This window comes from Taudactylus pleione, unplaced genomic scaffold (genome assembly GCF_031769625.1).
Source record: "Taudactylus pleione unplaced genomic scaffold, aTauple2 ptg000155l, whole genome shotgun sequence".
Taxonomy (NCBI): Eukaryota; Metazoa; Chordata; class Amphibia; order Anura; family Myobatrachidae; genus Taudactylus; species Taudactylus pleione.
Window position 1 is genome coordinate 1,753,257 of NW_028284557.1, and position 144,179 is coordinate 1,897,435.

Consider the following 144,179-nt stretch of genomic DNA (forward strand, 5'->3'; position numbering starts at 1 on the left):
AATCGTTCATCTGACAAATCTGACCGTGTATGCTCCATTACTGTACATCTGATATCCTATTACCATTTGTGAGTATGATGTCTAAAATAGCATCTTTGTGAGTGGGCTCCCTCACCCGTTGTTTGAGGGATGCTCCCCGCAAGGCATTTAGGAAGTCCCCACTTCTAGTGGAACTTGCAAAAGAGCCCTCCCAATTTACATCTGGTAGATTAAAGTCTCCAATGATTATTACCTCTCCTTTTTAAAGTCATTTTAGTGATGTCTTGCAAGAGGTTCCTGTCCAGTTCCTCCCCCTGGCCTGGTGGTCTGTAAATCCACCAGGCCAGGGGGAGGAACTGTGCCAGGGGGAGGAACAGTGCGAATAATGTCTTTCTCCCCTGTTTCTATGGTCACCCAAAGAGCCTCAGTTTTTTCGGCAATATTATGTATTGAAGTAGTTTTTATGTTTTTCACATGCATTGCTACCCCTCCTCCAATCTTTCCAATTCTGTCTTTTCTAAATAACGTATATACCGGTATAGCTATGTCCCAGTCATGTTTTTCATTACACCATGACTCAGCAATAGTGACTAGGGATGATTTGGATATTGTAGCTATTACGATTAGCTCTGAGATTTTATCTCCTAGCATTTGCACACATAGCTCTAAGGGTTTTACTTGTGCCTCTCTTAAGGTGCCCATCCACTAGAAGATTAAATTGAGCGATATAACTATATCGTTAAATTGTTTGCAAAAATTTCTAAAACGACCAGCGATACGCGCTCCCGCTGGTCGTTTAGACATCTGTCATCGGGTAAACATGCTGGCCAACCTGACGATACGTCAGGTTGAGCATGTTTGCAGATGATTGTGCCTATACTGAACGACTTTTCATTCAGTGTAGGCACATCACAGACTGCCAAATGACTGCACGATTACCATGTCGTAATCGTGCAGTCTTTTGCCTGTCTTCTAGTGGATGGGCAGCATTAGTTCTAGGCATGTTCAGACAGTACATTTGCAATATTATGGCTTTTTTATTTTACCTGGTTGTAGATGTTTTTCAACGTTTGTACAACTGTTTTTTTTAATTTATTTTTTTTAACTGTCACATAAATTACACTTAATACTTATAATACACGGCTGACATCATCATCCACGGCTGCCTCTAGACTGATTCTAAACTTAAAGTAATGCTGGCCATACACACGGGACGATTGATCACACGATTTGGGCAGTTTCTACAGGTTGGACAGACCAATCGCTTGAAAATAGTTATATTTTGAGTCTTCTGCGACCCCAATGCGAGTCCCCGCCGTCATCTAGTTAGATCGCATATCAGATGGTTTTGCAGAGAGATCTCAACTGATCGTGTAGGAATTGACACACATTATGTCATGTAATTGATCAAATCTTATGGTCTTATGTGAAATAGTTGCATTTTAAATACAAATCGTCCTGTATCTGAAGGGAAGAATTTTCAAGGGAAATCGTACAACTGATCTGACCAACTTTTGAATCTCACAGTGTATGACCAGCTTATGTCTGATTGAGACTTGCTACAGCTGAGCACAAATGGCCCGCTAATCAAAGAAGAAATTTAGCACTGGGTTTGAGTAAACACAAGCAGTATGCTACAATAAACTAGGCTCACCTGAACAACATCCCCCACCCAGGTTTTACCAATTACAATCAAGTCATTACATCACAATCTTTGCAAACATAGATAAATTCCATGAGGCAGAAATATAAGTAATAAAATGAAGCTTGCTAGATGGAAATTAATTACATACTTTAAAAAAAACAAATCGCTGATCTGAGTGAGACTGTATTGCAAAGCAGTAGTAAAAATGTACAGCTTGAGAATGAATTGCATACCTGCAGGGATGAAAAGCACCTTTTAGAGGATAATAGCTGGAATCTGATTGGTTTCTATGGGCAACATCTCCACTTCTAAAAACTCTCACTTTAGTAAATAAACCCCACCAGAGGGTATTTTTACTATAGGTCGATTTTAATCAATTTAAAATCGATCAACATCGATGTTGTGATCTTGGGGCTAATTAACACATTTACTAACAAAAAAAAAATCAAAAATTGTCTGTTAAGGTGCGTACACACGTTATGATCTGCACAACCAACAATATCGCTGAACGATTTCACTTGAACTTTTCTGTAGTGCAGGACAAACTATATTGGGTATACACACTGAAAGATATCTATGATATATATCTTTCAGTGAAGTCATCCTGCCACATCTCTGAACATGCAAATCGTGATGAAATCGTCCAAGTTGGCCTGTCTGTACGGACGACCATAGATATCATTATCGTCCATGCGGGTACGCGCATCGTTGGTCGTTCATACATAAAAATGAACGATTTATCGTTAAATTATATCGTCATCGTTCATAGATATCGTACCGTGTATGCACCTTTAGTAAATGTGTGATTTAACCCCAGAAACACATTGATGTTAAGCGATTTTTAATCGCTCAAAATGTATTAAAATCAACCTTTAGTAAATATACACCTCAGTGGCAACTGTATGTTGTGGGGGGTTTTCTCATCAGCAGGGACTGGGCAATTGGTCATAATTGAAGGGAAGATGGATGCTGCAAAGTACACCCAAGTTCTTGAGGAAAACATGCATCTCTCTGCTAGATAGCTGAAGATGTGTAGGTGGTTCACCTTCCAGCATGACAATGACTCTAAACATGCTGCCAAGAAAACAAAGCAGTGGCTTATGGATAGAGAGGTGAATGTCCTTGAATGGCCATGTCAGAGCCCTGACATTTAAAAAAAAAAAAAAAAAAAAAAAATACCTGTGGATGGACTTGAAAAGAACACTGGTTACCATGATAATTGACTGAACCTGAACAATTCTGCAAAGTAAGAGTGGGCTGATATTCCCCAAGCCAGGTGCTCAAAGCTGGTAGGGACATATCCAGACAGACCAATGACTGTAATTGCATCAAAAAGGGGGCTCTACAAAGCATTAAATCAGGGAACTGATCACTTTTCCCTCCCTGTTATTTTAGTTGTCATACCTTATTAGTTTTCAGAAACGTTGCCTTTTTTCATTAGTTGAATGCTGTAAAGTGAATTGTATAAATAAAGCTGGTATAAGTTTGATTTCATATATTTTCCTTGGTGCAGTGTGACAATAGGTAAGGATTTTGACAGGGTATGATGGTTTTTATAGGCACTGTATTTCTCCACAGGTTTTTAGGGTCATTGACAGATATGTCACTTCTCTAGTCTGGGAGGATACGTGAGCTAGGATTATACCTGGGACATTATGCAGAACCAAACATCCTGGGGGTCTCACACTTCCTAACTTCAAGCTGTATTATTTTGCTTCTCAGTTGGCCCATCTGTGGACGTGTGTTTCAGATGGTGAGAGCCAGGAGTTGCATTCTTTGTTAGTTCAGCAGGAGGGTTTGGAGCAATATGGTCCTGATGCTCACGCAAGAAATTAAGATTTAGAGACAGGCCTTTAACTTAGTTGGGCATGATGGGCCAGAAACCCCTCTGTGGAGGTCTGCTAGAGTTTGTGACCTTACCTCACTTGGGGGTTGCTGTCTTTGGATCAGCTATAATGTTTCTCAAGACTATCTGTTCTCTAAAGGTATACAACAAAAAGATGAGTTTGGGGTTTCCGATACAGAACATAATTTACTTCATGTCCTACTGTTGTTAAAAATTATCTGATCAAAACCTTATAAGATTCCTTTCCCTCATTGATCAAATCTGTTATATACTCTTACTTAGTTGTTGGGTGTACTCAAAACTCCCTGATGGTTCTTTAAGTTTAGTGAGACTATGACTTCGACCCTTTGGATGATGAGGACAGGGATCTGCGTCTGGCACTGGGTTCACTACTTCGATATCAACCACCTCGTAGTCTTGATTTCAACAGATACAGGGGCCTATTCATCAACACTAAAATAACGTTTTTAAGGAAATTTTCCTTAATTAACGTTATTTTAGTATTCATAAACACACTTAGCAAGGAGATATCAGTGATGTCTCCTGTGCCAAGTCCCCCTGCGTTAATTTCCACACTTCCCATACATTAGTATGGGGATATGGAAATTATGCTATTCATCAAATTCCGAAAATTATGTATTTTCAGAATTTGCTGGAGTTACTATACGCAACTGTAAGGTGGGGAAAAGCAGGTGACACCTGCTTCCAGCTGGTGAGGTCCCCCGGCACTCTGGTCCGTCCTCTGGCTCCTGGGGCTGTGCAGACACGTGTTCTCCCAGCAGAACACAATAAAGTTTAGAAAAAAAATGTTTTTTTTTCTTTCTAAACTGTACTGTGGGCTGCTGGGAGAACATGTGATGGCACAGCCACCGGAGGCTTTGCAGCAGGCAGGTAAGTGCGGGGACGGGGGGGAGGTGAGCGGGGGGGGACACTAACTTACCGTCACTGTAGGCAGGGCTGCGCATGCGCTGGCTTTACGAATGTAACAGCGCATGCGCAGAACGGATTCCAGCTGCGGTAAGTTAGATAGTTATCTCTATCTACACTATTTCCCAAAAAGGTGTCATTGCAAAAATTACAGCTTTTCGAAATAGATAGTTATGGGGAGGAGGAATGATGAATTCCTCCGGTAATTAGGTAAAACTCCATGCGAGTTCTAAACCTAATTACCTCCCAGAGAGTTTTAAGGTATGATGAATAGGCCCCACAATTCTGTATTTTACAGAGTCTACCTGACACAGTATATCCTTAAAAAATGTGGATATACGAATAAACAATGTTTACTGCCCCAAATGTGAGAATATGCAGGGGGCCTTTTTGGCATCTTTTTTGGAACTGCTCGAAGATTAAGATTTTCTGGGTAAAGGTTGTGTTTCTAGGACAGATGGAAATATTCCTTTCATGTCTCCATAATTATGTCTACGTATTTAGACTTAAAGATAGGGTGAGCAAAGCAGCGAGTCAGTATATCCTTAATGGTTTCACTTTAGCTAAGGTTTGTATAGCCAGAACTTGGGTTAGTTAGCAGGGGTCCCACTTTTGCTGAATGTAGAATGCTGATGAATGACAGTGGGGCATGAGTGGTTCATGTATACAGGACTGAACGGTATGCAGTCTGAATAACATCAAAGTGTGAACATTCACAAGGGGTAATAACCCCCATATCCTGATTGTCAGTAGAAAATAAAACATGGAAAGGATATGTAGAGATTTTAAAACACTAACATAACATTTAAGACACATAACCAGCATTTCTCTATTAACACATTTAATATATGGGGATGACTGTCTCACAATATAGGTATCATAACCCAGGGTAGCCTGACAACTCATACACCTGTCCGCATCACAGACAAAATGCAAATGAAAGGAATGATGTGTACTTCTGCCCTGCACAGAGAAGGTCTCGGGGCCTGATTCAGACCCGCTCGCGAGTGCAAGCGGGTCGATGGTCCCCCACTGCGCACGCCAGAGCCGGCTCTGGCATGGGTTCACTACAAGACGGGGCGGCTGTCGATATTGATTGACAGCTCACCCCGTTGTTAGGCGGGGAGGGGGGGTGGCTGCGCAAATGGAGGCGTTCCCAAAGGAACGCCTGCCATTTGGGGGCGGCCCCACTGACATCACGATTGATGTCAGTGGTGAGCTTCCGGCTCTATTAGAGCCGGAAGCTCACTGGGGCTTGCGGCAGACGAGACCCTACCACAAGGGTCTTGTCACAAGCCCGATGGTCGAGACCATCACCTGGCCTCTCGTAAAAGCTGTAGGTGGTCACCCACAGCTTAGCGAGCGGCCAGGAGGCCCGGCTCCAGCAAAAAAAAATGCCCTGATTCAGAGCGAGCACTCTGAAAGAGCGTCAGGCTCTGAATCAGGGCCTTAGCGCAATATGTGAAATCTATAGCTCCCAAAACATTAGAAAACCTTGCAAGCCTATTGAACCACACCTTCAGATCATGCCACTGTGCCTCCTGGATACAGATACGGATTGGCACTAGCGTTTTATGTACACTAGCACCTGAGTAAAATAACTGGAAAATGTGCCCTGAGTTCTTCCCATCACCTGGGATGAAGTTGATTAGAAGGAGCCTGTTGCCAGAAGAAGGACTGCACAAAGTAACTTGAGGTGTCTGGCTCTTAACAATACTTAACTTAATTGGTCTGAGCATCTTCATCACCTCCGCATCAGACAGGGTCCAGGTTGATGTACCTTTTGAATACACAGGGCCTACAAGGCAAGGTTAGGCTTCATATGACCTTGGACTGATCTTCATTCTCCTGCTTTTTACAAGGTATCCTATTTAAGCTAACATCATTTGGCAGCAAACACACCTCTGGGAGGCTCCTCTTTTTTTTTTTTCTGTGATTTATTTATTTATTTTATCGTTGGTTGTTCAGTAAGTTCATAAACTAACACTTAATAAATCTGATGCACTATTCTTTACTGGTGAAAAGCCAGGATGGCAATGTGTATGATAGTTGTTTTTGGTTGATATGCTTTAGTATATCTGGCAGATTCCAGTAAATTGCCCCCATAGACTATAAAGTCAACAGAATGGGATTTACAAAAGCAGTGTGGGTCAGCAAAGATGAACATGAAGATTGTGTAACAAGAGGTCAGTGTCGCTGCAAATTAAGGCCCCCATACATCAGAGATTGATAAAAATCTTTCCCTTTTTCAATCGATTGCAGAATTGCACGATTGCTGCAATCAATCTCTGATGTATGGGGGCCTTACGTCTGTTCTTCCACAGACGTAAATTTGTATGAAATGTTGCTCATCTCTAAAGCTTATGAGGTGAAGGCTGCTCTCATTTGCTTCTATATTTTGAGAGTGGCAAATAGTTTCAAGTGTAGCAGAGGCAATGTAAAGGCGCAGACTGTTTCACTTCTGTGCTTGTGTTCATATAAAAAATCCTTCAGTTTTTAGTACTGTACATATACTCTACAGTAGCTTTACTGTGTAACTTGTGTATTACAGAACTATATTTAAAAATAGGCTGTTAAGATTGTGATTCAGAGTCTTACTTGCATCTGTGTGCATTCTTTTCTGGCTGTAAAGCACCTATGAGTAAGAATAGGGAGTGAAGATAGAAGGATGTGTGGGAGAGGCCGAGCAGAAAGAGTTGGATACAACTCACACTGCAGTCATTTGTTAGAGCAGAGCATCAGTTATAACTCACCAAGGTGTCTATTCAGCAATCATTTTTTTACATTAAAAAAAATGCGGAAATCATCAAATTACCGGGTAAAAGTGCTTTACCTAGTAATTTCATTTTCTGTGTGATACGCTAAACTATGAGTTTATTCACAATATAATCCTACAACATAGTATAACAGTAAAGATAGCAATAGTGAATCCTTTCTTATGTTTATTTTACTTTGCAAGAACAAAGAAACACTTGGCAATATTCATATATCAACAATGCATTTCAGTAGACAGTAACACACACATTAACACTCTTGTTTATTATATTGTTCAGGAACCTGAAGATCACCAGCGAACTCTGGACTTCGAACCTGCAAACTATAAATGGATAAGTATTCTCTAGTGGCAATTAACAAATGACTAAATATGCAATTCCCTTAACATCTCTAAAATATATACAAACAGCCTCACGTGAGTATGATAAACGGATAAGGTTGCATCAAGAATACAATTGCAAACTTGTGTTACTTTTCTATTCACCTGTTTAGAAAAACGTTTTCCTCCAAACTACTGCTCTTTACAAGTCTCATACAATACTAGTTCAGCGCTGAAATAGTTAATAGGGTGCACCCTTCGTTGCCCAGGATATGAAGAATAGTTCTTTGGGAATTATATTACTGGGAATCTACTCTGTCTTTGCCAAGTCCATACAGATGTTCTTAAACTGCTCCAGCTACAGTACTTGTCTCTAATTAATGCAACACTGTAATCCTCAGTAACTTATCCTGCTGCGATGGTGTTGGTATCTTGCCTGGATTCAATGTGTTGTGCAACACTATCACTGTAGTAACCAAGGGACTGCAGCTTCTTAGGCTTAATTAGAGTGAAATGTAGCTATCCAGTTGCAATCTCTCCTGACTAGTTTCCCTGTAACCTTATTTCATAGTGGAAGTATTACAAGTGCTGGCACTGAAATGTCACCCTAACACTGCTGGTAACTGTTGTACCTAACCTCCTATATGTGGTATCAGGGGGTTAATTTTACTATTATGAATGCAGTCTATAAACCCCACGCTGATCTCTGAAGGAACTGCTGTGCATATGTAACGGTGGACAACTGTAGGCCTCCAGTTAATAGGCACTAATGTCACTGAGTGTCTACTTGGGAGGTTGCAGCAGCTTTCTTACTCCTCCAGTACATAAGCGAAACTAAAGATCTGGTAATGGGTGGTACCAGTTTTAGCACCATGTCAGATATTGGAATAAAAAACACCAGTGGCGTCCTTCTCTATGGTGTCACCCGGAGGAAGAAGGTGTGGCCTCGTGAACAGGGGGAGTGGTCACTTGAGAAGGGGGAATGGCCTCGCAGCACAAACCCCAGTGTTCTGGTGTGTCTAAGATGTACGGGTGAGCACTAGGCAGTGCCGACTCCCTCACACTGTCAGGAGCCGAGTGCTGCATTTGATGCTACAGTGCAGCATCCGGGTCCTTTCACCTTGGCATCACCCCTAGGTGGGTTTTTGGGGCCCCAGTTAGTTTGAAAGTCTTTTCTTACCTATATGATGGTTTCTCTGCAATGGGGAACCTCTGAGGAATTTGAGCCTCACTGGGCATAGGCCCTCATTCAGAGCCACTCGTTAACAGCAGTACGCTCGTTGCGTTCCGATGTTGAATAACCGCGCATGCGTCGGTGTAACACTGCGCATGTGCGTACTGCAGATTGCGAGTTTTTTGGGACTCGTTCCTAAAATAGCGTACAGGAAGTGACATGTCAAATGTGATTGACAGAACAGGGCGTTTTAGGGTGTTGACGAGGGTGGAGATGGAAAAACGCAGGCGTGGCGAGGCGTTTTTGGGGCGTACATACATTAGCAGATGCGAGTGTAAAATGTGTACGGACCGACTCCTACGTCACTGGATGATCCTCTTTCCCTTCCAAATGCTCGCACAGCTTAGGGTCTGGATTACTCGACCACATTGGCGATGGCCTTCTCCTCCGTCCCTGGACTCCACAATGTTGTTGCGATTAATCGCGGTCGGGCAGAAAAGCAATTAGTGTTGGATTGAGAACCGGCTTGGTATGTGTTTTGAAATCTGTTTTTTGGGATAGCACAAAACGTACGCAGGTGGAACTCAGAGCTGCTAATGTCAGGATGACACAGTCAATTTGCATACATTTGGGGGGGTTTATTTGGGCAGCAATTTGGTGGTTAGGGCCTATTGTAACAATAATTTCATCATGTTTTCAGTTTCGCACCATTTTATTTGTGCCTCTTGAATTTGCCGAATTATATGAATTTTTAAACGTTCCTTAAAGAGCCCTTTTTTTTTTTTGGCCGAGTTTTTGCCTTTTGGCCCAGGATTAAATGTAACCCATTTGTACAATAATTTCACAATCCAATGTCATTGTTTAATTTCCAATTTATTGCTCAAACAAAAAAACTTATTTTAAAAAATTTGGAGACCTTTTTTTTTGGCCAAAGATATGTTCCCAAATCAAACAAATTGTCCCAACATAACTGTTGACATAAACATACATCAAAAAAATAAACATTTCACAAGAAAGGAGAGGGAAGTTTTGACCCGAAAGGAATATGAGCCAAGCACAGAAGGATTGTGGGAAAAGTCACCATTGCTGTCACCGTTTTTTCACCCGTTTGGATGGGGGAGGGAGGGCGCCAGACCGGGTCCGGGATGTCATTGGGCTGGCCTGTCCAGAGGCAGATGTTGTGGCCTCTGGACTAGGCACAGGGCTAGGCACATTTGGAGGATTGGCTGATGTTGTGCCAGAGGTGGAGGATCCTGATGTTCCGGCAGGAAGGGAGGTCGGCTCCACCATGTGCTGGCGAACGAGCTGCTCCAGGGCATTGGCGATGCGGATGTTGGCCCTGGTATTTTCCGCCAGGGCCTGACCAATGGTCTCGTTGGCCGCAGCATTTTGCTCCAGGGCCTCAGCCACCCGTAGCAGACTGGCGTCCATCCTCTGCAGAATCTCCGTATGGGAATCCGATTTGAAATTGAGTTCTGTGAGGAGGGCCACTGCCTGCAAGGGGGATTGTCCTGGACTGGCTTCTGCAGGGTCCTCAGCCGGATGTACTGGTTCCTCCCCTGCAGAGCCAGCAGAAATTCGGCGGCCAAGGCTCCCCTCTGGAGCAGACTCATCCGCCTGTGTCTCTGTTAGGAAAAAAGAGAAAAGCCTCACATTACAATCTACATATTGGCACAATAACATTTCAGAATTGATGACATCCAAAGATTTACCTGGGACAACATGAGGAGCCGCAAAGTCTGGCATGTCCGTATCCATGTTGGACACGCCAAACACCTCCACAGGCTGCACACACCCCTGTGCCAGCTCTTCTAAATCCGTCAACTCCAATGACACAGGGGTGGGACCCCCACCTGTCCCCCTTGCATGCCTAGCCCTGTCCGCGAGTTTTTGTTTTAAGCGATATTTGAAGTCGCCCCATCTGTGGGAAAAAATGGAAGCCATTATCCTTTGGTTTAAAATGGGGTTTGTTTTTAGGGGGGGCAAGGGTTTACTTACCGCCGTTTGACATCCCGGGCTAGACTGACATAATCACCCACCCTATTGACAGCAACGGCTACCTCTTCCCACATTCTCCACTTCTGGCTTAGACTCATATTCCTGTCTGCCTGTGGCAGGATGTCCACACACTTCTGGATCAACACCTCCATCTCCTTTCTTGTGAAATGTGGCTGCCTTTTTTTTTGGCCGCTTTGGCCGGAATACTGGGCCCAGCAGCCTCTTCCATGTCATTCTCCTCACCTATTTGTGTAAATTTACAGAATTCACAAAATCACAACTTGCCTAATCTTATGTTTCAAATTAATCATTGATACAAAATGCATGAAAGACTTACCGCCTGACTCTTGGGCATTTTTTCCCTGGTCTGTCACCATGTCTGAGGTCCAAACAAGAAATACACCAGAATTTGAATGTGTTTTCGTGACGTATTTATACATGCGTCCTTATTTTGCGGCCGCATCATTGATTGTGCGGCCCTATGATCCCTCCTTAATTTGTGCGGGAAACGAAACACTATTTATGGCTTGGTGTGTCTCAAGTCGAGGTGGCGTTTTTGGATTGTTGGAGGTTATCTTGGCTGGAGTTTATTGATTGCGTAGAAAGGAGTTGGCGGTTGGAGATTCGTTTGTTTAGATTTGCGTTTTTTTTTTTCCGTTATCTTTGTTGGTTTATATTTTTGGGACCTCGTTTCTTGATTTGGTAAGTTTTGTGAAGTTTAACTTTTGTTCAATTGTTTCATTGTGTTTCTTATTTTTTGTAAATTTTGGATCCATAATTTCTTCTATTTTAGATTGTTTATTTTCGACCCAAAAGACCTTTTGATTTTGACTCTTATATATTTGCTCTTGGTAAGTCCATTTTTTATCTTGTACTTGCAAACTAATTAATGCATTTTTAGTAGTTACTCTTGTGACTTGTATTAGCGAACTAATTAGCGCATTTTTAGTAGTTACTCTTGTGACTTGTATTAGCGAACTAATTAGCGCGTTTTTAGTAGTTACTCTTGTGACTTGTATTAGCGAACTAAGTAGCGCGTTTTTAGTAGTTACTCTTGTGACTTGTATTAGCGAACTAATTAGCGCATTTTTAACAGCTTAATAATCATTCTAACTTTTTGGTGGTTTCTCTTTCGCTTTTTGTGCCAACATTTCGACCCATTTTGATGTACTGTTAAATGTCGCTTTGCTGTTTTGCTAAATGGGTGTTTGGCATATTTTAACTTTGGTCTAGCACAAAATTTGTAAACAAAAATGCACAGAGTGAAATGTGTCAAGTAATTTTGGTGTTTATTTTCAGATTGGACTTATCATGACAATACCCCGGCATGTAAGCAGCAATGGATGGTATCATCAAGCTAAGTTGTTTTAATATAGTTTTGGGGTGGGTCAAAAGCCTTACTTTAAAATCTTTGAATTTCAGGTTGATCTGGGGTGGATTGTTCTGGCCATGCTCCCGGAAGCCGACCAACCTCAATCTCGTCCCAGGCGTAGGCATCGTAGGCATGCAAGGCCCCAGATATTTCGAACATGTGTCACCCTTTTTAGAATGCCCGATGATGAGGTTTTAAGACGCTACCGTCTACCTCCCAAAATCATCATAGACACTCTCTCATTAATAGAAAGTGATCTTGAGCAGCAAATTGACAGTCCAACAGCAATACCACCACTTACGCAATTTATGGCGGTGTTACATTTCTGTGCCTCAGGATCGTTTCAAACAACGGTGGGAATAGTGGCGGGCATCTCCCAATCCTCCTTTTCCCGGATCCTGAGGGCAGTGATGGAGGCACTTTTCAAGCACCTCCATCATTTTATTCAAATGCCTTTGGATATGGGTGCCCTTAGTGTGGCCAAGGCCAATTTTTACCAAATAGCTGCCTTCCCACACATCATAGGGGTTGTGGATGGTACTCACATACCACTTCAGCCTCCAGCCCGGCTGGAGGCCATATTTAGAAACAGGAAACACTATCACTCCCTGAATGTAATGGTGGTATGTGATGCCTCCCTCCAGATCCTGTCCCTGAATGCTAAATTACCCGGAAGTGCACATGACTCCTTCGTCATCCGGCAATCAGGGATATGGCACAAATTAACCAACCTACAAGCTGGTGATGCGTGGCTTCTGGGTAAGTGGAGACCTTTAGTACATAACAATGTTAAGCTTGATACACAGTGTTCCTGATGTTGTCAATTCTTTTCCATAGGAGACAGTGGATATCCTTGCATGTCCTGGCTGCTCACTCCTTATTTGGCTCCCACACCAGGCCCACAAAGTGCATTTAATTCCGCACTTACAGCCACCAGGCAAGTGGTGGAGCGCTGTATTGGCCTTTTAAAAGGCCGATTCAGATGCCTCCACCGCTCTGGTGGCGAGCTCATGTATTTGCCGGATATGGTGTCGAAAATTGTGGTCCTGTGTGGGATATTTCACAACATCGCCATAAGGAGTGGTGTCCCAATGCAGCCAGAGGATGCCTTACCTGAGGATGGCCCCCCGAGGTTGGTCGGAGGTCAGTATGTGGGGGGGCTATACGCGATGATGTGGTGGCCAGATTTTTTAGGTAAGTTTGAACAAAACAGTGTTTTAACCTAATGTGTTTGTGTTTGTTTGCGAACATCTAATTTTGTTTTCTTTTTTTCAACATCTTCGGTTTGTTCACATAATCTTTGGCACTACAACGCTCACTACTTCATGCTACCCTTACCAAACCTGGATCTGCTCATTTTGGGAATATATTCTGGAACCCATATCGCAACGCCATGGTTTGTGGAATCATTTTGGCATGGTCCTTCCTCAACCAGTTCTTGATTTTTTTTTTTTTTTTATTGGGTATGTGTTGTATTTGAGATTCTCACTGTGTGTTTTTTTTTTTTTTGTGAGTGACCACTTTGATTCAGTTATGTTGTGAATAAATGTTTGGAGAGTTAAATGTTCTTCCTTTTTTTGGACGTTACCAGCAAGTTTAACCAGGTTAACACCTTACATTTGACTAAGGGGTAATCCAGTACTGACGCCAGTTGAGCAAAAATGAAATATGTTTTCAGGTTCCCAACCCACACCAAAAGGAAGCCTGTCCAATCATTTGGCTTTGTAAGATTCGCCTAAGCAGCTTGCCCACCAACTAGGAACCTGTAAAATGTAGAAATATCTAATTGCCACTACACACAAAAAGGGAAATGACATTGTTACTGTTATGTGTTTCTTGAGGGTGTTTTACATACAAATACAAAACCCAATCTAATTTTTAAAAAATGCAAAACCTTGCAGGAACAGTCTACTTATGTCAGGGTTAACTATCTTTGGTTCTGAAAAAACGAATGAGGCAGAACGTATATTAGAAATAAACAATTTATTTTGAAAAAGATAAAAACATAAAAAAAAATACTGCCGAAGGATGCCAGACAGCCGGTCAAGGGCCACAAGCACCCCAATTACATTTTGGCGCATGTGTGCCACACAATGTTCGACCTCTTGCCGACGCCTCTGTTCCTCTGTGGGTGAGAAAAGTGTGTGGATTAATCAAACAATAGGGAATCCACATTAAAAAAACAAAAACACAACGAAATCACTCCAAAACCAAAATTAAAAAAAAAAGGGGCGCTGCAAAAATTACAAGGCCTATGTAGAAATACCCACAGGTGTGATATGTGTATGTTGAAATCAGCAGGAAGAGGTAAAGGCAAACTGCTAAATCACCAAAAAAGAACCCAAAAATCACGAATAAAGGAACGACACATGATTACATACAGTTTGTGGTTAAAAAAAACGCAAAAGAAAAACATACCGGTAGCCAAAACGGCAGATCCCGAAGTCCCTCCATCTTCATCCTCGGAGGAGCCTTCATTCCCCAAAGAACGGGGCGGGGTTATCACGGACTCCGGGGAGGGGGTAATTGGAAGAGGGGTGGTTGGAGGAGAGGGGGAAGGGGGACAGAGGGGAAGGAGGCCCGACAGTTTGGGAGAGGCTCTTGGAAGGCTTGGGAGGAGGGGGGAATAGGGGAATTATTTGGGGTGGAGTGTTGGCTGGGGGTGGGTGAGAGTGGGCGGGACCGCCGTCTGGCCGGACGGTGACGGCGTAGTCTTGCCTGTCCCCCTAAAAGATGTCAAACAAATTGTGGTTAGTTTCTGGCCAAATCCTGCCCAAATAACATTTTAAAATCACCCACCACCAACAAAAAACATGCAAATATGAGTAGAATGAATATATCAGAAATAGAGGGAAAACATGGTCATGCAGATATGAGGAGAATGAATAAATAGGACAGACATAAAAACATGCACACGCAGATATGATGAGAATGAAAAAATAGGACAGACATGAAAACATGCACACGCAGTTTGCCCCACAAAGACAAACATGAAAACCACAATACATAACACTTACTTTCCAATATCTGCATGCGAAAGCATGCCAGCAAGCGCGGCGTTCGCCGTTGCAGGTCAGACCACCTGCGCTCCAGCTGGCCGATGTTGCGGCGTGAGCCGAAGGAGCGCAGGCGGGCCCGTGCCTCTGCATACGCGGAACGCTTCTGCTGGTTGGTGATGGGTGGAGGCTGGCTGGTGATACGCCGATCCAGCACCTCCATTAGCACCAGCAGCTCGCGCCTGGTGAATGCGGAGGCTCTCATGATGGCAATGGTGTTTTTCTTAAAATTCATTTTTGATAAAGTGTGCCAAAAATTTCTGATTGGCTAATGTAGCTTGGAAATTAACAGGAGCAATTTGATTGGTTAGTGTATGAGTCATGTGTTCGACAGGGCCAGAAATCTCTGGAGAGTTATGATAGGCTTGATGCAGTGACATGCGTAAGCAAATTTAAATAAAGAAATGAACCCCGGAAAATATGCGGGGATCCACAGCAATAGAACAATTGTCTCATTGTGGCTAACATGTTTTTTGAGCAATAAATGCGAATGTTTAAGCCGTACGTATTCTGCGGGTAAACACAAACACGGACAAGAGTAAAGTTTCTTGCATTGTGTTGAAAAACAAACAAACCTTAAGCTAATTGATACATTGATTGGCATGATACGATTGATGGAGGTAGGCAGAATAAAGGAGCAGGTAATCAACATCTGACATGGCCACTTCCGGTTTATACTTGTGCGTGTGTTCCCTTCAAGCCATTTCGGGGATGTACGCTCGCTATTTCGCACGCTCGTTAGTTAGAGGAGGGGTCGTCTGAGTTTGGGGAGGATTTTTAGATGCGAACGAAAATACGAGCGAGCCCTTGAATTTAAATATTTTTGTACGTACGCCTAACGTATGTGCGCCCGCTTGCGAGTGGCTCTGAATGAGGGCCATAGTCTTCAGCCGGTATTCACTATTCATGCAGGAGATAACAACATTGTCTGGAAAATGCCTGTTTATGTAGAAATATAACCCATGTCCTCATCATAACCAAATAATATATACTGTAGTAACAGAAGCTTTTGTGCAGGAAAAATGTGAATTTCCCTGATCAAACTTCTGTCTCTCTCCAAGCTCCCCTGTGTTACACCAGACCCCCCAATGTCTCCATCCCCAGGCCCCTCTGTGGTTCTCCAGGCTCTCTGTGTCTCCCTATTTCCAGGCCCCCTTGTCTCTCTCCATCCCCAGGACCCCCTGGGCCTCTCCATCCTCAGGCCCACCTGTGGCTCTCAGCCTTATTCCCCCGACCCCAGTGTGCACCTCTCAGCCCCAGTGTGCACCTCTCAGCCCCAGTGTGCACCTCTCAGCCCCAGTGTGCACCTCTCAGCCCCAGTGTGCACCTCTCAGCCCCATTCCCCCTGTCCTAGTGTGCGTCTCTCTGACCCAGTGTGCGTCTCTCTGACCCAGTGTGCGTCTCTCTGACCCAGTGTGCGTCTCTCTGACCCAGTGTGCGTCTCTCTGACCCAGTGTGCGTCTCTCTGACCCAGTGTGCGTCTCTCTGACCCATTCCCCCAGCCACAGTGTGCATCAGCGTCATTCCCAAGCCCGTGTCACCCCAGCCCTTTGCAGTTCAGCTCCAACCCCCTGTGCAGTTAGCTCCAACCATACCACCCAGCCCACTGTGCAGTCAGCTCCAATCCCCTCTGCACAATGTGCACAGCTCCAATCCATACCCCCCCCTCAGCACTGTGCACAGTTCCAATCCCCCCTCAGGCCTGTGCAGTTCACTCCAACCTTCCTCCCCAGCTCCCCTGTGCAATCAGCTGCAATCCCCCCTCAGCACTGTGCACAGCTCCAATCCCCCCCTCTCCCCTCAGCACAAGTACAATCCCCACCCACCCCCTCCCTGCAGTCACTGCCAGCACTTACCTTTCTCCTGTTCCTGTTTTGCTGCTTGTTGTGGGTAGAGCATGCTCAGCAGCTCCCCTGGTGGCCATCTTCTTTTTTTTTTTTTTTTTTTAAAGCAAACTGGGCTTATGGGTGGTCCTGTGCACCCCCAGACCACCCCCCAGTTTCACCTATCCAGTATCAGCTCTCAACCTCTGGCTCCTTTACAAGCTCGGTCACTCTATATTTCCACAGCACTCCCTTATGGGTCATCCGACACACCCCTCTTATGCTGATTGTTCTCAGAAACCTCCCTGGATGACACCGCTTGGTCCCACCAGATGTTCCCCACCTCAGAGACCTCCGCTGCTCATCCCGGAGAACAGCAGCAGCCATCAGGCAAGCATCAGCCCCTTCTAATGTCCAGCTACCTCACCAACTGCTCACAACAACTGCCGCCCAACTGTCAGTACAAGCCCCCTCTGGTCGCGGGGCACTGTTTCTCTTTTGCATTGGAGGTCCAGTCTCTCCAGCCGCACGCCAGCTCCTGAAGCTGGCTACATTGTCCAGTGTCACCAATGAATGCATTCAAATGTCCAGCAACACATAAGGGTACACATCATGAGGTACTCCCAGGTTCACATAAGTGTTATAATTCTTTTATGCTGCCCTCTCTTTGGTATCTGGGCTTTGACTAGGGAAAGTTATTTGCCTTAATGAAATGCCCCTCCTACTGGTGCATACACACGGTCAGATCTGTCAGATGAACGATTTTACCAACGATTTGAACAATTTCAGACAGTATTAAATGAATCAAATTGTCAAAATCTGACTGCAAACACAGACAATGTCAGATATCGTTATCTGACATGCAGGAACGTGCATCATTCATCGTTGCAGGCACACGTCAGGTTTTCTTTCAGATATGAACGATTTTTAAAATCGTTATCGTTCAGATCTGACACAAAATCTGACCGTGTGTATGCACCATTACAGTGCTGCTTTCATCGCAAATCTGGGAGACTTGTAAGCCCTATCTGTTTATACCCTTTCCCCTATGTTACTTTTACTCGCCTATGACACAGCCCTGAGTTCCCACCTGGCTCTGGAGTAAGGATTGTGGGGGAACCTCCTGCATCATTCAATTCTTCTCTCCTTTGAAAATCTGCTTGCACCACGTAGACACACACAATATGACATGGGATAAGAGCCTCTTGGCCCATCCAGTCTTTTTTTTTTTTTTTTTTTAAGCCCTTTTGGTAACCTTAAACCTTAGCCCTATTTGATCCTTAATTCTTTGGAAGGATATTCTTATGCAGGGGCTGGCTGGCAACTTTTAGCCTGGGGGGCAAATGCATGCAGGCGGCCCTGGCAGAGGAGTAGCGTGTAGCCAGGGTGCCTGAAGAATGTGCGTGCTACGACGCCCCCCCTCAAATGTTCCAGGGAGGAGGCGGGTCCATATGGGATTAAGGAGAGGTAAAAATAAAAATTAGGGACAGCCCCGGTGCCCATATGCAGTGCCCCCCTGTGCCCCAGGAGAGGACCAGTGGTGCCCCCAGTAGTGATCCCCCTTATACAGTGCCCCCAGTAGCGGTCCCCCCTGTGCAGTGCTCCTTATATAGTGCCCCCAGTAGCAGTCCACACCCCATGCAGTGCCCCCAATCGTGGTAACCCTTATGCAGTGCCCCTTAAATAGTGGCCCCAGTTGTAGTCTCCCCCCTATGCAGTACCCCCAGTATTGCCCTTTTTATAGAGCCCCCAGCAGTGGTCCCTCGAAGCAGTGCCCACAGTGGTAGTCCCCTCCCCCCTATGCAGTGCTCCTAGTAGTTGTCCCCTCCCCTTGTAGTGCCCCTAGTAGTAGTAGTCCCCCAATTTGAATTGCCCCCAGTTGTAGTCCCCCCCCCCTTGTAGTGCCCCCAGTTATAATCCCCAGTAGTGGTCCCCCCTTGTAGTGCCACCCCCCTGTAGTGCCCCCAGTAGTGGTTCCCCCTTTGTAGTGCCTCCAGTAGTGGTCTCCCCCTTGTAGTACCAGCCCCCCCCCCCCAGTAGACACACGTAGTAAAAAAAACAAACAAAAAAAACCACTTACCTGAATCCCCGCTCCCGCCGTCGCCTTCCGCTCCTCCGTCTGTCCTTCCCTGGCCGGGCCACTGTGCATTATGGGTGAGACGTCATATGACGTCATGACGCCTCTCCCATTGCCCACTGCGGGAGCCAGAAGATGGAGCGGCTCCTGCAGTGGGCGCAGCAGCAGCTAATGAGAGTCTGACAGACTCTCATTGGCTGCCACTCAAAACAAACACACAGCTGCCGGAGCCGCCGGCTGTGTGTTTGTCACATGTAGCGCTGACCGAACTCTGTCCAGTCAGCGCTACACACACAGTGCAGTCTGTGTCACAGTGACACAGACTGCCAACTGCCCGCATGACGCTGCGGCCCGGGGGGCACATGGCACCCTGCCCCCCGGCCCAGCCCGCCACTGTTCTTATGCCTATCCCAAGCCTGTTTAAATTGCTCTAATGTCTAAGCCTCTACCACCTCTGATGGGAGGTTATTCCACTTATCTACTTCCCTTTCCGTGAAGTAATTTTTCTTCATATTTCTTGTGAACCTGCCTCCCTGCTGTCTCAGTGCATGTCCTAGTGTTCTAGTACTTCTCTTCCTTTGAAGAATGTTTCCCTCCTGTACCTTGTTAAACCCCTTGATATATTTGAACGTTTTTCATCATGTCCCCTCTTTCCAAACTATACATATTAAGATCTTTTAGTCTTTCCGGGTAAAGTTTTGTGATGTAGACCATGTCTCATTGCAGTTGCCCTTCTTTGTACAGTCTGTATTTATATCCTTATGGAGATATGGCCTCCAGAACTGAATACAGTATTCTAGATGAGGCCGTACCAATGACCTATACAGGGGCATTATTACGTCTTTCTTCCTGCTACTGATTCCTCTCCCTATGCAACCAAGCATCTGACTTGCCTTTCTCATTGCTTTATTACATTGCTTACTTGCTTTCAGGTCATCTGAAATGATGACTCATAGATCCCTTTCCTCCTCTGTAGTTACCATTATAGTACCCTTGATACCATATTTAGCTTTTGGGTTTTTTGAGACCAAAGTGCATGATTTAGCATTTTTTGACATTTAAGTGTACTTGCCACGTTCTTGCCCATTGCTCTAGTTTACCTGGGTCCTCAATCATTTGTCTTACCCCTCCTGCTGTGTCTACCCTGTTGCATACATTTGGGTCATCTGCAAACAGGCAAACTTTCCTATTAATACCATTTGCAATGTCACCAACAAAGATATTAAAACAAAAGCACTGATCCAAGTAAAGATCTGTAGGGTACTCCACTGGTAATCTCTCACTTTAGACTGCACTACATTTACTACAACTCTGTTTCCTTTCCTGCAACCAAGTTCTTATCAATTCAACCATCTTAGAATCCAATCCCACGCTTCCTTACTTATTTATGTGGGACTTTGTCAAAAGTCCTACTAAAGTCTAGATACGCTAGATTTATGCCCTTCCCCCTTGAACTGTTACTTCAGTCACCCAATCAAAAAAAGTCATTAAGATTTGTTTGGCATGATTTCCCTCAAGTAAATCCATACTGTGTGGGATTCTGTAAATTGCTGGATAAGAGATATTCCACAACTTTCTTTATTTTTTTTTCTGCAAGTAGTTTTTATTAAAGAATTTTCACATAACAGTTACATAGGCATAATAACATGTGAAAAGGTTCATAGTACATAACATTGTTCAAAATAATATAGCCCAGATATTACAGTGTAAACACCATACAGACTCAGCGTCTATATTCAATTAGTATGGCCATTTAATAAACCACCAAATAAAATGATCAAATATAATTAATCTACTAGTATAACATAACAAATACATAGATAATAATAAACATAATAATAATAAAAATAAATAGGAATAATGAAAATAATAATAATAGAAATAAAGTAATAAAAAATAACAAGATAAAAGAGAGGGAAGAGGGGAAGGGTATTTCCACCGGGAACCTAAGAACCTGAGTGAAAATCTAAAATCCAGTAATCTAGAGTGCGTAGGATATATATTTACTTATAATAGTCCCATTAGGGATTTATAACGGGTTGATTCACAAAAAACTATCCATGGAGACCAAATCTTCAAGTAGTTTTTGGATTGGTCAGTCGAAGACAATATTATATCGTCCATTGAGCGATATGGTTCAAAAGAATTGAACTATAATCTATTAGGGTCGGAGGGGAGTTAGTTCTCCATCTCACAGGAATGACAGCCTTAGCAGCACTATTAAGGTACTTAAGAAGGGATTTTTTTATAGACCGATAAAGGCATGGAAATTAAGTTCAGGAACCAAAATTCAGGCCCAACCGGTACCTCCTGGCACATAATCTCCCGGCTAACCAAAGTCACCTCATCCCAAAAAGGTCTAAGGACCGGACACAACCACCAAATATGAAGAGGATTACCATATTCCCCACTACATCTCCAACAATAGGCCGACGCACCCTGATACATTTTAGATAATACTGATGGACAACGATACCAGCGAGAAATCACCTTAAAATGAGTCTCAATAGTTATTATTTTGGTAGAACTACTCCAGGATTTCTCAAAAATGGAAGTCCATTGAATATCACTAATATCCATGCCAAGATCCGTTTCCCACTTTTTAGAAAAGTTTGGCAATGAGGAAAAGCGATATTCAATCAGTATTGTGTATAAGGTGGACACCACATGGGAAGGGAGAGTTGGTGACAATACCAATTGTTCAAATGGGAGGGACCTACAGGATCCTGAAGAAAAAAGGTTCTGTGATTGTATAAAATGTTTAATCTGGAGATATCTCCAGATCTCGTTTTTGGATAAATGCCACTGGTTTTGAACATCCTGAAAGGACATAATTCCAGAAGTATAAAATGGTTGACCTATCCTGGATATCCCTGCACCTGACCAACCTCAAAGTCTGAATCGACATCCCAGGAGGGAAAGAATGATTTTCTAGCAATAGGACTAGAGGAGAGGGAACCGTGGAGATACAATCTAAACCCCTAAGTCTTTTCCAAATTCTTAATGTAGGTTCTATTGTTGGATGTGATATACTAGGTAATCGCAACATCCAAGGCACTACCTTTAGGGGTATCTGCATAAAGGAGCCCTCGATAATTACCCACTGCTTGACCGAATCAACCCTGGACCATTCTACTGAGTATGACCGCATCATAATAAGAATTAAAATGCGGGAGCTGGAGACCACCCACATTTTGATGACTAAATAGGATATTATGTTTGAACCGGGAGGTTCTCCCACTCCATACAAAGTTTTTAACCACCCGATAAAGATCCTTAAACCAACCGTGAGGGATCAGCACTGGCAAAGTTTGCAGAAGATAGAGCACTCGAGGTAAGATGTTCATTTTTATTACATTTATCCTCCCAATCCATGAGATGCCTTTACATGTCCAAGTAGTAAGCTCATGTCGGATCTTTGCAAGTAGTGGGACATAATTTAGTGAATGAATCTTAGAGAGATCCCTGGGGAGGAGAACTCCCAAGTATTTTAAATGGGAAGGATGCCACTGAAAGGGAAAGGCCTGTTGTAGACCCGCAAGAGCCGATGCATTAATCGTAAGGTTCATTGCGATCTATTTGGAATAGTTAATTTTAAAAAAGGAGAGATCGCTAAATGTTTTGAATTCTTTCATCAAGTTAGGGAGGGAGATCATGGGGTTTGAAATAGTCGCCAACAGGTCGTCAGCAAAAGGGGCTATCTTATATTCTGATCCACCCACCCTCAGACCTGAAATATTTGGATTGGCTCTTATGGCTCGCGCAAGAGCCTCCATGCATAACGCGAATATCAATGGAGACAGCAGGCACCCCTGCCTTGTCCCGTTAGATATTTGAACCGGGTCGGAAAAATCCCCATTAATTTTTATTCTAGCAGTAGGTCCCCTAAAATTCTATGTAAGGACGTTGGACCAAGTCCCATATGTTCCAACAAACCCTGCATAAACGTCCAAACAATGCGGTCGAATGCCTTCTCCGCATCAGTGGATAATAGCATCGAAGCCTCTGGAGACCAGATTGCCAGGTGAATCAAGCTAAGCATTTTGGTTTTGTTGTCCCTGGCCTCACGACCCAGAACAAAACCCACTTGATCTGAGTGGATTACTGAAGGCAAGAGTAATTTTATCCTTTGCAATCAGTTTTGCATAAAGTTTTATGTCCACATTTAAAAGAGATATGGGTCTATAGCTAGGGCAGCGTGAGAGGTCCTTCCCCTCCTTAGGGATAATGGTAATATGGGCCTCTAATGATTGTGTTGAAAAATGATGTTCATCAGAAATTGTATTGAAGGCCTGGAGCATCATAGGTGATAGGGTGTCTTGAAAAGCTTTATAATATGAAATCTGGAAACCATCTGGGCCTGGACTTTTCCCTGATGGAGCCGTTCAAATCGCTTCTCCCAATTCCTCTATTGTAAAAGGCCTATCCAAAGCAAGAATGTAATCTGCTGACAGAGTGGGGAAATTAATGTTTGAGAGAGAGACCCATATCTTTTCAATCCCTACTTCACCTATAGTCTGAGTGGGACTTTTAGACAGATTGTAGAGTTCAGAATAGTATGAATGGAATGCTGCAGCAATCTCCGATGTTAACCGACAATCCCGACCCGAGTCGTCTACTATCGACTGGATATGCATGGAGGCCCTCTGCGCTCACAAAGCTCTGGCCAACATCCTGCCAGGTTTATTCCCCCATTGAAAAAAGCGGCTTCTACATTTACGGTAATCCAATTTCATTTTATCCGCCATGAGCTTGTTCAAGGACCGACTAGCATCTGTGAGTTTTGCCAGAGCATCACCCGACTGGGAGGATTTATGAACAGTCTCCAGCTCCTGAATCTGCTTCAATAAATTCACCTTTTGTGCCTCCCTCTGCTTTTTCATGTAGGAGCCTAGCTGAATCAGCTTACCTCTGGTTACACATTTATGTGCTTCCCAAAGGGAGATTTTGGATATATCGGGAGTATCATTAAAAGAGATATAGGGCCTGATTCAGACCCACTTGCAAGCGGCTGTCCGCTCGCAAGTGGGTCGATGTTGTGCTCTGTGCATGCGCATGACGGCGGGAGCTCCGTCGTGCGCATGCGCCAGACGCGACGAGGGAAGGACTTTCCTTCGCTCGTTGTGTCTGATCAAAGAGGGCGTGCTGTCGATGTTGATTGACAGCACGCCCCCTTTGGTGGGTGTGCCAGGGGCGTGCCTCCCTTACGACCATCGCGGCCATCAAACTGCACGCTCGTATAGGCTGTGGGTGGTGACCCACAGCTATACGAGCGTCCAGGAGGACGCTCCATTTTTATGGAGGGCGGCCCTCATTCAGAGCGTGCGCTCTGCTCAGAGCGTACGGCTCTGAATGAGGGCCATGGTCATCAATGCATTGCTTAAGCTGATTCCTACAATAGGAGTCTTGTAGAAGAAGATCATTGAGTCTCTAAGAACGAACAGAGGGAGGCGAATGGCAAATCGATACTTTAAGGGAAACAGGTGCATAATTAGACCAAGTTATAGAGCCGATCTTCGCGTCACTGATCGTATGCAAGTGTTGGTGTTCTAAAAATAGGTAGTCTATTCGGGTGTATACAGTATGTGGGTGCGAGTAAAAGGTATAGTCACATTCTGTGGGGTGACGCAGCCTCCAAACATCAACTAGTTGGTGCTCGTGGAGTGAACGTCTCACTCTACGGTGCTGTGAGTCAGGTCGATTAAAAGACTTGGAGGACGAGTCTAATAAGGGATGAAGCGTCCAATTTAGATCTCTCCCCACCATTAAGAACCCCATTTTAAGAGTGTGAAGCTGGTCCAGTAGTCGGTCTAAAAAGGCAGGTTGGTGTAGGTTAGGGGCATAAATGTTAACAAATGTAAAAGCCTGAGCATGGATCGTACAGTTGATCAGAAGACCTCTTCCTTCGTTAAAGGACATGCAAGGCGATATCAGCTAATGGAAGATGACGAGAAAAGAGAGTCGCTACCCCTAATGTTTTGCCCAAACTATTGTTACTAAAATAGGAATGTGGATAATCGCGATTGCTTAATTTTGGGGCTTTCCCCTCTTTAAAGTGAGTCTCCTGAATAAATGCCACAGCCGCTCTGTCCGCCCAGAGCTCCCTAAGAAGTCTAGACCTTTTTTCTGGGATATTCAGACCCTTTGCGCTTATGGAAATGAGATTTAGTTTAAGAGTCATCGCGGTAGGCAGAGAGGAGAGCTCTCATAAATAACCCCGGCAATAAAATAAGATATAGAGACCTCAGCACACAAAACTGGTCATATTTGTTAAGTCCCGATGGGAGGGAGGGAAGGAGAAAATTAACAAAAAAGAAATAAGAAAAAAATATAAGAAAAAAATATATCAGAAAATAAAAGAACAATAATATTAGAAATGAACAAATGAAATGAGTAGAAACCAGCAAATAGAATACCGCTCCCAATAAGGAAGGAAAGAAAAAAATCTCCCCATCAGGAAAAACATTGGCGGTATAGGGGCACTGGGGAAAAACTGCCAGTAGCAGTAACATACATGTAATTGGAAAACCTTGCTCATCACATGAACATAAACATTAATAAATGTTGGAGAATAAATAAGCAGAGGTATAAAATATTACATAACCTAAACAGTCTATAAAACTAAATAATAATTATCGACTAAAGAGAAGAAAATGTTCAATACGTTAATACCCTAGTCGGACCAGAGAAAAGAAGCCTCAGAAAAGGGAAAAATATTCTAAATTTGTAAAATATATAGGACATTCACTAAGAATACCTGAGAAACATTGTAACATGAGACTTATAGTTAAGTGAACGTTACATGTTAACAAGAAATCTATATAATAGAAGGATATAATGATATATCACAGAAAACATAGACAACCATATAAGTTAAATTAAGTAAGACAAATCAAGTGATGTTAGGGATAGCTACCGATTGTCTTCAACTCTGTTGACGTCTGGGACCTCTCACCAAATGGAAAGCCCCATCACGAGATGAATTTCTCGAAGGTTGAGGAACTATATAGGTTTCAGTCCATTCTGGTAGAACAGGAGCCGTTAAGTCCAAAACTGAACAGAATGTGACAAGATCAGATGGGTCACGGAACACAGCAAATTTGCCATTATGTGATGATTGAAGGCCAAAAGGAAAAAGCCATTTGTATTTCCTGTTGTTTGAACGTAGCACTTCAGTTAACGGCCTTAGTAGAGGCCTCTGTTGAAGGGTATGCCAAGAAAGGTCCTGAAAGATCTGGACTCTGTGGCCGTTGAAATCCACTCCTTCCATAGAGTGCATTTTCCGTAGGATCTCTCCCTTCTGGGTATAATAGTGCAGCCTACAGATAACGTCCCTTGGTTTATCGTTAGAATCATCCCTCGGTTTTAAAGCTCTCTGTGCTCTGTCAAACGTGATACTAGCATCAGGGTCGTTGCCCAATAATTCATTAAAAATCTTGCTCAAGACATCTATTAGACCCTGTGTTGGGATATCTTCGGGGATGCCACGAACCCGAAGGTTGTTTCGGCGACCTCTATTGTCGAGATAGTCTACTTTATGTTGCAGAAGAAGAAGACCTCTGGCGTGGTTGTTGACTGAGTCTCGCAAACACTGGAAATCCTCATTCATGGCCTCCTTCCCTTCCTCCAAAGCCACCAACCTGGTTGTCAAATGAGAGATATCAGCTTGGAGAATTGCCACTTCTTTACGAACTGTTTCTTGGAGTTTAACTTCAAGCAATTCGAAATCTCTTTTAGATGGAAGTTCTTGTTTGGTCGGTAGAGATTTAAGAAGTTTCATTATGGCTGAAAGGTCGTGGGATTCTGATGAGGCAGTACTACTAGAATTTTCCATGTGAGGAAGTTCCAGTGAAGGAGATGTGGCTGGGGAAGAGGGTTGGGATGAAACCTCCATATTAGCTGAGGAAGCCCCGGGAGGGTTTAGGAATTTACGTAAATCAGGTTGAAGAGAGGACCTCTGAGGCTTAGGAGTGTCGACCTTTGAGGAAATCTTCTTATTCTTGCCCATGGAAAGTGGTGGCTATATAGTGGCTGTCAGAATGGAGAGATGTCTGGGCAGCTATATTGAAACATAGACTGTAGGTATAATCAGCAACCGTATTGAAACATAGACTGTAGGTATAAGCAGGAACACTTGCACCGCCACTGGTCACATTCCCCAGAAAAATTGGCCTAGGCAACCATACTCTGGAGCAGCATTAGGGTGTGCCGAAGAGCCACATCTTCAAAAATAAAGGCAGCAGCTTCCTCGTTTACCCAACCCTGCCAACTGGACAGAGTTAAATGAGCCCAGCAAGCTCTCACCAGGCTGCAATGAGCTCACTCTTAGTAAAGAGCACCAGGAGTGGGCTGATAGGAAAATGGCCGCCCAGGGAGCAGTGACCGGAGGTCTCACCCCTCTCAGCAGAGGCAGCCGTCAGCCAGCAGGAGAGGACGTCCAGGTCTCAGCAACTACACAAGCTCCGGCAGGGCTAAAGTGCTCTCCGGATCACGCGGGTCACACGTGAGTACTGCCTGCTTCAGTGATCTCCCGATCACGGGAGCAGCACTGACTCCACAGCTCCACAGGTAAGAACTGGAGGCAGGAGAAGGCTCCACTATCCCCGCTAAGCTCCAGTGCGCGGGATCCGTTCTGGACACAAGGTTAGTAGCAGTGGGGAGAAGACAGTCAGGTATATGTGGCTTGATTTCCTGGGTAGCCTCTGGATCCCCTATCAGCGCTGTGGAGTTGGTGAGGGAGCTGCAGTGAGGGTCACAGGGTTGGGGAAGTTGCGGGAAGATGGCCGCCTCCCGCAATTCATGGGTCCATCTGCGGTTATGCCTGGGGGTATGGGTGACCTCACCTTGAGTCCCAGCAGCCAGCGAGGGTCCGGGGAGTGCAGAGGGGCCGCGGCTCCATCCAGCGGCAACCGCAACTGCTCCGGTCCGTGGAGCTCCAAAGTCCAGGCCGGGGCTTCTGGAGGTAGTGTAGGCCTCGATCACTCCGGGGCCGCAAAACGTTCCCAGGGTCCGGACAGGAGGCCAGGAGGGCAGCAGGTGGTCCAACTCGGCAGAGAGGACCAAGAAAAGCAGCGGGGTCCAGCAGAAATCAGGTATGTTAAAGGAAATGAGAGGAGCTGCAGGGGATCACGTCTGCTCCGTTCAGCCAGCAAGCCACGCCCCCCGTAAGGGTATTTTTAATCACATCGAAATATTAAAACTCACTGCTGATAAAACTTAAGTAATCTTTCTAGTGCAAGTGTGCATGTGGGACCTCGCCTACGCCAGTGTATCTGTCTTGAGTAAATAAAAACCCATAAAAACAAAAAATAAAGTATACTTGAACATATGAAAACACTAACCTACAGCAACCACCAATTGGGTTCTCTCCACAACTCTTTCTTTTAATAGTATTTCCATTATTTTCCCTACTATTGATGCATGACTCACTGGTCGTTAAGTTACTTGCCTCTTCCTTGCTTCCACTTTGTGCAATGGGACTAAATTAGCTCTTTGCCAGTCCTCTGCAATTACTCCTGTAGCTAGTGACTGGTTGAATAATTCTGTTAAATGGGTGCTGGGTTCCGCATTAAGCTCTTTTAGTATCCTTGTATGTATCCCATCCGACCCCATTGCACATCTTATTGCCTCCTTCTGTCTAACAAGATACACTTTGTCTTCTGCTAATATTTCTAGTTACTACTTTTTCAAACCACACTGGAAAGCCCAATTGAACAGACCTGATGAGCCTGTATGGGGATCCCAGTAGAGGGCAAATAATGTAACCCGAAATGTAGACTGTGCACTGAATTGTGAATCTCATTCTAGAATTGTGACTTTGTGACGTTTCAGAGGGAAACTACTAAAATGCTAGCTTTGCAAACTAACTAGGGTGTTTGTGGCAACAACAGAATAGATACTGTAGCAGATATAGTACAAAGTATGTTTAGCAAAATACAGGGTGGTCCATAAGTGTGGAAAGACCCTTATAAAAAGGAAATGAGTAAGGAAATATTAATCCAGTGTCAACACATGGGGGTGGGGAAAAACTTTTAGGGTATGTCACCAGTATGGCGGCCATCTTGAAGTCAGCCATCTTGGATTCAACTATTTTTTTTAAATGGGAAGGTATTCATGTGACATATCAAACAGATGCAGAATTTCAAAAGAAAAACAATGGTCTTCGTTTTAATGTTTCTTTATTCGTTCCCAAGTTTTAACAGTTTTCTTTTGCAGGTAGTGACACTAATGACAATGGAACGAACAAAAACAGATTGCCTTGATATATGCCTCCTTTCAGCCGCATCCCGCCGCCTCAACACTCCGAGCAGCGCCGGAGTTACAGGGGGAGATCCCTCGTGCCGCTGATGCCCGGGAAGACACGGAAACAGCGAGTGGACCGCCGCACGCTGGATTCTTATATGGGGCCGGATGCCGCTGGCAGCGCCCCTGCTCTCCTGGATTCTATTGTATCCCCTGGTGGGGACTCTGGAAGTACAGGGAATTCAGTTTCTACCCCAGTACAGTCAGAAGATGGCCGGGGGGTGCCCTTGGAGCACGTTACCACTATGCAACACACTGATGGTGCAGACAATGCTGCTGGAGACTCCTCTATCTCATATAGTGCTCTAGTTCAAGCTGTCAGAGAGGCAATGGGTCCACTAATACAGGCTCAGACTGCAGACATAAAAGAACAGATTTCCCAGTTGACTCATAGAGTCCTTCACACTGAACAAAGACTGGGAGAGATTTTTCACGATGTAGTTAACCTCAAAAATCTGTGGGAGAAATGGAGAAGTCGCGTCATCATATATGGAACAAAATAGATGATCTTGAAAATAGATCGAGGCAAAACAACCTCCGTATAGTGGGTCTCCCTGAGTCTATAAAGGGCCCTGGTCTATATGATTTTATTTGCAATATTCTCCCCTCACTATTGAACATTCGGAACGCATGTCACAGATTAATTATAGAACGCGCACATAGAATTGGTCCCCAATGCTCTGATGAGGTGGCACGTCCGCATGTGGTCATTTTCAGATGCCTCAACTACCTTCATAAGGAAGCCTTGTGCTCAGCATACCGAAAGCAGAAAAACCTGACTTGGGAAACCAACAAACTACTTATTTTCCAAGACTATTCCGCAGATCTGTCAAGAGCCCAGAAGAGTTTCTCCGCACTATGTTCAAGGCTGGCAAAAGACGGCAAGAAATTTGCGTTGCTTTATGCCACTCGTCTGCGCCTGTTTGATGGGTCATCGTTCAAAGATTTCACGTCGGTGTTGGATGCAAAGGCTTTCTTGCAAGAAAAAAATTGAGAGAGGATCATCCTCTCAAGATGATGGACACTGACTTCTATCACAGTCATATCTTTGATGGTCTATAAAATTGTTTCTGGGAGATCTTAGTGGCTGAGTCCTACCACAAATCCCCAACGGCAGGTCGTATAGATCTTAAATTTGTGGTGTATGTGTGGGGTGTGGCCTCCAGGCTGTCACGCTGTTTTGTCTAGATATGTGCAGATGGGCGGGAAAGGTGGCACATGTTTTATAGGTTACTTAAAGATTGCTAATTTTCTGGTTCTCGTTGTTCTCTTTTTTGGCAGGGTGAGGGTGCTCCACTTGATGTTTCTATTGTGGATGTGTCGGGTTCGGTTAGGAGCTTAAACATCTATATAATGTTCAATTTTAATTCTGTTTTGATTGTAGGAAGTCTATATCGCAGCGGGTGCATCTTTGCGCCGGTTCCGATATTTAAAGATGTAAAGTTGCTTTTATTGCTAATTTTGTGTGTTTTAATCAAAATTTTGGATGTAGTCATTCAGATATGTGAATGTTTTCCCTGTCTTTGTCTTTCCCGTTCCCTTTCCCTTTCTTCATCCCAATTTTTTATTTTTTTTATTTCTTTTAATGCTAAGAAGAAAATTTGTCATTTTATTTTCCATAAAATTTTGGGAATGGAGTGTAGGATAGGCTCCAGGAATGTTGGAGGCTTTAACTCCCCCCAGAAAAGGAAAAAAATACTTTTATATTTAAATAAATTAAAAGTTGATGTAGTTTTTATACAAGAATCTCATCTGGTTCCTTCGGAGATAGAAAATTTAAATACATTGAAATGGAAAGTCCTAGCTTCAGCACCTTTCAATTCTAAAGCTGGCCACACATCTAAAGATTATCTGTCCAACCAGCCAGCTAGTTGATTGGTTGGAATGAAAATCTGGTAAGGAATACAATCAGCAATTTGCTCCCAAACGCTGGAAAATGGACCAAAACTGTTGTTTGAACAAATAGTTTAGATTAAACATTAAACAAACTTGTCTGAACAACCATTTTCATCTGTTTTCTGGCATTTAGGAGCAAATTGCTGATCATCAGTTACTCCCATACGTTACCAGATTTTCATTCCAACCAATCAACAAGTTGGCTGGTTGGATGTAAGTTGGTCTAGTGTGTGGTCAGCTTTAGGCTAGAGGAGTCCTTATACTTGTTAAGCAACATTTGCATATTCAATTGATATCCACAAAGAGTGATCCAGAGGGCAAATATCTTTTATGTGAAATTTTGTTAGCAGGGAAAAAATAAATTTATTGCAATATATATGCCCCAAACATCTACTCGAGGCTTTTCATGCAACAACTTACAGCATTGCTCAGTCCTTTTCAGGGGGATTCCATGATTGTTTGCGGAGACCTTAACTTGATTTCTTCGGGGAGTCTGGACTCCCAGGGTACAGCCGGGAGGCCACGTAGACCGCTGAAGTTTGGAGTACCTGCTTTTGCCTCGGGTCTTAATATTTTGATGTGTGGAGGATGTTTCATCCTTTAGAGAAATCTTACTCCTGCCTTTCAGCAGCGCACGGATCTCTCTCGAGGATAGATTATCTCCTGACCTCGGCCTCATTATTACCTAAGATAATACAATCAGAGATGGAGCTGCTTACCATCTCAGACCATGCTGTGTTATGGTTTGATATGCGAATAGATTATGACAGAAGTGGGAACTTTTGTCTGGAAATTTCCGTCTTATCTGGCTCAATCTCTGAAATTTAGGGCAGAACTGGAGGCAGCATGGGATGAATATAAAATTAATAATTCTGGGCATATGGAAACAGACCCGGCTTTATTTTGGCAAGCTTCAAAATCAGTACTTAAGGGATTTATTATATCCTATGCTATAGCTCATAGGAAACAAGTAACCAAAGAATGTATAGAAGCTGATCAATCCCTTACTAGTTCCTACCAGACATATTCTTCTAATCCGTCCCCCCAGCTTAAAAATTAATTTTTGAACGCTAAGACCCATTTTGAAGGTATTCTTACTAAAATGGAGAGTAGGTATTCTTTTAAAAAAAAAAATCATAGGTTTCATAAATTTGGTAACAAACCAGGCAAATTACTAACTAACCTATTAGATGGAAGTAGGACCCCTTCTATGATGCACCCTCTCCGGCTTCCGAGTGGGTCTTATACTTCGAGTAGGGCTGAGGTGGCAAAACTGATGAGAGCATTTTATGAAAAATTGTACTCAGATGATTCTGATATTCATCTTCCGGGAGAGCCCAACAAATTTTGGGAAGATTTACCTGTTCCACAGGTTTCCTCGCCTTTTGTAGACCTTCTGACAGCCCCTATAACAGAAATGGAGGTGGAGAAAACAATCCAAAATATGAAAAGAGATAAGGCCCCTGGACCAGATGGTCTCTCGGCAGAGTTTTATCATATTCTATATAAAAAAATATGCCCGTCACTTACAGGAGCGTTAAACCATATATTACATTTGGATTCTATGCTCATCCACTTTAATTCGGCTATTCTTAAAGTTTTACCAAAGCCTGATCGGGATTTGAGCGACCCGTAATCCTACAGACCTATTTCGCTACTAAACTTGGATTATAAAATCCTGACCAAGATAATAGCGGAACGTTTAAAGCAGGTGCTCCCTTCGGTGATTCATGAGGAAAAAACCGGCTTTATAGCTGGTAGACACTCAGTAGTCAACATTCGCAGAGTTTTGTCGGCTATTGTAGATGCTAAAGCCTCAAAAGATCTATTAGATAAAGCAATATTATCAGGGGACGCCGAGAAGGCATTTGATATGGTCTTATGGCCACATTTATATGAAACCTTGAGAAGATTCGGTTTTGGGGAAAAATTTATAGGATTACTTAATACACTTTATACCAATCCTACCACTCGGATTGTTTGCGGTGGGCATATATCTAACCCATTTCAGATAAAGAGAGGGACCCGGCAAGGTTGTCTACTATCCCCATTATTGTTTGCAATTGCTCTTGAACCACTCGCGATTACACTACGTAACTCTCCTATGTTTAGGGGTATAATGGTGGGTGGTATCGATCTGAGGGTTGCTATCTTTGCAGACGATATGTTGCTGTTTCTGTCGTCTCCATCTACAACTATCCCCATAATTATGTTCATAATCACGGATTTTGGTAAATTCTCAGGCTACAAAATAAATGTATCCAAATCAGAATTATTAGTTATATCAGGTGACATACAATCTCTGTCACAAGATATCTCGCTCAATTTAAAATTTTGTCATCCTAGATTAAATATTTGGGAATCCAGATTCCAGCAAATCTTTCCAGATTCCAGCAAAAGTATTCGCTCAACTTTTCCCCTATAGTTCAAACAATAAGTATCATGTTGGATAGATGGATGTTATTGCCCCTTTCACTTTTGGGAAGGGTAGCATTAATAAAAACTGTTATTTTTCTGAAGCTTTCATATGTTATCCAGATGCTTCCAATTAGGTTAACTAGAACAGATGTTACTTTACTCTCAAAACTGTTTAGTAAATTTATATGGTCCAAAAAAAAGCCTAGGATAGTGTATCACAAACTACGATCCTTCAGAAACGAAGGTGGTCTAAATTTCCCTGACTTGACCCATTTTACTAATGCTGTACACTTTAGGTATGTTTTGGATTGGCTATTGAATCGCAACATTTATACATGCTGTCCTCTGGATTGTGCACTGTTGGCCCCGTATTCTCCGGAAGCCTTATTGTATTCTCCCAGGACAGATATTCCTCCAATTATTCTACAAAATATAATGTTTCAGGATACTTATTTAGCCTGGTGGGCGATTAATAAAACTCTTAAAAGAAACCCTAGACACTCAAAATATATTCCTTTTTGGGGAAATCCACAATTTATACCTGCGTTGGAGAATGCGACTTTCCTACGCTTAAGGAGTAAAGGAATACTCTCGACGGCAGATGTGTTTGACCCTGGGGGCAATTTACTCACATTCTCAGATTTGAGATGGAAGATTGATATTCCTCAGTCATATTTTTTCAGTTTTCTCCAGATCAGACTTTTAGTTCAATCGATTCCTGCCCCTTTCGCGGTCCCGGGGAGTCCAGACTTTTTGATGACATTGATAGAGTTGTCAACTAAAAAAGTTTATAAAACTGGTAATCTTTATAAAGAATTGATTAGCCCTGCATTCCCTAAAATTTGGAGTAAATCGGTAAAGGCATGGAACTCACACCTTGACGTCATTGAATCTGAGAATGTTCTTCTTCACAAGGTTGACAATACACTAAGGATTTTAAACTCCTCATCCCTACAAGAAGTACATATTAAAGTTATTAATAGAGCGTACATTGCTCCTTATCAACGTTCTTTCATGGTCCCTTTGGAGCCTGGAGCTTGTAGGAAATGTGCCCATTCCAGAGCGACATTTATACATTGCTTCTGGGATTGCGGAGTAATAAAGAAATTTTGGAATAAACTGATTGCATATATTAATAGACTATTTGGTTTAAAATTAACCCCAGACCCAATTGCATTGTTATTTGCTAATTTTACTTCCTGGATCTCCAGAACACAAATTACACGGCTGATCCCATTTCTCACTATTGTAGTAACTGTGGCTAAAAAGGTGATATTACGACACTGGATTTCTCGATCCAGACCTTCTATCTCCGAGGTGAAACAAGATTTGCTTCAACTGATGTACATTGACCGCTACTCTTCTATTCCAGAAGTAGAAACTGGGATACGCCGCTTTTATCGTAGATGGGGAGTATTTATTGAAACATTGGATTCAGAGTTACAATCTAATGTATTTAAAATTTTTGAAAATACAGCATGGTTTCTTTTCCGACAACTGGACTTGGGTATTTAATTTATCTTATAGCAAGGCAACTAGGTTATAGAATATATCTGCCTCGGTTCTCTCAATTTTTCTTCTTATGATTGATATTTTTCTTCTTTATTTTTATTTTCACTTCCCCTAACCTCCCCCCTCCTCTCCCTTGTCGAATGTCTTTTCTGTATTGCATTCTTTCTGAATATTTGCTCATAATTGAGATGTTAAGATTGTATACGTAAATCAAAAGATGAATATTATAATCAGTTTTGACCAAAGAATGTATGCAAATTATCTCTATTATATATACTATGTACAATGTGTATGTTATTTCTATTTGAAAAACTCAATAAATATATTAAAAAAAAAAAAAAAAAGAGAAACCAGATCAGTTGCAGATAGCCCAAACAGTAGATGACCAAAACTGTTACAGATGAAGCAACAACTACTGCTGTGCTGGCATCATTTTCAAAAAGCCCACAATGTAGCACTCATAATCTGTCTTGTGAATGTGGGGTTAGCTGTATGGCCATTTTGAAAACTTCATCTACACATAAATGGCATTCCTACAAGATTCAGATGTTGCAACACCGGAGTATGACCCAGACCTCCTTGTGGAGTTTGCACACTGGGTACCACAGCAACTTCACCCTCATTTTCCACACCAGGTATTGCTTGTGATGAGGAAAATGTCTTCATCAATGGTGAGGTAAACAAATAGAACCACAGGTACTGGTCATAGCCAAACCTTCACTGGATGGCTGCCTGTAGGGTTGTAGCCTCGGCAAAACAGTTGGTATGGTTTGCAGGGTACCCGTATTTTGGGACCATTGTTCATTGATAGAACATTGACAGCAGCACTTTACAAGAGGTTGTTAGATGAAGAGATTTTTCCCTCATTGTTATCAGAGGATGGGTCCTACCCTAATTTCTTCCAGGAAGATGGTGCCACACCTCATTGTGCACTTTGGGAAAACTGCACATCAAGATATTCCCTGACACAAAGGTGGATTGGCCGTAGAGGTCCAGTCCAGTGGCCACCAAGATCCCCAGATTTAACTCCATTGGATTTCTTTCTGCGGGATTAACTGAAGAAACGTGTTTTATGCTGTGAAGATACAAGATCGTTATCATCTGCAACGACAAATTGTTGATGCTTGTGCTCAGATTCAGCCAGACATGTTGGTCAAGGTTCATCAGGAATGGGAAAAGAGAATAGCCTTAACACTGCAACATGGTGGACAGCACTTCGAATATATTCTATAAACTTTGTTTAAACTAGAGAATGAATAAAAATGTTAAAACGAAGAATACCATTGTTTTTCTCATGAAATTCTGAATCGGTTTGATATGTCACATGACTACTTTTCTCATTTAAAATCCAAGATGGCCACCATACTAGTGACATACCCTAAAAAGTTTTCCACCATTCCCAGATCATGTGTATACACTGGAATAATATTTCCTTACTCATTTTCTTTTTTTTTAACACTTAAGGACCACCCTGTATATATATAGTAAAACCAATTAAATTGTATGATAGCGAGATTATGCTGATATTAACAGCATCTAATGGTGTTTATACACTGTCAGATTTCTGGTCGATTTAAACGATAACTGTATAATTTCATTTGACCTTTTTTGCCCCCCTGAAATGACCAAACGATGCACGGGCACAGATGGTCGATGTCACCCGTGCATGCAGGCCAACCTGGTAGATATCGACCAGGTTAGCCTGATTACTATAGGGACCCTCGATCATTATAGTAGTTGGGGGGAATGGAGCATGTCCTGGATCACTATGATAACTATCATCCAGCACATACTGGTCGATCAGACAACGATATCTGATCATTGTCTGATCTGACCGTGTGTACGGTCCATAACAAACATAATAATTTACTTTAAGTGTATAAATAGACAGCAGCACCATGCACACAGAAAATAAAAGCTCAGTCTGCACATGAAAATCAGCCAGTGTCCACCTACAGCAGCACCTACTGTATATAGGTGAGACAGACACTATAACCTGGCACCAGTTTGTGAGGTAGTTTTAAGGAGGATTTACATTGACTCTGAAAATAGGTCTAGCTTGTGACCATAACTAGTGGCAAATGTAAATCCTGCCAAACACAGGAAATTAACCTGTGGCAACACAATATTCAGTTTGGAATACAAGTATACTAATACAGAGTCACCTTAATTTGAAATAGCCAGTCATAATTTGAAATGGCCACCAAGGAAAGTGCAGGGACCTTTTGTGGGCGGCCTATGAAAGGGAATGCACCAAAAGGGTGGGGGAGTGAAACTAGTAAATGCTCCTCCCCATGGCTGACCTCCAAGGACTTCCTGCCATTTTAAAATATGTCCCTGGTGATTGAGTAGAAAAGCGGAGAACCAGGCCACCACTGAGCAATCTGTGTTCCAGCGGCTGTGCACTCCGGAGACTAGCAAGTGTCACTGACCCAGTCGCCAGGTTCCTGATGGATCAGCTGGCACAAGCACTGCAGTGGCGCCCAAGTAATATAATAAAATGTAAAACATAACCTGCTGCAAAAAGAAAGGGAAAAAAAAAAAAATTCAGCTCCGTTGGTTACCAAAATGAAACTGAAGGCTACAGGAAGGGGATGTGGTATAAGGGAAGAAGAGCCTATGTTGTGCAGAACGTAACCCAGAGGTTCCTTAACAGTCCTCAAGGCACCCTAACAGTCCAGGTTTTAAAGGTATTCCTGCTTGACCCCAGGTGACTTAATTAGTACCTCAGTCAACCTGATGTCTCTAAAAACTTGAGGACCACTTTTGGGAACTTGAGGGAGAGGGTATAGGTATCATTTTACTTTTGTAGTCTGGCTGCTCAGCCATGTGGAACCTAGCTTACAGGGGGGCAGAGAGATAGAGAACATGTTCCTGGAGCCCAGACCTGATTTCTGGATCCACCTAGTTCTTTAGAGCACAGACCACATCCAAAGAGGCCTCACCTTCCGAGAGGTCTGGTGAATTAAAGGCCAGAACCACAATTTCCTCATTCAGGTGGAAGCGAGAAACCATCTTGGGAAGGAAGCCTGGGCGTGTTCAAAGAACAGCCCTATCCTGATGCAATATCAAAAAGGGGGAGTGACATGAAAGTGCCCCTAAATCCAATACCCTATGGGCAGATATTATAGCCAGAAGAAAGTCTTCACAGTGAGTCAATTGACATCCACTGATTCCAGGGGCCAAATGTAATAGGGTGAGAGTTTAGAAAATGTGAGAGAAAACTAAATTTTTAAACTCAGCCAATGTAATAAAGTCACAGAACATGCAAACTCACATGTTTTTCAGACTCAAAAAACCTCAAGATTTAAACTCTCATCCAGATGTTTCCTGAATTGAAAATACAACTTGATCAATGTATTAATATGAGAGTTTTACTGCTAAACTCTCACCATATTACATTTGGCTCCAGGGGTTCGAATGGAAGTTCCTGTAGTGCTTGGAGCACGATTGACAAATCCCATGGAGCTACAGGAGGGACAAAGGGAGGTTGTATTCGTGGAACACCCTGCATGAAGTGTGAACATCCGGTATAAAAAGCAATTCTGCGCTGAAACCAGAGAGACAAAAGCAGAGACCTGCATTTTCAGAGATGCTAGGCGGAGGCCTAGATCCAATTCAGCTTGAAGAAAGGCAAGAATTCTAGAAACCTTAAAGACCTGAGGGTCATAGTTTCTTAGAGCACACCACTGGAAATATGTATGCCATATTCTGTGGTAAATCCTGGTTGAGGCTGGTTTACGTGCTTTTTAACATGGTCTGGACCACAGAGCTGGAGAAACCCTTAGCCGTTAGGCGGGATGTCTCAAGAGCCAAACTGTTAAGACAGACGGGCTAGGTCCAAATGTAGACATGGACCATGAGACAACAGGTCTACTCATAGGAGGAAGCTGAAGTTGAACGTCTATATAGAGCATTTGAAGATCGAAGTACCAGTGACGTCTGGGCCAGGCCAGAGCTATTAACATGACTATGCCTCCCTCCTGTCTGAACTTTCGAAGCACTCGAGAAAGCAGGGACATTGGAGGGAAGAGATATGCTAAATGGAAGTTCCATGGATGAACAGTGCGGAGATGGCTGGGAGATTGCATTTGGCCCAGATGAGAATGCGGGACACTTCTGTCAATGCTGACTGACTTCGAGTGCCCCCTTGGCGATTGAGGTAGGCCACAGCCATAGCGTTGTCGGACTGTACTTGTACTGGCCTGTTTTTCAGAATATTCTGAGCCAGAATGAGAGCTCTGTAGAGGTCTCGAAGTTCCAGGATGTTGATTGTAAACACTGCCTTGACTGGGGACCATAGGCCCTGGAAGGAATGCTTGCTGGTTACTGCGCCCCACCCAAGGAGGAGGCTTGAGTCCGTGGTGAGGAGAGCCCAGTCCAGTATCCATAAGGGACAACCCTAGTTCAAATGGGAAGTCTGTAGCCACCAGGCTAGGGACAGGTGAACCTCTGGGTGGAGGCTCATCGTCTGGGATTTGAGCAGATGGGGTAGTCCTTTCCACCTGGAGAGGATCAAGTGTTGGAGGGGCCTGGAGTGAAACTGGGCGAACTCCACCATGTTGAAGGTGGACACCATTGATCCCAAGGCCTGCATTGCAGAGTGAATCGACACTCTGTGATTGTGAAGCAGCCTACGTAGTTTGTGCTGTAGTGCTGAATGCTCCTGTGCTGAGGAGAATCTGGAGCCCAAATGAAGCAGCCTGAGAGGCAAATGTGTCAAAGTATGTGAGCGATGAAAGAGATCTGAACCCTAGAAGCATCTGAGGGAAAAAGAGTCTTCAATGAGCCACAGAAAATAGATAACAGGTGGTTAGATGTTTTTAGGGTTGAAACCTCTTACCAGGCATCTGCCAGGCAGCAGCCATGTGTTCAGCTGCAATAAAGGGAACTCTGCTGAAGCCACTTTGTCATTTAAACAGTGGGTGCTTAGATTTAGGGGCCGGCTCATCATCTTCAGAGTAAGATGGATCTAACAGCTCGCACCAAGGCAGGACTATTACACTTAGATGGACTCTCATCCTCCCCCAGAGGGGAGTCAGTGTTAGAGAGATCAGCATCTACTGCCTCCTCAGATGACACTTCAGAATCGGAGAGCTGCGTGGACTGTGATAACGTAGGATAATTAGAAATCTTACTGGGTAGGGGCTTCTCACCTTGCAACATAGTTTGAAAGGCTGTAGAGGTAGCCATCAGACTATGTACTGAGCTAGAGTAGGTCAACCCATGGAGGGGGCAGAGGAGGTAGCTGTATCACCTTATTGTGGCAACCCCATAGGGTATATTACAGGCTGTTGTGGTAACCTCATAGGGGAATTACAGCCGGTACTGCCAGGAGGTTCACAATAGTAGCCAGCACCTGAGAAAATGAAGCCCAGGGAGGCTCTTGTGCAGGAGCTGGGGGGGTGTCTGATGGGCCTGGTGGAGTATAACACTTAACCCATCTTCTATCAAATCCTCCTCACTTAAGCCTGCAGCACATAATCTACATGAAAGCAGTATGGGTGCAGATGCTTGCTTGCTAGCAACTCTCCTCTTTGCTAGACATAGCTGTAGAATAGAATAGCACACAATATGGCACTGGGTATAATGCAACCATTGGGTATGTAGGCTACAAGTAGGAATGCAATATACTGATCCTGTCTTATGCTTGGGCAAGCTGCAAGAACGCACAGCACAAATATGGCATAGAGCAGTAACCAACTGTATGTGATAGCCCTCACCAATACATTTGTTGTAGAGATGTGAGGCACTGGAAAAATCCTGAATCTACCTGTATGTTAGGGCAAAGCAAGAAAAAAAGGGAAAGATATATACTGACCGTATAGAGGGACAAAGGGAGGTTGAATTCGGAGGCCACCCTGGAGGAAGGTGTGGATATCCGGAAGCGGGGCAAGTCTTCGTTGAAACCATACTGACCGAGCAGAGTACATGCAATTTCAACGAGGCCAGGCGGCGGCCGAGGTCCAATCCAGCTTGAAGAAAGGCCAGGACTCTGGAATTCCGTAACACCCGAGGGTCATAATTTCCGGGACGACACCATTGGAAATATGTATGCAACACTCTGCGGTAGATCCTAGCAGAAGCTGGCTTACGCGCTCTAAGCATCGTGTTGACTACAGAGCGAGAGACTACAGAGCGAGAGACTCCTTTGGACCTTAGGAGGGAGCCACGCCATCAAAAACAGACAATCCTGGTAAAAGCAAGGACCCTGAGACAATAGGTACGGATGTTGAGGCAAAAGGAACAGAGTGTCAATGGAGAGACTCAGAAGATCTGGAGTACCAATGACACCTGGGCCAGGCTGGAACCACCAGCAGGACAGTGCCTCTGTCTTGTTTGTACTTCCGAAGAACTCGAGGGAGACTGGAAGAAACAGGTACGCAAACTGGAATGTCCACTTCACCGACAGAGCGTCCACCAAGGTTGCCTCGGGATCTCTTGTTCTGATCCCGTACACTGGTAATTTGTGATTGTGTCGGGAGGCCATGAGGTCCACCTCTGGGAGGCCCCATTTGTCCACTAGGAGTTGAAACACCTCTTGGCGAAGAGACCATTCCCCTGGATGCATGTCGTGACTGCTGAGGAAGTCCGCTTCCCAATTGAGAACTCCCGGCATGAACAATGCCGAAATGGCGAGGAGGTGACGCTCTGCCCATGTCAGAATGCGTGACACTTCTGTCATTGCTGCCCGACTTCGAGTGCCCCCTTGATGGTCGATGTAAGTATGTGTTGGGCCATCTTGAGGGCCCTGTACATGGCCCAAAGTTCCAATATGTTGATTGGGAGTGTTGCTTTGACTTCTGTCCAACGACCCTGAAGAATGCGGACCGGTCACTGCACCCCAGCCCCGAAGACTGGCGTCCGTTGTTAGGAGTACACAGTCCGGGCTCCAAAAGGGGCAACCCTTGGTTAGAAGAGACGTCAGTAGCCACCAAGACAGACGCACCTCCGGAGAGAGCACCATTGTTCGGGCTTTGATCCAGTGGGGCAATCCATTCCATCTGGAGAGGATCAGCCCCTGCAGAATGGAATGAAATTGAGCATAGTTCACCATGTCGAAGGTGGACACCATGTATCCCAGAACCTGCATCGCCGAGTGAATTGGCATCTGGTGACTGAGGAGGTATCTGCATATTCATAGTTGTAATATGGAGATCCTGTCTGAAGTCAGAAAGATTCTCTGCTGTTTAGAATCCAGTAGGGCCCCTAGATGAATCATCTTCTGCAAGGGATTCAGGGAGGATTCTTTCCAATTGATTAACCACCTGTGCGCCTGTAGAAAGGCAATTGTCAGTTGTAGGAGATGGCAAAGCACTTCTGGAGAACCCAGATTCCACAGAAGGGCCGCAATGATAGCTATAACTTTGGCCTGGCCACAGCTCGAAGGCTGTTTACTAAAGGGTAGCGCCCGGAACTGTTGCTGTAGTATAGCAAACCAGGGATAACACTGGCGAGAGGGCGATATAGAGACATGTAGGTATGCGTCCTGAATATCCAGTGATACCATAAAATCCCCAGGTTCCATAGCCAGTATGATGGAATGTAGGGTTTCCATTCTGAACATGGGCACCCTGAGGAATTTGTTCAGGGATTCGAGGTTGAGGATAGGCTGATGAGACCCTTTCGGCTTCTGCACCAGAAAGAGTAGAATAACCACCAATCGCTCGCTGGGATAGTGGGACTGGAACAATTACCCCTACCTGCAGCAAGGACTGTATGGCTTTCTGGATCTGTAAGGCCTTGTTCTTGTCTAAAGGGCCTGTGCAGAAAAACTGGTGAGGTCTTCAAAGGAATGAGAGGGCATACCCATGAGACACCACTTCTCTTACCCAAGCGTCCTTGGTAGTTTAACATCAGCACTGGGTGAACTGAAGTCAGCCTCCCACTCTGGGAACCCACAGAGGGAGGCCCGCCCAGTCAGGGTGAGTGTTTATGCTCTGGTTTGGAAGCAGGCCATCTTGTGCTCCAGGCCTGTTTCTTAGGCAGCTGCCAAAAAGGCCACCAAGCCTGTCATAAGAAAGGACTATCCTTTGGGTTTTCCTTTGGAACGAAAGGAAGAGGTTCGAGACTTTGAAGGGGCAGATGCTGAAGGCAGAAACGCAGGTCTGAACCAAACAAGATCTCCCAATTGTATGGTACGGCATCCAGGTCTTTCTTAGAATCAGCATCTGCCCTCCAAGAGCACAGCCACAGGGAACGGTGAGCAGACATGGCCGTGGCTGAGACTCTGGAGGTCAGTAGACTGGCATCCAGAGCAGCCTTACCAATATATACAGCCACATCCCTAATGTGGCCAACCAATGACACCTGATTCTCAGGAGCTTCCGAGGGGAAGGAGTCCTCAAGTGCATCAGCCCAGCTCGCTATAGCTTTAGCTACCCTTGATATAGCCATGGGTGGGCGGGCAGGCAACAGCTCCTGAGAGAGTATATCAATTTCAGGCAAGTTTCCACCTTCCTATCTGTAGGATCCTTTAAGGAAGAAATGGAAGGAATAGGTAGTTTTGCTCTTTTTATTAAACATGTAACATGAGAATCCGCCACGGGGTGATTCCCATTTTTTTTTACAATGAGCCTCATGGGTAACATGAGGCCAAAACGCTTTTGAGGCCGATACCTCTTACCAGGCAGCAGCAATGTGATCCACTAGCTGATCTGATAGAGGGAATACTGCCGAAGTCACCTTGACCAGTTTAAACTGAGGGTGTTTGGATTGAGGGCTCATCATCCTCTATTACCAATATGGATCTGACAGCACGCACCAAGGCAGGAATATTAATCTTTCACCTAGGCTCTGCCTCTTGCAGAGGCGAGTCAGGGTTAGAGGCATCAGCAATCTCTCCATCGTCCGATGACATCTCAGACTCAGAGTTGTGTGGACTGAGATGACAACACAAGACACCTAGCTGGCTTCAGGGGTTTCTCACCCTGCCACATGGTCTGAAGGGCAGTAGAGGAAGCTGCCAGGCTCTGCACTGAAGTAGATAAAACATCTACCCATGGTGGATGCATAGCCTGTGGTAGTCCCTGTAAGGGAATGACAGACTACTGCAGTACAAGAGGAGTCTGCATAATCTGAGGTAGACACAGAGAGGGCATGATGGTCTGCTGAGGTTAGCTCATCTGGGGAAAACCAGTTGGGACCGCAAGGTGGCCCACAATTGAGGCCAGGAGCTGAGAAAAGGCAGCCCGAGGGGGTTCCTGTACCGTTGTTGGGGAGTTTGAGGTCCATGGAGATTTTAACACCTCACACAATCCCTCCCAAAACAAATCCTCCTCACTTAAACCTGCAGCTGATAACCATTAAGATAGCAGAATGGGTGCAGAAGTGTGTTTGTTACCCTTGTCAGACATGTCTGAGACACAATATGGCACTGGGTATGATGCAATCATGGGTATATAGTGCAAAACCCTGGTCCTGACTGATGCTTGGATAAACTGCAGGAGCCCACTGCCTAAATATGCAAAACACTGGCCCTGTCTGATGCTTGGGTAAGCTGCAGGAGCCTTTGCCTAAATATGGCACAGCGCAAAACAGTATGTGACAGACCTCACAAATATTATCTTTTTATATATGTGAGGTATAATAACCACCCTAACTACACCTGTATTAGGACAGAATTAGAGGAAAGGTAAAGATATATGCTGACAGGGAAAAAGAAACAAAAAAAACCAAAGTATTCACAGCGCTTCACTTTTTTCCACATTTTGTTATGTTACAGCCTTTTTCCAAAATTGAACAAATTCATTTTTGTCCTCAAAATTCTACACACAATACCCCATAACGACAACGTGTAAAAAGCTGAGATTTTTGCAAATTTAATAATAAAAAATAAATAAATCACATGTACGTAAGTATTCAGAGCCTTTGCCATGAAGCTCAAAATTTAGCTCAGGTGGATCCTGTTTCCACTGATCATCCTTGAGTTGTTCCTACAGCTTAATTGGAGTCCACCTGTGGTAACTTCAGTTGTTTGGACATGATTTTGAAAGGCATACATCGGTCTATATAAAGGTCCCACACTGGGAAGTGCATGTCAGAGCACAAACCAAGCATGAAGTCCAAAAGGAATGGTCTGTAGACCTCAGAGACAGAATTGTCTCGAGGCACAAATCTGGGGAAGGGTACAGAATAAAATATGCTGGTCCCAATGAGCACAGTGGACTCCATCATCCGTAAATGAAAGAAGTTCGGAACCACCAGGACTTGAACCCAATGGTCACTGTCAGAGCTACAGCATTCCTCTGTGGAGAAAGGAGAACCTTCCAGAAGGACAACCATCTCTGTAGCAATCCAACAATCAGGCCTGTATGGAAGAGTGGCCAGACGGAAGCCACTCCTTAGTATTAAGCACATAGAAGCCACTCCTTAGTAAAAAGCACATAGCACCCCACTTGGGAGTTTGCCTAAATGCACTTGAAGGACTCTCGGACCATGAGAAACAAAATTCTCTGGTCTGATGAGAAAATGCCAGGCGTTATTTGGAGGAAACCAGGCACCACTCATCACCAGGCCAAAACCATCCCTACAGTGAAGCATGGTGGTGGCAGAATCAAGCTGTGAGGATGTTTTCAGCAGCAGGAATTGGGAGACTAGTCAGGATAGAGGGAAATATGAATGCAGCAATGTACAGAGACATCCTGGATAAAAACCTGCTCCAGAGTGCTCTTGACTGGGGTGACTTACTTATGTACATGTGATTTCTTAGTTCCGTTCCCCCCCCCCCCCTCAATTGCAAAAGTTTTTACACGTTGTCATTATGGGGTGTGTAGAATTTTGATGACATAAATGAATTTATTCCATTTTGGAATAAGGCTGTAACATAACAAAATGTGGAAAAAGGGAAGCGCTGTGAATACTTTCACTGTACAATGCAGAATTTACACTGCAAATTGGCACTACAATCAACTACACAGACTCAGTGTCTGGTAGGCTATAGTGCTACATACACTAACCCAAGGGAGAGTTATGTAGGGGGACCAGACCTCACACGGTCCCTATAGAGCTGCGACTGCACTACTTGAATAAAAGGACTGCCGGAGACCTCAGAGGGGGCGTAGCCAGAGAACAGCTTAGGGAAGCCAGACCTGAGGAAAGGTGCCCTGAGATGAGGGGAGGAGCCGCTTGAAATGGGGAAGCCATCTCCACTGGCTAATAGTTGACCCCCCCCGGGATGCTGGTTCCCGCACAAATTGTCCCTGGTGGTCTAGTGGATCGTGGTGGCTAGAGCCTGCGTCCACTCAATCACCTCTGGTCTGTCCCGAGACCGGGGAGGTGTGGACGGCCTTAATGCGCGGATGACCTGCCTTACCTGCCCCCTTAGTGTCCGGTTGCAGTCTGGGTCCTCTCCAGGGGCCTTGGCTAGCGCTGACCCCCAGAATGCCCACCGAGATCCCCAGCTCAGTACTGGCGTTGCGGTATCAGAGGGGTGACTGAGCGGCAGTGCAGATGTCCCAGTCTGCTGCTGCGCACTGTAGTTGAAGTAAACTTAAAGCACAATAAATTAAAACAAGCTTAAGGTGCGTAATGGTGACCCAACTCCATTACGCCCCTGCGTAATGGTGACCCAACTCCAGCCAGGCACCTCTGGCTCAGGGTATAGGGAGAGTGTACCAGTGCATCCTGGGAGCTGTAAAGCTTTAACTGCATAGTGCCCGGATCCTGATCCACCACCTACACCCCCAAGGTCTCCCTGTGGAGCCTACAGACCCTGAAGAAATAAAAGCTACATAATGGTGACCCGACTCCGGCCGGGCACAGACGAAACGGAGGTGCCTCTGGCTCGAGGTAGAGACCGATGCATCCTGGGAGCTGAAAGCTTTAACTGCGTGGTACCCGGTCCTCAACCACCACCTACACCACAAGGTCTCCCTGTGGAACCCTATGGACCCTTAAGAAATGGAGATTAGCGCTAGCACAATTCACAAACTCAGAAAAAAAAAACATTACATGGCTGCAATGGGCACTAAAATCAATTACAGAGACCACAGTGGCTGGTAAGATATAGCGCTGTATAACGGGGCCCATGGGAGAGGTATAGAAGACTGGACCCAGCGTTTCCCAGAGACCTACATGGCTGCTGCGCATATCTAAGAGGGTGGAGGGTGAGCAGCCCAAGGAACACAAAGACCGCAGTGGAAAAGCACCCTGAGCTGTAGGAAGGGCTGCAAAGGGAGCTCCTTATCCCCTGGACTTTATACTATGCCTCTGTGCCAGTATAGGTATGCCCGGGTGGTCTGGTGGAGTAGCGGGCAAGCAAATGTCCACATCAGCGCCTCCCGTCTGTCTCCTGAGACCAGAGGAGAAACTGCACTAAGATGCGGGTCCCCGCGAACGGAGATCCGCCTTACCTGTCCCATGTATTTCAGGCTGCAGTCTGGGGAGCCTGTTAGCTAGTCCCCACGGAGCTCACGCCAGGAGTACCTAGCACAGGTTTGATGTCACAGCACAGCGGAGGGGTGATGGGGCGGCAGCACAGACGTCCAGATGAAAGTCTGGTGCTGCGCGCCTGTTTTTTTTTTTTTTTTTTTTAAACCAAACGCGAAAGTAAATGAAATCATAACATTAAAAGCTTGGGCTGCTTAATGCAGTCCTCTGTTATAATGGTGGTCCAGCTCCTGCCGGACAGCAACGAAACTGAAGTGTCTCCAGGTCCCACCTACACCCCAATGTCTCCCAATGGACCCTGACAACGAAACTAAATTTTTATTTGACGTAATCAATAAAGTTAATGAAGGACTCCAATGTGTGTTACCCTAACATGCTATATTCTGAGATACTTCCAGCCATTGCATAAATTCAGCAGTTGCACATTAATGGTGCCTATCCACTACACAAGTGTAGAATGACTAAGATTACAACATCGTAATCATTCATCATCAAGTGTAGTTGATAACGTGCCCACCTTGGACATGTTGTTCCATGCAGGTACCCTCCCTCATCCCCAAACATGCCCAACCTGACGACCTTGTTGGCCTGCATGTGACAATCAGGTGGTCCTGCATGCATCCCCTGGACATTGCTGGCAAAATTACTACACAATTAATGAATATAATGCTGTCGTAATCATTCATTTTTCTTGTGTAGTGGATATGCGCCATTAGAACAGAAACAGTCAACCTTCTAAATGTCGAATTGCATTTTCAAAGAATTCTTTAAGATGTTACTATGCAATTGAAGGTTGACCTGCAACTAATGTTATATTAACAGTCTCATCCATAACTTGATATTTTTACTAACACCCTAAACCAAGTTAACTGTGCAATCCTGTCAGTGGCAGCATGAGGTTCTGTCTATTGTATGATTGATAAATAACTTGCATAGCACAGAGCCTCTGGCCTCTTGCAGATACAGTACCTCTGATACACCATCTTTAAACCCCTTAACAATTTGTACATAATGACATAGCTATGTATTTAAGATGTGTGTTTTTCAGTAGTGCAGCTAAGATCTACACACTGTACTTGACTAATCCACGGGTACAATTTGCTCATAGAGGCAACAGTAATATACTGGAGTAGGACCTAGCCATCTATTGCAGGCCAGAAAGCAACCTCAGTCATTTTTCCTGCACTTGAGTCCTGACATAGAATAGAACTGCTGAGAAAATATTAAATGTAGAATATATGGAACAACCACAATGCAGAGCTTCAGTTATTGGCAACGGAAGCACGTGTAGGAATGACAAAACAAGAGATATGGTAAGAACTTACCTTTGTTATCTCTGTTTCTACGAAGTCCATAGGGTCCACAGGGTTGACCTTGGGGTTTTAGCTGGAACAGGATCCATGGGCACCACACACTTTTAGCTCCCAGGATGCACTTGGGTCCTCCTCTATACCCCGCCCCCGAGCCACAGGCACCTCAGTTGGTAAGCAGCCTAGGCCGGAGGAGAATATGGAACAGAGAGAAGGAAGACTGGAACACACAAGAATCCATACTCACAGCAATAGGAGACGGAAAACCGGTGACCAGCCACACAGCCCATTTGAAGCCAGGTGCGTCAGGGCGGGCGCCGTGTGGACCCTATGGACTTCGTAGAAACAGAGATAACAAAGGTAAGTTCTTCCCATATCTCTTGTTTTCTACTTCAGGGTCCATAGGGGGTCCACAGGGTTGACCTTGGGGATGTCCCAAAGCAGTTCAACTAAGGGCGGGGACGCTCCTGTGCTGAAAGGAGCACCCGGCGCCCAAAGGAAGCATCCTGAGAGGCGAAGGTGTCAAACGCATAGAACCTCAAAAACGTTTGAATAGAAGACCAAGTGGCCACCTTACACAGCTGAACAGCAGAAGCGCCACGTCTAGCAGCCCAAGGGGACCCACATAACGAGTGGAATGAGCCTTAACAGAGGCTGGCACAGGTAAACCCTCTTGTGCATAAGCCTCACAAATAACGGAACGAAGCCAACGGGCTAACGTTTGCTTGTTGGCAGGCCAACCCCTCTTGTGAAAACCAAAGAGGATAAACAAGGAATCAGACTTCCTAACCGAAGCCGTCCGGTCTACATAAATTCTAAGCGCCCGGACCACATCTAAGGAAGTCTCACCAGCTGAAAGATCAGGGGACTGAAAAGCTGGCACAACAAGTTCCTGATTAATGTGGAACTTCGAGACCACTTTGGGCAAAAACTCAGGATGAGTGCGGAGCACCGATCTGTCCTGGTGAAAAATCAGGAAAGGAGGGCGACAGGAAAGCGCCCCCAATTCAGACACCCTCCTGGCCGAAGCAATTGCCAGGAGAAAAACCGTCTTAAATGTCAGCCACTTGAGCTCCACCGTCTCAAGAGGCTCAAACCGAGGACCCTGCAGGACCCGTAGCACCACCGCCAAGTCCCAAGGAGCCACAGGAGGCACAAAGGGAGGCTGGATCCTGAGAACACCCTGGAAAAAGGTGTGAAAGTCTGGTAGTATTGCAATCCGCCGTTGAAACCACACGGACAAGGCGGACACATGAACCTTCAGAGATGCAAGGCGTAAGCCGAGATCCAATCCTGACTGAAGAAATTCCAAGATCCTAGAAACTCGGAACACCTGAGGATCATAATGTCTGGACTCACACCACTGAAAGTGTGCCACACTCTGTGATAAATCCGTGCTGAAGCAGGCTTGCGTGCCCTGAGCATGGTACCAATAACCGAACTGGAGAAGCCCCGAGACCTCAAGACGGCTGTCTCAAGAGCCACGCCGTCAAAGACAGCCGACCCAGATCTGGGTAACGGCAGGGCCCCTGAGACAACAGGTCCCGACGCTGAGGAAGAAGGTACGGAGCGTCGATGGAGAGGCTCCTGAGATCGGAGTACCAAGGACGTCTGGGCCACGCCGGAGCTACCAGCACGAGCATGCCGCCGTCCTGCTTGAATTTCCGCAGAACCCGAGGAAGCAGGGATAGCGGAGGAAACAGATACGCCAGGTGAAACGTCCATTTCACCGACAGCGCGTCCACCAGACTTGCGCCTGCGTCTCTTGTCCTTGACCCGTAAACGGGCAACTTGTGATTGTGACGGGAGGCCATCAAGTCCAGCTCCGGCAGTCCCCACCTGTCCACGAGTAGCTGAAACACCTCTGGGTGAAGCGACCATTCCCCGGGATGCACGTCGTGACGGCTGAGGAAGTCCGCCTCCCAATTGAGGACTCCGGGGATGAAGACCGCCGAGATCGCTGGAATGTGACCCTCCGCCCAAGTCAGGATACGAGACACCTCCGACATCGCTGCCTGACTGCGAGTTCCGCCTTGGTGGTTGATATACGCCACCATGGTGGCGTTGTCGGACTGCACCTGTACCGCCCTTCCGTGAAGAGCGGGGCCGGACGACTGCAGGGCCCTGTATACTGCCCGCAGTTCCAGGATGTTGATGGGGAGAAGTGCTTCTTCCGCTGACCAACGACCCTGAAGCGACAAAGAGCCGGTCACTGCCCCCCAACCCCGGAGACTGGCATCCGTCGTGAGCAGGACCCAGTCCGGGATCCAAAATGGGCGCCCCTCGACCAGATGAGCTGTCTGAAGCCACCAAGCCAAAGATTGCCGAACGTCCGGAGACAACACCAGCACCTGAGAGCGGATCCGGTGAGGTAACCAGTTCCATTCTGATAGAATCAGCCCCTGCAGGGGCCGGGAATGGAACTGGGCAAATTCCACCATGGCGAATGTCGACACCATGGACCCCAGAACTCTCATAGCCGAATGGACCGACAGGCGGCAACGGCTCAGGCAACTGTGTATCTGCAGCTGTAGGGAGGCGACCTTCTCCGGAGTCAGGAAGATCCTTTGCTGACGCGAATCCAGCAGGGCTCCCAAATGAACCATCCGCTGTGATGGAATCAGGGAGGACTTTTTCCAATTTATCAACCACCCGTGTGCTTGCAGGCAAGCGATCGTCAGGTGGAGATGTTGAAGCAGTACCTCCGGGGAGCTCGCCAGCAACAGGAGGTCGTCCAGATACGGCAGCAGCCGTACATTCTGGTTCCGAAGATGTGCGGCCATGACAGCCATAATCTTCGTGAACACCCTCGGTGCCGTGGAGAGACCAAAGGGTAGCGCCCGGAACTGATAGTGGTGTTGAAGGATAGCGAACCTCAGATACCGCTGGTGTAAAGATGCTATCGGAACATGGAGGTAGGGGTCCTGGATGTCCAGGGACACCATGTAATCCCCCGGTTCCATCGCCAGAATGATGGAACGTAACGTTTCCATCCTGAACTTGGGAACTCTGAGGAATTTGTTCAGAGACTTCAAGTTGAGGATAGGGCGATGAGAACCATTGGGTTTCTGCACCAGAAACAGAGACTAATAATACCCCGTCCCTCGTTGTGATAGAGGAACGGGAACAATGACCCCTGCTTTCAGCAAGGACTCTATAGCCTCCTGAACCTGTAACGCCTTGGTCTTGTCCTGAGAAGGACTTGTGCAGAAAAACTGGTGGGGTGGTCTGTGCCGAAAAGACAGGGCGTACCCCTGGGAGACCACTTCTCGAACCCAGGCATCCGTGGTGGTATTGTGCCAGCACTGGGCAAATAGAAGAAGTCGGCCTCCCACTCTGAGGTCCCCCAGAGGGAGGCCCGTCCCATCAGGCCGCAGGTTTATCTTCCTGCTTGGAAGAAGGGCGCCGAGCACTCCAGGCTTGCTTCTTGGGTTTAGAGGCAGTCTTACTCGCAGACTGTCTCGGGAAGGACTGACCTTTCGCCTTACCCTGAACCCGAAAGGAACGAAAAGCCGAACTCCGAACCTTAGCAGGCAGTGCCGCCGAAGGGAGGAAGGCCGACTTGGATTTAGCCAGGGTGTCCACTATTTTGTCCAAGTCCGGACCAAATAGTAATTCCCCATTGAAAGGTAAGGCCTCCAGACCCTTCTTTGAATCAGAGTCCGCTCTCCAGGACCGCAACCACAAGGATCGGCGGCCAGACACCGCTGCAGCCGATACCCGCGAGGTCAGCAGACTAGCATCTAAAGAAGCTTCACCAATGTAAGAAGCAGCGTCCCTCATTTGTCCCAACAACGCCCGCTGGACATCCGGAGCGTCGTCCGGGAAGGTATCTTCCAATGCATTGGCCCACCCCTCAATGGCCTTGGCCACCCAGGAGATGGCCATGGACGGTCGGGCCACCGCCCCGGAGAGGGAGTAAATAGACTTTAAGCAAGTCTCAACTTTCCTGTCCGTGGGATCCTTCAGCGAGGATATCGACGGTAATGGTAAGGTGGCGCCCCGAGTTAAACGGGTGACATGGGAATCCACCGCCGGTGGAGTTTCCCATTTTTTACAACGTGCCTCAGGGAAGGGGTAATTAGAAGCCAACCGCTTCTGAGGAAGGAATCTCTTACTGGGCGCCTGCCAAGCTACCGCCATATGATCCGTCAACTGATCCGACAGGGGAAACACCGCAGAAGCCACCTTAGTTTTTTTGAAACTAGGAAACTTCGACTTAGGAACCGGTGCCTCATCCTCTATAAGAAGAATAGCTCGCACCGCCATAACTAGTGCTCGCACATTAATGGACGACTTGGTATCCATTTCCTGGACCGAGGCGTCCGAGTCAGTGTCATCAGGGACCTCCCCATCATCTGAGGAACCCTCTGAGTCCGATACCTGAGCAGCCCGTGTCATGAGTGGGCGTTTCGAAATCCTAGAAGGCATGTCAGTCTGCAACATTGACTGAAAAGCCGAGGAAGCGGCCGCCAAATTTTGCATGGAGTTGGAGAGCACATCCACCCATGGTGGAGGAGTCGCCATAGGGGCCTGAAAAGGTACCACAGGCTGCTGCGGCACAGGGGAAGCCTGTATATTCATAGGCAACCCCGCATAGGGACCTACTGATTGAGACCCAGGAGGACTCCGCAATAACTGCGGGACACCCGGGGAATGGGGGATGGTCGGCTGGGGCACCGCCCTAGTAGGGAGAGCAGTCGGGACCGACAGACGGTCCGCAATAGACACCAGCACTTGAGAAAACATCGCCCACGGTGGATCCTGCGCCAGAGAAGGTCTGGATGGGCCAGGAGCCACCTGGCATCGACTACACAGGCCATCCTGTGACAAATCCTCCCTATCTACTCCTGCAGAACAGCGTCCGCAGGAGGCCAACACCGGAGCCACTGAGCGCTCAACCTCCTCGTCTGACATGACAGAATATATTATATATCTGGCACCAGGGTAGAAGTAAAACGCACTCACCGGTGTGCTGAACAACAGCCCACAATATGGCACTGAGTAGCACACAACTGTATGTGACGGACCTCACAAATACGTGATCTATATAAGTGAGGTCAGTAGAAACGCCCCTCCCCCACACACCTGTAGGGCTTGTAGGAGAAGTAAAGGGATAGGTATAAGCTGACAGTAAGTAGAAAATAAGCACAGACAGGCAGCACTAGCAAAAGTCACATACCATGCAGGAAGATATACTCACTGCACCTTTACACTACAATCAACCTGCCCAGATTCAGTGTCTGGGAGGGCTATAGTGCTGTGTACGCTGTCCTTAATCAGGGGAGAGGTACACAGGGGGACCGGTCCGCGTGCTCCCTGAGATCTGCGCTGCCACTGGGAAAATGGCCGCTGGAGACCTCAGAGGAGTGGCCGTGTAACTGCAGCTCAGCGACGCCAGACTGCGTGCTGAAAGGCGCGCTGAGCTGAGGGGAGGAGCCGCTGACAGGGAAGGCTTCCTCCCCTGGCTGGCCATAACCCCAGGGATGCTGGCTTCCCGCTTGCCCCTTTATCCCTGGTGGTCTAGTGATCCCATGGGTTATGGGGAGGGCCCGCCGCCACTGCCAGCAGCCTCCGGTCTGTCCCCAGGACCGGAGGCTAAAGGACTGCATTTTAAGGCTTACCTGAATCCCCGGCGACTCTGGCAGCAGTCCTGGGAGGTAGACAGAGTCCGGCTAGTACGGACTCTGCCCTCCCGCCGCGATCCCCAGATCAGTACTGACGTCGCGGCGCCAGTCGGGGATCAGAGCGGCAGCGTGGGCGTCTGTACAGACAGCCCTTCGCTGCCGTCTGTAGTAAAAAGATTAAAATAAATAAAATCTAACTTAAAATAAAAAGCTTCTGGGGACTGCTCCTGCAGCCCCCCTGCGCGGTGACCGACTCCGGCCGGGCACCAGCTTACACTGAGGTGCCTGTGGCTCGGGGGCGGGGTATAGAGGAGGACCCAAGTGCATCCTGGGAGCTAAAAGCTTAACTGTGTGGTGCCCATGGATCCTGTTCCAGCTAAAACCCCAAGGTCAACCCTGTGGACCCTGAAGTAGAAATAGCACATACTCTCATATGGTCTGACTACATGCGGTCACAGGGGCAGAAGTATGGGAGACAATGGAGGCGCCAGCACTGAAGAGGCACCTCTTCCATCACCCACAATAGATTCACCCCACTTAGGGCTGTAAATATTGGTGTTGGTGGGGGCACTAAATAACTTGCCTCCGGGCATCTAGGATGAACTTACGCCACTGTGCAGTCACTATCATTTATGCTGAGCTCAGAAAACCTACTCCAAGAATACGAAACTGAAGAACAGGCACAAATGATTGTGCCATGTAGCACACATCGGGAAGAGGTTATCTAAGCAATAGGTGTAAAGTTGCTGAAATACAGTCTAGACTGGACTAGCACATGTAGCCAAATATGAAAGAACAAGTCATTTGGGTAGTCAGATGGAACACCATTAGCACTGGAGAATCACCACAGACACAGCAAGAGAATGTCCATGTCATTCAGCATTTCACATAATGCAATGAAATGTTAGCAATCAGCAATATTTCTGGTCCCACTCAGATTTGTTGCCAAATGTTAATAAATTCAAATTATCTCAGCCTATAAACCAAAACATTTTAATGTAATCGCCTATTTTTCCCAAATGTAAGGTATGTTTTAGTCGCACTTTAAAGTGAATCTGTAACAAGTAAAAAAAAAAAAAAAGCCATGTATGGAATGGTGAAGCAAAACTGAGTAAAGTAACACTCCTTATATGCCATACCATCTAACTCCACACAAAATAGTCCCTAGTTTACGCCACACTATCCAAGTAACTCATTTTAGTATAGGGTCTAGCATGGAGCTTCAAAAGGTCTTTGAGAATTGTGCAGAGCAAGAATTTTTAAACCCAACAAGCTCATGTTTGAAGGATTCCTGACAGGGTTACCAGCAATTTATTTAACTCACCTGTGCATCATTAACGACATCCACAAAACATGCGCATTGGTGGTACTTGAGGACTGGAGTTGAGAACACCTGATCTAGAGCCCCCATATAATACACCCTTGAGTCAAACATTTAGTGGGTTCAACCTCAGTGAGGTCAATGGCTATTAGTGGAGCTAGACCTTTTCTTGTACAAAACACTTATCAGAATATTCATTCTCTGAGGGACTTTAAAAGAAGAAAGGTTGAGTCTCCCATATCCAAAATGCTTTTGTATATCGGAATTCTCTGTATTTTGGAATATTTGCATACCACAATGAGATCTTGGTAGTGTGACCCAAATCTAAACACAGAATACATTTTTGTTTTATATAAAAACTTGTATACAATTATTTTCAGGCTGTGTATAATGTATGTACACAAACTTTTTTTGAGCCACAAAATTATTGAAAAAAAAAAAAAAATGTTGTATACAATTACCTGCAGGCCGTATATACATTTTCAATAATATTGTGGCTCAAATAAAGTTTGTGTACATACATGAAATTCATTTAGGTTTCATATACACCTTATACACAGCCTGAAAGGTAATTTTGTGCCTTAAAACAAAGTTTGTTTGCTTTTTGATGGTTCAAAGTAAAGGTTTCACTATCTGAGTTATGCTTATAAAAACTCAAACCGTATTTTGGAATATTTGGATATGGGAGACTCAACCTGTACCCCTAAATATTCACATCACATTAGTAGTTTGCAGCTACAAAGTATTTGCCAGCAGTATTGCTAGGACAGATCAGTCACATTGAGACGCAGTCAGAGATACACACACACAGGTTTCATTTCCGCCACTGTGTCATTGTTTATTCTCCTTGCAGTCTACAAATGGCACAGCCTAGAAAGGAAGCATGAAGGAAACCTCTGTCTTCCAGTCTCCTCCCACTGCCCTTGACAAAAGGGAGTTTGCTGCAGCCAGGGCTGCTCAGTCCCTATAAAAGAAACTGATAAAAGTTTGGTTGCCATCAGACCAGATTATGCAAGCTTGTGTTCGGTATCTTCATACTCTCAAAACTAGCCCCATTCTAAGAAACTTTGCATGAGACTCTAGGTAGGGCTACAAAACTGGAAACCTTTATGAAACCTATCAAGACAGATTTGCACTCTTCCACCTCCATTACAGTGCCTCACACACACAGTAGCATTTGCAGTAATGCACTTAGTTATTAGAGGAACACTGACTGTCACACACCTCTGTTTAAAATCCTGATAAATCTTGTGAACAGTTAAATGTAAGGCAGTTGACTGAATTCTACAGTCATACATGGGGTATCATTACCACACAAATTGGGAAATGAAGGATTAATCAACAGGAAAATGTTACTGGCCTATCATGGCTGCCATTTGATACCTTGGCTTTGGGCTGAGGGAAGAAAAACGTAACAAGTGCTCAAAGAGCCTTATCATAATCAAAACAAGAACACAAGATGGAGGGCAGGGGATGTTTGACACCATTTTATTATAATATTTAACTGCAGTGAAAAAATAGAACCTTGTACAAGTGCCATGGTCCAACGTACATCCAGTCCGTATCTATAATAGAATTTTTTTTTTTTTAATTTTTTCTTTGAACCTTTTTTTTTTTTTTTTTTAAGTGCAGGATATTGAATATCACATTAGATTCTGAATTAAAAGTTAGCATTTCATGCTCTATCGCATAGCATCACTTTTAGTTCACAAAAAAAAAAAAAGAAATGAAAAAGAACCAATTGTTTAGACACTATGGAAACAGCCATTCTTTGAGCCAAATTTAAAGAGAATGCAGCCCACCAATTTACTAGGAACTTACTGACATTACTTCCTAATGATGTAAGTGTTGTCGGGAATATTTGTTGAGCCCACAAAATGGCAGCATCCAGTGTAAGCAATAGGTCTTGTAAATATTGACAAATAAATCATGTCACTGCTGGGGAGGGACTAGATACAAACCACAGGAAGAACACAATATGTGTAGCAGCGGAGAACCATAGTCCCTACCCCTCACCTGCAGGAACTGCTCAATTCACATTCTGAACCTTTATGGAGTTTCTCTTTGGCACGTTTGTGGGCTTTTATTTCCTCAAAGATAATAGGGTGCAGAGAGGAACAGACCCCCTCAAACACCCAGAACCCTTACATTTATATAAGAATGGGGTGCTTTCTGTTACTTGGCCAGTTCCAACTTTGAATTTATTTTCTTGTTTTTAAACAGTTCCCTGCTCTCCAGAGGCCCCCAATCAAATTGACAAAAGGCTGCAGCTTGCTTACTACAGGACTAGAGAATATCCAAGCCAGTGTTTCCCTTAACCGATCCCCTGCCGGAAGTGCCTGCTAAACTGCACTAGCTTCTGGAAAGGAAACGGTTAAAAAAAATAAAGTTGCGTCTTAAATAACCTAGAGAAACAACCTTACATTTTGTAATTTAGAATTCTTGTGTTATGCATCTGATAACGGTTACTCCTTCAGGTGTACCCAGAAGCATGTAGAACAATGAACACCTTTTCCTCAGAATAAACTGTAAATGAAGTTCAGACTGTAGACACTGCTATACCTCCGCACTCATACCACACTCGCTCTTAGAATCCTTCCGCTCAGGTCCCCCTGCCCTGAAAAGATGGGGTGTGCAGCAACTGACACTGGGCTGCTTTTTCCAGCAGGGGGGGCTGAAGAGAAAAAGAAAAAAGGCCAATTAAGTTAAAAATAAAAAAAGGTACACCAGTCACTCCTGCTCTGTCTGGCCACAAGGCAGTGAAAGCAGACAATTAGTGAAGGCCCGCAGGTCCTTGCTTCTCTCAGCTGATGGGCGGACAATGTTACAGCGCTCGCCACTTTTTCCCAGGAAGTCTGCTCTTCTCACAGCACTGCTGTGGTCACGTTATCCATGTGGTATGTTTGAAGCCTCACTCAATCACTCTCTCACTCTCAAACATTCAGTACCCCGCTCATACGTCTTGCTTCCGGGATATAATTTTTTTTTGTTTTCAAGAAGGTTGGAGATTTCCAGTGGGTTATCGGCATCACCCAGCCACTGTGGTCTGAAAACAGAAAGGAACTCTGGTCAAAGCGCAATTTAAGAGGCCAGGAAAATGCCAGTATTAAAACTGGCCACATATGCTACTTACCAGGCTTGGTTTTTTAGCTTTCGCAGTTCCTTGGTGGCCCAGGTAGAAAGTGTTTTTGTCTTGTTCGTTTTTGATCGTCTGCCCTCTGTCAGCAGTTCGTGGATCATTGGGCGAGTTTCTACCAACTTAACAACATCCTTCCCAAATGCTGTGCAAAGATCTCTGATGGAACAGGAGACACAATGTAGCAGCCTTAAGCCCACAGCTAAAATCAAGATCCGACCATAAAATTCCTACAAACTACTGAGGTGAATATTTTACAGCCTCACAGGGAAGAACGAATATCCCAAGAGTGAAAGAAAAGGTAGGTGAAGACCAAAAAAAAAAAAAAAGAGGGAAGCTATACCTTGCTCTTTTGCTATAGCCAATATATGGGAACTTGCCCCTGTACTGATAAGGTGTATTGTCTGTAGACCTGCCTTCTAGATTGTTAGGGCCATATTCAATTTGGAGCGGAACGTCGGAATCGGCGATGACGTCATTTCGCCTATTTCAATTATCCCCGTATTCAATTTCAAAGCCTTTTCGCAGGTTTGAAAAAAGTCTGAATAAAAACGGGGATAACTTTTCACCACTGAAAACAGGTGGCAAAAAAAAGTGCAGAATTGGGGTTTAGGGGTACAGGCTTAAAAAAATAAAAATAAAATTAGCCTGCACCCTTGGGAATGTCATTTAAAAATGCAAAGTCCCACCTCAGGAGCAGCACTTTACATGAATCCCTATTCAGCCAAACAAGTTTTGCTATAGGAAATGTACAGCAAGAGTTGCATCTACGGGGTACGTTTATTATACTAACAAAATAAGGAAAGGAGTAGGACACCAAGGATCATCTTTAAAGATAGGAGAATGAAGAGCATCTACATTTTCCTCAAACATATGCAGTGGTCTCCAACATGTATACTATAAAAGGAATATGCAGTCACTGCTAAATCCGACTCACCCGATAAGACCAGCACAACAGGCCACCACACTGTCCGTATGATCCTCATCTCCAGCAATGTGATCTATGAAGGATAGTATGAACTCCACCCGTGGCTGCACCAGCATCACATCAGCTATTGGAAACAAAATACTACTCAGTCTTCTTTCATTTCATGGGCAATTAACACATACTTTATATTGTAAATACTTTGACCATTGTGGGAAATGCAAACTGATTTAGTTAGCACTGCTTCATCTAAAGAGCCAACATGTTTTTGCCAGTTACATTTCTAGAGAAGGTTGAACCTAAAACTTTTTGGGGTGGATGTCAATGTTCAGAGAATATTTTTCTCACCACTTCTGCTAAATCGAAAACTCTCAATTTACCTTTCACAGGTTATTTTGCTAATGGAATCCAAGACTTGAGTCCCATTGAAAAAGTAATCTTTAACAATTTAGTACTGAACACAAAGTAGCTTCTACTTTGCCATAGTGACGTCTAAGGAAATTGAGCAGACTGATCACAAATCTGAACATTACTACAGTTTTTAGAAACTGTTACAAGTTAGATGCAACAAACCTTTCGGGTTGTGCAAATTGCCATACATCCATCCATCAATAACATGGAATATTACATTCCTTGTTATTCAAACTGATGAACTGCTTATTTTAAAATATTACTCAAGTCAAATATTCAGCACTTTGTAATTTCTTTAAGAAATGAAACTTGATATGCAGATGGAAGCACTATACCCAGTGCCCCCCAATGAAGCACTAAAGAGAAATTCCCATATAAGGTATTGTGAGAAGGCAAATAAAGGAAACCCTACAGGTTTAGCCTCTCAAAGGCTATATAAAGGAATGGTCTACTGCTACTCACGATGCACGTTCTCTTGATCTCCCTTGAGTCCTTGGATAATTCCGGTGTATGCCTCCAAGCATCCCTCACGGAGCTCATTAAGATAATCCACCATATCATAGTCTGTCTAAAGTGGGAGATGGACTAGATCAGATTTCACACACACACACACACACTAGGGTAATATGTAGTGATCGTATAAAAGATAGGTTTACAATATTTGGAGGAAGGGGGGTACAAATGTGAAATTTTAAGAGACAAACTGCCTTGATGATTCCATTATAAAGGACACTAAGGTGACATTGTAACCATCATTAACCCATAGGATTAACTTTAGCCATGGTGCCAAAGACATCCAAACGGTTTGCTAGAAAGATAGTTGCTACTCACTTTATCCACCTGAGCCTGAGAGGCTTGCTGCAATGTGTTCAGTACAACATCCAAGTACTTCTTAAACTCCCCACCAATAGCTAAAGCAATGTCTCCAAAAACAGACAGGATCTGTGGTTTTACAGAGCGGTGAACATTCTCATTCTGAGGAAGATGGAAAATAGTTTCTAATATAAACAGATATTAAAGTAACTCAATTAAAATAACTCTGCCAAGACTACTTTCTTACCCCCAAGTTCTCTAGTAGTAGCTGCATTATCTCATCACAGACTAGCAATATGTTTGATTGCAGAGCTCGACACAGGTCCCCTACAAGACCTACGGCAGCCAGACATACCTATAAAAAGGGTAAGAACAGTAATACCATTCAACAATGTCCACTATCACACAGCAAAAGTTAGACCAGCTAATAGAGAATATGCCAATTTACAATTAGACATCATAGTAGTAGTAGTCGTAGTAGTAGTCTCTCTCTCTCTCTACCCCCCCCCCCCCCCCCCAAAAAAAAAGTGGCATACAAGAAGCTTTCATCCTGCCTTTAGGATACATCTGTCCCAATATACATTATGTTGGAGGACCTCTGTGCATACCCATCTGGTAGAACAAAACTAACAGTTGAAGTTTAGAAGCCTGTGACATAAAAAGAAAGATTTATGGTTAAAGTTATGCTTGTTAACTCTTTCTTCAATGTCCGTAGGGGAGACAAGGGGGTGTAGGTGGGACGTGGAAGACTGAACAACAAAGCTTTTTCAGTCCCAGGGTGCTCCAGTCCTTCCCCGTACACCCCGCCCACAGTGTGAGGGCAACTCGGTTTTGTTAACACGCACAAGGCAGGAGCAGGACAGGAGAGAAGGAAGACTGGTACACTGAAGAAACTCACTCTCAAACAGAGAAGGAAACAAGTGACCAAGAAAAGAAACCCATAGAAGCCAGGTGGGTCAGGGTGGGTGCCCTGTGGACTTCAAAGAAAGTTAAGGGCAAGTTTTACCATAACGCCTTTTCTTCAGGGTCCATAGGGCTCCACAGGGAGACAATGGGGATTTCCCAAAGCAGTTGTTCAAGGGCATGGACGCTCCTGAGTGGAGAGGAAAACCCGGCGCCTGAAAGAAGCACCCAGAGAGGCAAATTTATCAAAGGCTTAAAAAGGTGTGGACAGAAGACCATGTAGCTGCCTTGCATAGCTGTTCAGCAGAGGCGTCACGGCGGGCTGCCCACGAGGGACCCACAGAGCGAGTAGAATGAGCAGATACTATAGCTGGCACAGGAAGGCCACTCTGCGTATAAGCCTGTGAGATGGTCATGCGAAGCCATCTGGCCAGAGTCTGTTTGTTAGCGGGCCATCCCTTCTTATGGAATCCATATAGGATGAAGAGGGAGTCTGATTTCCTGCTGGAACTAGTACGGTCCACATAGATCTTCAGAGCTCAGATCACATCCAAAAAAGCTTCACCTGCCAAGAGGTCTGGTGACTGAAAGGCCGGAACCACAATTTCCTCATTAAGGTGGAAACGAAAAACCACCTTCGGAAGGAATCCAGGGCGCATTCTAAGAACAGTCCTGTCCTGATTAAAGATCAAAAAGGGGGAGCGACATGAAAAGAGTCCCTAAATCCGATACCCTACAGACAGATGCTATAGACAGAAGAAAGTCTTTGCAGTGAGCCACTTCACATCTACCGATTCCAAGGGTTCGAATGTAGGTTCCTGAAGTGCGTGGGGAACCACTGACAAATCCCACAGAAGGGACAAAAGGGGGTTGTATACGTAGAACACCTTGAAGGAAGGTGTAAACATCCGGTAGAGGAGCAATTCAGTGCTGGAACCAGTTGGACACAGAAGAGACGTGCACTTTCAGAGATGCTAGGCGGAGTCCAAGATCCAGTCCAGCCTGAAGAAAGGCAAGTATTTTAGAAACCTTAAAACTTGAGGGTCAGTTTCTAAAAGCACACCACTGGAAATATGTATGTCATACCTAGTGATAAATCCTGTCAGAGGCCGGTTTACGTGCTCTTAGCGTGGTCTGGACCACCGAGCTAGAAAATCCCTTAGATCATAGGAGGGATATCTCAAGTGCCAAAAAGGTAAAGACAGGCAAGCCAGGTCTGGATGTAGACAGGGACCCAGAGACAACAGGTCTGGTCATAGAGGAAGTTGAAATGGAGCGTCTATGGAGAGACTTTGAAGATCAGAGTAGAAATGTCTGGGCCAAGCCAGAGCTACCAACAGGACTATGCACCCTTCCTGTTTGAACTTCCGAAGGAAGAAGGGAGACCGGGTACGCCAAATGGAAGGTAATGGTATACCTCACAGATCATGCATCCACGAAGGCCGCGTTGGGAGTCCCTTGTCCTGGCTCCATACACTGGAAGTTTGTGGTTGTGTCGTGAGGCCAGGAGGTCCAGCCTCCTTGGAAGGAGTGCTGGCCGGCCACTGCACCCCACCCGCGTAGGCTTGCGTCCATGGTTAGGAGTGCCCAGTCCGGGCTCCAAAAGGGTCGCCCCTTGTTCAAGTTAGAAACTCTGAACCTGAGAGACCAGGAGGACTCCCAGTTGATCAGCCAACCGTGAGTTTGTAGAAAGACAATTACCTGTAAATGGTGATTAATAATTTCTGGGGAGGTGGCCAACAGCAAGAGATCATCTAAGTATGAGAGCAGTCTGATCCCTTGACAACGTAGATAGGCCGCCATAACTGCCATTATCTTGGTAAAGACCAGAGAAGCCGTAGAAAGGCCAAAAGGCAGAGCTTGAAATTGATAATGTTGCTGTAGCATAGCAAACCGGAGATATTGTTGATGAGATGGCACTATAGGTACATGTAGGTAAGCTTCCTGAATGTCCAGAGAGACCATAAAGTCCCCAGGCTCCATAGCCAGGACAAGAGAGCGTAGGGTTTTCATACGAAACCTGGGCACCTGACAAACTTGTCAGAGACTTTAGGTTCGGCCAATGAGACCAATTGGGCTTCTGAACTAAGAAAAGGGTAGAATAATAGCCCTTCCCTCACTATGAGGAGGGAACCAGAATTATTACTCCTGAGAGCAGTAAGGACAGAATGGACAGGGAAAGGCCCACCACGTCAGGCTGAAGGCATGTCCTCAGGTTTGGTAGGTGGAAGTCTAGTAACCCAGGTCTGTTTGGTCCTAGGCTTGGAGGCCTTAGTGGATGCCTGATGCCTTGGAAAGGATTGACCTTTGGCTTTTCCTTGATGAAAGGACCGAAAGGATGACATCTGAGGCTTCGCATTATATTCAGAGGGCAAGAACGCAGTCTTGGAAACTGCCAAGGTGGTCACAAGTTTGTCCAATTCTGGGCCAAACAAGATCTCCCCAGAATAAGGCAGAGACTCAAATGCCTTTTTAGAGTCTGAATCTGCCTTCAATGCGCGAAGCCAAAAATACGGCGGGCTACTACGGAAGTGGCAGCCTTGGAAGCCAGTGAGAGCAGTATCCAGAGCTGCTTCACCTAAATAGGAGGCTGCATTTCTAATGCAAGATATGTAGGACAGCTGTTCCATCAAAGGAAATGTGTTTTCTAAAGCCCAACTCAATGGCTTTTGCCCTAGCAGGATGAGTAATAGCTCCTGTAAGAGTAAATAGATTTCAGACAAGCTACAATCCTTCTATCCGTAGTCTACTTCAAGGAGGTTGCACTCTGGATAGGCAAGGTAGCATTCTTAACCAGACGTGTCACGTGGGAATCCACTGCAGGGGGAACTTACCATTTAGTGCAATCAGTAGCTGGAAGAGGGTAAAAAGGAATTTAAACGTTTAGGCAGCTGAAATCTTTTACTTGGCATATTCCATGCCTCACTCATATGATCAGATAGCTGATCAGAGTGAGGAAACTGGCAAAACTACCTTTTGTCGCTTAAATATTGTCTTTTGCCTTAGGAGTGGGTTTTGTCTCTATTTGAAGGATAGATATTACAGCTCTCAAGTACAGGTATATTCAACTTAGAGGGGGGCTCCTCCTCTCCTAATGGGGAGTCAGTGAGAGATCTGTGTCTTCGGCCTCCCCAGATTATATATCAGAAACTGATAACTGGGAAGATAACAGCATGCTTAGTAGGTTTACTAGGTAAGGGTCTCTCCTCTTGTAGCTTTTGTTGAAAACCTGTAGAGGTATTAACCAGACTCTGCACTGAGATAGAAAACGTGTCTACCCATGGGGGAGGCAAAGGATTTACACGGAGTACCTGTTGTGGCCATCCCAAAAGGGGAGCTACCACAGAGACCACTAGGTGGTCTGCAATTTGTGCCAGCTCCTGTGAAAAAGTAGCCCAGGGTGGGTCCTGAGGAGAGATGCACCAAGACCAACCTGAATGAGGTCCTCTGAAGCCAAACCTGCTGAGCAGGACTTAAAAGACACCAGAGTGGAAGCAGAAGGCTGCTTGTTGTTCTTGCCTCTGCCAGACATGGCTGCAAGAAAAATTTAACACTCTGGCACAGTACAGTGAACAACCCAGATCTATGTGCACTATGGGACAGTGTAGTGCGCAACAGCGAGATATAGTATGCGATAGACCTCACAAATATAAAGGAGATGTGAGGTACAATGAACCCCTTAGGTACTGATGAATTCCTTAGTATGCCATGGTTATAGTGGAATAAAGGGAAAAGTATAAGCTGACCGGTATATAAAAAAAAAAAAAAAAAAAAAAAAAAAAAAAAGAGGAAACAGACAACAACGTTAGCAAAAGTCATACAATGCAGAATATGCAATATAACTGCAGGGGGCACTAAATTCAACTACACAGACCGCAGAGGCTGGTAGGATATAGCTCTGGTGATCTAGTGGAGCCCCGAATGAACCGGTGTTCACATCAGCAACTCCGGTCTGTCTTCTGAGACCGGAGGCAAGATTGCGCATAGACGCGGGTCCCCGCCTTACCTGTCCCCTTGAGTCCTGGCTGCAGTCTGGGGTCCGAAGAGCCTTGCTAGTTAGGTCCCCCTCAGAGGCCCGCTGGGAGTACCTAGCTGAGGGCTGGTGTCACGGCGAGGTGATGGCGCAGCAGTGCAGACTTCCAAAGGACAGTCTCGCACTGCTGCTCTTGCAGTAAAATAAATGAAATCATAAAAAACAGGATTTTGGTACTTACCGTTAAATCCATTTCTCCGATTCCACAGGGGACCCTGGAGCTTCATGACAGTGGGGTATAGACGGTGGGTTGAGTTGAGCCTGGCACTTTAAAAATCTACAAGTGTGACTGGCTCCTCCCTCTCTATGCCCCATCAGCCCCAGTTTTAAAGAACTGAGCCCGATAGGAGACGGAGAACAGGAAAAGAAACAATCCAACATACTGACACACTGCAAGAACACAGCAGGCTGCAGTGATAAACAGTCACACAACGAAAACAGACCAAACTGCAACAGAACTGAAGCAGAACAAGCAACTGAGAACAGACAAGAAGCACTGGGTGGGCGTCCAGTGTCCCCTGTGGAATCGGAGAAATGGATTTAACGGTAAGTACCAAAATCCTGTTTTCTCCTTCATCCACTAGGGGACACTGGAGCTTCATGACAGTGGGGACGTCCCAAAGCTACCCTCCAGGGGGGGAGAGTGCTGAACGCCCTGCAAGACACTACGACCAAAATTTGAAGCAGAAGCCGCAAAAGTGTCAAATCTGTAGAAACGTACAAAAGTATGAACCGAAGACCACGTCGCTGCCCTACAAAGCTGCGAAGCCGAGACACCTCTACGTGCCGCCCAAGAAGTATCCACAGAGCGCGTAGAATGCGCAGAAATGGATACCGGCGGTGGTCTAGCAGAAGCAACATATGCCTGACCAATAGTCAGACGAATCCACCTGGCCAAAGTTTGTTTAGACGCAGGCCAGCCACGCCGATTAGCATCATAAAGGACGAACAGAGCCTCTGATTTACGTAGCCCCTCAGTACGGGACACAAATGCAAAGTGCCCGAACCACATCCAAGGAGTGAGAATCCCCAGAAGAGTCCGACAACGCTGGCACTACAATCGGCTGATTCAGATGAAAACCCGAGACCACCTTGGGCAAAAAGGAAGGCCGGGTACGAAGTTCCGCCCGATCTTCGTGAAAAATCAAGTAAGGGGAACGGCAGGACAAGGCTCCAAGTTCAGATACACGTCTGGCCGAAGCCAGGGCCAATAAAAGGATCATCTTCCAAGTCAAATACTTCAATTCCACCTCCTGCAAAGGCTCAAAGGTGGATGACTGAAGAAAAGATAAAACAAGATTCAGGTCCCAAGGAGCCGTGGGTGGCACGAAGGGGGGCTGAATTCTAAGTACCCCTTGAAAAAAGGTCTGAACCTCCGGAATCAGAGCTAGGCGACGCTGGAAAAAAATAGAAAGAGCAGAAATCTGCACTTTAAGCGATCCCAAGCGTAACCCCGCATCGAGGCCTTTTTGAAGAAAAAGAAGACGTGGTAAATGAAACGAGGAAGTGGAGGATCCACGACCTTCACACCAGGAGATATAAGCCCTCCAAATGCGATGATAATGCGCTGATGTTACCGGTTTTCTAGCCCTAAGCATGGTAGGAATGACCGACCTAGGAACTCCATGGCTTCTTAGGATGGCGGTCTCAATAGCCACGCCGTTAAACGAAGCCGCCGTAAGTCCGGGTACACACATGGACCCTGTTGTAGAAGGTCCGATCGTAGCGGAAGAGGCCAAGGTTTGTCTGCCAGAAGGAATAATAGATCGGAGTACCAAACCAGACGAGGCCAATCCGGAGCCACTAGGATGACAGTGGACGACTCTCGTTTGATCCGCTTGAGAATCCGAGGGAGGAGCGGAAACGGTGGGAACAGGTACACAAGGCTGTACGGCCAAGGGATCAGTAAAGCATCCGCTCCCACCGCTGCCGGATCCATGGTCCTGGAGCAGTAAAGGGGTAGTTGATGATTTATCCGAGATGCCATCAGATCTATCTGTGGTTTCCCCCATCTGCAAACCAGTTGATGAAAGACCTCGGGATGAAGGGACCACTCCCCGGGATGAAGATCCTGACGACTGAGGTAGTCCGCTTCCCAGTTGTCGACTCCCGGAATAAACACTGCGGAAATGACCTCTACGTGTCTTTCTGCCCACAGAAGGATGCGACTGGCTTCTCTCATTGCCATCCGACTGCGGGTTCCTCCTTGGCGATTTATGTATGCCACTGCCGTGGCGTTGTCGGATTGTATCCGAACCGGAAGTCATCGTAACAGAGGAGCAGCCTGTATCAAAGCTCTGTAGACTGCCCGCAGTTCGAGAACATTGATTGGTAAGAGGGACTCCTGCTGCGACCAAAGCCCCTGGAAGTGATAGTCCAGAACCACCGCTCCCCATCCGCGGAGGCTGGCGTCCGTGGTGACCAAGGTCCAATTCCAAATTCCGAAGCGCCGACCCGCTAACAGATGCTCCATCCGAAGCCACCAGAGCAAGGATATGCGGGTCCGGGGAGACAGACGCACCAGCCGATGCATCTGTAGGTGGGACCCAGACCACTGAGACAGAAGATCCAGTTGAAATATTCTGGAGTGAAATCTGCCGAATTGGATGGCCTCGAAGGAAGCCACCATTTTCCCCAGGAGACGGATACAAAGATGCACAGATACTTTCCTGGGTCTGAGCACCAGACGAACCAACTCCTGTATGGCTATGGCCTTGTCCCTTGGCAAGAATATACGAAGCAGAACAGTGTCTAGAATCATTCCTAGGAACTGAAGTCTCTGGGACAGCATCAACTGAGACTTCTGGAAGTTCACAATCCATCCATGTTGAATGAGAATCTGATGTGTAAGGGACACTTGGTGTAAAAGGACTTCTGCCGTCGGAGCCTTGATGAGTAAATCGTCAAGGTACGGAACTATCGTCACCCCCCGAGAGCGCAAGCGAGACACCATGACGGCCATCACTTTGGTGAATACCCTGGGAGCTGACGAGAGACCGAATGGCAGGGCCTGAAACTGGAAATGAGCTTCCCTGATGGCAAATCTGAGGAAAGCCTGGTGAGGAACCCAAATTGGGACATGCAGATAGGTGTCCTTGATATCGATCGACACCAGAAACTCTTCTGCCTCTAGTCCCGCAATGACAGAATGGAGAGACTCCATCTTGAACCTGTGAAATGAAAGATACTGGTTCAAGGATTTCAGATTCAGAATGGGTCTGACTGTCTTCGGAACCACAAAAAGGTTTGAGTAAAACCCTTGTTGTCTTTGTGCAGTGGGAACCGCCACAAGGACCTCGGCCAGCAAAAGTTTCTCGATCGCTTGACGCAAAATTAGTTGCTTCAAGGGATCGACGGGCAAACCTGTTGTAAAATAACACCCAGGAGGAGTGAAAGCGAACTCGATCTTGTATCCTTCAGATAACAGATTTCGAACCCAAGTGTCTGGAGAAGTCCGTCTCCAAACCTCCGAGAAACGCTGGAGGCGAGCCCCCACCTTCGGATTTCCGAGATGGGATGGGAGCCCGTCATGCCACAGGCTTGTCTGCTGGCTTGGGATCTGGACGGCGGGCAATATTTGCTTGACGTCCTCTAGCCCGGCCTCCTCGCCCCGCTGAAGACGAACCTCGCGATCGTCCCTGAAATCTTGCAGATGCTCGAAAGGAACGAAAGGAAGGTCCCCTAAACGAGCGACGCGGAGGAGGTGCTGATGAAGGTAGAAAAGTACTCTTACCTCCAGTGGCCAGCGAGATCCATTTGTCCAGCTCTGGACCAAATAAAATATCGCCTGTGAAAGGAAGAGCTTCCACTGCTCTTTTTGACTCCGCATCCGCTTGCCAGGCACGAAGCCAAAGTGCCCGGCGAGCAGAGACCGCCGAAGCAGAAATCCTAGCGCCTACCTGGCCGATATCTCTGGAGGAGTCTCCTAAGTATACAGCAGACTCCTGAATATGTTCTGCCAAGGTAATCAGATCTGCCCGCGGAGTGCTGGATCGAAGACCCTCAGTCAATTGTTCCGCCCACTTTTCCACAGCCTTGTTGACCCAAGATCCTACCAAGGCCGGCCGGAGAAGTGCAACCGCAGCCGTATAAATGGATTTCAAAGTGGTTTCTAATCTCCGCTCTGAGGTTTCCTTCAATGTAGTAGCTCCTGGAACAGGTAACGTGGTCTTCTTTGACAACCGAGAAACCGAAGAATCCACAGGTGGCGGGGTCTCCCACCTCTTCCTATTTTCCATAGGAAATGGGTAGAGAGAGAAAAAACGCTTAGGAATCTGGAATTTACGGTCCGGACTCTACCAGGCTGCCGTCATCTGTTCGTCCAACTGGAGAGAAACAGGGAATGTGACGGCCATCTTCTGTGACCTGGCAAATAAGGAGTCTTCTAACGATTCTGGAGCTTCCTGGCCAGAAATCTTAAGAACTTCCCTTACCGCTAGAATGAGTGCGTCAATACCTTGCAATGCCTCAGGTTCTTGTGAGTAAGTCTCTACGTCTGATTCGTCCAGCATCTCCTCTTCCTCCTGAGACGAGTGATCCGCTGCCGAATCCTCATCCGACTGGAGAACCGCCGGAAGAGCCCTCTTCTTAGATGAGCGACTTACCATAGCTTCAGGAGCTTTAGACGCAGAACCCATCGCTTGAGCAAGGCTATTCACCGAGCGGACTAAATTCTGAGCCCACGCTGGTTCTGCTAGAAAAGAAGGGTGAGATGTGCTAGGTAGATCTCTGGCAGCCTCCCGTTCCCTACGGGAAGCGGCTAATTCAGAAGAAAGGTCCGCCATGACCCCTGCCAAACTATTTATGAAGGAGGGAGTGACAGACTGCGTGTTAGCACTGTCTGCTTCACACGTCTCGCACAGGGAAGACCCTTCGGAGCGAGCATGGGTAAATTTCTTCCTGCACTTAGTGCAGGCAAACAGCTTTTGTGATGCAGTTTTTTCTGTCCTGGATGTCATCATGTACTCACAGACAAGCACCACATATACTCCTTCTGCATTCCTGAGTTGTAAGTAGAAGCAGAATTACAATAATAATGCTACTCAAGTATGGGAGCAGACAGAGCAATAAGGGAGGAGCAGAATTTCAATAATAATGCAACTCAGTAACAGGGGCAGACAGGCATATAAGGGAGGAGCAGTCAATAGGACCAGAAGGTAGTTAAAACCACCTTCTGTAATTACAGACCCCCTGTAGAAGCTGTCAGATTCTCCTCTCCCCCTCCGCTCAGTGCCTTCAGGGAATGTTCTCTGAGGCGCCACTCCCGTTCAGAGCGCGCCAAACTAGCCCAGGCAGTGAAGGAGGAAGAGGAGGAGGGACCTATAAGCTCCTCCTCCTAATGGCCGCCGCTATTGTATGCGCGCGGCATACACTTATCCCGTGGGGACGTTCATCCGACTGGAGATACAGACCCCCTTATGTGTCCCAGCACTGACAGCGGCACGACCGCCGCCAGTGATAAACGTGCCAGTGCCTTTTACACAAGCACCGGCACGCAGAGGCAGGACCGCTGTGAGCGCGCCTACCTAACAGCCAGCGCCGGTGTTCTATTGCAACACCAGCGTGGCACTGACAGCCGCGCGCTGTATTCACACCCAGCAGATTATTTACACCTCTCCTGCTAGTCAGGAGAGGTGTGCTACTTACCGGGCTGCTGCTGCCACAGCGCTGGGCAGTGAGGGGAGAGCGGGGACCCGGACAAAAGCCAGTGTTAGCTGTGACGGGCCCCGCTGAGTCTGATGACTCCTTCACTGCCAAAAGGCAGCCTCCCCTCCATAGGGTGACCGGACACAGGCTGCAGTAGCCGTGTGGTCCCCTCTCTGGCGGCTCCCACGATGCAGGCAGATTGTCACAGCTAACAGTCTGCCAGTCCTCTTGCTTTGTTTTTCTTTTACATCTTTATAAATTTAAAGGGCTGGAGACAGCCCCTGTGCACCGGCTCTACTCGGGCACATTCTAAAAACTGGGGCTGATGGGGCATAGAGGGGGAGGAGCCAGTCACACTTGTAGATTTTTAAAGTGCCAGGCTCAACTCAACCCACCGTCTATACCCCACTGTCATGAAGCTCCAGTGTCCCCTAGTGGATGAAGGAGAAATATGCTTGGGCTGCTTAATAGCAGCCCCCGTTATAACTGTGATCCAGCTCCTGCCGGACATCAACGAAACTCAGGCTGTGGGCGGGGTATAGGGGGAAGGACCGTAGCATCCGGAGATTGAAAAAGCTGTGCTGTTGGTGTCCGGTCCTCCAAGTCCCAGCTACACCCCATTGTCTCCCCTATGGACTTTGAAGAAAGAGTTAACAAGCGTAACTTTTACCATAAATCTTTTTTTTTTGGACATGTGAGGAGGCAAGTAGTCTGAAAATCTCACCTGATACTCTGCATAGTTCTTGAGTCCAATGGCAAGGAAAGGTTTAAATGCCTCCATGTATTTTAAAAATTCTGCTCCGAGCACTGTAAGACAGTTTACAGGACCACCATCATTAAAATAGAGTTTAAGTGATATTTATGTTTCAGCATACCAATTTGTGTGGATGAACTCTGGTGCAAAAATAAAATATTTTATTATTGCAGCAAACTAAAACTATAGGCATGTAGTCATAAATCGTGTCCAGTATCTTCTACAGCAGGGGTTCTCAAGTACCACCAACAGATCATGTTTTGTGGATTTCTTTAATTATGCACAGGCGAGTTACTCTATTTTACTGGGTCAATACTTATCCTACCTGCTTCCAGACATATCTTGAAAACATGACCTGTTAAGAAATATCTGAGGGATGAGAGCCACTGGTCTACAGTTTATAAACACTACTTTGCTGAGGGATAACAAACTATTGTGGAATGCTGCTGGTCAGGACACAGATCCCATAACATAACAAACACTTGATATTTTTCTAGCACCAACTAAATTTGAGGTCTAAACGAGTTGTCTTCATGCTAGTGTGACTTTAACAGTCCATATGCACAGTTGAACATTGGTGATATATCCCAAAACAAGTGTGGTACATCATTTGACAGTACATGCATAGGTTATGCAACTTGCTAGAATACAAACAAGTCACCCTCATCCCCCTAAGAACAATATGCACATCTACTCGGCAAAATCCATCCTGATGACCAATCTCACCTTCAACCAAAGTGCTCACTGCCATGAGTGCATCTTCCTGCACCCCTCCTGAACCAGCTGTGCTCTGGAACATGCGCAGCAGAGAGGCCATCACCACATCAGAGATCTGTAGGGCATCTTGAGGCTGCACCTTGCGGAGCACATTCTTGGAATAGAAGAAATAATAATGCAGGACAATGCTATAACATTTGAGAGGTTATACCACTAGGCTTAGATGGCAGTCAGCTGTTCCAGAAGGGTCAACAGGAGTATTTGCATGTGGATGGCACATCACTTTTCTATACTATGAGATTGGAGCCATTAATATAGTGGTACTAAAAAAAACAGTAGTTGGTCAAAACCCCATCCTATGTCTAGCTCAGTGGTATTGAGTCAGAAGCATGGCACAGTTTTAATATGTAAAAGCAGTCTGGCCGGACAGACATTCGCTCCCACAGGTTAGGAGGTGCAGCACTGGTTAATTAAAAAAAAGTTCCACTTAGAAGCATAAGAGATAAATTTACAACAAGTTTATATCGGCTACAAATTCCCAAGTGACATGTCTTCAGAGTGTCATAATCAACACAGCAAGTTCTGTGTGGTGCATGAACTAGTCATCCTCAGACATGGCATGTCCCCAGCTATCAACCACTAAGGTCTGTGGTAATTAAGGACACTTACCTGGAGAGTAGCACAGAGAAGGGACTGGAGATCATTAAATTGTATCCTGTCTGATGTGCTCTGTATGTGGGACTGTGGAGAGAAATGAGAGGTGGAATATATAACATGATGCTGGCTGCAAACAGTAACGTCTCACGCAGCAGATGCTCAACTCCTACCTCCATCTGAAGCACTTGCTGCAGCCTCTCCATTATTACAAGAGTGGTTTTCTGCACAGCCGGGTAGCAATCCTTGGCACTGTTCTTGACAATTTCCATTAGGGCTTCGTAAGCAGCACTCCGTAGGTTGTTCTGGTGTCCATCAGGTCTGAGTAATAGAAGAAAACAGGTTGCTCATTTGCCTTTTCCAAAGTCTGCTGTCAACATTAACCCTGGGGCAGCCAAAACATCATGTTAAATTCATTAACAAGTATTTAAAGGCGTCTTCAGACAGTCATAATCAACACAGCATGGATTCTGTGTGGTGCATGAACAGGTCATCATTGGAATACTAGTTAGATGAATGGTATTGTAACAGAAGGCTTAAATTTGTAATCTAGTACTCACCTATCAGTGGTCTCTAGCAACTTCTGCACAATCACCTCAAATGAGCTAGACAAGCAGTAGGACGCTGGCTCCTCCAGGACATCTGTTACGTCTGCAGCTTCATAAGCAGCCTCAGCCAAGCTGGAGAGGGCCTTAAAAACACACGCAGACTCACATTTACCACAGCAGAATACAAAGACACCACCACAGAAGCTTCAGACTATCACAAGAGGAATGCTGCTAGGAAAATCCTTGCATGTTTCTCTCCAATTTGTTAGGCTTTATACCTATTCTACTACACTGCAGCCATATTCAATCATTCTACTTACCCAGCACACATTAGATGCAACTCTAGGCTCTGCCCCCAAGCCCTCAATGAGACACTGAAGGAGAGGTACAAGGTAAACATCATTGATTGCAGCCTCAGGGAGAAGTTCACATATCCGGCCAACAGTCCAGGCAGTTGTGTCCCTCACAACCACACTGGGATCCTTCATCAGCTCAATCAAAGTAGGCATTGCCTGTTGGAGAGAAGTGAATAAAATGGTTTTGTAGCAATCTACAAATCATCATCAACAGTTACTTATATAGTGCCAGTATATTTCTTTGCACTTTACATATGGGAACAAACAGTTATAAAACAAGACTGGGTAATAACAGGTAAGAGGGCCCTGCTCACTAGCTTATAATGGAAAGCTGTTAGTTCGTATTGAGGCTATCCTCTGCAAGCCAGAGGTAAACACCACCCACTGTTCAATTATTACTGTTCTCCAATTTAAAGAAAAAAAAAAAAAAAAAGAGTTATGGTAAGAACTTACCTTTGTTAACTCCCTTTCTTCGAAGTCCATAGGGGCACCTCAGTTCGTAATTAGCCAAAGGCCGGAGGATAAGAGAAGGAAGACTGGTACACACAATAATCACACTCACGGAGAAGGAGACAGGAAATCGGTGACCAGAAACATAGCCCATATGAAGCCAGGTGCGTCAGGGCGGGTGCCCTGTGGACTTCGAAGAAAGAGTTAACAAAAGGCAAGTTCTTACCATAACTCATTTTCTTCTTCAGGGTCCATAGACTCCACAGGGAGACCTTGGGGATGTCCCAAAGCAGTCCTTTTAAGGAGAATCCGGCACCCAAAGGAAGCATCCTGAGTGAGGTTCTATGCCTTTGATACCTACGCCAAAGGTCTGGACAGAAGACCATGTGACCGCCTTACAAAGCTGAACAGCCGAGGCGCCACGGCGAGCTGCCCACAGACAGAGTAGAATGAGCAGTAACAGCAGCCGGTATAGGAAGGCCTGCTTGCGTGTAAGCCTCAGATATTCTGCGAAGCCATCTAGCCAATGTTTGTTGGCCATCCCTCTTGTGAAATCCATATAGCCCAAATAAGGAGTCTGATTTCCGAAGGGAACTGGTACGGTCCACATACATCCTGAGGGCACGGACCACATCCAAGGAGGCCTTCACCTGCCGAGAGGTCTGGTGATTGAAAGGCCGGGACTACAATTTCATCATTAATGTAGAAACTAGTAACTTTTGGAAGGAACCCAGGGCAAGTCCGTAGTACTGCCCTGTCCCGGTGGAAAATTAGAAATGGGGTGCGACAGGAGAGCGCCCCTAAATCAGACAGACACTCTTCTGGCAGACACTATAGCTAGAATAGAAGAAAAAAAAAAAAGTCTTCGCTGTTAACCACTTGAGTTTAACAGAATCCAGGGGTTGACAGAGGACCCTGACAAATCCTAAGGAGCCACTGGAGTGACAAAGCAAGGTTGAATCCGGTAGTGGAGCAGGTCTACGCTGGAACCAAATGGACAGAGCAGAGCCATGCACTTTCAGAGAGGCCAGGAGGAGTCCTAGGTCCAATCCAGCTCGAAGGAAGGACAAGACTTTGGAAATCCTAAACACCTGGGGGTCGTAGCTTTTGATACGACACCACTGGAAATAGGTCACACTGTGGTAGATCCGAGCAGAGGCTGGCTTATGTGCTCTGAGCATAGTTTTAACTACAGCTCTAGAAAAACCTTTGGACCTCAGGAGGGATGTCTCAAGAGCCACGCCGTCAAAGACAGACGACCCATGTCCAGGTAAAAGGCAAGGACCTTGAGACAATAGGTCCGGCCGCTGAGGCAACAGAAAGTCTCCAAAGCTGAGTACCAATGACTTTTGGGCCAAGCTGGAGCCACCAGCAGGACAGTGCCTCAGTCTTGTTTGAACCTCCGAAGAACTCGAGGAAGAAGGGGGACGGGAGGGAATAGGTAAGCAAACTGGAAAGTCCACTTCACTGGTGGGTCTACAAAAGGTTGTCTCGGCATCTCATGTTCTGGACCCGTACACTAGCAGTTTGTGATTGTGTTGGGAGGCCATGAGGTCCACCTCTGAGAGGCCCCATCTGTTCACTAGGAGTTGAAACACCTCCTGGTGAAGCAACCATTCCTGGGGATGCACGTCTTGAAGGCTGAAGAAGAAGTCTGCTTCCCAATGGAGAACCCCCGGAATGAACACTGCAGAGATGGCCAGGAGATGACCCTCATCCCATGTCAGAATGCGTGACACTTGTCATGCCAGACTTAGAGTGCCTCCCTGAAGGTTGATGTAAGCCACTGATGTGGCATTGTCGGACTGAACCTGTACAGGTTTTCCGTGAAGTATGTGCTGTGCCAGGTCGAGGGCCCTGTAGACAGCTCGAAGTTCCAATTTGTTGATTGGCAGGGTTGATTTGACAGATGTCCAACGGTCCTGAAAGGAGTGCGGACCAGTCACCGCGCCCCAGCCCGGGAGACTGGCGTCCATTGTTAGGATTACCCAGTCCGGGATCCAAAAGGGATAACCCCTGGTTAGATGAGATGTCTGTAGCCACCAAGATAGAGAAAGACACCCCTCTGGAGAGAGCACCATAGTCTGAGCTTTGATCCGGTGGTGGTAACCCGTTCCATGTGGAGAAGATCAGCCTTTGCAAAAGACTGGAATGGAACGGAGCTTATTCCACCATGTTGAAGGCGGACACCATGGATCCCAGAACCTGCATTGCCGAGTGGATTGACACTCGGTGACTGTGGAGACTTCTGCGCACTCGTAGTTGAAGTGTGGAGATCTTGTCTGATGTCAGAAAGATTCTGATCCTGAGAATCCAGCAGGGCTCCCAAATGAATCACTCTGAGGGATTCAGGGAGGACATTTTCCAGTTGATTAACCATCCGTGCTTGTGCAGGAAAGCAATGGTTAACTACAGACGGCGGTGAAGCACTTCTGGGGTTCCTGCAGGGAGCAGGTGGTCGTCCCGGTATGGCAACAGTCAGACACCCTGACCACGCAGGTGTGCCGCCCCAATAGCCATAACTTTTGGGAAACACCCGTTGGAGCTGTGGACAGTCCAAAGGGCAGAGCCGGAAATTGGAAGCGTTACCGTAGTATAGCAAACCGGAGATATCGCTGATGTGAGGGGGCTATAGGTACGAGTCCTGAATATCCAGAGATACCATAAAGTCCCCAGGCTCCATAGCTAGGATGGAGCGTAGTATTACCATCATGCTTTGGCACCCTTAGGAATTTGTTCAAGGATCAGACGTTGAGGTTAGGCCGATGAGACCCATTCGGCTTCTGAACCAGAAAGTAGAATAACCAGTCCCCCACTGAGATAGTGGGAGTGGCACAATTACCCTGCTTGCAGCAAGGACTGTATGGCTTTCTGGATTTGCAAGGCCTTGTTCGGGTCTGAATGAGGGCCTGTGTAGAAAAACTGGAGGGGGGACAGTGAGAAATGAGAGGGCATCTCCGTTTGAGACCACTTCTTACCCAAGTATCCGTGTTTTGACACCAGCACTGGACTAACTGAAGTCGGCCTCCCACTTTGGGATATCCCAGAGGGAGGCCCGTCACGTCAGACTGAGGGTTTATCCCCGGGTTTTGAAGAAGGGAGTCTGGTGTTCTAGGTCTGCTTGGTCCTGGGTTTGGCGGCTCTAGTTGAACCGGACTGCCCAGGAAAGGACTGACCTTTAGGCTTTCCGAGGCTTAGTAGAAGTAGTTACCATCTTGTCAAGGTCTGTGCCCAACAAGATCTCCCCATTGAAGAGTAACCTTTCTACGCCTTTCTTGGATTCCGCATCAGCCTTCCATGAGCGTAGCCACAGGGTATGGCGTGCAGACGCGGCCGAGACTCTAGAGGTTAGGAGACTGGCATCTAATGTCGCTTCTCCAAAATAGGAAGCTGCATCTTGAATGTGATCAACAAAAGACATCTGATCCCTAGAAGCATCTGAGAGAAAAAAAAAAAAAAAAGTCTTCAAGCGAGTCAGCCAAGCTCTCTATAGCTTTAGCCACCCATGCAATAGCCATAGTTGGACGGGCAACAGTCCCTGAAAGAGTATATCGATTTCAGGCTAGCTTCTACTTTTCTATCCATAGGATCCTTCAAGGAAGTCACTGTAGGAATATGCAACGTAGCACTTTTAAACGCACAACATGTGAATCCACCGCAGGGGGTGTTTCCCATTTTGCACAAGGAGCCACAGGAAAAGATTAGGTCAGTATGAAACCTCTTACCAGCGCGATTGCCAAGTTGTAGCCATGAGTTCAGCTAGATGATCAGATAGAGGGAATTCTGCTGAAGTCAGTGTCATTTAAACAGAGGGTGCTTGGATATAGGGGCTGGCTCGTCATCTTCTGTTAATAAGATGGTTCTGACCGCTTGTACCAAGGCAGGAATATACATTTTTGACCGACTCCTCCTCCTCCTCCTGAGGGGAGTCCGGGTTAGAGAGAGCAGCAACTAATACCTCCTCAGATAATTCAGAATCTGAGAGTTGCGTGGACTTTGACAACACAGGATGCTTAGAGTGCTTACTGGGTAAGGGCTTCTCACCTTGCAACATGGTTTGAAAGGCATTAGATGTAGCCATAAGACTCTGCACAGAGTTAGAGAATACGTCTACCCATGGTGGGGGCACAGGAGTTACCAGTATTGCCTGAACCTGTTGTGGCAACCCCAAAGGCGGAATTACAGCCTGTGTTAACCCCATAGGGGAAATGACAGCTGGAACCGCCAGGCGGTCGCAAGTAGTGTCCAGAACCTGAGAAAACGAAGCCCAGGGGTCAAATGCTCCTCACTTAAGTCTGCAGCACATAACTTGCATGATAGCAGTATGGGTGCAGATGCCTGTGTTACTCTTGCCTTTGCTAGACATAGCTGCAGAGTAATATGGCACAGGGTATAATGCAACCACCAAGTATGTAGGATACTAGTAGGAATGCAATATACTGCTCCTGTCTTATGCTTGGGTAAGCTGCAGGAGCACGCAGCCCAAATATGGCATAGTGGAACGACCAACTGTATGTGACAAACCTCACAAATACTTCGCTGTATATATGTGAGGTACAGGAAAACCCCTGAATACACCTGTATGTTAGGGTAAAAACAACAACTGCAAACTGGCACTACAATCAACTACACAGACTCAGTGTCTGGTAGGCTATAGCGCTACATACACTGACTCCAGGGAGAGGTATGTAGGGGGACCGGATCCTGCATATCCCTGAGACCTGTGGCTGTGCCTTAGAGGAAATGGCCGCCGGAGACCTGAGGGGGCGTGGTTGGAGGAGGAGAGAAGAGAGACCTCAGTGGAATGGCACCCTGAGCTGAGGGGCCGCTGTAACGGGGAAGCTGACCTCCCATTGCCGATTATTTACCCACCGGGACGCTGGTTCCCGTACCATGTGTACCCTAGTGGTATAGTGAATCGCGGTTGCTGGAGCCTGAGTCCACACTCGGCACCTCCGGTCTGTCCCTTGAGACTTCCCGTGCGGGTCGCCTTAGCGTCCAGCTGCAGTCTGGGTTATCCTTGGCTAGCACTGACCCCGGGATGCCTGCCGAGATCCCCAGATCTGTACTGGGGTTGCGGCACCAGAAGGGTGACGGAGCGGCAGCGCAGACATCCCACAGACAGTCTGTTGCTGCGCACACTAATTGTAGTAAAAGTAAATAAATCATGAAAATAAAAAAAAAAAAGCTTAAAACTTATTATTCCGACTACCAATAAGATACAGGATTACAATAACAGGTGCTCATATGTCCACTTTTAGAATTCTCTTTTACATAATTAAATGTATTGTATTACTTATTATTTGTATTCTAATTGATAATGTCGCCATTACTGCATACTGGGGTACCCCCTCTTGCATTTTTGCTGCCCAGATTACACCAAGATTAAATGTGTCCAGTAGATTAACCTTTACAAAGTTCATGCTTAAAGCCCACTAATATTATGCAAGCCCGGCCTGACCCTATCTAACAATTTGTAGGGTGGCTCCAGGGCCTGCAGTAACAGAAAACTAACTGCAGTCTGTAGTATTTAAACCAATTAAGCTCTGAGAAGATGTTTAAGTGGAAACTATATGGGTGCTACCGCATAAGAGACTGATCTTGCTGAGCTAGATTTGATATGCTCCTATACACACCTGAAGGCATGAGACGCCTTCAGTCTAGGCTAGCACCCCTTCCCACCTGTCCCCTATTGGTTTTAAGCAGGGATCTGGAATTTTGACTGCACTTTAGTAAGCGGCACAATCTAGGCAAATCCTAAAGAGAGAAAAAAAAAAAAAAAAATTACACTGTAGTGCAGCTATGGGTTGATTTTTGTTGTCTTTGTCCCCTGGATTGCATTGGTTGGGCTGCTTCAGGGCATCGCATTATAAACATTTTTCCTTTCTTGCACTTTTAGCACCTCTATTGTTTGTTTAATATATATGTATTATTTTTACATCTTCGATTTTCACCCTACTATATGCAGCAATAGCTGCTCTTATCTAACACCTTTTTACACTTAACCTTTCCTCATTAGAGTGATGCCCTGGGGTGGCTCAGCTGGGCCTGTTTGGGGGTGTACTGCACTCTGTATTTCAACCCCAGTATGTTAGGGACCTACCATCAGAGGTTACCTGGGCACGGTGGGTAGGCCCATAACCATGATTATGCCAAAACCTCCATCTATTACAAAATTAATATATATATATATATATTTTTTTTTTTTTTGGGGTGTTCGAGCTAGATTTGATCAGTCTGTGACAAGTCGAATGCTTGAAAGGGTACATATACAGGTTATACAAGGCTCAAGGGGGTAGCTAGTGCTAAGCGGAGTTAGTTTACTGCCAGACTCTGTCGCAGCATATGTGTGTGCATGATATATATATATATATATATATATATATATATATAACAAGAGATATGGTAAGAACTTACCTTTGTTATCTCTGTTTCTACGAAGTCCATAGGGTCCACAGGGTTGACCTTGGGGTATAGGTTGGGAACCAAATCCGGGCACCACGCAGTTAAAGCTTTTAGCTCCCAGGATGCACTGGGTCCACTCTCCCTATAACCCCACCCCCAAGCCAGAGGCACCTCAGTTTGTAAGTAGCCAAAGGCCGGAGGAGGAGAGAAAAAGAGAGAGAAAACTGGAACACTCAATAACCATACTCACCGAAATGGGAGACGGAAAACCGGTGACCAGCCACACAGCCCATATGAAGCCAGGTGCGTCAGGGCGGGCGCCCTGTGGACCCTATGGACTTCGTAGAAACAGAGATAACAAAGGTAAGTTCTTACCATATCTCTTGTTTTCTACTTCAGGGTCCATAGGGGGTCCACAGGGTTGACCTTGGGGATTTCCCAAAGCAGTTCAACCAAGGGTGGGGACGCTCCTGTGCTGAGAGGAGAATCCGTCGCCAAAAAGGAAGCATCCTGAGAGGCAAAGGAAACCAATGCCTAGAACCTTAAAAAGGTGTGGACAGAAGACCACGTGGCCACCTAGTAAGGCAAAACAGCCGAGGCGCCACAGCGAGCCGCACACGAGGGTCACATGGCCCGAGAAAAAACAAGCATCAACAACAGGAAGGCCTACCCATGGGTAGGCCCCTGAGGAAGACCTACGAGGCCATCCAAGTCAACATTTGGTTATAGGCCGGCCATCCTTTCCTGTGAAAACCAGAAATCTCAGACCACCAATAAGGAGTCCGATTTCCGTAAGGAACCTGAACGGATCACATAAATCCAAAGAGGCCAGACCACAGTCAATGAGGCCACACCAGCCGAGAGGACTGGGGACAGAATGGCCGTACCATAAGTTCCAGAATAATATGGAACCTGAAAACCACTAAGAAGAAACACAGGGCGAGAGCAACTCCCACCCTGACATGATGCCCTCCAGAAGAGGGAGCCACATGAGAACGCTCCCAATTCAGACACTCTCCTGGTTGATATAAACACCCTGAGAGAAAGAGAGAGCCTAAGCAATAGACCATGTAATGGCTATCACAACCAGCGGTTCCATTGACTGTCCCCGGAGGTAACGAAGAACCACTACTTACTCCCAAGGAGTCCCTAGGGAGGACAAATGGAGGCATAATCAAGAAAACACTCCAAAGGATGAACTGGATACCAGAGTGAAGCAATTCCATATCTTAACCATACTGACAGTGTAGAGATCCGCACTGTCAGGAAGACCAGGCCAAGTGTGAAACCCAAGCCAGCCGGAAGGAATGCCAGAATATCTGGAAATCCTGGACACCGGAGGATTGTATCGACAGGTACAATACCATAAGATTTATGGCTACCACAGTTTGTGGTAGGTCCCAGCAAAAGCTGATCCATGTGCTCTAATCATTCCAACGATGACAAAGCCAGGGAAGCCGTAAGACCACTGTAAGGACACAGTCAAAGACAAACGACCCAGGTCCAAGGCAAAACCAAGGACCCTGAGACAACAGGTCCGGGCAGTGAAGCATCAGGGATGGAGTATCGATGTAGAGACTCCGAAGATCCAAGTACCCCTGACATCTGGGGCAATCAGGAGCCACCAGCAGGAAAGCATCTCCGTCTCGATTGAAAACACTTCCAAAGACCTCGAGGAAGAAGGGAGACCGGAGAACACAGGTACACAAAGTGGAAGGACCACTTCACCGACAAAGAGTCGCTGAAGTTTGCTTCAGAATCCCCAGAGCTGAACTGTAACACCATAGTGTGATAAAGTCAGAAGGCCATGAGGGTCACCTCAGGGGGGCCCCCCCTGCTCACCAGGAGATGAAACCTCTCTTGGGGAAGAGACTAGTCCCCGGGATGCACGTCGTGACGGCTGAGGACTCCCGCTTCCCAATGGAGAGCTCCTGAAATGAACGCTGCCGAGATGGTCGGGAGGAGACCCTCGGACTATGTCCGAATATGTGACATACCTGTCATTGCCACCCAACGAACAGTGTTGCTAAAAAGGAAGCCACTGTCCTGACCCTGTCGGACTGAACCTTTTCAGGTTCACCGGGAAACAAGAGTTATGCCAGAGTAAGTTAATTGACAGGGTGGAATCGACAGACGTCCAACTGCACTGAAAAGGATTCGGTCCAGACACTGTCCCTAGCAAAGAAAACCCTGGACGAGATGGCCATAGCCACCCGGACAGGGACCGACTTGCCTCCGGAGAGAGCATCATCGTTTGAACAGTTATCCGACAGAAAAAACTCATTCCATCTGGAGATGAGCCAATTATGGAAAGGCCTGGAATGGAACTGAGCCCATTCCACCATGCATCCCAGAGTGTAAAGACATCTGTCGACTGCGCAGACAACCATGTACTCCTAATGGAAGAGAGGAGATTCCGTCTTACGCCAGAAGAATTCTCAGATTCTGAGAATCCAGCAGGGATCCTAGATGAAGAATACCCAGAGAGGGATGCAGGGAGGACTTTTTCCCCGTTGATTAAACGTCTGCACCCTGAAGAAGCCACAGTCATCCTGACCTGGCCGTAAAGTACCCCGGTGATCCCGCTAAGAGCAGGAGGCCGTCCAGGTACAGGAGCATTGGGATATACTGAACAGAAGAACTGTCAGAAAATCCAAAACGCTGGTAAACCCCTGTGGGGCTGAGGACAGTCCCAACAGGCAGAGCCCGAAAAATTGTAAGTGTTGCTGTGATACAGCAAACCTCAGCCCATGCTGAGGAAAGGTCTCTGTAAGTACCCGTAGGCACGCGTCCTGTATATCCAGTGATACCCTAAAGTCCCCAGGTTCCAAACATCGTATGATGGAGCATAGGGATTTCCTCCTGAGCCCAGGTAGCTTTAGGAACTGGTTCAGGGAATTGAGACAGAGAACAGGCCAAAGAGGACCATTCAGCCACCGCACCAGAAAGAAAACAGAACAACCAGTCCCTCACTGAGATAGTGGGGATGGCCCAATTAGCTCCGCTTACCGCAACAACTGCATAGCTTTCTGGATCTGTAAGGCCCTTGTAAAGAGGGCGTACCCTCCTACCCACGTAGCCGCGGCAACTTGACACTAATACCGGGCGAACTGAGAAAATCGGTATCTCCCAGTTGTAGGCCTGTCCCGTCAGACTGAAGAGATATCCGTAGGTTCAGAAGCAGGATCGGCTGGCAGTCCAGGCCTGCTCGGTACTGGATATGTCGGCCCTTGTAGATGCCGACAGTCTACGAAGAAACAGACCTTTAGGCTGACCCAGAGGACAAAAAAGACTTAACAGACTTAGTCTGAGGCCTTGTAGTGTGCATAGCTGAAAGCGGTAAACTTGTCGTTAGTAATACTGCCAATGTTACTACAATCTTGTCAAGGTCAGGACCAAACAATATCAACCCTAAAGATGGTATCTGCACCTCTGCATTCTCAGAGCGCAGCCATAGGGTATTACGGAGGATACAGTCGCAGCCGGAACTCTGAAAGTTAGGAGACTGGTATCCAATATAGGCATGTCCACCTATGACAACTGCATATATTACATGAGCGACCAAATATATTTGAACCCCCGACGTGTTGGAGGGGAAAAAACGTTACAAATGCATCAACCCAATATGCAATAGTATTAACCAACCATGCTATAGCCATGGTAGGATGGGTAACAACTCCTGAAAGCAAGTATACTGATTTCAGGCAGAGTTACCACCTACGGATCCGAAGAATCCGACCACGCAGGAATGGGAGGCGTAGTAACGTCTGTAATCAGACGAGTAACACGCCCATCCCCCCCAGGAGGGGCTCGTGATGACCCTCAGGGAATTTGGGACAGGAGGCCAAACACTGTTGTAACACCTCCTATCTGGCAACAGCCAGAGTCCCGCTATGCGATCCACCCGCTAGTCAGCAACAGGTAACCCGAAGGCACGCAATACTGAGGGTGTATGATACAGGTGCAGGTCAACATTCACTCTAACCAGAATGGACCTGCTACCAGCCCTAAAGCAGGGATAATAATACCTGAAATAGGCTTCCCACCGTGTAAGAGGGAAAGAGCCCCGAACAGTACCCAGTTCACGGCAGAGCCAACTGGGAAGTAACCACAGGGCATCAACCACGCCAATTAGCGTTTCGTAGAAAACGACATCCACCCAGGGTGGCTGTTGTGGTAATCCCTGCAAGGGGAATGACAGACTATTGTGGCACCAGGGGGAATTCATATACTGCGAAAAACCCCTGCAGGGAGCGGTAGTCTGTGTCACAGGGGAAGAGTGCAAGAAGCTGCGAGATACCCTGAGATGAAAAGGGCAGTATGGTGAAGTAACCCCAAGTGAGGTACAACAATGGGGCCCGCCCGGCGATCCGCAATTGAGAGGATCCCGAGAAAACAAACCGCCCAAGGGGGTCGTGAAAGAGGCCGGCACCAGATGACGCCACATACAGAACCCTTTATGAGTCAAATCCTCCGCACTAACACCTGCAGCACATGACTTGCAGGATAGTAAAAATGGGTGCAGTATAACGCTTTATCTCCTGGTCAGACATATCTGACCAATCTTGGCGGAAATATTAAGCAGCACTATACTGGTCCTGACTGATGCCAAAAATTAGCTGCAGGGACCCATTTTCAGCGTATGCAACACACAGTTCCATCTAAAATATGGCAACGTGCAGCACGCAACAGTATGTGACAAACCACACAAATATTAACAAGTATATAAATGTGAGGTCTCAGAACCACCCTAAGTACAGCTGTATTAGGGCAGATAAAGAAAAGGGATAGATATACACTGACAGGTGAGAGAATAAAGTACAGTCAGCACTAGCATAAGTCACATACAATGCAGATATATACATATATACATAAACATGTCATATAATATACTGCACTATTACACTGCATTCAACTGCCCAGATTCAGTGTCTGGGAAGGCTACAGCGCTGTGTACACTGACCTGATGGTGAGGTACGCAGGGGGACTGGACTCACTGCCATCCTGAGAGATTTCTGCTGCACCACAGAGATAAAATGGCCGCTGGAGACCTCAGAAGAAGCGTGGCCCGCGGAGGAAGCAGCTCAGCGACGCCAGACTATGGATACTGAAAGGCGCGCTGAGCTGAGGGGAGGAGCCGCTGTAACAGGGAAGGCTGCCTCCCCTGGCCGGCTATTAACCCCCGGGACGCCGGCTCCCTGCACCGATCGTTAAGTCCCTGGTGGTCTAGTGGACACACGGGGTATGGGGGGCCCGCCGCCACTGCCGGCGCCTCCGGTCTGTCCCCTGAGACCGGAGGCACAGGACTGCATTTGAAATGCGCGGATCACCGCAAGCGGTGATCCTCGACCTTACCTGCTCCCCGTGGATCCGGCAGCAGTCCTGGGCGCCCGCAGAGTCCGGCTAGTACAGACTCTGGGGTCCCGCTGAGATCCCCAGATCTGTACTGGCGTCTCAGCGCCAGCGGGGTGACGGAGCGGCAGCTTAGACGTCCTATGGACAGTCCGACGCTGCCGCTCTGAAGAGTCCAAAGTCCATGAAAAAACTTTGTCCCTATAAAAATAAAATAAGCTTAGGGGCTGCTAATCAGCTCCCCCTGCGCTAACGGTGACCCGACTCCGGCCGGGCACCAACTTAAACTGAGGTGCCTCTGGCTTGGGGGTGGGGTTATAGGGAGAGTGGACCCAGTGCATCCTGGGAGCTAAAAGCTTTAACTGCGTGGTGCCCGGATTTGGTTCCCAACCTATACCCCAAGGTCAACCCTGTGGACCCCCTATGGACCCTGAAGTAGAAATATATATATTACACACATACATACGTATGTAACTAGGAAGGACCATACCTCCCCCATATCGGGCGTATCGATTGATAGGAACAATACTATAGATATTTGTCAAAGGCTACAAAGCAATAGCCCATGGCCTAAGATGTGGGGCAGAATACCCACAATTAGAACAGCAGAAGCTGTACCTGGACACCAGGTGCCCCTGGAGCACACATGTAAATACATATCTTTATATACATGTACAGAAAAATAAGAGCCACAGGACACACATGTATAGGTATATATAACAAGAGATATGGTAAGAACTTACCTTTGTTATCTCTGTTTCTACGAAGTCCATAGGGTCCACAGGGTGACCTTGGGGTATAGCTGGATCCTGGATCCTCGGGCACCACGGAGTTAAAGCTTTTAGCTGCTCCCAGGATGCACTTGGGTCCAACCTCCCCTATACCCCGCCCCCGAGCCACAGGCACCTCAGTTGGTAAGCAGCCCAGGCCGGAGGAGGAGACGAAACAGAGAGAAGGAAGACTGGAACACACAAGAACCATACTCACAGAAATGGGAGACGGAAAACCGGTGACCAGTCACAGAGCCCATATGAAGCCAGGTGAGTCAGGGCGGGTGCCCTGTGGACCCTATGGACTTCGTAGAAACAGAGATAACAAAGGTAAGTTCTTACCATATCTCTTGTTTTCTACTTCAGGGTCCATAGGGGTCCACAGGGTGACCTTGGGGATGTCCCAAAGCAGTCCAACTAAGGGCGGGGACGCTCCTGTGCTGATAGGAGAACCCGGCGCCCAAAGGATGCATCCTGAGAGGCAAAGGTGTCAAACGCATAGAACCTCAAAAAGGTCTGAATGGAAGACCAGGTGGCCGCCTTACAGAGCTGAACAGCAGAGGCGCCACGGCTAGCAGCCCAAGAAGGGCCCACGGACCGAGTGGAATGAGCCTTAACAGAGGCTGGAACAGGTAAACCCTCCTGCATATAAGCCTCAATAATAACAGAACGAAGCCAACGGGCTAGAGTCTGTTTGTTGGCAGGCCAACCCCTCTTGTGAAAACCAAAGAGGATAAACAAAGAATCCGACTTCCTCACAGAACTAGTCCGGTCCACATAAACCTGGAGTGCCCTTACAACGTCTAAGGAAGTCTCCCCAGCCGAAAGATCAGGTGACTGAAAGGCTGGTACAACAATTTCCTGATTAATGTGGAACCTGGAAACCACCTTAGGCAGGAAATCAGGACGAGTGCGAAGCACCGCTCTGTCCTGATGAAAAATCAGAAAAGGGGGACGACAAGAAAGCGCCCCCAAATCTGAAACCCTCCTGGCAGAAGCAATTGCCAAGAGGAAAACAGTTTTAAAAGTTAGCCACTTGAGCTCCACTGACTCCAAGGGCTCAAAAGGAGGACCCTGTAAGGCCCTAAGAACCACCGCCAAATCCCACGGGGCCACAGGTGGCACAAAGGGAGGCTGGATTCTCAAAACACCCTGGAAAAAGGTGTGTACGTCCGGCATAGCAGCGATCCTGCGCTGGAACCACACCGACAGACCAGACACGTGTACCTTCAGTGAAGAAAGACGTAATCCTAAGTCCAAACCGGACTGAAGGAAAGCCAGAATACGCGAAACTCGGAACACCTGGGGATCATAGTTTCTGGCCTCGCACCACTGAAAGTAAGTGTGCCACACTCTGTGATAGATCCTCGCGGAAGCAGGCTTGCGCGCCCTCAGCATGGTGGTAATAACGGAGCTAGAAAAGCCCCGAGACCTCAGGACGGCTGTCTCAAGAGCCACGCCGTCAAAGATAGTCGACCCAGATCTGGGTGAAGACAGGGCCCCTGAGACAACAGGTCCCGCCGTTGAGGTAGGAGGTACGGAGCGTCGATGGACAGGCTCCGCAGATCGGAGTACCACGGCCTTCTGGGCCACGCTGGGGCCACCAGGATCAGTGTGCCTCCGTCCTGTTTGAACTTGCGCAGGACCCGAGGCAGCAGAGATATCGGAGGGAACAAGTAAGCCAGTTGAAACAGCCATTTCACCGACAGCGCGTCTATCAGACTTGCGCCTGCGTCCCTTGTCCTTGACCCGTACACAGGCAGCTTGTGATTGTAACGGGACGCCATCAGGTCCAGCTCTGGCAGCCCCCACTTGTCCACGAGTAGTTGGAATACCTCTGGATGAAGCGACCATTCCCCGGGATGCACATCGTAACGGCTGAGGAAGTCTGCCTCCCAATTGAGGACTCCTGGGATGAAAACTGCCGAGAGAGCTGGAAGATAGCGCTCCGCCCAAGCCAGGACGCGGGACACCTCCGACATCGCAGCTCGACTGCGAGTCCCTCCCTGGTGATTGATGTACGCCACCGTGGTGGCGTTGTCTGACTGCACCTGAACGGCCCTTCCGTGAAGAGCGGTGCCGGACGACTGCAGGGCTCTGTATACTGCCCGCAGTTCCAGGAAGTTGATGGGAAGAATCGCTTCCTCCGCCGACCAACGACCCTGAAGTGACAAGGAGCCTGTCACCGCCCCCCAACCCCGGAGACTGGCATCTGTCGTGAGCAGAACCCATTCCGGGATCCAAAAGGGGCGCCCCTCCAGGAGATGCGCTGTCTGCAGCCACCAGGCTAGGGACAGACGCACCTCCGAGGACAACACCAGCATCTGAGAGCGGATCCTGTGTGGCAATCAGTTCCATTCTGAAAGAATCAGCCCCTGCAGGGGCCTGGAATGGAACTGGGCAAACTCCACCATGTCGAATGCCGACACCATGGACCCCAAAACTCTCATCGCTGAGTGCACCGACACTCTGCCACTGCTCAGACAACTGTGAATCCGCAGCTGTAAGGAGGAGACCTTCTCTGGAGTCAGAAAAGTCCGTTGCTGACGAGAGTCCAGCAGGGCCCCCAAATGAACCATCCGTTGTGATGGGATGAGGGAGGATTTCTTCCAGTTGATCAACCAGCCGTGCGCCTGTAGACAAGCGACCGTCAGGTGGAGATGCTGGATCAGTACCTACGGGGAGCTTGCCAGCAAGAGGAGGTCGTCTAGATACGGTAGCAACCGTATCCCCTGGCTCCGAAGGTGAGCCGCCATGACCGCCATCACCTTGGTAAATACCCTTGGTGCCGTGGAGAGACCAAAGGGTAGAGCCCTGAATTGGTAGTGGTTGTGGAGAATAGCAAACCGCAGAAACCGTTGGTGCGATGTTGCTATAGGCACATGGAGGTAGGCGTCCTGGATATCCAGGGAGACCATATAATCCCCCGGTTCCATCGCCAGTATGATGGAACGCAAAGTTTCCATCCTGAATTTGGGAACCCTGAGAAACCTGTTCAGGGACTTCAAATTGAGGATGGGGCGATGAGAGCCATTGGGTTTCTGCACCAGAAACAGCGTAGAGTAATACCCCATCCCACGTTGAGACTGTGGTACGGGTATAATGACCCCCGCCGTCAGCAAGGCCTCTATGGCTTCCTGAACCTGCAAGGCCTTGGTTTTGTCCTGAGAAGGACTTGTGCAAAAAAACTGGCAAGGCGGCCTGTGCCGAAAAGACAGGGCGTACCCCTGGGAGACCACTTCTCGCACCCAGGCATCCGTGGTGGTATTGTGCCAGCACTGGGCGAATTGAAGAAGTCGGCCTCCCACTCTGGGGTCCCCCAGAGGGAGGCCCGTCCCATCACGCAGAAGGCTTATCTTCTGGCTTGGAAGAAGGGCGCCTAGCACTCCAGGCTTGCTTCTTTGGCTTTGAGGCGGTCTTGGGTGCGGACTGCCTCGGGAAGGACTGACCCTTTGCCTTGCCCTGAACCCGAAAGGAACGAAACGCCGAGCTCCGGACCTTAGCAGGTGTAGTAGCTGAAGGGAGGAAGGCTGACTTGGATTTTGCCAGGGTATCTACTATTTTGTCCAGGTCCGGACCAAATAGTAATTCCCCATTAAAAGGTAAGGCCTCCAAGCCTTTCTTTGAATCCGCGTCTGCTCTCCAAGACCGCAACCACAAGGATCTACGAGCAGACACTGCTGCCGCCGAAACCCTAGAGGTCAACAGGCTAGCATCCAAAGATGCTTCTCCAATTTAGGAGGCGGCATCTCTCATCTGTCCTAACAACGCCCCCTGGACGTCCGGAGATTCATCCGTAAACGTGTCCTCCAAGGCGTTGGCCCACCCCTCAATGGCCTTGGCCACCCAGGAGATGGCCATGGACGGCCGGGCTACAGCCCCTGAGAGAGAATAAATAGACTTTAGACAAGTCTCCACCTTCCTGTCCGTAGGATCCTTCAGCGAGGATATAGACGGCAATGGCAAAGTAGCACTCCTGATGAGGCGTGTTACATGGGAATCGACTGCAGGCGGAGTTTCCCATTTCTTACAATGCGCTTCCGGGAATGGATAATTGGACGCCAAGCGTTTCTGTGGCAGGAAACGCTTACTGGGCGTCTGCCAGGCCACCGCCATGTGATCAGTCAACTGATCAGACAAGGGGAACGCTGTAGAAGTAACCTTAGCTTTTTTAAAACTAGGATACCTTGACTTGGGAGCGGGTGCCTCATCCTCAATCAGAAGAATAGCCCGCACCGTCTTAACCAGAGCCCGCACATTGATGGAAGACTTAGTGTCTACCTCCTGGACTGAGGCATCTGAGGCTGAGTCATCCTGTACCTCACCATCATCCGAGAACCCCTAAGAATCCGAAAGATGCGCAGCCTGTGCCATGACTGAGCGTTTAGACGCCCTGGAGGGCACGTCACTGCGCAACATCGACTGAAAAGTCGAAGATGCTGCCGCCAAATCTTGGACAGTGTGGGAAAGCGCATCCACCCAGGGTGGAGGAGCTGTCACAGGAGCCTGAAACGGCACCACAGCCGGCTGTGCCACAGGGGTGGACTGAATATACATTGGCAATCCCGCATAGGGACCAACAGGCTGAGACCCCGGGGGAGTCTGCAATAATTGTGGGACACCCAGGGAATGGGGGATGGCAGGCTGGGGCAACGCCCTAGTAGGGGCGGCAGTCGGGACCGACAGACGGTCCGCGATGGACACCAGCACCTGGGAAAACATCGCCCATGGTGGCTCCTGCGAAATGGGAGGTTTAGACGTACCAGGGACCGCCTGGCACCGTCCGCACAGGCCGTCCTGTGACACATCCTCCCTATCCACTCCTGCAGAACAGCGCCTGCAGGAGAACAATGCTGGAGCCCCGGAGTGCTCAATCTCCTCCTCAGACATGACTTAGGAAGAAAACGTGCGCACTCACCAGTGTGCTGAACAACAGCCCACAATATGGCACCGTGTAGCACACAACTGTATGTGACGGACCTCACAAATACGTGATCTATATAGGTGAGGTCAGTAGAAACACCCTTCCCCCGCACACCTGTAGGGCTTGTAGGAGAAGGAAAGGGATAGGTACAGGCTGACAGTAAGTAGAAAAAAGACACAGACAGGCAGCACTAGCAAAAGTCACATACCATGCAGGAAGATATACTCACTGCACCTTTCCACTACAATCAACCTCCCAGATTCAGTGTCTGGGAGGGCTATAGCGCTGTGTACACTGTCCTTGTCGGGGGAGAGGTACACAGGGGGACCGGTCCGCGTGCTCCCTGAGAGTATCCACGCTGCCAGTAAGAAAATGGCCGCTGGAGACCTCAGAGGAGGAGTGGCCCGAGTAGCTGCAGCTCAGCGACGCCAGACTCCGAGCTGAAAGGCGCGCTGAGCTGAGGGGAGGAGCCGCTGACAGGGAAGGCTTCCTCCCCTGGCTAGCATATTTAACCCCCAAGGTTGCGGCATCCCGCTTGCCGCTTAATTACCCTGGTGGTCTAGTGGTCTGGCGGGGTATGCCTCCGATGGAGGGGGGGCCCGCCGCCACCGCTAGCGCCCCCGGTCTGTCCCCTAGACCGGGGGCATGGGACTGCATATGAAAGGCATTACCCGCGCACCGCCGCTAATCAGCGGTGCGCGGCTTACCTGATCTCCCCGGCGTCTTCCGGCAGCAGTCCCGGGGGAAGCCAGAGTCCGGCTAGTACAGACTCTGGCTTCCCCCGCCGCGATCCCCAGTTCAGTGCTGGCGTCGCGGCGCCAGCAGGGAGAAGGAGCGGCAGCGTGGGCGTCTGTACAGACAGCCCATCGCTGCCGCTCTGGAGAAAAAGACTGTAGTCAAAAAATAAATACATTTAACTAAGTTAAAAAAGCTTTAGGGGGCTGCTCCTGCAGATCCCCCCCGCAGGGTGACCCGACTCCGGCCGGGCACCATCTTAAACTGAGGTGCCTGTGGCTCGGGGGCGGGGTATAGGGGAGGTTGGACCCAAGTGCATCCTGGGAGCAGCTAAAAGCTTTAACTCCGTGGTGCCCGAGGATCCAGAATCCAGCTATACCCCAAGGTCACCCTGTGGACCCCTATGGACCCTGAAGTAGAAAAACACATATTTTACACTAATATACTTCCTTATGACACCTGGTATTCCCCAGCGGTCTACCATCATGACGCTGCTTAACTTTTGAGATCGAGCGTGTTCAGGGCAGCGTGGCCGTAGGTCCTCATTAGTAAAAATAAGTGTCCTATTATACCAAGGCTATATAAATCACAGGTTCCAATTTTAGCATATGTGCTGCTGGAGTGAGCACATAGGAAACAACTACATAGATGCACTTATGCATAACTCCCAAGTTTAGCGGATGTGCCCGTGGTGAAAACTGGGATGTTTAAAACCCAGCCTCAATTACCCTGCGTTGAGGGTATGTCATAACCATAAGCTCTGGCAGCAGCACCAGAGCAGAGGCTGATACTATGCCACACACACATACATACATTTTAGGCAGGGTAGCTAGCGACCCAATTATAAGGAGACCTGCACAATGGAGGCTTCTTCGCTCACAGGCTACGTAATCAGGCATAGCTGCTTAGTGTCGGCAATTTGATAAAAGGCTTGACCGACTATTGTTATTGAACTAAGGGGAAGCCTCCCGACCCCTATATGTACGGCGCTGAGAGATGGTGAGCAGAGTCCAAGCAGCGCAGCGCTGTTGTAGTAACAGAGGGACGCGCAGTCTCCTCCTGTGTAATTAGAGAGCTGCTTATATACTACACATTTGCACTAATCTGAGGGCACGTTTAACAAGATCTGCTAACTAAAAACAGCCCTAAAGCCCTCTGTACCAGCCCTACCGGTACATCTGGGAGTGCCATAAACACACACAAGCTCAGGATACAAACTCCACACAAGGCCTTGGTGGGAATCAAACCCATGACCTCAGTGCTGTAAGGCAGTGTTGCTAACCATTGCACCAACCGTTCTGCCCATTGCTTTGCCTCTGAGCTATTTCTTTTGCCTGAGCTGGTTTGCAGAGACCGCACCACTATAACTTCCGAGCTGCCTGTTAGCAGCGCACCTAAGAAGTTACAGCCGTTGCGCTGTAAATATTAAGCGGTACAATGAACTGAACCTCACTGTTATAGAACTGGTGCGCCCTTTGAAGCCGGGGCTTCTCTTATGCAAGCCCCAGCGCAGTAGACATACATCAGCGCATGGCCGGGTAACCCTCTGCCAGTCGTAAAAGCCAGCGCCAATGCTTCTATCTTACAAGCACCATTGTGGCAGACTGATGGACGAGTTTCTCGCGGCTGATACAAACAGGGAGCACTGTCACTTGCCCAGCCAGGGTGCTGGGTAGAGGGGGGAGCGGGGACCCAGACACAAGCAGATTTCAGCTGTGGCGGGTACTGCTGGGTCTATGGACTCTAATTGGCGGGCTCGCACTGTTGTGTTAGCGCTGCGCTATACTAGTCCCTTGTGTTAAAATAAAGGAGGGAGAGCAGAGACTACATGTGTGACAGCCGTAGCAGTCACACTGCCCAGCTATTTGACCCACCACCCTTGCTAGGCAGGGGCGATTGTCATACTTACCACTGCTGCGGCCGGGATGCTGGGTGGGTGGGGGAGCTGGGAACCCGGACACTAGCCGGTTTCAGCTGTGGTGGGCCTCGCTGAGTCCAATGAGTAATGTAAAGTAAAAGCCCCCCCCCCCCCTCTTCAGGGTTGCCGGGCACAGGCTGCAGTGGCGGCTCTCACGTAGCAGGCAGAATGCCACAGCTTGATTAATGAAAATTATATGAAAGGTTGGAGACAGCCTGATGTGCTACCGGCTCTCTCGGGCACATTTCTTAAACTGGGGCTGATGGGGCATAGAGGGGGAGGAGCCAGTCACTCGTCTAAATTATTTAAAGTGCCAGGCTCTACTCTATCACCGTCTATGCTCGTGTCCCCCCTAGTGGATGAAGGAGAAACACAAGCAAAATAAGTACCAACGCCTACTACCAGCCCATCATCCATAGTCATCGCAATTCTCAAACCCCTTATATCTCAGTAACTAATAAAAAGGTATGCAGTCAAAATGTCGATATTACGAATTTGCCAACATGGCCGTTTTAGTCCTTCACAATGACGACATTGTGAACGTTGACAGCTCATGTAAAAGGTTATGGATAGGCTATTAGGGTTCAAAAGTACAAAAAATGTCGACCTTCAGGCCACGTCAACAGTCTCTACCACACTCACTGACTAAACTGGCTTGGGCAGAGCCAACTCTTGTTTCAATTAATCTAGCATCCTTCATTAGAACTGCTGTGTATGAGGAGACAGCTTAATAAAATGTTGGGAGAACAAGCAAAAACACCAAATAAAAAAAAAAAAACACAAAAAACATGAATTTCCAGCCCAATACAAACAAGCAAGCATCCGTATTTTTAAATGACAATAGATCCCGCTATTCCAATGTCTTCAGAAAGTCATAATCAACACAGTATTTCTGTGTGGTGCATGAACTAGTCATCCATAGACAGCAGTAAATGTAATGATACAAGAATCACAGCCAGACCCTCACCTGGATGACTAGTGGCTTCAGCTGGCAGGATTCTGGTCCCTCCAGTATACATCCAAAAGCCATGACAGCAGCGTCCCTGTAGCGCCAGTCTGGGTTTTTAATGTGTTCTTTGATGAATGGCAGCACATGGGGAACAATGTCATCTTCACAGCAGGTAGCTAGTAGCATAAGGCAAACTCCAGCAGCCTTGCATGGGTTCCAGTCGTCATCGTCGTCATTCTCATCCTGGAAGCAGAAATAAAGAGTAGGCAGCATCCAGAACTGGTCTGTGCTCACTTTCCCACATGTAGCAGTCTGTACAGTGGTGCTAGAGCGAAAGCCTACAGAGGAATCAGTTTTATAGCTTCATGACATGCAGCATGTTTGCTATGATAAAACATGTATAAAAACTAAAATTGTAAATACATAAGCAGAAATTTAGTTTCTAGTTACTTGCTTCTCATTGAACACCAAAAATTACATTTATTCACCTGTTTCGTCAGGGTCTGTGTCAGTATGGGGACAAGGTACTGCAAAGCGCCCTTGGCATAGAACTTGCTGGTGTGTTCTGGAGGTCTCCCCTGCTCAGCAGCCTGAAAAGGGTGAGTGCAAAATGTTTTAGAGAACAGAAGCTATCCGAACAATCTTAATTGGTTAAATTCTAAAGCCGCACATCCACTAGCAGATGAGGTGACGACAGTACAATTACGACATCGTAATCGTACAGTCGTTCCATCCCCTGCAGTGCTATAATCGTTCAATGCAGGCATCCTCCATCATCCCTGAACATGGCCAATCTGTTATTGGCAGATTGACCGGCATGTTCAGTTGATGTCAGAAACTACCAGCGTGAGCGTGCATCACTGGTAGTTTCTGACATTGTAGTGCACAATTAATGAGCGACTGCACGATTTAGATGTCGTAATTGTGCAATCACTCATTAATATCTGCTAGTGGATATGTGCCATTAGTTTTCTCCTAAGAGTTTGTCTTGTTCACTAAAACACAAATGAGAGGCTGATTTGGGAGGATCAGTGGTTGCAAATGATTACCAGCATTTAAGACATCACTGCATGCATTAGTTACCAAATATATAGTATATTCTATGTAGAACATGTGTCACTAAGACTGACTCCCAATATCATTGGTGTGGGGTATCTGAAGCTGCGTTCTTGCGTTCACTCTGGAAATGTCAGGAAGTGCAGCACTTCTGGACTCAAGTTTGGGGTTGAATCTGTACCTTCTTTACCTCCAGTACCTTTGGTTTCTGCTGGAAGAATCTTAATATATTGGTTTATAAGTATGACCGTAGCCGGAAACTGGTTTGTGGTTGATCCTGATTTTTATAAATGGGTGGCATTATTTAATGATACTATGGACCACAAAAGATACCTGTAACACCAGTAGGAAGGTCTTGTCTAGATGTCATAAACTATGGTCCTCTTGGTACACATCTTTGTATTGTCCAAAGGGTGGAAATGGCCCGATGAGCAGTGAATGGTAGCACATAGGGGACTGCCCACACACTTGAATTGTGTTATATTGTATACTGTAACCTACTCTGCATCACTTTGTAGCTGTTGTATGGAACAGCTCAGTGCCTTGCATGACGTTCTCCTTTGTTCTCAGATCAATATACTGTGTGGTATGTGCCTGTTTGACACTTGAATATTACGGTCAGATCTAATTTCTCTCTAGTTTTCTAACAAATGTTTTCTTTTATTTATTTTTCATCTGTATAATCAAATAAAATAAGCCTAATTTAAAAAAAATAAATAAAGTAGCAGCTGTGGTGGATAATCAGGCATTTATGATCAAGTGATTTGAACCTCTTAAAGCAGAATCATCACTTCTGACCATTCCTTTGTTTTGTACATACAAACGATCCCACCACTAATACCAATCTATAATCCGTTTTTCCCCCACCATGCTATCTTGTAAAATCAGCTACATAAAGCCATAGGTTTCAATGGTATATGCCAACTGGTTTCAGTATAAACTAATCATAAGCTACTCAACTGAAAAAGCTGGCAGACAGATTGAGGATAAAGGAATTTATAGAAGCATAACATAATATTGCTTCTGAAGTCAATAATGTATTACAGACAAACAGGATGAGGAGTTCTCCAAAAGTAGACCAGTTGCATAGAAACCTTATTAAATCCAATGTGCTAGATTAAAGATTTATGCCAAACACCTTGTTAATGTTTATCTAATACATCACATTCTACTCGTACATATACTGTTTATATTGGCCAAAACCTCTCTGCTCACAAATGTCTTCAGAAAGTCATAATCAGAATGATCTGAGTGGTGCATGAACTTGTCATCCTCAGACATAGCAGGAAAGGCTATAACCCAACATACACAAATGTATTCCACACTGGGGGCACTACCACTACTAGGGGCACCACTGCTGTGGCCAGTACGTGTAAGGGGAACTACTGCTGTGGGCATTGTACAAGTAGATTGTGCTACTGTGTGGCGTATAGCTTAGCGGCCCTGGGGCTTCGCTGGATTTTTTAATGGCCCACACAGTCTTAAAGGTTGAAGACCCCTGCTTTAGCTGGACAGTCAAGCATGCTGCAAGAGCTATCTCCAAATAGTTGTCCTGTTACCTCAGATGCTTCAATTGCGAGGTCCATCTCCTCATCACAAACATTTGACCAGAACTCAATTCCTTGCAGAGCGACCTCATCTATTTCATTCTTCATTGCCTCCACAGTAATCTGCAAAACAGAAGCTAGGTCACAAAATGTATTACATTAATATGCCAGCTACTCTGCCATTAAGTGCCAAATACTTACAGCAAACAGTGCAGGACCCATATAGGTTTCCATATACTGATAGTACAAGGACATGATCTTCACCAAGTTCTGTAGGGCAGCCACTCGTACCTACAGAGGAAGCAGCACAATGTTACTGAGGAAGATCTAGTGAGACTGCCGCCTGCTGCAGGAACACTTCAGATAACTCACCCTAGTATCAGGACACTGCGTTGCTTCACAGACTACTTGCATAATGTAGTGCCTTTCAGACTAGTGGGAGAATAGAAAGGAGGTTAATGCCATCACGGATAGGTTTAAAATAAATATATCCTCAAAAGATAATACACCATATGCAGTATGTCCAGAACAAAAAGCCAGATATGCCACTATACCTAGACTACAAGTTAAATAGAAGATCTATAAATTCAAATATGAAGAGCTTATTAGAACTGAAGGCAAATTACTACATTGGAAGAAGGCTTGTATTCCTATGTACAGAACTGTTAAAGCTTTATTTTTTAAATAAGCAGAAAGTTATGCACCAAGCCTCACCTGCATTTTATTATAAATCTAAAAACCATGCACAAGCATTACACACAGTTTATAAATCTCTCTCCAATTATACAAATGCATCCATTTAAGAACGTCCTTTAGAATCATGACCTTTACTGTAGTTTTCACTCAATGTTTAAAGGGGGCAGGTCAATTCAGCGGGAGTTGAATAGCGACGGGAGGGCGCTCCTGGAGCTATTCAATTCATTACGATGTTTACTCCGGCAGGAAGCAGTCAAGTCGGAGAATGCTGGTTCTCGCGTCTTAATCTGGATGTTTAGTCGCGAGAACTGGCATTCTCCGACTAATGTGTCAGCTGCGAGTCGCTAAGCTGGAAATCCGCCTCGCTGCTGGCACTTTGGTAAGATTTTTCCTTGCAGTCAGGTGGTTGCAAGGAGAAATCATTAGTTGGACTAAACAGCGCGCTTGAATTGAAGATAGTTCCCAGCGCTATTCAATTCCCGCTGTATTGAATCGTCCCCCAAGAGTCTAATTGCCCCCTAGATGAAGTAATTTATGTGTACTAAAAAACATGACACGACACGTGAGCATTTTAATCATTGAAGCAGTACAAGGGTGAATACATTGTTTTGAACAAGCACTCAAAGAAGATTCTCCAAATGAAAAATGTATATAAGCCAACCCGGTTTTAATCATTCATTAAGCTCTGCTCAAGTCAGCATTAACAACACTTAAAAATCATCTAGTGTGTATGCGGCTTTATGGACAATAACTATATCCCGTTCAGTGTATATGCAGTGAACGACCAACGATGCGCACTCCCGCAGGTCGTTAACGATGTCTTGTCGTCCGTACATGCAGGCCAATCTGACGATATCATCAAGAATTGCCTGCTCAGAGATGTGGCAAGATGACTTCACTGAAGATATTTCAGTGTGTACACCCAATATAGTTTGTCCTGCACTACACAAAGTGTAAGGGAAATCTTTCACCAATATCGTTCATACAGCACAGTCTACTCTAGTGTGTATTTGAGCCTTAACACAAGCACAGAAGTCAAACAGTCTGCGCCTTTACATTACCTCTGCTACACAAACTGTATTTGTCACTCAGAAAATATAGAAGCAACTCAGAGCAGCCTTCACCTCATAAGCTTTAGAGATGAGCAACATTTCATGCAAATTTACGTCTGTGGAAGAACAGACTAATTTGCAGCGACACTGATCTCTTGTTACACAATCTTCGTGTTCATCTTTGCCGACCCACACTGCTTTTGTAAATCCCATTCTGTTGACTTTATAGTCTATGGGGGAAATTTACTGGAATATGCCAGATATACTAAAGCATATCCACCAAAAACAGTATCATATACATTGCCATCCCGATTTTTCACCAGTAAATAGTAGCAGATTTATTAAGTGTTGGTTTATAAACTTACTGAATAGCCACACCGAAGAAAAAGAGGGATAGATGCACTAAGCTCTGGATAGTGAAACTACCAACCAACCAGCTCCTGTAATTTTCCAAACACAGCCTGTAACATAACAGAAGCTGAGTAGCTGGTCGTTTATCACTTTCTAGAGCTTAGTACATCTACCTCTAAGTATGAAGCATAAGAGCTTCAAAAGCTAAGAAAGTAAATGTGAACCCAACCCCTTATTAAATTTCACTTTTAATTTTCCTTATTAGCAGGTTTTCCATTTACAAGATTGGATACTAGTACACATTAGAAACCCTTCAGCAACTTGTAGCATCACAATGAAAGTGCTGACCCAGGAGGTGAATTCAGCCATCTGAGGCACAGGAAACAGAGCATTGCTATGTTAAAAAACCATCAGACAAGGTCTGCCCAGAAAACAATGTCTGGTTCAAGAACGTAGACTGAAAGCGGCTAGCTCAGCAATTCCACACAAGTCTGTGAGCCAGTCATACCAGCCCACAGTATACAAATTGCCAATGGATGAAAATGGAGCACTGACGTTACTAAGCCTACACATAAAACTCCCATCTCACCTCTTTATCAAAGTTCGATTTGGTGAACTCTAGAGAGTTGAGCAGAGCATTTGTGGCTGCTAGTCTGACATTGTTGCTTGGCTCCTCTTTTCTCATACCCTGGATTATAGCAGTCAGGATTTCATTGGATTTATGTTGCAGTTGTTCGGGATCCTAAGACAAGAACGAAACAGGATTTATAGCACTGGCCAGTAAAGTATGGGAGAATATACACCAATACTTTTCTCCGAGGCTCTAACTTACATACCTCACTGCATTTAATTGGACCTGTCACCTGCAAGATGGTGACAGGCTTCTGGACTGAACCAACACTCAGCATATAAATTCATTTTTTGTACATCCACAAATGACAAGGAAAGAAAGAGAACACTAAGAGGAAGAAGTGGTTGGTGACCAACATGGAAATTATACACATCTGAACACGCAGGCCACAGGGTGGAATCCAACAAATGGGAGTACTGGGGGAAAATATGCACAGACATCAAAACATAAGCACTACCACTGATAAGTGTCAGACCACTATGTAAAATTGTTACTCACAATGTCTTGACAGATGTAACCAATGGCTTCCAACGTTGATTCCTTCATGTGCTCTGTACTGTTTGGGTCGGTCACATTGGCAACAAGTTGTGGGATTAGCTGAGGCCATTGGTTGACTGGAATTTCTGCACATGCTATCCCTGCCACACATTGTGACGCTGAACTAGGCCTGTAGCTCTCTGTTCCCAATGTTCTCAGCACCTGAGGACAGAAGCACAAAGTGTCACACTTTGCATCCTGTAATGTATTAGGACATTGTTCCTAAGCAATATACAGAGCTTACCAATGACTTTATTTCCCTGCGGACATGAGTATCTATACCCAGCCACCGCTGTTGGTACTGTGCCTTCACATCTGGGTCTTTTGAGGTCAAAGAATTTTTAATCTGCAAGCCAGATGCAACTCTTGCCACCTGGCTGTTTGCAGGATTTGCAAGTACTTTCGAGAGCTCCAACAGGAATGTTGCCTAGACAGAATGAAATGGTTGTATAATTATTACATAGAGAAAAAAAAAAAATACATATATAAGACAACATCCTTTTGGTACCACCCATCGATCGCATGCTGTGGCAGCGATTTAAATACCCACCCTTTTGAGCTGTCAAGCCCGGCACACGGATACACTTACCAATCGTTAGATAGGTCTGTCGACCTAGTGTGTACCCGGCTTTAGACAGGATGGAAAATCTGACCCTGCCGCACAATTTGTCAAAAGGTCAGACTAGACAGAACGGTTCCACAACGTAGAATATTGTGAAAGTACAATGAATACATATTTACACTGCTGCCAGTTTGAAGTCTACACATTGCGTCTTTCTTACAACACAAATATAGGGGGAGACAATTATCCACGTGTTGTACCAAGTGGTCCCTGCTCACGGGTAAAGTGCGCAGAGCCATTCAACTAAAGAGCCACAAAGCAGCATAGCTAACTTAATCTCCCCCAAAGTAAAGGACTTACTACACAGTGTGATAGATACATACATCATACAGACCTAGCTGTTTTGTTAACTTGTTCTAACAGAGTCCATCCTGGGACATCCTGTCACTAGGAGGGGTGATTCAAATCAGCGCAATTTGAATAGCTCCAAGGAGGAGTTCCCGGAGCTATTTAATTGATAGTGATGTACCCTGCACTTTGTCGGGAGATGCCGGTTACCACCGGAATTCACCAGCTTTACACATCAGCTGCGATGCTGTTAGCGCATGCACTAAGCCGGAAACCAGCATTGCGGCCCTAGTTTAGTTGGATTTCTGCTCGCACCTCAGGAGGGTGTGAGCAGAAATCCTCTAGTGGGAAATTTACAGCATGGTAAATTGAATAGCTCCAGGAACTCCTTCCCGAAGCTATTCAACATTGACCTGAATTGAACCGCCCCTATATAATAAAAATAGGAAAGGGAGATCAAAGGCGATACATACAAAATCCAAAGGAAATGTCCAAATGATCAATGTAGATGGTGCCTTTGTCTCCTCTCAGAATTACTCCGTAACAGGAGAGATGAATACGCAGGGACAAAAGAAAAGAAAAAGGCACACAATGTGAAGTACTGATAAATCGATTAGTATATCCCCCTTTTTGTGTTGATCGTGGAAATGGTGTTTGTATAGTTCCCAAGAGAGAAAGTGAAAGGGACTCACCACCAATATCTTCCAAAATTATACCGTACCAATGACTCACACAAATGGTACGGCAACAGAGCACATCAAGGTTTCTTTGGAAGGAAATCGCCTTTAAATGGTCACACAAAATAAATCATATGAGGCGTACCCCAAACTCACATCTCCAGTGATTGGGATCCACACATCAAGGTTTCTTTATACTTATAGAGGATCTTATCACACACGAAGATTTCAAAAAACCAACATTTATTGCACAAAAATTAAAAATATAAGTTCAAAACGTCTTTTAAGACAAAAACTTTTGACACAGATCAAGTACCAGGATCCAAAGCATTAGGTGATATACAAGTGATACCTTATAGGAGGTAAGGTCCGGACTTAAATCCAAATAAGAAAAAAACTTCATATATCTCCAAAGCTGTTCCAAGGTCTCTGTAGCTAAGACTTTGAATATGCCCAGTAGTCACAGCACCAACGCCGTTTCGATCCTATATGGATCTTTATCAAGGTGTGATAAAGATCCATATAGGATCGAAACGGCGTTGGTGCTGTGACTACTGGGCATATTCAAAGTCTTAGCTACAGAGACCTTGGAACAGCTTTGGAGATATATGAAGTTTTTTTCTTATTTGGATTTAAGTCCGGACCTTACCTCCTATAAGGTATCACTTGTATATCACCTAATGCTTTGGATCCTGGTACTTGATATGTGTCAAAAGTTTTTGTCATAAAAGACGTTTTGAACTTAATATTTTTAATTTTTGTGCAATAAATGTTGGTGGTTTTTTGAAATCTTCGCGTGTGATAAGATCCTCTATAAGTATAAAGAAACCTTGATGTGTGGGTCCCAATCACTTTAGATGTGAGTTTGGGGTACGCCTCATATGATTTATTTTGTGTGACCATTTAAAGGCGATTTCCTTCCAAAGAAACCTTGATGTGCTCTGTTGCCGTACCATTTGTGTGAGTCATTGGTACGGTATAATTTTGGAAGATATTGGTGGCGAGTCCCTTTCACTTTCTCTCTTGGGAACTATACAAACACCATTTCCACGATCAACACAAAAAGGGGGATATACTAATCGATTTATCAGTACTTCACATTGTGTGCCTTTTTCTTTTCTTTTGTCCCTGCGTATTCATCTCTCCTGTTACGGAGTAATTCTGAGAGGAGACAAAGGCACCATCTACATTGATCATTTGGACATTTCCTTTGAATTTTGGATTTTGTATGTATCGCCTTTGATCTCCCTTTCCTATTTTTATTCTATAATATTGTATTACCTGATTGGGCAGGACTTTGGTGAGTGGGATTGGGCAGATACTGTGTGTGCGCCGGAGTTAGACTTAAATTACTTTTTTGAGCGCCCCTATATAATGTATAGTCTACTCAGGAAAATACCTCTGTGCTGGATAACGGATTTATATGCTTAAAGGAATTGGGACATCATACATGCAGCACTCCTTTTTATTGTGGAAGTCTTGCTGGTTGACAACAGTTTACAAATTTCAAAAAAGGAAGATCAAAAACCTCAAGACAAAAATAATCTAATCACTCTTAGAAATGTGGAGCAAGTGTGTGACTCCACAGCTGACAGGCAGACTTCTATTAACATTACCAGAATCTAGAATTCTTCTGTTGTTGCATTATAAAAGTTAATTTGAAATGTTAGACGCAACTATAATTACAAGCGTTGGATTTGAAATTTGTTGTGAAGCAAAATAGGACTATACAAGCCAGAATTTGGCCATAGCTGTACAACTGGCAACACACTGGCGAGATGTTCCTTTCCTGTTAGTTTCACAAATGCTTATGCATACAGAAAACTCATGTTAAAAGCAATTATACTTTTTTTTTTTTTTTTTTTAGAAAGGATGTAAACTGGTCTAAGCTTTTGCTGCCATTTTTGCAGGTGATACTGTAAACTTAATTCTAAAAAAAAAAAATAAAAATAACCAAAATGCTTTACTTTTAAAAAATTATACTAATAGGAAAAAGTCATGTGTACTGAATTGCAATTTTGGTTGATTAGTCACTCTAGTACAGAAAAACAAATATGAAAACTCCAAGGAGTAAATTGAATTGTAGACAAGACCTGCGACTATTGTGAGTCTATGCAAAACTTACAGTAGACCACAAAAGCGATGTAACAATACATTGCGCGCACCATACGATGGCACGATGTATCGTTACATGCAGCATACAACTACATTGCGTAGTTCAATTAATCATCCCATCTGATGTGCCGTACAGCAGACGGGACTATTCAATGAACGATGGCCAGGAATGATTGATCAGGAGTACACACTATACAATATATCGATCTGACCCGAATGGTAGCGATATATGGTGTACCCAACTTAAGACTGCATTGGCATTTATATTGTGCAAAGCGGTGATGGAATGGTTAGCGCAGCTTTCTCACAATGCTTTGGCCACGGTGTGGATTCTGATCAGGTACCTATTTCTTGAGTTTTTTTATGCTGTCCCCGTGTGCATCTGATTTCACCAGGTACTCCACTATACTGGAGTAACAACATTTTCTCTACCCAGCATATCATTACAAAAATATAGATTAGTGTCCTAGCACACTAAAAACCTGCCGTAGATAGTATTTCACTGACTTGTCATACTGACATACCCACAATGAATAACTCCATTATAGATCATGCCGAGAAGGCATTCCAAAGGAATCAACATAATATGCAGACAGCAGCTCACTGAATAGCTGCTTTATAAAACATTACATTGATGTATTATACGGAGAAGTCCATTAACTATGACCTTACATAGCCAGCCTCTAAAAATAATAGTAGCAGACCTTAGCATGCAGAACATACAGTATGTAGTAATGACAAACATACACTGGACAGCTCTTCTATAGAGAACACCTAATTACAGGTGGAATATATAGGTTTAAAAGGAGTTAGGACATAAAAAGCAGACAGCATTTCTATAAACTCATCTAACCACTATCAGTATACGTTTAAGACATATGCAGGAGACAGCATCTAACCACTGGTAGAATATATAGCTTTATTAAGACACTTACAAGGGACAGCATCTAACCACTGGCAGTATAGGTTTATTATGACATATCCAGGGGACAGCATCTAACCACTGGCAGAATATACACAGATGTGTCCTCATACATCTAGCCGCAATACGCCACACAGCGTGACTTGCCTGGCGTGAGTGAGCCGCCAGGTCCAGTGCTAACCTGCTAGCGCCTGGCATCTTTTTTTGGCGAAAAAATGCATCTTCGTCACAATGTGATGCAACTGGGACGCACTAGCAGACTTGATTAATTTGATATGCGACACTTGTATATACGTGTGCACTAGAGAGTCTATATTTGAACCAGAACGGAACGTTCAATGAAAAATCTGCAACTGCTAAACTGCAACATTTCATATACAGATTCAGAGACTCTGTCACACAGTCTGCTGGTGCATCCTAGCTGCATCCATTGTGATTTAAGCTGGGTACACACAACGTATCTGCAGATGAGGTTGTTCATACACACTGAACCACCATCATCAGTCATCTGGCCACAGGTGACACTGGCAGGGGACACGCCACCCCCTACCCGCAGCCTCTGCGGCAAGTGCATGGACAGGCGACTGACCGCCCATACGCACAGCATGATGCCCCAATATATTTACAGATATATTGCGCATCGGCTGTACAGCACTGCCGATGAGATGTCGTTCACAGATATATCGCTGGTACACACTGTCCAGCGCGCACAAAATATATTGGCCGATCAATTGATCGGCCCAAAACATCTGACTTGTGTGCACCCAGCACAAGACGCCTGGCATGCTTTTTATAGCAACTGCAGTAAAGAAGTTAAGGACACATTTGTACGTTCTTGTGGACATATTCAGCGGACAGCAACCTAACCACTGGCAGAATATATAGGTTCATTAGGACATATCCAGGGGTTGGGTACGTGATCCCTACTGTTAGAATCCCAACAGATTTTTGTAAGTATTATAACCCTTCCCTTCCCCCTATCCCACCCCTCCCGCAACATTACCCTAATAGTTCCCTTTGCAATCTGTCAGGATGCTGACTACATCTTATCCAGGAAACAGCACAATCCACTATAGATTATATATATATATATTATTTAGGTCATATCCAGGGGACAGCATCTAACCATTGGCAAAATATATAGGTTTATTACAACATATACAGGGGGGGGTTTAAGTACAAGATCCAGAAAGATTTTATAACCCTTACCTTCCCCTTATCCCTAACCCACCCCTCCCGCAGCCTAAACCTAATACTTACCTCCTTAAACTGTCAGGATTCTGACGACATCCCATCCAGAAGACCGCTTCAAACCACTGGAGGTATATAGAGATTCATAAGGTAATATCCAGGGAGCAGCATCTAACCACTGGCAGAATAAATAGGTTCATTGGGACATATCCAGGGGACAGCATCTAACCACTGACAGAATATATATAGTTTATTAGGAGATATATAGGAGACAGCATCTAACCACTGGCAGTATAGGTTTATAAGGACATATATAGGAGACCGCACCAAACCACTGGTAGAATATATAGGTTTATTAGAACATATATAGGGGACAGCATCTTATCCCTGATCCTCAGCATGAGGGATAATTCCCTGCAGCGAGTACTAGGCCACTCGTCAACTCAACTTGTTTGGCCGCCGCCCCCCACACCGCTCCCCGAGCCTCGCCTTCCTATTGGCCTGCAGCCACCCGGCTCGAGCTGTACTCGCCTCCACATTGGCTGAGAACTCATGGCGGGCATGTTAGGCTGCGCGTGTATTGGCGGTTAGGAGGAGGCCTAAGCACTATCCGTTCCCAGCACACCATAACCGGCACGCCGGGACTCACTGCGGCGTGCATCACTGCCAGGGGCCCATCCCGTCCAGCACCGCATACGGCCTCTCACCTGGTTCTCGATGGCCGCCTGCTCCAAGAACTTCTGTGCCGCCTCCAACTCATTGCGGTCTATGGGAGAGAGAGAGCGTGTCAGGCCAAGCACCCGGCACTAAGCCCCGGCTGCTGTCACAGCCGCTATCAGCCCCCCAGCGCTTCCCATCCACCCGCTGTCTGCCACCCAGCCTCCCCACCCGTTGTCTCTTCCTTACCCGGAGAGATGGTCTTCTCGAGGATAGTGATGAGCTCCATGCGGGCGTTGCCGGGTCACTGCTCGGGCGGTGCCGGGCGGGCTGCCGGAGGGAGGGAGCGAGCGTGGCGCGGAGGGATCCAGGCGCGCAGTACAAGAGGGGCGGGGCTTCCTCGCGCACTGATATCGGCCGGATCTTACACAAAGTAGAGAGCGCTGATTGGCAGCGTGTACGGTGAGGCGCCAGTCATTGCCGCTAAGGATGTTGGGATGGGGGAGGCGGGGCCGGGCGGGTGAGACTGAGGGCGGAGCCTATGTGGGGTCATCCGACATGTGCGCTGGAGGCAGTCAGGGAGTTGCGGCCGAGCTAGCCAAGCGCTGCTGATGGGGGAGGAGGAGGGGCATTGTGGAGCTGCCAGGCGCATGCGCGTTGAGCATAATATGCGTTTGTATAAACGCAGCGATATACGCTATGAGAAAGAGCGCCGCTTAGCGCCGTCCCGCCCACGGGACGCATAGTGCTGCAAGAGAGACAGGCCAGGTTACCGTTTCACAGGGCTGTCGTAGGCTGGGGGCTAACAGACTGCGGAACATCAAGTCTTATGTGTATGTAATGTAGGCTGGGATCTGTACATCTGCAACAGCTTGTGCACCGTATTATTCATAGTGTTATCAATAATTGTCATGATAATCCCTGACCCGACCCAACCAGTGCATAACGGGATATACTGTTGGCATTAAGGTGCATATGGAATGGTAAGGAATGTTCCCAGAGTGACTAGAAACTTTGGTGTGTCATGTTGACACGCCCCCATTTTTCAGTGGCCACGCTCCATTTTTCATCTTGCCCTGGGCCCCAAGTACCCTAGATACGACACTGCAAGCAATGGGTACCTGACAAATATAACATATTACTGGGGTGCCAGGTTAATTTCACAAGCTAGACACTGACTACCCAATTAAATAACCCTGAAATTGATAGACGTCGGTATAAGCATAGAGGCAGAAATGGCCTTTTTGGACCTTTTTTTGTTTTTAAAGTACACTATAGGATTTATTTTTTATGGTAGGTGGTGAGTGGACAGGACTGCTTTACAGTACAAGTATATTACAAGTACCTAATATAAAAAATAATTGGTGAATGAACCATCATCCTGAATTGATGTACTAATAATACCATGATCATCATAATGTATATTACAATATAATTGTAATATACAGTAAGGCAATCCTGTCCACTCCCCAGACCATACCTACCATAAAGAATAAATCCTACATAATTCAATCTTGATTATGGAGTAACAAAGAATATTACATTATAGAGTAATAATATATTGATTGTTACACAGTACCTGCCTGGCTGCTGTGCTGCACTGTGATCTGGATCCTCACTGTCTCAAACAGCCAGTGACTGACTGGTTGCCAGTCTGCCTCTGTCCCTCCACTCCTCACTGCTGCGTGTTGGTGGCAAGCCTGGCAGTAGGCAGGGGCTGCTGGGGTTGGGTGGCAGACGGTGACCCTTCTATCCGCAGTCAGTGACAGTGCAGACAGCGCTGAAGCGGGACTTTGGCAGTGTGGGCGGGTCTGCATGACTTCATGTGGTAGTCGTGCAGTGCTCCTCCGGGAGAGTTTTGATGGGCTGGATTTTGTGGGGCAAAGGGGCCAACCAGGGCCCCTTGAGATCCGCCGGGCCTTAGGCGAGCGCTTAGGTTGCCTTGTGGGAAATTCATCCCTCATCGCAACCATCAGTGGCAATGGTTGCACCTTTGGTCAGGCTGCAGTAGCTGAAGCTTATCACAGCCTGGCAAGGTTCTGTCAGCTTACAAGGCCAGGAAGTCTGCCTCCATGGACGCAGATCCTGGCCTTGCCACTCCCAGAAAACGGGGGCAACATGCCCCCTTTTACAGGAATGCAGGCCATCACCGCCCCGCAAGTCAGTCAGGCAGTGGCATACATGGCACATGTGCAGAATGGGTCCTGCGCAGATTCCCAAGCAACGGGAATCTGCGATCAGCAGCGCACTAGTGTGCACTGTTGAATCAGGCCCTCTGTGCGTGGTAAAATACACCTCAAAACAAAATAACTGACATGGGAAAATGTAACTTCCATTGATCGTTTAAAAAAGTAATGTTCTAGTTAGCAAAACCTATATAACTACATATACAGAGAGAGCTATAAAAATAAATGTATGGGTGAAGCAGATATGTAACATGTGCTTACCTTATTAGTGGTACATGGCTACTCAAGCCCAAAAACAAACTACCTAATAAAAATAAGCCCAAAAACAAGCAACTTGGGGAAAAAAAAAAAAAGCAGGCTTGGCAACTATGGTAGTCAGTGTTACCAACTCTGAAATGAAAAACGAGCAACTGATGAGTCAAAAACAACCCCAAACCGATCCAAAATAAAGCCCCACTTAAGGGGTGGGGGATTCATTTAATAAAACCATAACAATTGTTCAAGGTGCATACACACGTAACGATTTTTTGAACGATTTAACTATAACGACGCCGTTATCGTTCAATCTTTGAAAAAAATCGTTCAATTTCTGAGTTATAGCGATGAACGATTACCGTTCATGCGCGCTCCCGTTTGTAGTTCATTCTGACTGACCAACTGAACGATTTTCATTAAGGGAAGTTACAAAAATCGTTTATAGTTCAAAAAATCGTTCATTACACTTTAAAAAAAATCTGACAGAAAATCGTTCATGAAATCATTGGTGATAAAATGTTGTGTGTGAATGCAGCTTAATTGTTCATTTTATTAAAATACATATAAATATTTATACAATCTACCACTAATGTATTTACAGTAATATTTATTAGCACACTGTGGGCCTGATTCAGACCCGCTCATGAGCGTTCGCAAGCGGGTCGATGTTGCCCAAGTGCGCATGCGCACGCCGGAGGCGGCTCCGTCGTAAGCATGCGCAAGACCCGAATAACGACGGCCAAGCCGTCGTTATGGGTCTCGCACCAAAGGGGGCGTGCTGTTGATGGTGATAGACAGCACGCCCCCTTTGGTGGGCGTGCCGGGGGCGTGGCTGCCCAGACGGAGGCGTTCCCATGGGAACGCCTACCATCTGGGGCCGGCCCCACTGACATCACTAGTGATGTCAGTGGGAGTGCTTTTGGCTCTGATAGAGCCAAAAGCACTCCAGGTCTTGACCATCGCGATTTCATTTTGGCCACTCGCTATAGCTGTGGGTGGTCACCCACAGCCATGCGAGCGGCCAGGAGGCCGCTCCAAAAAGGAGGAGGGACGGCCCTGATTCAGAGCGAGCGCTCTGTCAGAGTGTCCGGCTCTGAATCAGAGCCTGTGTGAGGTAAAACACAATTGCATCTGTGACCTGCGAAAATATGCTAATGTTTCCAAAGCTTACCTGTGCATAGGGACGCCCGCTGCTGCCGACTCATATCTGTCCGATGTCACGCACCAGCGTAAACATCAGTAACATCAATGCAGATTTGGCAGCCATGGATCATATTCAGCAAGTCTGACCAGCCGCAAACACTGCAGCTCTCCTGACATGCAGAGAGCTCTCATGCTATGTAGGAGATTGCAGTAGCTAATTTATGCACGCCAGCTACAGTTAGACACACCAGCATTTGCCTTACCTCCCCCAAACACTGTCTACCTGTCATTCACTTTGCAAATTAAATTATCGCAAATCAATCACTACGTGTGTGCAATGCGGCTTACACACATGCGCAAGGGCAAACAATCGCTCCATCTGCGTAAATATCGGCATTGTGTACATCTCTGAATCAGGCCCACTGCGAGGTAAAGAGGATTTGTGTAAAATGGATTTAAGCAAATTCACCTGAGCTGTCTCAATCATCTAAAGAAGCTTCCATGTTATACATTCCTGAGTTAAAGCGCTGAATCATATTGGGACTTGGTTTAAAATCATTGTAGCAAATATCCACGTGTGTTAAACCATAGTTGACATAAAGAATACCACATAAAGGGGTCTATTTACTAAGCAGTGTTAGGAGACAGAGTGAAAAGTGATAAGTCAGTGATAAGGTGCCAGCCAATCAGCTCCCAACTGTCATTTTTCAAACACAGCCTGTGAGATGGCAGTTGGGAGCTGATTGGCTGGCACCTTATCACTGACTTATCACTTTTCACTCTGTCTCCTAACACTGCTTAGTAAATAGACCCCAAAGTCTTTTGACTCATCAGTTTCCTCAAAAACAAGCAACCTGCAACCATAATAAGCCAAAAAACAAGCAACCTCCCAAAAATGAAAAAACAAGGCCAATTCCCCTTTGTTATAAGCAGAATTGACAACTGAGTGCCTGATACAGTAACGATCGCAACTGGGATCACGCACGCAATGGGCCAATTGTTACGTTCTGCGCATGCGTATGCATCGCAGTGCACGTGCTCGAAACAGCCGCTGCGCAGAGTGATTGACAGGAAGTGACATTTGTGAGAGGTGATGGGGGGTGGTCGGCAAAATGCAGTCATGCCAGTGCGTTTGAACGCTGTTGCATGGGCGTGCTTAAATTACCCACTGCGATGCCATTCGCAGCTTAAATACTCACAGCGTGCAACGAGGTTAGCAATTTCCGAGTAAGATCAAAGCATGTACAAGTGTGCGAGAGGCTGCGATGGTACTCGATGTTACCCATGGTTTTGCAGTCTTGCTAAGTATTACGGATGTGTATTATTAGGCCTCCAATTCATAATTTACAGGTGGGAGGGTGGATAAGTAACATTACGTTTAATTTATGTAAAAACCATTTGTGCAAAAAGATAAAATCAAGCTACCACTTGAGAATATAAACAGGAAGAACTCAGAAAAAAATAAATACGGCAAACTCAATTAAACTGATTCTAACCGTTAATCACCAAATTTGGCAGTAAATCTGAACAAGTAAAAAAAAAAGCCTTTGACCGACATTCAGGGCCAGCAACAGAAATCTTGGGGCCCGGTACACGGATGTCTCTGGGGGCCCCACCTTCTCACCACCAATCCCGCACATCCCTCCCCTGCATGTGTGATATGTGAAGCATGATATGTTAACCGAAAGATATGCCAGCCTTTAAATACAGTAAAAATACATTATGACTTACCACACTGTCTCTCTGTCACTGACGATGTAGGCTGTAGTTCTTGTCTGCCTCCTCTTGTAAGGTCTTCTTGATGACAGTGCTGTTAGGGGTAGGAGGGATGGTGTCCTCAGCCCCTCATCACCTTCCTCTAATTCAGTCTCTCATCACCATCCTCAGCCCAGAAGCCTCCCACCACCTTCTGCCCAACCCCCATCACCTACCTCTGCCCCCAGCTCCTATCACCTTCCTCTGCCCCAGCCCATAACACCTTCCTCTGCCCTCAGCCTCCTTCATCTTCTGCCTCTTCCTCCATCCCCTATCACCTTCTTCTGTTCCCAGCCCCCTTCACCTTCCTCTGCCCCCTTCACCTTCCTCCAGCCCCTATCACCTTCTGTCCCTAGCCACTATCACCTTATTTTGCCCCCAGCCCCTATCAGCTTCCCCCTTCACATACTTCTTTCCCCAGCACCTATTATCCTCCTGCCCCCAGCCCCTATTCTATCATCCCCTAAACTACGCATGGTTGTTACTAGAACCAAGTCCCCTCACCAGCGCAACTCCCGGCAGCCTGCCTGATGGGCAGGGAAGACGTGCGGCGACGTGACCTATGACGTCACGCCACCGTGTTGCTCATTTAAAGGTCATGCCCAGCCTGGGCCGCAGCTGAGCCACCTGGAAGAACCCAGCACTGACCGGGTGGCAGAGCTGGGGCCGAGCGGCTATGGGTTCCGGCAGCCGCGGCCTCGTTTTGTGCCCGTCCGGTCATCGGGGCCTGGTACGGGTGTACCCTTAGTCCCCCCTTGTCGCCGGGCCTGCCGACATTGGGCCTAATTCAGAGTTGTACGCTATTCTGTTTACGGAGTTGAGCGATTATCAGTAAACCATGCATGCGTCTAAGTCGCACTGCGCATGCTTCAAGGACCATTACTGTAGTCGCTTAGGTTGACTATTCGTAGTGAGATTGACATAGAGTCATTGGGGAAGGTAACGGAGTTGCAGCAAGGAATGCAGGCGTGTCGCAACAATTTTGTGGAGTGTCTCACCCTGCGTCTGCGATCCAGTACACTAGAAATATTGCTCCAACATCTCAGTTCCCACAGACATTCTGCAGGACCATAGGCTCACTCAGAACAGTGATAATCAAATGATCTGTGACCGATACTGCGTGTTTTTACACAGATGCTTGGCTTTGCAAAGCTGCTGGTGGGAGGCTCAATACATCTCCTGGTGTGCGGCATTTGCATATTTCTTCAAGGTCCATAAGCTCCACAGGGAGACCTTGGGGTGTAGGTGATGGATCTGGAATCCGGGCACCACGCAGTTAACGCTTTCAGCTCCCAGAATGGTGCCTGGCCGGAGTCGATCACCATTACGCAGGTGGCTGCTGCCTGGCCGGAGTCGATCACCATTACGCAGGTGGCTGCTTAGGCAGCCCTTAAGCTTGTTATTTTTATGATTTAATTTAGTTTAATTTTTCTTCAACAGAGCGCGATGCAGCAGACTGTCCATGCAATGTCTGCGATGCCGCTCAGTCACCCCAAGGTCCCTGGGGAGGACCCAGACTGCAGCCGGACACTAAGCATTAAGCCAAAATCTACTGCACTGCCAGAGAGGAGGGGGCCCAAATGGAGGCTGCACAAGGGCCCCCTCTTCTCAAAATGCCCCTGTGGAAAGCATATGGCACCACCAACACCTTGCCTAGATCGGACCGTCCCTCCATACTGGATAACAGCCAGGTAGATCTTTAGCACGTAACCCACCAAAAGGCCAATGGCAACTTTGAAGGACTTACAAGTCTTTATGGCTGAGATTGGTCAGTCTGTGCATGTGACAACCATCTCACAAGATTTATACAAAGCTGGCCTGTATGGCAAGGTGACAAGAAAGAAGCCTCTTCTGAAAAAGTGCCACATTTAGAGGTAAATTTACTAAGAATCGATACTGGTCGAGTTAGCATTCTCTGGAGAGTTTTGGCATCTTTTTCCACTCGCAAATTTACTAATGTAAAACTCGGGAGAGAAATCTCCTTTGCTACAGAAAAATACTGGAGAGTTAGAAAACTCTCTTCAATTCACCATCGGCAAAACTCTAGAACCTTTTCACTAGTGAAGATAGGATTCGGGAATTTACCAAGCAGAGAGTTTCTAAACTCCCATGAGAAGGGCAAGACTCCTGTAAAAACACGTGAAATAAATTCACCTGCCTGTGATCTGCGAGTTTGGCAGAAACATACACAGATCACTGTGATCCATGTAGGTTTCTGCCTGTTAATAGGTTTAAAAAGGTTAAATGTCAGAAAAAATTTTATGTAGGGTCCCCCCCCCTAAAGCTTAACCAGCCCTGGACTTGCCAACCAGTCCTAGGCCCTCATTCAGAGCCGTACGCTCTGAGCAGAGCGCACGCTCTGAATGAGGGCCGTCCTCCATAACTATGGAGCGTCCTCCTGGACGCTCGTATAGCTGTGGGTCACCACCCACAGCCTATACGAGCGTGCAGTTTGATGGCCGCGATGGTCTTGACCATCGCGACCATCGAAACTGCGAGCCGGAGCCTACGGTTGAGGTTTTCAACCGCAAGGCCCGGAGTGATTTTGGCTCTATCAGAGCCAAAATCACTCCCACTGACATCACTAGTGATGTCAGTGGGCCGGCTTCTGACGGTAGGCATTCCCTTAGGAACGCCCCCGTCAGGGAGGCACGCCCCCGGCACGCCCACCAAAGGGGGCGTGCTGTCAATCAACATCGACAGCACGCCCCCTTTGATCAGACACAACGAGCGAAGGAAAGTCCTTCGCTCGTCGCGTCTGGCGCATGCGCACGACGGAGCTCCCTCCGTCGTGCGCATGCTCAGTGCAGAACATCGACCCACTTGCGAGCGGACAGCCGCTCGCGAGTGGGTCTGAATCAGGCCCCTAGTTCCTAAAGTTACGGGGAACAAAGTGAGTAGGGTTCAACCATAATTTAGAAATTAGCACCAGGCTGCAGGCCCAGTTCTGGTCTTAATTATAGGGGGGAAAAAATTGCGTAAGGGTCTCACTATGATTAAAACCAGCACCGGACCCAAAACGGCTGGGCTATAACGCCACAGCCCGGAGACCCTATTACCAGGGCTCCGTGGCCAAAGCATTATCAGCCCAAACCAGACACTAACAGTCCAGGTTTTGAGAATAGCCATACTTTAGCACGTGTCTTAATTAGTACTGCACTTATTTTGATTTAACCATGTGTGCTCAAGCATGGATAATACTAATACCTGGACTGTTAGTGTGCCTTGAGGACCGTTGTTGGGAAACACTGCTTTATATGGTCAGAATATTAAAACATTAACAATAGGGGGCAGCATTGCCTAAAATATAGTTATTGGCGCAGTATTCGTCGAAGCCGGATAATTGGCTGAGACAGGATCGGTTTAAAATAAGATCTGCGCGACGCCATTTTGCGACTGGCTGCCCAGTGCCATTTTAGTGAAATTCGCCACTATAAGTACATACGGCGATGGTATTATTTTGCGTCATGCGATTCCCACGCAATAGAAAGAAGTTAAAAGTCCTCACCATGTAAATACCAACAGTCACTAAAACATATTAAATGATTATCCCTGCAAAACACATACCATAATGCACTCCACAAAACACATAGTCACACAATGCTAACTAGCGTCTTTTCCCATTTCCCCAATACTTACACACTGCACACTTACATGAAAGGTTCCCTAGTATTAAAGTGTAATATTCAAGGTTTATTCAGTAATTATTAATGTTGTGTAATAAAGGTTATTTGTTATGTAAGGTTTAGTACATGGTAAGCAGATTGTGTCTGGTGTTGTACTGATCCATTGTGTCTCCACAGATTTCTGTTACCATCGGTGAGAAGATCGGAACCTGCGTCTGCAAACTGTGGACTATAGAGAGTTAAAACATTAAAATGTACTGTGTAATGTTAGCAGCTTAGATTAGCATGCAGCGGGAAGAAGGACACAAAGGGCGGTTGGAGGCTGTTTGTGTCCATTTGAAATTGTCCAATAAACTATCCTGTAACAGAAACACCTTTAAGAAGAACCAATGGAATCATGCCAAACTTATCTATTATATTGGCCATCCCTGCAAGGATATATATGTGTGCTCTCTGACCCCAGTCTGGAGTCTTCTTGCTGTGCTGTTGACGGAGGTTTCTAATGCTGATGCCGGCATCTGGACCAGAGTGCGTGCGTATATAACAACTGTACCTTGGGTCTGTATGATTTATTTGCGCTAATTGTCTCTAGATCACAGCGTGTAACCATCTGTTTTTATATTGAATAATAACTTTGTGCTTTGGAACCACATTCAAAGTCTGAAGGCATTTATTTACTGTGCGACTCATTACGCTAAATTGCGACAATTTTAGAAGGTACAGGCAGGATTTTAGAAGGTATAGGTAGGATTGCATAGAGGTTTAAATCAGGTATCGATAGTTGGGGGCTCGCAGTGTTAATCACGCCACCAGTCACTCGGTAACGTTCGGTAGCAATCTCTCAGCAAAAGGGTGGAGGCGCCTAACAGGAGAACGCATTGTACCTTCGAAATCTGTTACCACTGTTGTTGCTGAGAGTGCGCTACCTGTTATTGTGACTTTAGGAGCGCTGATTGAGAATCCAGGGACGAGGGAGGAAAAGGTTTGTTTTCCTTCATCGATAGTTTTTTTTTTCGATAGTTTTTTTTTGTTGTTTTGTGTGTTAAAAAAGGGGAAGTCGCATTATTGTGCATGCGACTAAGTCGCACTATAGCGTAAAATTCATATTACGTGTTGTGTAGCAGTCGCATTATTGTGTATGCGACTAGTCGCACAATAGCGTATACATATTTCCTGTATTGCTGCCACATGTTTTTAAACAAAGCCGTTTATCAGTGTTGCCAATAACTGGGTGAACGTGTATTCTTTTTCTGCGCAGGAAAAAAGTGTGTAACAGTGAAAATTTGTTGGTTTAGGGTGTAACACGGTTCCTAAATGTTAAGGGTATCGTAGGACCCTTAATTGCTAGGCGTAGGAGTCGGCCTAGTGACGGTAGCAGCTTACCGTTTACACATAGCAGGTGTAAACGTGTTGGCACGCTGTATTATGCATACTAAGTACGGTACTTATGCAATTAGGTACTGTGATGTATGGTTTAAGATGACGATGAAGAGTGTTAGACCGTTTCCCAGAATTGGTAGCTTTGATAAGGATGTATTGAACAATGTCCGAGATAGCATCAGTATGGTGCGCTCTCGAGTGAAAAAGGTAAAATACAACGAGTGTTTAAAATTATGGCAGCATGAAGGGGATGTGTGGCTTAAAGGTGTGCAAGCGACGCAAACTAGCGTCGCGAGCACGATACCAGAAAGTACACCCGCAGCGCTAAACTGCGGTGCGTGCGCGCTGCGAGATAGCGCGCACGTGCAGCTAGGTAGCGTTGTGGAAGGTATTGCCAGTGGTTCACGCGCACCACCGTCGCCCTATGCGGTTGTTGAAAAAACCCATAAAAATGTAACAAGTAATTTGTACCCTCTTAAGTAATCATAAGGAAAATGTTTATGATGCGGATGATGAGCCTATTGTTATGTCTGCCATTTCCCATGCTGTACACGTTAGATGCTCCACCACGACAAGCACAAGTGGTGCCGCCATCTTCATCAGTAATAGTACAGGAAGTGTTAACATCCACTGCACCCGTAGAGGAAGTTGTTAACCCTATACGTAGCAGTAATAGACTAAACCCCCAGCCAGGTAATAAGGTCAAATGTATCAGTGCGGCCGGTCTGCATCCTATCCGGACAATAACTGTTCCAAATGGGAATGCGGATGCGAACGGTGTAGTGCCCACAAGGGAGGTAGCAATGCATTGTCCTTGGACAAGAGCGGAGCTAAATTCCATAATGAATTATTTCCCCGAGCTTAAAAGGGAATTAGCCAAATGTCAAAGATGTTTTAAAAATTTGGGTAGTTCTCACGAGCCAACCAATAAAGATTGGCGAGTGGTGTTAAGGGCTTGTCTTCCACGCAATACCGACGTGACAAAATTTATCACGGATTGTGTATTGGATGGAGATGTTCTCTTAACAGAACAAGTTAACCAAGGTAACATTTCCCGCATTGTAACTCAATTGGGTGTATATTTTCCAGTAGTAGTTAACTGGAGCAAAATTTTCACCATAAAACAAAAAGAGAGTGAATCTGCAGAGGATTATTGTAACCGAGCTCTGCAGACTATCGCCCAGTACACTGGGTTAGAAGATATTAAATATAGCACTCATCACAGGGGAATGATTGGCACTGTACTTATGGATGGTCTAAAAGAGAACCTAAAGACCCGAGTTCAGACCTCACAACCTGGCTGGAGGGGAGTCACTGTAGACACCCTCATAGAATCCGCTATTGAACATGATAAAAACATCTCTAAAAAGAGAGAGACCCAGAGCGAGAAACTAATGGCTGTTAGTATCCACGCTCTAGAAGGAATGACTGTAACATCACAGCCAGCAGACACACCTGCACAGCTACACGTCCTCACTAATCCTGCACCACCTCAAACACAGACCTACCCCACTTATCACACACAACCACAACACCCATACTATCCACAACCACCATATTTTCCTCAATATCCTTACCCATACCCACCACCTTTCCCTTCCGCTCAACCCACACAGCAATCCTTTCAATCACCCCACTCACGAAAGTGCTTTACTTGCAATCAACCAGGACATGTAAGTAGGAACTGTACGGTGAAGAGGGTAGACCCCCTACTCAGGGAGTACCTGGATATCCCCATAAGGGATATACACAGAGAACAGTAAATGTCCAACAGTCGGTGTAATGGTTAGCATTACTGCCTAACAGCACTGAGGTTGTGGGTTCAATTCCCGCCACGGCCATAACTGTGCGGAGTTTGTATATTCTCCCTGTGCTTGCGTGGGTTTCCTCCCACACTCCAAAAATATACTCGTAGGTTAATTGGCACCCAACAAAAATTAACCCTAGTGTGTATGTGTGTGCATGTGATATGGAACATAGATTGTAAGCTCCACTGGGGCAGGAACTGATGTGAATGGCCAACTATTCTCTGTAAAAGCACTGCGGAATATGTGCGCTATATAAATAACTGGTAATAATAATAATAACGGTCACCAGCTCCAATTGTGGCCTTAAATGCTGTATTGGAGAGTGAGAGTCAACGCTAGGGGTTAGGTCATACCTGTAGTCTACAGATAGGTTAACGGGAAGTACTAGGGAAGAATCGGTGATGATGGTTGATATAGCTGGTACTAAATATCCTTTTCTTGTAGACACAGGGGCGACCAGATCAGTGATAAAATCTCCAGCTAATTTACAGGTGACCAGCAATGGGTGTAATGGGTAAAGTGCAACATTATCCTTTAACCAAATCCACAGAGGTTACTATCAGGCCATTGCATACCAGGCATTCTTTCCTCCTGGCTGCAGCGGCTTCTACTAACCTACTGGGAAGGGATTTGTTATGTAAGATGGGATGTGTCATATATTGTACCCCTGATGGTATATTTCTAGATATCCCAGAGAGAGTTGCGCACGAGGTGAGGGATATGTTGGACACTCCCCAAAGGATAATGTATCACTCTACCGGTTCAGGTAAAAATCCATCTCAGGTAGATCAAATGTTATCCCAAATTCCAGATTCACTTTGGACCAAGGATGGACAGGACACTGGATTAATGGCAAATGTAGCTCCGTAATGGTAAATCTAAAAAGCGGCAGGCAAGCTCCAAAAATTCCCCAGTACCCATTAAAACAGGAGGTAGTATTAGGGGTGTATCACATAATTGAGCGATTATTACAGCAGGGAATTTTAGTCTGTACAGCAAGTGTAGCCAACAGTCCCATCTTCCCTGTGAAGAAGTGTGGTGGGAGGGGTTATAGGCTGGTACAAGGTCAGTAGGCCCGTAGCATACTACAGTGCACAATTGGACACTGTGGCAAGATCACTCCCAACGTGTTTAAGAAGTGTAGCAACAACTGCTCTATTGGTCAGCAAGAGTGAGGATGTGGCATTAGGCCATGATATGATTGTCTATACTCCCCATGTTGTATCTGCTTTGCTAAACTCTGCCCAAACCAGACATGTCTCAGCTAGTTTCACAAAATGGAAACTAGCCCTAATAGCACCTGCAAACATCACCATCAAAAGGTGCAGTATGTTAAATCCAGCTACCTATTTACCATATGTGCAACAGGATGCACAAAGGGTGGAGAGAGGTGAGTCGCTGGCGAAAGGTGAGTTCTGCAGGTATATTGATGCACATGATTGTATGGAATATGTGAATCAGACCTGACATACGGGACACACCTTTAGAAAATGTAGATGTGACATTTTACATGGATGGGAGTTGTCATAGACAAACTGACACTGGAGAGTTATGTACAGGTTATGTTGTGGTAAATGACGAGGACGTTATAGAAGCCGAACATTTAGGTCCACCACACTCGGCCCAAGTGGCGGAACTGGTGGCACTAAAGAGAGCGTGTGAATTAGCGGAAGGTAAATTTGCTAATATCCCCTTCGGGGTGGTACATTATTTCGGCGCTCTATGGCATCTGAGAAATTTTATGACAGCAGCAGGCACACCAATCGCACATTCCAGACATATAAAAGGATTACTGACAGCAATCCAATTGCCTAAGACAGTGGCGGTAATTAAGTGTAAAGCCCATACATGTGAGGATGATCCGGTGTCACTGGGCAACAACAGGGCAGACGAAGCTGCAAAATGGACAGCAGGGTTAAAAATGAATGTACCAATTGAACAAATGATGACTTTCCAAACGATTGATATGCTGAAATTAATTGAGATGCAAAATTTGTGTTCCATTCAGGAAAAGGCAGTCTGGAAGTCCAAGGGATGTGGACAAGAGTCCTCTGGACTCTGGAGAGATGGACAAGGTAAGCCAGTGGCTCCCAAGGCGTACTACCCAAGCCTGGCTGAGGCAGCGCACGGTCTGACTCACTCGGGAAAGCAAGGTATGTGCAAATTGGTGAGAGCATACTGGTGTGCATCGGGTTTTTCTTCTCAAGCGGAAAAGAGAGCAATGTCCTGTCTGACCTGCTTGAGGAAAAACATTGGGAAAACGATCCCTACCGAACCATCCCACATTCCTCCGACCGACAGACCTTTTCAGGTAATACAAATTGATTTTATCCAATTATCACCCTGCAGGAATCTCAAGTATGTATTAGTGTGCACTGATGTGTTTTTTAATTGGGTTGAAGCATACCCAGCTGCCACTAATACTGCTACGTTCACTGCCAAGAAAATTGTTCAGGAGCTTGTATGCAGATACGGTATCCCTAAAATTATTGAAAGTGATAGGGGTACACATTTCACAGGTGATGTCTTCCAAAACATATGTAAGCTGATGGGTATTAATAGTAGACTTCACACCCCCTATCGACTGCAAGCCAGTGCCAAGGTGGAGAAGATGAATGGGACTATTAAAAACAAATTAAGTAAAATCATGGCAGAAACTGGACTGGGTCCAGTATCAGGACAACTGCTAGACCCCCTCTCAATCTGTCCCCTTTTAAAATACTGTTTGGTAGACAACCTCATTTGATTTTAAGCCCACAGGAGGACTTGAAAAGTAACAATGAGGTAACTGTAAGGTATCTTATAACAATGAGTAAACAGTTAAAACAACAACAGCAGAAACTGAAATTGTTGTCACATGATATGCCTGAAACAAACGGTCATGATTTTGAACCTGGAGAATTTGTTAAGATCAGAAATTTCTTGCGTTCAGGTTGTTTGACTGATCGATGGGAAGGTCAGGTATTGCTGACGAGTACAACTTCATTGAAGATGGCAGAGAGAGATACCTGGGTCCATTCCACTCACTGTAAGAAGGTCAACAAACCAGTGAAGAAACAAGGCGGAATCGAGACAGATAATGTAGACCTGTCAATTGTGAGTCTGTTCCGGGAAGGTTAAAGGTTACAGTGAGACACCTGAGCTAAAGAAATTTGTAGATCCTTGTTTACAGCAATGGATTGGTCTGCTGTGGTTATCTTTGTGTTTTCTCCCAGAGTCCTCATTATCTTGGTTTGTTCGGGATCTCTGGTTTCTGTGACGGAGGACAGAGGACGGACGGAGAGGGGAGCTGATGGTGATATCAATGAAATGGAGTCGGGAGAAGGAGTGCTAAACCTACCGGGGGAGTATCTGACCAAACCCAGTACAGTAATTGTTAAGAGATCTGCTATTCTGGATACTCGGAGACAGTGTGAAGGTCTATCGACAAAGGATTATTGTATGTGTGAGTTCTGTGGGTCCGTAGTCAATGAGAGATGCATCCAACAGTGCCAACCTAAGTATAACCAGTATTGGGGCGGGTATCCTTTAGAGGATTATCATACCATGGTGGGTAAAGTTTTAAACCAAACCGACTGTTGGGTGTGCTCTCACGTGCCCCAAGGACAGCATAATGTAAGATTAGTGCCATTTCCATTAAATGTCTCTGAAATTTTAGAATTACAAAAAGGGAAGACACTGGATGAAAAATGTCTTAACACCAATCCACCCCATTTTAAACTCCACCAGTACCAGGTAGATAAAACACTTTTATGTTTAAACATCACCAACTCCAATGAACCAGGAAGTTGGGAGGTGACTGGGAACAACCAGACGATGACCTTTTCACTAAGAGCTGATCATGAGCCTATGAATTATGAACTGTTACGCACAATTAGGTCGGGTGGAAGACACTTCCGGTATAAATATACACTAAGTAACACCAAATAAATGGTTGGCAGAGTACCAGAAGTGTACTGTGCCAGGGTGATACACCCAGAAACGTGTATTAGCCAGATGGAAGTACTTGAGATAGGATCATTTGTGAGGGAAATGTATTGGATGATCATGATGCATTCTATTCTTTATGTTCTCCCCAATGATGTACATTTTATATGTGGAAGGAAAGCGTATAAGTGGCTCTCTCCGATTTCCGAAGGTTTGTGTTATTTGGGAAGAGTACTTCCAGAGATTATGACCCTTACACATGGTGAAATGCTTGGTATTCATAAAATCACACCATCACCATATCTTCACACACAGTATGAGACAAAAGGAATATGATACCTGGTGACGTGCATAAAGCCACACAGTTAATTAGTGAGACAACTGGCTTTCAAGTTTTGGTAGCATTGGATCGCTCGGGGTACACAAAATTTTATGTATATCCAAGATCTTGCTAAATTAATAGATAATATCACTGAGATGTATGATGACACATTCAGGTACACAGGTAGGGAGTTGCAAGCTTACAAGAAAGAACTCATGCAACATAGACTAGTGTCAAATTATTTAACAGCTGTCACTGGAGGGTATTGCGTAACTTTGGCCACCCAATTTGGTGTAAAATGTTGCACTTACATTACAAACGATACCAGCTATCCCAAGGAGGTGATAGACCGGAAGATGGATGAAATTCTGCAGTTAAAATGGGAATTTCGAAAGAACCATAATGCTTCAGTGGCTGAAGTAGAGGAGAACGTAGAGGAATGGGTTTCTTGGTTGAACCCAGTGAAATGGTTCTCAGGTCTAAGAGAGTGGGTCCAGGAAATGATTGTGAGCATAGGTAAACTCCTGATCCTTATATTGTTTGTCATCTTAGTAATTGGCATATGTGTCAGGTGTGTTCCTACTGTGTTGAAATTTGGAAAATGTAAAGATAAGGTGAATCAAATGAATGAAATTATGATGGTGGTCAGTAGTAACAATATGAATACTGAGGTAAATGTAGGACTGCATTACAACCCTGATATTGTATCAGTGATGTAACCACAAGATTAACCTGAGTTAACCTTGTGGCTACGATGTAGCGGTTCCCACCATAGACTTCAATTGGGATTTCTCACCATTGAAGTCTATGGGACACACAGGCTGGCCGCTTTCAGCCAAACAGGGAGCTGCTCCAACGGAGATGCTCCCTGATTGGCTGGCGGCCTCTTCAATGACGGGGCACACGTGTGCCCCGGTCATTTACGCGGAGCAAAGGTATATGTACACACATACCTTTGCTGTGTCCGGCATGGCTCTGTATTTTTTGCGTGGATTTTTTTTTTAACCCCTGGAATGCCTACTTGGACAAGTGGACGTGATCTACGCATAGGAGAGGTGAGTATGGATTTTTATTTTCAGGTACCCCTATGGATTACTGAGGATACTGTGTGAGTGTGAGTGTACATGTATGTCTTATTAAAATTTTACTTTCACGGTGTATGTTTGTTTATTTACGTATTTCTTTAGTTGTGGAACTACAAGTGCCAGCGGGCCCGTAATGCCCCGCATGCTGGTATTTGTGGTTCTCCAAATACCAGCATGCGGGGGAGGCTTGCTGGTACTTGTGGTTCTACAACTAAAAACAATATGGAAACCTTCATTTTACACTAACACTATCAACCCAGCACCCATGGCCATAGGGTGCCGGGGATAGCCCCGTGCTATCAGTCTAGGCCTGGGGTGCCCTGGAGAGGAGTACCCCTTTATTGGGGGGGTACCCAACTCCCCAGGGATCCCCGACCTGGACTGACTAGCAGTCAGGGATAACGCTTTTGCCGGGGAAACCGGTGAAAGGTTTTCCCTGGCTGTGGCATTATCCCCCCACTAGAAAGTTCGGTGCTGGTTTTGGAATTTTCAGGGGACCCCTACTCGTTTTGTCCCCTGATTTTTCAGAAACACTGAGGTAAATGCTCTACAAAGCCCTGCGCTGGTTCTTAATATACAGGGGCCACACGCATTTTGGCCCCTGTATTTTTAGAACCATGACAGGCTTTATAAAGCCCGGGGCTGGTTATGCTTTTGGGGAGGGGGTGCACGTCATATTTACATTTACAACCTTTTACATAGTACACACAGAAACATGCACGTATCTCATGGATATGTGCATGTTTCTGTATTAATCTGACCTGCTCAGGATATACTCACTATCCTGAAGCAGGTCTAATATTTGGGGACTTTTGGTAATCTTTTTTTTGCGAGTCTAAAACAGACACCCTATTAGATTGGGCGAGTTGATTGTTTTCAATGTGAAAACATCTGGATGCGAGAATAGGGAGTTTTAGTAACTCTGAAAAATGCGAGTTTAAGTGAACTGACACCCTATTACATTGGAGAGTTGTGAAAAATTGTGAGTTTAGCACCAAACTCGCAATTTACCAAAACTGACACCCTATTACATTTGGCCCAAAGTGTTGTTGGAGGCTGGATTGTGACCATACGAACTGACCTATGAACTATACTGTAACAGAAGAACCAGGAAGAAGAACCAATAGAATCATGCCAACCTGTTCTATTGTATTGTCTATCTCTGTAAGGCTCTGTATGTGGGCTCTTTGAAACTGGATCTCAGTCTTTTTGCTTTGCTGTTGACGGAAGTTTCATCTTTGATACCAGGATCTGGATCCAGAGCGCATGTAATGACTGTACCTTGGGTCAGTATAATTCATTTGCGCTAATTGTATTTAGATCACAGCGTGTAACTATCTGTTTTTATGTTGAATAATAACTTTTTGTGCTTTGGAACCACAATCAAAGTCTGAAAGCTATTATTTGTTGTGCGACTCGTAATGCTAAACAGCGACAATTTTAGAGTGTATAGATAGGTAGGAATCGATACCCTCTGCTACAGGTGTGTGAGTTGTTTTGGGGGTGAACACTCACATTGTATTGTATTGCATAACATTGCCTTTATGTCTAAAGATAAGGAGGAGCAGGAGGCTAAAACCCCTGTGCTGGTTTCATGTATGGCCTTGTCAGGCGGGCTTATCCCCTCAGGATTTCATACAGGATGGATTGTGTGGTCGCTGTTATAAGGAGCCACCACATCATTCAAGCCTACCAGCTCATGGGCAGGAACCACCTTAGGCTTCCTTTTCTCAGATTATGGCGCAGGTTGTGAACCATTTATCTACACCCACGCCGATCCCTACTATGGGGTACCTTCAGCAGCTACAACCTGCGATGTTCAAGCCTCCTAGGCATCAGTCTACACACTGGGTTGCTCCTCCCTGCCTCCCTTGTATACGAGATGCCCAGAGACCACTTTCAAGTGCTCTACTGTAGCTGGGAATCTCAGGAGGTTTGGTCAGTCTCCCTGTATACCTCTCCTGTGGTGGCCAGGTTATACAGAGCTCAATATCCTACTAAGCTTGGTGCTTTTTGTAGTTAATGCATTGTATGTGACTTATGCTAGTTCTGTGTTATACGGCTTTTTTTTTTCTGAAAGGCTGTCAATTATAACTGTCACTGCTATTTCTCCTCATCCCTCTGACAGGGTAAGGGGGTTTTCTGTGTTCTTCACATTTACTAGATATTTGTGAAGGTGGTCACATTGCATTGTTACCTTTATACTTATATATGCTAAGCGTAAAGGGAAACGAGTTCATGCAGGTTTTATTTATGACTGTCAGTTATAACGATCACTATTGCTCCATTTAACCCTCAACTACAGGTGTGTAAAGGTTAAATTGTACTTCACATTTGCTTGTAAAGACTGAGCTGCCCATCCCCCTCTCTCCTCATTAATTAGAGACTCTCTGCAGCAATTGAGTGTTTGCTGAGGGGAGATTTGGGCTCTCTCTATGAGTATACCTTTCTCCTAGGACCAAGGTATATAGCACTAGAATCCTACCAACTTTTAGTTGCTTGTATAAATTGATTCAGTGCCAATTTGTAAGTATATTTGTATGCATTGCACTTATATCCTACTAACGCGACTGCGATTTAGTGCCCATTTGCAAATATATTTTTCTACTTCAGGGTCCATAGGGTATCCACAGGATACCTTGGGGGTATAGGTGTGACGTCAGTCGCAGGGCACCAAAGAGTTAAGCTTTCAGCCTCCCAGGATGCACTAGGTCCCCCTCCTATACCCCGCCCCCGGGCCAAGGCACCTCAGTTTAGTTTGGTGCCCGGCCGGAGTCGGGTGCACCTGTTGGAGTGGGGGGCTAGAAGAGCCCCTGAAGCTTTTTCTTCATGCAGCTGTGGCTGCACATCTGGATGAACAGCATGGACAGTCAGTCCTGACGTCCATGCTGTCTTCCCTACACCCCGCCGGTACCAGAACGCCGGTACTGATCCGGGGATGCTGGTGGGCGTCTGGGGTCACAGCTAGCGGTGACCCCAGATGCTCCGGACCATGGCCGGATTCAAGGGGGACAGAGGTAAGCAGCGGGGTCCCGCGGTGGGTCCCCGCTGATCACATGGTCCTAAGTCCCCAGGCAGGGGGCTCCCTGGGGACTGGCTGCAGCGTGGAGCCAGGCGACCAACCTGCGCTTCCACTACCCCCTGGGACAGCGGACCGCAGCAGAGCGGTAGCGCTGCGGCGTCCCAGGGGTTAAATGCATGCCAGGGGAGCGCGCCTTCCCTGTCTCACAGCCGGCGCCTCCCCCGCTGCACACAGCCCTCTCTGCACTGTGCTGACTGGTCCTGTGTCAGCGCTCCTCCCCCAGGCCAGCTTCTCTCTGCTCCTCGGCGGCCATCTTCTCTGCAACGCATGGTGAACGCTGCTGGAAGTCTGGAAGGAAGCATCGTGGTCTGGGTCCCCCCGCATACCTCTCCTCCGCTGTGGCTCAGGTCTGTGTATGCAGCGCTGTGTCCTACCAGGCCCTGTGTCTGTGTAGTTGAGTGATCAGCGCTGTTAGTGCAGGAATGGTTATTTCTCTGCATTGTATGTGACTGTGCTAGCGCTGCCTGTAACTTTTCTTCTCTAAACTGTCAGCTTTATTACTGTCCCTGTTCTTTCTGCTAAGGCCCTTGCGGTGCGGTGCTGCAGGGTGGTCTCTCGCCTATTTAATACTTAATTGGTGAGAGAGGTCACATACGTGGTGCCATCATGTCTGAAAGTGATTTTCCCCTCCGGCTACAGTGTACCACGTGCAAAGTACCGTTAGCGGAGGGGGAGGGTAGCGCGGAGGGCCTTTGCCGGCAGTGTTTGTCCATGGCGCGGCCTATTACGGTTACAGCACCGGTACAGGAGCCGCCCTGGGCTTGTTTCGCTCACGCGTTAACAGCCTTAGTGGGCCAGTTAGCTCCGCAGCCCGCGTTTACTCCGATGGGTTTGTCCCAGCAGTCTGTGGTGTCGTCACCCATGCAGGGGTTCCCACGACAATTGGTGGTACCCCACTGTCTCCCTATTTCCCCGCTCCCGGGTTCTCAGGAGCCAGCGTGGGTTAACACCCTGACGAGTTCTGTACAGCACTTGTCGGATGTGTTGCAAGGGGAGTCTGTGATGCGGCCTCATAAAAGGCCGGTGGCGTCTCTGTCCGCTCCTTATGAGGATGACGAAGGGACGTCTGATGATGGGGAGATTCTGGATCCTTATGATCAGGAACCTCTCCATACTAAGGACGCTGATGCTAAGTCCAAAGTATATATTCCTGGACTTATTCGGGCGGTCCGCACAGCCTTGGTGATTGAGGACGAAGTTCCCCCAGCGGCTAAATCTAAGTATGCCTTTTTCAAAGATGTGAAGGGCGATGCCACGGTCTTTCCTCTTTCGGGTCAGTTGGTGGACCATTTAGAGGAGGCGTGGAAACAACCTGGCAAAAGATACCAGCCGCAGAGACGCCTGGCGGTGGCTTATCCGTTCGCGGATAATTATTTTGCTAAGTGGGAATCCCCTCCACAGGTGGATTCTCACGTGACCCGTCTTGTCCGTAGTGCCACATTGCCGATGCCATCCATGTCCTCCCTTAAGGATGCTACGGACCGCAAGGTAGAAATCTGCCTGAAGTCTGCTTATTCCCTTGCAGGGGGGGCAGCACGGCCGGCTATGGCCATTTGCTGGGTTGCCAGAGCGATGGAGCGCTGGGCGGATTCATTAGAGGCTTCTTTTGAATCCGACTGTCCGGCCGAACATTCGGAGTTGATTGGCAATCTCCGTGATTCGGCCACCTACATCAACGAGGCGGCTCTAGACATTAGTACTCTGGTGTCTAGAATTTCTTCAGCAGCGGTAGCTGCTCGTCGCACCTTGTGGCTGCGATCCTGGAAGGCGGACGCAGATTCCAAGAAAGGTCTGGAAGCGTTGCCGTTTACCGGAGAAGTTCTCTTCGGTCCGGATCTGGATAAGATTGTGGCCACGCTGGCGGCAGCCAAATCTGCTTGTCTCCCGTCGGCCGCTGCTCCTTCTGGTTCTGGACCATCGTCCTTTCGGTCATCTAGGGCCCAGGGCAGGCCCAAACCACAGTCGTTTCCTCGACAGGCTGGCCCTAAGAAATCGGTCAAGCCCCGGAAACAGGCATGGAGTACCAGACGTCCGGCCCCCAAGCCAGATGACAAGCCTGCGGCCTGACGGTCCGGGTCTCCCCTTGGGGGATCCCAGGGTGGGAGGCCGCCTGCTGCAGTTCTCCCGGTGTTGGTCGTTCACTACGACAGACACTTGGGTTCTGGAGGTGGTCTCTCACGGGTACGCCCTCTCCTTCCGGCACAGACCCCCGGCTCGATTCTTCACCACGGGTCTACCATCAGACCGGAACAAGGCTACGGAGCTGCGTAAGGTATTGCACACTATGCTCCAGGCTGGAGTTATAGTGCCTGTTCCATTCTCCCAGAGGGGCCAGGGTTTCTATTCAAATCTATTTTTGGTACAGAAACCCAATGGGTCATATCGTCCGATTCTCAACCTCAAAGCACTCAACAAGTCTTTGCGGGTCCCGAAGTTTCGGATGGAGACCCTACGGTCCATCATTCTGGCGCTGGAACCTGGGGACTACATGGTGTCATTGGACATACAGGACGCTTACCTGCATGTCCCTATTCTTTTGCGCCATCAAGAGTTCCTTCGGTTTGCAATCCGCAGCGACCACTTCCAGTTTCGGCCGTTACCTTTTGGCCTGGCGACAGCACCACGTGTTTTCACCAAGGTGATGGCGGTCATGGCGGCTTCTCTGCGGCTGCAAGGAGTCCGCATGTTGCCGTACTTGGACGACCTGTTATTGGTGGCAGGATCTCCAGAGCTCCTGTTACACCACTTGGACCTGACCATTGCACTGCTGCAACGGCACGGCTGGCTAATCAACTGGCAGAAGTCCACTCTAATCCCGTCTCGGAGGATTCTGCATCTTGGAGCCTTATTGGACTCGGGACAGCAAAGGATCTTCGTGACGGAGGACAAGATCTCTGCTTTACAGTCAAGGGTGCGCAGTTGTCTGCACAGCCGCCGGGTGTCCTTACACTCGGCGATGAGGTTACTGGGCTCCATGGTGTCGGTGTTCGACATGGTGGAATACGCCCAGTTTCACTCCAGACCTCTGCAGCACCTGATCCTGTCCAAGTGGAACGGGCTGCCTCAGTCTCTGAAGTTCCAGACGATTGTGCTCACCCCGGAGGTTCGCCTGTCCCTTGCGTGGTGGTTAAAGACGACCCACCTCAACAAGGGACGTCCGTTCTGGGTTCCAAATTGGGTCCTGTTGACAACGGACGCCAGTCTTCGGGGCTGGGGAGCAGTTTCGGGTCCACACTTGTTCCAGGGCAGGTGGACGCCGACAGAAGCGGAGCTTCCAATAAATATCTTGGAACTCCGTGCGGTCTTCAATGCTCTCCTGCAGGCACAGCGGTTTCTCCAGGGTCACCCGGTGCAGGTCCAGTCGGACAATGCTACCACCGTGGCCTACATAAACAGGCAAGGAGGAACTCGCAGTCGGGCGGCTCTCGTAGAGGTCTCTCGGATCCTGGTTTGGGCGGAGCGCAATCTTCCGGCCATATCAGCGGTCTTCATCCCGGGAGTGCTAAATTGGGAGGCGGACTTTCTAAGTCGCGAGGACGTTCATCCAGGGGAATGGTCCCTGCACCTGGACGTTCAGGTTCGCATACCTGTTCCCTCCGGTCTCCCTTCTTCCACGGGTAATCCGGAAATTCAAACAGGAAGGAGGGACGCTCCTGTTGATAGCTCCCGCGTGGCCCAGACGGCACTGGTTCTCAGACCTTCAGGGTCTGTCCGTGGACAGTCCTCTGCGGTTGCCGCTACGACCGGACCTTCTGTCTCAGGGTCCTTGTCTTCACCCGGACCTGACTCGGCTGTCTTTGGCGGCGTGGCTGTTGAGACGGCCATGCTGAGGTCCCGGGGGTTTTCCAGCTCTGTGGTGCGTACCATCTTACGAGCTCGGAAACCGTCTTCCGCGAGGATATACCATCGCGTGTGGCATACGTTCTTCCAGTGGTGTCGACCGAGAGGTTATGCACCGCGGGAGTTTCGTCTGTCTCGGATTCTCGCCTTCCTGCAAGCGGGACTAGATCATGGGCTTCGCCTTGCTTCTTTGAAGGTACAGGTTTCGGCCCTATCTGTCTGGTTTTACCGTAGGATTGCTACAATCCCGGATGTGCGCACCTTTATGCAAGGTGTTCTCCGTATTCAGCCGCCCTTTGTTCCACCTGTGGCGCCTTGGGATTTGGCTGTGGTCCTGAGGGCTCTCCAAGGACCGCCGTTTGAACCACTGGGCTCAGTGGATATTAAATGGCTAACAGCTAAGACTGTTTTCCTTCTGGCCGTTGCTTCAGCCAGACGTGTTTCTGAGTTAGGGGCTCTTTCTTGTAGACCCCCTTTCTTGGTTTTTCATGGGAACAGGGCAGTGCTCCGCACTCGGCCAGAGTTTCTTCCCAAAATTGTTTCCCAGTTTCATGTTAACGAGGAAATAGTTGTTCCGGCCTTTAACTCACCGGGTCTTTCCGTGGGTGAGGCCTCTTTGGATGTTGTGCGGGCCTTAAGGACTTATGTTGACCGCACTTCTTCGTTTAGGAAGTCGGACGCTTTGTTGTCCTCTATGGCTTCTGTAAAAAGGGTTGGCCTGCTTCAAAGCAAACTTTGGCAGCCTGGATCCGTATGGCTATTTCTGAAGCTTATCTTCATGAAGGCCTACCGGTCCCTCCTTCTCTGAAGGCTCATTCCACTAGGTCTGTGGGTCCTTCGTGGGCAGCTCGACGTGGTGCCTCGGCAGTTCAGATCTGCAAGGCTGCTACGTGGTCTTCTGTCCATACCTTCGTGAGGTATTACAGGTTTGACACCTTCGCCTCTCAGGATGCTTCCTTCGGGCGGCGGATTCTCCTTTCTGCACAGGAGCGTCCCCACCCTTAAAGGATACTGCTTTGGGACATCCCCAAGGTATCCTGTGGATACCCTATGGACCCTGAAGTAGAAAATATGAGATATGGTAAGAACTTACCCTTGTTATCTCTATTTCTACGAAGTCCATAGGGTTCCACAGGACTCCCGCCCTGTCGCACCTGTGCTGCAGATGGGCTTTGCTCTGGTCACCGGTTTTCCGTCTCCCTCTGGTGAGAATGTGATTCTTGTATGTGTCCAGATCTTTGTTCTCTCTCTTCCTTCTCCTCCTCCGGCCTATGGCTTGGTAACTAACTGAGGTGCCTTGGCCCAGGGGCGGGGTATAGGAGGGGGACCTAGTGCATCCTGGGAGGCTGAAAGCTTAACTCTTTGGTGCCCTGCGACTGACGTCACACCTATACCCCCAAGGTATCCTGTGGAACCCTATGGACTTCGTAGAAATAGAGATAACAAGGGTAAGTTCTTACCATATCTCATATTATATGCATGTAGATGGTACCAATCTTATGTGTTTAGGTAGTTGATTTTAAGGAATCAGTATTTAATGCCGACAGCTAAATAGCTGTCAGATGAAATACTGACAGCGGAACACCGAAGGGCCTAATTCCCGACTGGGGCTGGTAAGTACCCTAACTCCCCTAACCCTGTCTTAGTGGTGCCTAACCTCACCCCTTAGTGCCTAACTCTAACTCCCCTCCCCGCACTCTAAAAACCCTCCCAGGGGGGTGCCTAACCCTAACCCCCCATTCCCTACCCTAACTATCCTGGGGGGTGTCTATCCCTAAACCAAACCCCCCCACGGCTAGACGCTAAGACATCCGGCTTACCTTCGTTCGGTATGCCGGGTGTCGGGATTTTCGATGCGTATCTTTAGTCCCATGTTGGGCTGTCAGTGTTGGGATATTGGTGAGTGGGAGAGCGCCTGCCGGTATCCTGACTGCATGCCGATTTTAATGCCCTTTTGCAAATATATGTATATGCATGTAGATCCTACCAATCTTTATGTGTTTAGGTAATTGATTTTAATACCCCTTTGCAAATATATGTGATTTATGGTAACTCTGCTGTTGAAAAAAAAAAAAGTGTTTGTTTTATTTTATTTTTTTCCTAGCCCCCAACTACCTGGTGTATAGGGGTTAGAGATTACTTCACATTTGTTTGTATCTGTGAAGGGGGTCACATTGCATTGTTAACCCTACACTTGTTGTAGGTTACTTGCAAATAATTCCCATGATGACAAAGGGGTAAACAGGAGACTGTTGGCCTCTCAGGATTTCATATAGGATGGACTGTGTGTTAATTGTTATACACCACAACAGTCCATCTCACCAGCTCCTGCTCAGTGGTCACCTTGAGTGTCCTCGTGGTGTCAGGTTGTGACGCAGTTAGTGGAAGGCTTATCAGTCCCCACACTGCCTTACACTTTGGATTTCCTGCAGTGATTGCAGCCTGCTTTGTTTCCTCTTCCCATACATCCTTACTGCATGGAGTGTTATGTCCACTCAGTTCAGAATCTGGCTTTTAGCATCTACATATCTGCAGATGTTACATGCAAATAAGGCATCAGCCGTCTAAGCATATAAATGGACTGCACCATCCTCTCAGTCCACTCTGTTTTCAGATCTGAGGAGGCAGAGGATACATAGGTTTCTCCCTCTGGGCCTATCCCGGAGAGGATCTAGCAGCAGTGGATGTTCCCTCCTTGATTAGGGTGGTCAAAACTATTTTAAACATAGATAGTGAAGAGCCAGAACCTAGGAAGTGTACGATGTTTAAGCGCCAGAGGGTCGTTAAGGCTGAGTTTCCCAAATCTGAACAACTCTCCGAACTTATGGGGGAAGCATGTAGTTCTCCTGATAGAGGATTCCATGTAAGAAGGAAGGTTACAGCTTTATACCCTCTCCCACCTGATGAATGTGCTAAATAGGAAGTTATGCCTACTGTGGACGCTCATGTGGCACATCTGGTTAAGAGCGCCACATTGCCCATACCATCTGCATCCATCCTTCCTTAAGTATCGCACAGATAGAAGACTTGAGGTCTGTCTCAAGGTGGTTTTTTTCTCTGTCAGGAGCTTTTACCCGGCTGGCCATGGCTGCGGCCTGGGTGTCTACGGCCATTGAAGAATGGGTAGGGGCACTGGAAAATACTCAACAGGGTTCTAGGGAGCAGCTGATGTATATCTCCTATGCCAAGGAGGCACCCTCCTATTTGGGGGAGGTGGCATTAGATGCCGGTATTCTGGCTTCTAAGGCATCAGCTACCTCAGTTGTTGCTCACAGAGCCCTTTGGTTAAGGGCCTGGAAAGCAGGTGAAGGCTCTGGAATCCCTGCCGTTTACGGGAGGCATATTATTAGGCACAGAATTGGATAAGATTGTGGCAACTCTGGAAGCTTCTAAAGCGGCCGGTCTGCCTTCAACGACCACCCCTAGACCTAGGCAGTCGTCATTCCGAGCCTTTCGCCTGCAAGGAGAAGCAAAAGGACAGTCTTCCTTTAGCCAACCCAGTTCTCATAGGAGACCGTGGCTTCAGGCCACAACCACAAGGTCCTCAGGTATGGGTCCAGAACCAGGGATCCCTCAGCCGATTTTGTGGACGCTTGACAGGGCTCAGCCAGGGATCGGCTCTCACCTTCCGTCCCGCTGGCTTCCCCTGACATCTCGGGCAGTCGGGCAGCTGGCGTGGCGGCGGGGAGAAGCTGAGCATTCTCCCCGCATGCAGTGGCTTCCGGGTGGGCTGGTGTCTGGCATCGCAACTCCGGACATGGGCGCCACCATGACAGTCGGCCCATGTGACAGTATCTTTATCCCAGGATAGGTGAGTGATCAGCTGACGCTGTGCATCTATCAAAGGGTTCCCCTGGGTATATAACTGCCCCACTGGTTCTAGGAAGTTGCCTGAACACCGATTATTTCCTAGTGTGCTATAGTTGAGTTCCCGGTCCAGGTTCCTATCCATCGTTTCAGCAGCAGTATATGCCATCCTTACCTGTGTGCCTCCCGTCTCTGGTGAATATCCGTGCAGCAGTGTATACCATCCTTACCTGTGTGCCTCCCGTCTCTGGTGAATGTCTGTGCAGCAGTGTATACCATCCTTACCTGTGTGCCTCCCGTCTCTGGTGAATATCCGTGTAGCAATGTATACCATCTCTACCTGTGTGCCTCCCGTCTCTGGTGAATATCCGTGCAGCAGTGTATACCATCTCTACCTGTGTGCCTCCCGTCTCTGGTGAATATCTGTGCAGCAGTGTATACCATCTCTACCTGTGTGCCTTTTCGTCTCTGGTGATCCCTCGTGTAACCATGAGTCCATCTCTACTTGAATATTTTCCTTGCTGGTGATCTACGTGTCAAGGGGTTATACACCACACTGTAGGTCAGCGTTAGTGCCTACCCAGGTATATCCTCTCGGGCCACGGGTGTTGTGTCTCTATTCCCACGGGGCTTGGGTACCTTGCCAAAGGACCGCGACCTGCTCTCGGGGTGCAGCGAAGCCCAAATCCCACTTGGACGGGTCACTGTCGAACACCATCCCATGGGTTAGATTCCGCACCTTTGCCCAGGTCTCGCCAACCTCAAGACCTGTGGATGAGGAGAACGTATATCCAGGCCCCTCGTCTCCGCTTCCTCCCGCAACTTAGGCCCTCCACGTCCCACATTCCAGTCTCAGATGTGATAGTTTGTTCAGGCACAATGGAGGCGGCGGGGTCCCAAGGTACTGGGTCCCTACAAGAGTTGACCTCTCGGATGGACAACCAAGAGGCGGCCCAACAACAAGTGGCTCAGTATTTACAGTAGCTCTCGAGGCAACTGGTTTCTATTCAAACCACGTTGGCTTCTATTCCGACTCCTCCGGCCGCAGCCCCTGCACCCTATCCTCCGGTTCCTCCTCCGGTGGCTCCAAATCTCAAACCCCGACTCCAGTTGGCAACCCCGGAGAGGTTTGACGGCGATCCTAGATGGTGCCGAGGATTCATTAATCAATGCGAGATCCAATTTGAATGTCTTCCCCAGAATTTTCCCACTTCTCGAGCAAAAGTGGCATATGTGATCTCATTATTAACAGGAGCAGCATTAGATTGGGTCTCCCCTTTATGGGAACGGGCCGACCCCATAGTATCTACCTATGAAGAATTTGTCTTGGCGTTTAAGAGAATTTTTGATGAGCCTGGTCGCTCTACGTCAGCATCTTCTGATCTACTTCGTGTGCGTCAGGGTACTCGATCCGTAAGACAGTATGTTGTTCAATTTCAGACCCTGGCATCCGAATTAAAATGGAATGAGGAGGCCCTCAAGGCTTCCTTCCTTCATGGACTCTGAGAGGATGAAGGATGAACTTGCCTCTAGGGATTTGCCAGAATCCTTCGCTGACGTTATTTCTCTCTGCATCAAAATTGACCTTCGTCACCGGGAGCGGTGGGCAAGTAGGGGAAGAGGTGAACGGTTATCAGCTCGTTATTCATCTGCAAATCCGCCTATGCCCACTTCAGCTAGTGAGGAGGAACCTATGCAAGTCAATAGGTCCAAGCTTACCCCGGCAGAACGTAATAGACGTTTCCAGAATAAATTGTGTATTTACTGTGCTGCACCTAACCACATTTTGAAAAATTGTCCTCTGCTTGTGGGAAATGCGAGACCCTGACTAAAGTAGGGAGCCATCCCAAATATCAGATAGTCTTCTACTAGTGTCGCATTCCCATAAGTCCAGGACAAGAAGGATCCAAGCCTTAATTGATTCTGGAGTCGCTGGTAATTTTATTTCAGAAAAATTGGTTCGCAATTTAGGTATCCCAGTCGACCCCCTACCTAACAAGTTGCTACTCTGCGGTCTAGATGGTAAAACTCTGGTGGGGCCAATCATTTCTTCTCTGTCCCAGCCTGTGGCTGTCCGAATTGGTTGTTTGCACCAGGAAATGCTGGAATTTTTTGTACTGCTAGTATTAGGAATGATTGCCCTGGTTGAAAAGACACAATCCTGGCTTCGACTGGGATAAGATGCAAATTCTGTCCTGGGGTTCGCATTGTTTCCAAAATTGCTTGACCAAGGTCATTCCTGTATGTAACCAAGCAACAGTTACTAATGCAGCAGACAAGTCCCTCTGTTCTGAGTTTTCAAGACACCCCTCTCAACCTTGTTTGCCTAAAGTCTATCAAGATCTTTGCTGATGTATTCTGTGAACAAGCAGCAGATAAACTTCCTCTGCATCGACCCTGGGATTGTGCAATCGATTTATTTCCTGGGAAAAGTCCCCCACGTGGTTGTGTTTACCCCTTGTCTGTTCCTGAGACCGCTGCCATGGAAGAATACATTAAGGAAAACCTTGCCAAAGGGTTTATGTGGCCATCTTCTCCTGCAGGGGCAGGTTTCTTTTTTGTAGGGAAAAAAGATGGAGGGCTCCGTCCTTGCATAGATTATCAAGGCTTAAACCAAATCACCATAAAAAAAACGGTACCCCTTACCTTTAACCTCCAAACTTTTTGACAAAGTCCGAGGGGCTCGGGTCTTCAAGCTTGATTTATGTGGCATTTATAACTTGATTCGAATTAAAGCTGGAGACGAGTGGAAGACCGTGTTTAATACCAGAGACGGGCACTTCGAGTACCTTGTAATGCCCTTCGGTCTTTGCAATGCCCCAGCTATATTTCAAGGTTATGTCAATGAGATCTTCCGGGATATTCTTCATAAATTCGTTGTGATTTATCTCGATGATATTTTAATTTTTTCCAGAGATTTACAGAGCCATCGTCATCATGTACGGGAGGTATTGTCCCGCCTTCGTGATCATCACCTTTTTGGAAAGCTTTCCAAATGTATTTTTGAGCAAACTTCGGTACCTTTTCTGGGACATATAATTTCCGGGAAAAATCTGCAGATGGACCCTGACAAATTAAAAGCAATTTCTGACTGGCCTCTGCCTACTTCATTAAAAGCTACCCAGCGGTTTTTAGGATTTGCAAACTATTATAGGAGGTTTATCCCACACTTTTCTACACTGGTGGCACCCATTACCTCCCTCACGAGAAAAGGAGCCAACCCATCTAATTGGTCTGTTTCAGCAGTACAAGCCTTTCAAAAATTAAAAACCGCTTTCTCCAGAGCCCCAATCCTCTGCCAGCCTCAAATGGACAAACCATTCACTGCAGAGGTGGATGCTTCCTTTGTTGGAGTAGGGGCGGTATTGTCTCAAATTGCCGAAGATGGGAAAACCCATCCCTGAGGATTCTTCTCCCGTAAATTTTCTCCTGCAGAGAGGAATTATATAAGAACTTTTAGCAATGCGTTTAGCCTTAGAGGAATGGCGGTATCTTCTTGAAGGGGCTAAATTTCCAGTCACGATTATTACAGACCATAAGAATCTGCTCTATCTTCAAACCGCACATCGGTTAAACGCCAGACAGGCTCGATGGTCACTTTTTTTTTCTAGGTTTAATTTAAAGCTTCAGTTTCGTCCAGGTGTGTTGAACAAAAAAGCTGATGCGTTATCACGCTCTTTTATGACCAAGTTGGAGGAGGAGGAGGAGTACTCTCAAGTTCGCCCCATTCTTGACCCAATTGTTTTTGCTCCCACTCAAGTAGTGTCTCTACCACCTGGGAAAATTTTTGTGCCCTCTAATTTACGTAAAAAATTATTGGGTTGGGCTCATGCATCTTTGTTTGCTGGTTACACCGGAATCACCAAGACCTATCAATTTCTACTTCGATCCTACTGGTGGCCTACCATGAAGAAGGATGTCACTGAATTTGTCCTATCTTGTATTAAATGCGCCCAACATAAGACACCTCGTAGGAAGATGATTGGTACTCTACGCCCCTTACCAATTCCAACTGCTCCATGGACCCACATCTCAATGGACTTCATTTCTGAACTACCGCGGTGAAAGGGGCATAACACGGTATGGGTAGTCGTGGATCGCTTTTCTAAAATGGCACACTTTATTCCACTGGTTGGTCTTCCTTCAGCTCCTCAATTGGCAAAAATCTTTATTCGAGACATTTTCAGATTGCACGGTCTTCCAAAGGAAATAATCTCTGACCGAGGTGTTCAATTTATAGCCAAATTCTGGAGAGCCCTGTGCAATACATGTGGAATTAAACTGAAGTTTTCCTCAGCCTACCACCCACAGACGAATGGTCAAACTGAAAGGGTTAATCAAGAGCTAGAGACCTTCATTAGTCTCTTTGTGTCATCCTCCCAGGATGATTGGGTAGACCTCCTACCGTGGGCAGAGTTTTCTTACAATTATAAGTACCATTCTACCTCTAAATCCACTCCTTTTTTTTACGGTCTTTGGAAGACACCCTCGAGTTCCAGATTTCCAAAAACTTCCATCCATGGATGTTCCATCAGTAAACAAAGATATTCAATCTTTTTCAGTTTTTTGGAGTAAGATTCATAAATCATTAAAACAATCCTCTAAAAATTACATGAAATTTGCGGACAGGAGACGATTGGCGGTTCCACTGCTGAGAGTTGGGGACAGGGTTTGGTTATCTTCCAAGAATATTCGGTTAAGAGTACCATCTATGAAACTCGCCCCACGCTTTATTGGGACATATCGTGTCCTCAAGGTAATCAGTCCAGTAGCTTATAAATTGGAACTTCCTCCTCAAATGAAGATTTTAAATACTTTTCACATTTCCCTCTTATGACCTCTGGTGCTTAACCGTTTTCAGAGTTGTTCTCCTGTTACCTCAAGTAAAAACGTTACAAGGTACTGAATTTGAGGTGGAAAGGATTCTAGATTCCCGGCACAGATTCAACACCCTTCAATATCTGATTGATTAGAAGGGCTACGGCCCCGAGGAAAGGGCCTGGATCAGAGCCTCTGATGTACACGCTCCGCGATTAATTCAGAACTTTCATAGGAAATTTCCAGATAAGCCTGATGGGTGTTCGGTGCCCACCCTGAAAGGGGGGGGGGGTACTGTCAGGGCTGAGCCGGGGATCGGCTCTCACCTTCCGTCCCGCCGGCTTTCCCTGACATCCCGGGCGGTCGGGCAGCTGGCGCGGCGGCGGGGGAGAAGCTGAGCATTCTCCCCGCATGCAGTGGCTTCCGGGTGGGCTGGTGTCTGGCATCGCAACTCCGGACATGGGCGCCGCCATGACAAAGGCCCATGTGACACTATCTCCATCCCAGGATAGGTGAGTGATCAGCTGACGCTGTGCATCTATCAAAGGGTTCCCCTGGGTATATAACTGCCCCACTGGTTCCAGGAAGTTGCCTGAGCAACGGTTGTCTCCTAGTGTGCTATAGTTGAGTTCCCGGTCCAGGTTCCTATCCATCGTTTCAGCAGCAGAATATACCATCCTTACCTGTGTGCCTCCCGTCTCTGGTGAATATCCGTGCAGCAGTGTATACCATCCTTACCTGTGTGCCTCCCGTCTCTGGTGAATATCCGTGCAGCAGTGTATACCATCCTTACCTGTGTGCCTCCCGTCTCTGGTGAATATCCGTGCAGCAGTGTATACCATCCTTACCTGTGTGCCTCCCGTCTCTGGTGAATATCCATGCAGCAGTGTATACCATCCTTACCTGTGTGCCTCCCGTCTCTGGTGAATATCCGTGCAGCAGTGTATACCATCCTTACCTGTGTGCCTCCCGTCTCTGATGAATATCCGTGCAGCAGTGTATACCATCTCTACCTGTGTGCCTCCCGTCTCTGGTGAATATCCGTGCAGCAGTGTATACCATCTCTACCTGTGTGCCTCCCGTCTCTGGTGAATATCCGTGCAGCAGTGTATACCATCTCTACCTGTGTGCATTTTCGTCTCTGGTGATCCCTCGTGTAACCGTGAGTCCATCTCTACTTGAATATTTTCCTTGCTGGTGATCTACGTGTCAAGGGGTTATACACCACACTGTAGGTCAGCATTAGTGGCTACCCAGGCATATCCTCTTGGGCCACGGGTGTTGTGTCTCTATTCCCACGGGGCTTGGGTACCTGGCCAAAGGACCGCGACCTGCTCTCGGGGTGCAGCGAAGCCCAAATCCCGCTTGGAGGGGTCACTGGCGAACACCATCCCGTGGGTTAGATTCCGCACCTTTGCCCAGGTCTCGCCAACACTCAAGACCTGTGGATGAGGAGAACGTATATCCAGGCCCCTTGTCTCCACTTCCTCCCGCAACTTAGGCCCTCCACGTCCTACATTCCAGTCTCTGACGTGACAACGCTCTAGCAGTGAAGTGGGACTTCAAGCTAGTGTATCTTTTTCCTCCGATACCCCTCCTTCCAAGGGTCATCTGGAAATTCAAGCAGGAGGGGGCGGAACAGTAATACTCATAGCCCCTGCTTGGCCCAGACCCCATTGGTTCACCGACCTTCAGAGTCTCTCCATAGACACTCCATGGCCTCTTCCTCTAAGGCCGGATCTGTTAACACAGGGTCCCTGCCTGCATCTGGACCTTTCCCGTCTGTCTGTGACAGCATGGCTCTTGAATCTTCCATCTTAAGAGCCAAGGGTTTTACTACCGCTGTAATTCAGATGATGCTTAGGTCACGGAAGCCTCCTCTGCCCGCATCTATTACAGAATTTGGCACTCGTATTTTCAATGGTTTAGTCATAGAAAATATGATCCTGAAGTTTTTAGGGTCTCACGAGTGCTTGCTTTCTATGGGCTGGGTTATACTGGGGTCCCCGCCTCGCCACCCTGAGAGTCCAGGCATCTGCACTCTCAGTTTTGTTTCAGCAAAGGATCGTCCCGCTGCCTGCTGTTAGGATATTTTTTCAGGGTATTGTCCCTCCCGTAGCTCTGTGGGATTTGTCTTTGGTTCTCAGGGCTCTACAGGCTCCCCCATTTGAACTCCTGAAATCAGTAGGCCTTAAGTGGTTGACAGTGAAGACAGTTTTTGTCACGACTGGCTGTATGGAATCCCCTGCTGAGGGGTGCAAGCTGAGGTTCAGGGCTAGAGGAAGTCTGAGATGTGGGGCCTGTACACAAGTTCTCCTCATCCACGAGTACCAGTCGTTGACAAGACCTGACCAAAGGTGTGGAGTCTAACCAGCCGGGAGGTGTTCTCCAGTGACTCCTCCAAGCAGGATATGGGTTTAGCTGCACCCAGCTGGCAGGTCGCGGTCCTTTGGTCAGGTAACTGGTACTCAAGGGATTAGAGAGCCTTGCTACCGTGGCCCTAGAGAATACCTCTTACAAGGATTATGATACACCCTTGTATAGCTTCCAAAATATACACCAGAGGATCTAGGAAGCACAATGGCACTGAGGATTGGATACTGTAGTGACAGTGATACTGTGGCTGGACGCTGTAGT

General features: G+C 46.6%; 1 protein-coding gene across 1 annotated transcript; it reads right to left on the minus strand.

Moving 5' to 3' along the window:
• Positions 1–57,239: 57,239 nt before the first annotated feature.
• Positions 57,240–108,986, minus strand: KPNB1 (karyopherin subunit beta 1). Its single transcript, XM_088474584.1, has 22 exons — positions 108,758–108,986; positions 108,559–108,617; positions 102,281–102,463; positions 101,998–102,198; positions 101,458–101,610; positions 99,142–99,201; positions 98,971–99,060; positions 98,782–98,892; positions 96,655–96,756; positions 96,185–96,409; positions 74,628–74,819; positions 74,320–74,450; positions 73,933–74,080; positions 73,775–73,846; positions 73,115–73,259; positions 72,359–72,441; positions 61,300–61,407; positions 61,071–61,214; positions 60,702–60,807; positions 59,841–59,955; positions 58,901–59,062; positions 57,240–58,813 (listed from the first exon to the last, which is right to left on the minus strand). Coding segments are annotated over exons 1-22 (2,631 nt in total). The 5' UTR covers positions 108,798–108,986; the 3' UTR covers positions 57,240–58,812.
• Positions 108,987–144,179: the final 35,193 nt, after the last annotated feature.

Bases quoted from the DNA above. Each gene is read 5' to 3' on its own strand.
- KPNB1 (XM_088474584.1), bottom strand. From the start codon at position 108,797: ATGGAGCTCATCACTATCCTCGAGAAGACCATCTCTCCGG. The intron at 102,199-102,280 runs GTAAGCTCTGTA...TTCTGTCCTCAG, and splicing joins GCAGGGAAATAAAGTCATTG to GTGCTGAGAACATTGGGAAC. The intron at 72,442-73,114 runs GTGAGATTGGTC...ACTGTCTTACAG, and splicing joins AGTGAGCACTTTGGTTGAAG to TGCTCGGAGCAGAATTTTTA.